Raw genomic sequence first — 142924 nt, 5'->3', positions numbered from 1 at the left:
TACTTCACCCTCAACTTTCTTGATGGAGGACATTTTTGTCCTTTTCTCGAACCGTCGTTTCCCTTTTTTGGATGGAAGACATTTTTGTCCTTTTCTTAAACCATCGTTTCATGGCGAGAATGGCGAGAAAGGGTACTTAAATCTTTGCAATCGCACCAGACTCTAATGCTAAGTGATGCCGACACACAAGGATACGAGCCCCACGTGCTTATATATGTGGCGCTCATTCAGACCCCCGAACACGCACTGTAGCAAACAATGCGGGGGGGGGTTGGGGGGGCATATAACCTGCTCCAATCTAGCATGGGGGCGGGTCCTAACCCCCATATATATATATATAGTTACAGGGTAGTGGTTCCTGGTCTGGTTCCACTAAAGAGAAGTAAAAAGAAGACACCAAGAAGCTCTTGTCTGCCGAACAAAGCCACTGATAAGAGGATCCAGGTCCGGATGAAGATAGGCGCTCAATGAAGGGTGGCCAGATTTTGTGCAACTGAGCCCACACAATGCAAGTGGACCCACGATAATTTTGAGGGTTCCAAGTACACGGTTTGTCATTTAGTCCATATTTGAACCCTGCAATATTAACAAACAAAACACATCCTTAAATTTTCAGTAAATGCTTTCAGCAGTGTGTAGTTGGGTATGCAAATAGAGATTATTTGGGTCATTTTCTGCAACTTGGTTGCTTTGTTCGACTCATTCAGGCTGGTCAGCATGAATGGTTATGGTGGAAATTAAGGGCTACTTTATGAGTTTTGTTCATCCTCTCAAGTTATAGTTAAGTCTTCCATGAAAGATGTTGTGAAGATCATATCCTTGGCGTTAGAGGGCCGTGGTCCTATTCACTCGGCCCATGCTGATGTTTCGGAATTGGTGTTGCATTTTCACAGATTTTCACTGCTTAGCTCCATTAGGGAACTTTGGTGTTGACCGCATCTGGAGGGATAATCCACCAGATTGGTTTCCCTCTTCTTTTTTTTGTGCATTTTCGTAATCTGGTAGGGGTCTGCTTAACCCCAGCTTGCCTATCAAAAACAAAGACAAACAAAACACATGCTTCCTAATATACTATTGTTGGACTTAATCAAGACACCAAACTTTCAGAGTTTATACTACCTTTTACATGAGATAAACAATTCTTAATTATTGTTTTCGTTTGATGCTTCATCAAAACTAAAAGAACTTTAAGACACCATACATTTTTCCACAATGAATTCAAAAGGTGTCCCTCATTTTGTTTTTCTTTTCACATAAAGACTGAAGGGCTAAGATCATCTTCTTTTACTTAGCCAAATGAACATAGTGACAATATGTCCATTTGACAAAACCAGCTTGTATAGAGTATTGGAATTTGTCAATCTTACCAAAAGAAGCTTCTAGAAGATTAAACTGCCCCACTGATAAATCTCAACTCACTCTACAAGTTGAGCAACTTGACAAAACTCTTTCAGGCAGTGGAGTCTCAGAAGGATACCATTTATGATTCAGATTATATAAAGTGGATGAATCCCAATTAGTGGGCCATTTCTTGATGGTGCCTCTACTCCCCAATTGGTTCAAAGCTTAGTGCTGTCCATTTGGAAACCTCTCATTCTCTCTGGGGTTAGAGGGTTATGCTTACTTGATGGCCTGGGCTGATCAAGAGCATCGATTGGCTGAGGAGAACGCCGACAACCCGCCTGGATTGACAATGGCTGCTTTCGGTAAGTGGGTCTCCCAATAGATTATTCTTGCATAAGCCTCATATGATCGACTATAATTTTGGAGAGCACTTTGTAGACGAGACTGATTGGGTGGAATTGAGTTAAAATGGTTGCTCTCTCCACCTTTGGATTAGTTTCATTAATGCTTCTAACCAAAAGATGAGATGAGAAGAAGAATTTCACAGCTTTACTAAGGTTGAGTAGGTTGGGTTCCACTATTCCCCAGTGGGTACGGAAGAAAGAGCCTGAAAAGTCTTTTGGTTTGAGAGTACTGGAAACATCAAAATCATAAACAACCCTTTTGATTTTCTCATCATTGATTGGGGGACAAGAGTACCTGATTCTCTGTAGGAGTCACTTGGGGATCTGCTATCCCATTAAAACCGTGGGTTATAGGTTCGGACCTTGTAAAAAAAGAGACTGAAAACAGGAGCAAGCTTTATTCTAGATATCGCTTTGGGTTACTGCCCGAGTTCCATCTTCTCTACAAAGGGAGGAGATGTGGCATCGTTGATTTGTATGGTTAACCTGAGCCTGAAAAAAAAAATGTCATTATCTTTCTCTTTTAACCATTTGCATCTAACCTTCTGCTTCCAAAAAAGACCCCTCCAGAAAAAGAAGGGATTGAGGTTTATCCCTCATTTGTATTTCTTGTTCCATGGCTACATGTTCAGCTGAAGCTGGTCAAGAACTTTAGATACCTCTGCAATTCTTTCTAAAAGATGCCTTATGACCCCTTTGTTCCACCTAGACAGTTTATGTCACAGATCTGACAATTTTCTAAGAAGCTTCAACATCGGGCATCCACTCGGCTGGGCTTCTTGGACTATGGAAGTGCAATCCTCCTTGTTGGTCCAAAAACTAAAGAACTTGAAGGCAAACCATCCAGAATGAGGAAAATGTCACGCCATTACAAGTTAAGAAAGATTTGTTGGAGTCACCCACCACGTAATGTGGACATTACCCACATTAAGGACTCCCATAAAGGTGTCCTTATCGAATAAGCCCCACAATTATGGAAGGGAACAATTACGTAACTGTTACCTAATAAGAATTAATGCTATAAAAATTGGTATTGACGAAAGACCCCAGTGCAAAAAACTAAAGAAAAATCATATGTGATTTTCATTGCTGGGATTGAATCTTGCTCACCATCACTGAAGGGCCTGCACTGATTGAGGGTAGCAATCAGCTGGAGAGTCAAATATCTCAGAGTTGCAGATTGAGGTCCGCTTAATGGTCATATGCAAACCGACATGGCCGCTCTAGGTATGCCATCGCATTTTCTCTTGTGCAGTCCCCAACATTGGCTTATGGGCCCACCACGCTTCTGCTGCATGGGCTTGTTGGCATTTTTTTTCTACGACTGGCACCATGGGGCGACCTAAGTCGCAGGTTGTTTTCTACTGTCACCATGAGGCAATTGAAATTTTATTTTTCTGGTAGTCTGTGTTGTGGGGCGACTGTAACAGACTGAGCATGTCATCGTCAGGCGGCTTGTCTGTATTCAGAAAGCATTCCCTTGAAATCGGACGTCGATTATAGGTGACTGTCACCGTGGGGCGATAGTGTTTTTTTGGTAGCCCATCGCCGCAAGGCGACGTGGTTCATCAGTATTTGGCCCTCGGTGGAGCAGAGTGGGGCGGCGTTGGTCGCAGGCAGCGATAGTCGGCTAAAAAAAATGCAAAGTTGGGATTTTACCTATGCCGTTGGGTTGCAGGGAGGTAACGTCGGGGTTGCTTTGGACCATCGCCGGGGGGGGGGGGGGAGTTGTTTTCGCCAAATCACTGGTGTCGTCCGGTGATGTGCAGCAACAAGGGTTTTAAAACCCCATTTTTATTTCCCATTCTTTGTTTCATCTGTCCTCGGACAGTGGGGCATTCTCGCCGATGACTGCATGATGTCGTGGGTGTATCGTCGGGAAGAGGCGGCCTTCACCGGTGTCGTTGTTCGTCCGACATCACGCGATATCTAGGGCGGCAAGCCCCCTTTTCGGCTTCCCCTCTACCATCGGGCAAGGTGGGAGGAGTCATCGCTGGAGGCCACCGAGGTCGATGAAGGTTCCGCCGTGAGCCGGCCGGTGACATGGGTCACCGACAGGCGACATGGGTCACCGTGAAACCTGAGAGAAACCCTTTCGGTTTCTCAGGTTCTGTAAACAGAAACCCTCAAGCTTTTGCTTTAACGATGGAACCAGATCAGGTCTGGTAGTCTGACCCGGTGACAGGCCTGATCCAAACCCATTTTGGGTGGATCGGGTCTGTCGTTTGCACTGGATTGGACCCAGACCTATAAAGGTTACGGGTATGGGTTTGGTCCGAAAAGACCGGGTCAGACCCGGGTTATGTTTGTATCGGGTTAGACCCAGATCTGGTTTATACCGGGTCAGACCCGGATCCGACTTATATCAGGTCAGACCCAGATCTGGTTAGTACGGGTCAGACCCAGATCCAGTATATATCGGGTCAGACCCAGATCTTATTTGAACTGAATTGGATCCATGCATGGTCCAGGCACTATTTGAACTAAACCTGATCAGGATTTGATACAACCCTTTCTGGGACCGATTCAGAGCCATTATTGACCGATTTCTTCCAGTTTTAACTGATTCGGAGATGCTAAGACCTTATTTTCATAAATATAAGAAGATACAAGGATTTTGGCATACGGTTATAGGGTTTTATAAACTTTTATTCAAGCCGGTTTAGGGTATTTTCAAGCTAGTTTGGGGTGTTTTCAGACTGGTTCCTGCTTAAGAACTCCGGGTTTTACCCATTTGAGCTTGTTTTGTCATTTATCATGCATTTTATTTGAGATTATGCATGCATAAATGAATGTCTGATATTGGAATCATAGATAGCTAGACAACTTAGTAAATTCATGTTACCAAAGTAACTAAATACACATATGTTGTCAATTTTGTTCTATCATATAGTTTTATCCAATATTGATGTTGTACTTAAATTCATGAAACAATGAGCGGCCCAAAGAGAGTTTCATCATGTTCGGAATCTAAGTAGGGTAGAATAAGGCAAGTGTGATGAGATACATTGTGCATGAGTATCCAAAGGTACCATGTATTGATGGTCAAGCTTCACATAAGCCTTAGTTTTATCAATTGTGGTCGGTAGGCATAGTGATTGCTCGTGTCAAAGCTCTTACCAAAGTAGGACTTCGATGACCCCCTACACTTGCCAAAAAATAAGCATATCAAGGGTCGTTTATTTATTGCTTTTTTCTTCAGGTTTGTCTCGTATATGCTTTTGTTTGATACATGTCTTTTGTCATGCAGTTTCTGGTTCTGTGATTTTAGATGACTCGAATACTATTCCTTTGTTTATGGATCTAATTTTAGTGATTGGAAAGAAATTATCCTTTTTATATTAGAGTATATGGATTTGGATTTGACCTTAAGAATGGATGAGCCTGCTGCCCTGATAGATGAAAGCATTGTTGAACAAAAGAGTGATTTTGAGAAGTGAGAGTGTTCGAATAAACTTAGCCTATTGTTTTTGCAATCTAAAGTGGCTAAGAATATTCGCAGTGTTATCCCACAATGCAGAACAATGAAGGAATTCTTGAGTGTCATTGAGTCACAGATTGTCAGTTTGAATAAGGCCAGGGCCAGTACCCTAACGTCAAAACTTATAACTATGAAATATTATGGAGGAGGTAATATTCGTCAACACATTTTGGAAATGATGAATATAGCGTCTCAGCTGAATGACATGAAGCTGGCCATTTTTTACTCATTTCTAGTGCATTTGATTTTGGCATCTTTACCTTTGTAGTATGGACCTTTCAAAATCTCTTACAACACACATAATGATGAATAGACATTCAATGAACTTATGTTCAAGTATGTTGAAGAAGAAAAGAGATTGAAAGGAGAGAAGGTGCAAATTGCACATATGGCCTCTCATGGATCCAAGGTAAGACCAAAGAAAAATGCATTTAAAAAAAAATGCTAAGAAAAAGTCAACAGGAGATAAGACATCTTAAGGAAAACAACTCGATTCTGCTCCCATAAAGTACTTCTTTTGCAAGAAGAAGGGACATAGGAAGGCATATTGCATAAAGTACAATAAATCATTAGAAAAGAAAGGTAATTTATCATTTGTTTCTCATGAATGCAATTTATTATAAATTCCTGAAAATAGCTGGTGGATTGACTCCGTTGCTACTGTTCATATTTTCAACTATCTGCAGTTGTTCCTGAACAGAAGGGAACCAACAATGCATGAGAAAAGCATCTATTCGGGAAACAAGATGTGTTCGCATGTGAAAGGTGTGAGGACCTGCAGGATCACTTTAGATACAACCATTGATTTGGATCCTCATGATGTCTTTTATGTTTCATCATATTGTAGAAACTTAATTTCAATTTTAAAACTGGATAAATTTGGATATTGCTTTAAATTTAAAAAAATTTGAGTTATTTATTTACAGAAATTCTATTGAAATTGGTTCTGCATTAGTTTATGATGGTTTGTATAAATTAAACGTGAAGATCCAAACTCAGGAGTTTTTAACTTCTGAATACGCATTGGTTGGGAATAAATGTAGCATGATTAATGATAAATCCTATATGCTTTGGCATTGAAGGTTGGGTCATATCTCTGAAAAAAGAATAAAGAGACTCGTAAATGAAGAGATCTTGAAATCTCTAGATTTTACCGATAATGACCCATGTGTTGATTGCATAAAGGCTAAGCAAACAAACACATATAAAGAGGGTGTCAAGCATAATAGTGAGATATTTGAGATAGTCTATACGGATGTATGTGAACTTTTTACCCCCTGTTACACAGGCGAAAAATATTTTGTTACCTTTATTGATGACTATTCTCGGTATATATATCTCTACTTGATTTATAAAAAAATCTAATGTTTTTCAAATGTTTAAAGAATTTAAGAAAGAAGTAGAAAAACAAACTAATAAAGTTATTTAAATAGTCAGGTCTGATAGATATGACAAATATTATGGTAGGTTTACTGAGATGGGGTAAAGAGAAAGACCATTAGCATAATTTTTTAAAGAGAAAGGCATTGTGCCTTAGTATATCATGTATGGTAGTGCCTACCAAAATGGTATAGCTGAAAGAAGAAATTATACGCTTAAAGAAATGGTCAGGGCCATGTTGAATTATTCAACACTTCCCATGAAGTTATGGAGTGAAGCCTTAAGGACTGTTGTGCATATTTTGAATAAAGTTCCTACGAAATTTGTGCCTAAAATTCCCTACAAGTTGTGAACAGGTAGGAAACCATCATTGTCTTATATGCACATATGGAGATGTCGTGCAGAGGCTAAGTTGTATAACCCCCACATTAAAGCATTTGATCCAAGAACAACCAGTGGATATTTTATTGGTTATCCAGAGAGATCAAAAGGATATAGGTTTTATTGTCCATCTCATTCACCACAGATTGCGGAAACGAATAAGGCATAATTCTTTGAAGATGATTTAGTAGGATTAAGCGCACTTTAAAACCTCAGTTTTGAGGAAATACAGGATCCAGTCTCACCACCTGTTAAGGAAAACACCGAGAGATACCATATTATTATTTCTAATAATGATGTGGTTGATAACCTGATTGTTGATGCACAAATTCAAAATAAACCTATTGTGGATAATGCAGAAGAGCACGAGCAGGATGAACAGGTTTAATCTGAACTTATAAAATGACATGTTTGGAGATCCACAAGAGTTAGAAAATCTGCCATACATCTCGATTATGTGGTGTACCTTTAGGAGCCTGATGATTTCATAGATATAGATGGTGACCCATTGATTTTTATAGAAACTGTTGAAAACAAACAATCTTCGCACTAGATAAAAGCCATAAAAGAAGAGTTGAACTCTATGACTAAGAATCAAGTGTGGGATCTTGTCGAGTTACCTAAAAGAGTAAAACCCATATGGTGTAAATGGCTCTTTAAGACAAAAAAAAACTCCAAATGTGACATAAAAAGACATAAAGCAAGATTGGTTGTTAAAGGATTCGCCCAGATGAAAGGCATTGACTATAATAAGACATTTTCTCTTGTCTTAACTAAAGAGTCAATGAGGATAATTTTTGTCCTCGTAGCTCATTATGACTTAGAGTTACATCAGATGGATGTAAAAACAATATTCCTCAATGGGAATCTGAATGAAGAGGTATACATGGAACAACCACTTGGTTTCTTTGAAGATGATTGTTTGGTTTGCAAGCTTAACAAATCAATATATAAACTTAAATAGACCTCCCGACATTGGTATATTAAATTTTCTTCTCAAGTCATTGTGACTTTTGGGTTTATAGAAAACATTATTAATCAATGTATACACCTTAAGGAAAGTGGTAGTAAGTTCATTATATTGATATTGTATATAGATGATATTTTACTTGTAACCATTGATATAAAGTTACATAGACAAAATTGTTTCTTGCATTATATTTTGATATGAAAGATATGGGTGAGGCTGCTTATGTACTTGGCATAGAGATTCGTCGAGACAGATGATCATGCATACATTTTACATGTTTATTCATCTTATTCTATGTATGATCTAGTATAAAACCGCATTAAAAACTTGTCTTTATCGTTATTTTTGAGAAATTGCTTTGAAACCCAATTTTCAAACAAATTTGTATTTTTTTATTCTGCCATATTTTTATTAGATAAAATTTTATAATTCATAATTTAGTTAGATTAGGACTTACTTTATTACTTTGAATTAGTTTTAGAAAATACCCCTTTGAAAAATATGTTTTTAAGAGGAAACCTATTTTGGAAATCGAAAAATATTTTGGACTCCTTTTGAAAACTTTGTTTTTAACCTAATTAAGCTTATAAATAGTAGTTTTGAGGGCTGAAAAAATATTTTTTTTCAGCAGACCTCTTACCTCCCTTGCCACCATCTTCCCTTCTCCCTTCTTATTCTTCATTCTTGGTCGATTTCTTTTCTCCTTCTTTTTCTTATTCTTTATTTCATCAATCCTCTAAACCCCATCTTCATCAGCTTTTCTTACCTTCTTCATCAGGGAGGCATGTATGCAGCTGGGATCAACCACTTTCTCCTCTCAACCCTTCCATCGGAGGTGATTCGTGATAGGTCGTTTCTTTCTCCCTCTTTTTCAACGTAGATTTAGGTTTTAAATAGCACACTGCATTGCATCGCATATAGTTTTGTAGATCATCACATCATATGCATATTTAGTTTAGTTTAGCTTAAGTTTATTGCATCTAAAAAAATAAAAAGCACAAAAATATATTTTGTTTGACATAGCTTAGCCGTTCTTGATTTATAAATAGAAAAGTCATGATTTACGTAGATCGTAATTTTAATACTAGTTTTATTTTCTGTTTTCACGTTTCTTGATTCTTGATTAGTTTAGGATTAGATTTAGTTTAGAATAGCTAGCTACATGTTTTCTTTATTGTGTTTTTTTTAGCCATGAAATAACATTTCTTTTTTTATTAGCCGATTAGTTTTCTTTTTTCTAAAATTTGATTTTGACGTCAATTAGTTTGTTGTTTATTTTCAATACCAGGTTAGTTTAGATATTGTTAATCTATGTACGTGATGTTTTAGTTAGTTAGGTTACTTGTTTTAATTTTAGTTTTTTTTTCTTTGTTTACTTGAATACATTGCTTCAATCGATCCAGAATTCATAGTTTCAATTATTATTTTAACGTGATTAGTCATAGGTTACTTGCAGCTCTAATTTATTAGCAGCCAGCAACATTTTTTTGTGTTTGTCTTTTTTAGTTTTTGTCAACTAGTGCAGCAATTTTTGTTGTTCTTAACCAACGTCTTTTAGTTTTAGTTGTAGTTTTTTTTTTCTTTTCGTCCTCATTAGAATTACTTCTTAGTTTTTTTACGAGCCGAGTCTTAGTTTTCTTGTATTGTTAACCAATTCTTTTAATAGTTTAGGTTAGTCTATTAGGCTAGTTGTGGTTTCCGTACATCATAGCTAATGTTATTTTTGTTTTGTTTTGTTGTTTATTAAGTAGTTGAATTCTTGAATTAGGTTAGCTCAATTCTCTGAAATGTTTTTTTTTTATGGCAGTTAGTTCAAGACCACTTAGTTGTTAATTCGCTTGTTAGTTAGTTAGCTTAGTAAGTTGTTAGTTTTAATTGATAATTGATAGTCGGTTAGTATATTTCTTTAATTGCTCCTTTAGTTAGTCATTAATCATTAGTTGGTTAGAGGTTAATTCTTGATTGTTAGTTAAGTAGTTTTACTATTTTGTCTTCTAGTGTAGGTTGTTACAAGTTGATTTCTTGAAATAGTTAGTTCATGTTTAGTTTAGTATAGTTAATTCAAATCTTGCTTTAGCTGAATTTTTTTATCATTAGTTAGTAAATTCTTGTTAGTTTTCGTCGTACTGCTTCTTGTTTTGTTTTTTGTGTTTTGTAGGGAAGCGTTGAAATGTGCGATAGAGCCCTTTTCGTGCCCTTAAAGTACCCTATGAGGTCCTCTCAAGCCCTCAAAAGTGCCATCGGGGCAAAACTCTCCCTCTGATTTATCAAACCAAACATAAAGGGAAGAATAAAGGGAACACAAAGGGGACTACTAAAGACTCAGATCAGTGAAGACACTTTTGCTTTTCTTTTTAGATTAGGGTTTCATTTATTTATTAATTGGGTCTGTAATAAAATCATTTAATTATTTATTTAAGCTCTCTGCGTAGGGCAACACTCTCTTAGTTATTTTATTTAATTAATTTTTTTTGGCAATAAAGAGTAGTTAAATTGTGTGTTGAATATAAAGTATTTTTTCAGTTCCCTGAGTTCGACTCAGACTCCACCACTCATGGGAGCCAGCTTTTATATTTTTGGTGTCTAGCTTTCACTTGGATTTTATTAAAAATATTGTTTTAAAAAGCATTTTAATAAAACTCACGCCAAATTTTTGGCGTTGTTGCCAGGGAACGACGAGTAATACAAGTATTCATTTTATTGTCATTGTATGTTCATGTTTAATTAAGTTGTTAGTTACTTTTTATTCTTTAATTAGGACTGTTTTGTTTACTTTCCCTATTCATTCTTTAGGATTGCTAGTTTGCTTTTTATATTTAGATTTAGAACCACATGCTTGCACACCGTAGAGACCAACTTACTTTTCTTGCACAACCCAGCTACTAGGATACCCTTAGTGGTGACTGCACACGATTGATATCGTGCTCATAGATTTCATTTTCTGCAAAATATCGGCTGAGTGCAATTGCATGGTGCTTGTTTATTTACTACTTTCTAGTTTATTTTCTATTTTGCCCGCTTGTGGTTTGTTGTGGTTTGGCCGCGTAGCACGTTAGGTAAGTAAAAAAATAGTGTCTGAGGATGGTTGTTGCATTGATCTACCCTCTGGTGCATGCATGGGCGATGGTCGCTTGACCTTGAGCTTGTTATATTAGTTGAGAACCCCTAGTCTCTTATCAGGAGAGTCCATCGATCCGGCCCTATGGCCCAAGATCAGCAGTTGACCCATTCTCTTAGGGAGTACTTCACTCACAATGCCTACACTCTGGCCTCCTGTATTGCGAGACCCGTTGTTGCGGCACCGCAGTTTGAGATTAAGGCTAGCATAATCCAAATGCTCCCATCTTTCTATGGCCTGAACAACGAAGACCCCTACTGTCATCTCGATGAGTTCTCTGAATTCTGCTCTATGGCGCGGATCAACAATTTTAGGGATGATGTCAAATTGGAAACTCCATCATACCATTGCCTGAATCTTCCATCAATCTTTCAAATGTTCTTTATGCTCCTAATATCAAGAAAAACATTGTTTCAGTTTCTAAACTTGTTGATGATGTCAAAGCCTCAGTTGAATTTACTTCTTCTTTTGTTCTTGTTAAGGATCTCTGCACGAAGGAGACGTTCGCTAGAGGAAAACGACAAGGCAATATGTATGTTTTTCAAGAAGATCCTTCAGCACATGTTAGCTTTGCAGATCCAAACTTGAAGTTCCAATCATCGTTGTCTTCTGAAAATCCTACCTGCGTTTTTAGTGTCTCTGAAATCAATAAGCCAAATCTTTGGCATGGTCGTCTAGGTCACTGCAGTAGTAGTTTCATTGAAAAGCTTGTTTCGAATAATCTTATTCTCAAGTCAAGTTTAGGAATAAATGTCAATGACAATAAATGTTCTAGTTGTCTCTTACGTAAGAGTCATGTTTTATCATTTCATTCTATCAATAAAAGAGCTTCAAGACCTTTTGAGACTATCTGTTCTGATGTTTGGGGGCCTGCTCCAGTTGCTTTCATGTCTGAAACTAGATATTATCTTTTATTTGTTGACAGTTATTCTCGCTATTCCTTGATATTTTTCATGAAACAAAAATCTTAGACTTTCAAGTTGTTCTGTAACTTCCATTCCTTTGTCAAAAACCAATTTTATGAAAACATCCTAAGTTTTCAATGTGACGGAGGAGGCGAATTCTCTTCTATTGACTTTACTAACTTTCTTCAAAGTAATGGGATAAGAAAAAAGGTGTCTTGCCCACACACACCTCAGCAGAATGGGATTGCTGAAAGGAAGCATCGCCATATTGTTGAGAGTGCGATGAGCATGATGCATGACAGTAATCTTCTGATCACTTTATGGACAGAGGCTTTTCATTCTGCAATTCATGTGATAAATCGATTGCCCGTGACTATTTTGGAAAACAAGTCTCCTTACTTGTCTCTTTTTGGTATACACCCCAACTACTATGATTTGCATGTCTTTGGATGTTTATGCTATGTTCATGTTGGCAGTTCAAGGAGACATAAGTGATGTCTTCTTTTAAATCGTTGTAATTTTGAAAAGATTTTTATAAGAAAAACATGTGAAAACCAGACATCAAATAATAAAAACCGGTTCTCACTAGTGGATGAGACCGGGTCGAACTCAGGGAACGGGAATATATTGTATTCAAACACACAATTCTAAACTATTCTTTATTGCCGAATTATTGAAATGTAAAGTGTTCAAGAAAAGTAAAAACAACTAACTATTACAACAAATGAATACCCTTCGCAGAGGGCGTAAAGTGCAATATTTACAAACCCAATTAAATTCCTAATTCTAAACTAAAAAGTAAAACGAAGCTTTATTCTTCGTACTTCGTGTCACGTAGTCTCTTCTGCTCCAATCTCGTGCAATCCTACACAAGTCAAAAGGACACGAGCAGTACCACATATAGAAATAGAACTTATATGAAACAAAGTACACTTAAAAATTTTTTATGAAAGATATCATGAAATGAAACTGATGACAATTAAGACTATATTAAACTAATGACAATTAACGAATTACTTCTAAGACTAAAAGTATTATTACAAACTAACTAACATCAAAATTTTATTTTTACTAAGTAAACTAATTACTAATTGGCTAGATATTCTAATTACAAAGTACTTGTCATTACTAATTAGTTCAAATCAACTAATTAAGCCTAATTTCAAAACATCTAAGTAAAAGTATTAACTAATCAGCTAGTAGCATATGTTCAAAAATCAGAAATCACTAGTTTAATTCAAAACAGACAGTTAACTAATGCCAAAGATCAATCAAACAAACTTTAAACAGTAAACACCAAAGATTAAGAAACAACTACATTTGCTGGAAAACACTTATTTCAAAACAATTCTTTGCCGTGAACGGCGAATTCTTCTGTTTGCCGTGTGATTGCAGTAAGCAATTTGCCGTATGATTTCGGTTCCCACCGTGGTTTAGGGAGCTGAACCACTAGAATTTCCAGCGAATCCTCCACCGGAACTCTCAACAGTCTATCGGAACTCTCAACATCTTTCACCGGAACTTTTCATCAGCATCCACCAGAACTCTTCAACAGCATCCACCGGATTTAAACTCAGTTGTGAAATAAATTTCACGGTGGCTCCAGAAGAAAAACACTTGTTTACATCTTCACGATAAATGTGAAGTGATATTTTGCTTAAAATAAAGGATTCTAACCAGAAATAGAGCAGTTTGAATTAGCCGATGATCAAATTCAATTGGTTTGGGAAACTATCACCGCCGGATTCTCAGTTACGGTGATAACTCTGAATGTTATTGGAAGAAACTCAATCCAGCACACCGAACAACACCAGATCTCAGCAGATCAAATGATCGTGTTGATTTTTCACACAAACAAGTACTAATCCGATAATCAAATGATCGCCGGATTCTCACATTTAAATCCACCGGAATTTCAAATTGAAATCTATCGGATTCTCAAATTTTTACTAGAACAGTAACATCATTACTCAGATTTCTAGATTCCAGTAAATGTTTCACTATTATCAACATACGCAGCATTATCCCTCTGTCAGATGCCAATCGTGACAAGATTTCACGATCTGAATAAGAAAATTCCGGCAACTTGACAAAATTTCACGATAGAAATTTCCGATGGCTAGATGTTGAATTTTTTTTTACAGCTGATGATCAGCATTTGAAATCCATGGAAGCAATTAATATGTTCAGCAGTCAGATTGCTGGTAGAATCAAAGCCTTTATCAGAATCATTGATCGGATTCAATGATTATCCGATCGATGCCAGCAATTTTCCTCAAATGATCTTAAAAAAAAACATAATTGCTATAAGAAATGCAGATCGATCTAGATTTTCAATGCTTAATCTAATAAATTTCTAACAGATCAAAGAGCAAAGCATGAATTTAATTGATCATATTTTTGATTTTCTAATGATTTGATGCTAATATAGCAAAGAAGACACGATTCCTAATACAGTAAACTAAAAAAAAAACAATTCAAATACAGTAAAAACACTTCAACGATTCACAGATTTTGAGAATGTTTACAAACTGGAAATTTCTAAATCTAAAACAACATGTTCTTTTTTTTTTATTTTTCTCTAATGGAATTTGCGTTCTAAACATGAAAACAACAATTTAAAGAAGAAAAGGAGAAGAATAGGAAGAAGAAGAAGAAGAGGAAAAGAAGAAGAAGAAGAGAAAGAAGAAGAACTTACCGAATTGGAATGATTAGAAGAGAGGTTGGAATCCTCTATCTTGCTTCAGTCATTGCCGGAATTCTCCACCGAAAAGAGGATGAGAAAAAGAGGGGAAATTAGGGAGAAGAAGAAGAAGAGGTGGAGAGGAAGGGGAAGAAGAGAGGGCTTGGGCAAAAGAGAGAAGACAAGCCTCTCTTCCCCCTACGTATCATATTTAAAGATTTGAACTTTTCTCCATAAGTCCCTCTTCTTTGTAAAATTGCATTTCAAAAACTTCTCTTCAAAAAGTTATTTACAAAACAACTCAAAATGACTATGTTTTAGAAAATACAAAACTAAGTCTATTTTAACTCTAATTTTTTTATGATTTTCAAAAACTAAACTACTACAATTATGTCAAACACTAAAATAGGCATTAAAATGTAAAATAAAACTATTTTTCATGCATTTTCTATTTTTAAATCATTTTAGCACATTTACTCAAAACTAACATAAAATTGGGTTTTTAAATCATTTTCTCATGAAATCATGCATATTTTTATATGAAAAATCCCTAAAATATATGCATGATCAATAAGTTTCAGGACAAGGCTTTAAAGTGCAGGTTTGTGGGTTATGCTGATGACTATAAAGGGTACAGGTGCTATGATCCGGTGAGCAAGCGCATCAAAATATCAATAAATGTCATCTTCGATGAATTGAATTTTGATTGTCGATGTACTAGTTCTTCAGAATCAAAACATAGAGTTGAGGCTTATTATCCTTGGTTGAATTATGAACTTCTCTCAGGAGCTAGTGATGCTTGCTCAAATTGCATTCAAAAGGATAAGAAACTTGTGTCTACTGATGAAATGATTGATCATGAAAATACAGACTCAACTTTGAATCCAGGAAGGTATAAAGGCCTTGTCTACACTCGACGCGAAAGAGAGTCACCCACCATAGTTGATTCAGACATGGACGCATCCTCAACATCCAACATTGTTGATACTAGAAGATCCACACGTTCTCGCCATCCAATTGAAAGGTGGGTCAGTTATGACAATTTCTCATTAGATTTTCAACTCTTTCTAATAGCCTTGAATAAAGAAGATGAACCCACAACGTTCTCTCAAGCATCAAATTACAGAAGATGGATTGAAGCAATGAATGAGGAGATGGAAGCTCTACATGAATGTGGTACGTGGGATGTCGTATCAAGACCACCTGACAGAAACGTTGTTGGTTAGAAATGGGTGTACAAAATAAAGTATAAACCGGATGGGACTATAGAGCGATACAAGGCGAGACTTGTAGCCAAAGGTTTTACACAGGAGCAAGGACAGGATTATGATGAAACCTTTAGTCCCGTTGTGAGGATGGGGACAATCTGAGTCGTACTTTCTTTAGCCATTGAACACCAATGGGCCATTAGCCAACTTGATGTGAAGAATGTTTTTCTTCATGGAGATTTGAGAGAAGAAGTTTACATGGAACAACCCACTGGTTATGCAGAAGGTAATCCTACAAAATATGTCTGCAGACTAAAAAGGGCGATATATGGATTGAAGCAGGCATCTCGATCTTGGTTTGACAGTTTTTCTCTTGAAATAGAAAAATATGGTTTTAAGAAATCTCTTCTTGACCACTCCTTATTTATATTTAAGAACCAAGACACAATTACTCTGTTGTTGATATATGTGGATGATATTATCATCACTGGCAGTTCCAATGAGCACATTGAAGAAGTCAAACATCTCTTGAATCAGAGGTTCAAAATGAAGGACCTTGGCAAACTACGGTACTTTCTTGGAATTGAAGTCGACAGTTCCTCTGAAAAAATGACTCTCACTCAACATAAGTATACCATTGATGTTCTCAATAAATCGGGTATGAAAGACTGCAAGCCCTTAAGCACTCCTAGCGTTCTTCATCAAAGGCTTAGCTCTCAAGACGGAGATCCATTTGATAATTTCACACAGTACCGTAGCATAGTGGGTATGTTATAATACCTCACTTTTACTCGCTCTGATATAGTCTACTCGGTGAAGCAAGTTTCTCAGTTTATGCATGCCCCATGTGAAGGGCATATGGAAGCAGTTAAACGGCTACTACGATATCTGAAGGGAACAGTTGGGGATGGTCTCACATATAAGCGAAAGACAAATGAGCAAAGTGCACATGAGATCACTATTTATTCTGATGCGGACTAGGCGGGAGATCCAGATGAACGCAGATCAGTATCCGGCTATTGTGTATTTGTTGGGATGAATTTGGTTTCTTGGAGTAGTAAGAAACAAAAGGCTGTTGCCAGATCCAGTACAGAGGCTGAATACAGGTCAATGGCAGCCGCCACTGCTGAGGCTACTTGGGTTAGACATCTACTGACAGAAGTCGGAGAATCGATATCTCGATCACTTCTTTTGTGTGACAACCAGAGCGCCATTAGTATGTCTTTTAATCCAATCCATCACAGTCGTGCCAAACATATTGAAATAGACCAGCATTTTGTGAGACAAAAGGTAGAAGAGAAAGAGATTGAGCCTGAATTTGTTTGAACTACAGATCAAGTGGCGGATATATTTACAAAAGGATTGACAAAAGACAGATTTTGGATGTTAAAAGGCAAGTTGTTCATGATTCAAGATCATGCACAACTTGAGGGAGGGTGAAAAGAAGTGTTTTCTCTGGTTACGGGTCATGGATCTGAAGATCCAGGACCCGTGACATCCACTTCTTCATTAATGGCATTTTGTAATACTGATTATTGTAATGAGGGGTATTTTAGTACCCTAAAATTTTGTAACCACATGTTAATATGAAGGAATACACAGCAGCCGACCCTATTTGCTGAAGGGGTATCGGTTTCTCTCAACTTCTCTCTCCCTTTCTCTCTCTCTCTCTGTTTTTCAGATCTCAAGCGTGGAAGGACCTGGAGATTCAAAATCTAACATGATGCATTGAGGTTGACGTTGTTTTTGTTCTCTCTCAAGGATAAAACCAAGCACTGACTGAAGGCCCTCGATATTGTTCAGATTACTACTTAGGAACACATGCAGCATGAGTTCCTCAAGAAGTATTTCATAATTGATAAGACAAACCAGTTTCGTAAAGTCATCACCAGTTTCTCTCGGATTGAGGGAGAACAGTTTCATAAGAACTGGGAGAGGATGAAAGATCTTCTCCGCAAGTGCCCCCACCACCAGGTGCACCGTTGGCAACTGGTGCAGTACTTTTAGGATGGCTTGACCGAGAAAGATAGGCAAATTGTTGATTCTTCGTGTAGGGGCACGTTCATGCTCAAGAGCGAGGATGAGGCATGGACCTTATTTGATATATTGAGTGAGAATACCATGCATCATGCCCTGTCCTCGCGGCTTGATAGAACCACTCATGTTCCTAGTGGTCCCAAGAAGGGAGAGATTTATGAAGTTGGGTCCAGACATGATTTGCAAATCAAAGTGAACCAGTTGACTAAGAAAGTAGATCAATTACTGGCCAACACAACTTCGATAAATCAAGTAGAAAAAGTGTGTGAGCTATGTGCTAGCCCTGCACATGTTGTTTCTGAGTGTCTGGCAGCATCACTCTATCCTGAATTCGTTCAGGAGCAAGTGAATGTTGCCCAAGGTTTTGTCAGACCGGTGCACGACCCTTATGCACCCACCTATAACCCGGGATGACAAAATCATCCCAACTTTGCATGGAGAAATTCACAAGAGTCACCCCTACATGCCTCCCCAGAAACAACACAGACAGGATAACCTCCCATAAGGTTGCCCGCATCCCATATTTCCACAAGCCCATCCCCAGCTTAGCTTGCCTTCTCATCATGACACTACAAGAAAAATGCTAATTAGTGACGAACATTTACGATGAATAAAATCTGTCGCAAATTGGCAATGGAGTAGCGAGAGAAAGATATTTGTCGCTAAAATATTGTTTATTTATGATTTTAGTGATGGAAAATATTTTGTCGATAATCCATCGCTATGTTGCGATGGATTAGCGATAGATTTTATTCCATCACCATATCTGTTGCAACATAGCGATGGATCAGCGGCAAAACTATTGCATCGCTAAGTCATTGCCAAATAGCGATGACTTAGCGACGGAATTTGGCCATCACGAATCTGTCGCTAATTTTCTTGTAAATCCCTAATTTTTTCCCCTTTCTTTCTCTTTTTTGTTGCGTCTCTATCGCGTTTCCCCGACCCACCTCCCGTCTACCCCCGGCTCGCATCCCATCGCCCCCAGCCCGCCTCCCATCACCCCCTAGACTGCCTCCCGTCGCCCCCCGGTCTGTCGCCCCCCGGCCCGCCGCCCCTCGATCGTCGCCCGACGCTCCCCCTTCGCCGAACTCCCCCCCGCTTTCTGCCAGCCTCCCCCTTCATTGACGCCCAACGCTCAGGTAACCTCTGACTCCTCTGTCTCTTTATGCCGACCTCCCCCTTCGTCGATGCCTGATGCTCAGGTCGACCATTACATTTTTTGTCGAGGAGGGGCCGAGCCCCCTCCCTCTGTTACAGGAGTCACAGGAGGGGCTCGGCCCCCTTCCTATGTTTTTTTCGTTAGGGAGGGGCCGAGCCCCCCCCCCCCCCCCATGTGTTACGGGAGTCGCGGGAGGGGCTATGCCCCCTCCCTATATTTTTTTCGTCAGGGAGGGGCCGAGCCCCCTCCCTATGTTATGGGAGTCGCGGGAGGGGCTCGGCCCCTCCTTATGTTTTTTTCACCAGGGAGAGGTTGAGCCCCCTTCCTGTGTTACAGAAGTTGTAGGAGGGGCTCTGCCACCTCCCTTTTTTTTTTGTCAGGGAGGGGCCGATCCCCCTCCCTGTCTTATGGGAAGTCGCGAGAGGGGCCCGGCCCTTTCCCTTTTTTTCCTTTTTTTGCCAGGGAGGGGTCGAGTTCCATCCCTGTCTTACAGGATGCCCGGAAGGGGCTCAGCCCCCTCCCCTTATTTTTCTGCCAGGGAGGGGCCGAGCCCCCTCCCTGTCTTACGGGATGCTCGGGAGGGGCTCGACCTCCTCCCTCCTTTTTTTTTTGCCTTTTTTTTGTCAGGGAGGGGACGAGCCCCCTTCCTGTTTTATTTTTTTGCCCCCTGTCTTACGGGATGAGAGGGAAGGGCCGAGCTCCCTCCCTTTTTTTTCTCCAGGGAGGGGTCAAGCCTCCTCCCTATTTTGTTTTGTATATATGTGTTTCGCAGGAACATTGCTAAGCTAATTGCACAATGTTTAGTGCTAAGCATCGTATGCGACTAAAAATGCAATGAAAAAAGAAATAAGAAAAAATGCAAAGGCAAAAGCAATTCAAATCGAGTAAATACCCGTGGTGAGTAAGTGATGCAAGCGCATCACATGTTATTTAATTTATTAGATGCAACACTTTTCTATTCACACACTCACTTAGTTGTGGATATCTAGAACTGCTTTGATAGAGTTTAGATATCATACTGAGCATGATTTTAATGTATGAGAATAAAAGTGTTCTTATTTTTGGAGTACGGATTTCATGCTAGGCATGGTAGTAGTTAGCGGGATATTGGAGTGTGTTTGTTGCAGGCACATGTTTGATATTGTTTTAATATGAATGATTTGAATATATTGCAATGTTTGATGTATCTGTATCCAAGCTTGCATGAACTTATTTTCCATTTGATTATGCATTCTATGTGAAATTGTATCATGATTTTTTTGTTTAAATAAATGTATCATTTTATGTTATATGATTTTAAATTTCTAAATATCCTCATGATGTATATAAATATGATGTGATGGTGTTACACACAAAAATCTACGTATTACTTTAAACAAAAAATTGCTCACAAACAATTACCAAACAAGAATTAATAGATAAATTAGATATTTGTTTCATCATAGCATTATTAAGATTCTCTTTTAACTGGTGATGATAATATATGTAATATTATAGGACAAAATGGCTGCAAACCGTGAATAGATGTACCATAGGATAGTTGACAATGAGGTGTCGCATGAATATATGGATGGTGTTGACAATTTTATTGAATTTGTAATGGCAAGTGTCAGTACAGTGGATCCTACCGGTCGAATCAGATGCTCGTGCACGATATGTAGGAACAATCAATTTATAGAACCTCATGGCGTTAGACATCACCTATACAGGAAGGGTTTTATTAGTAGTTATCAGAATTGGACGCTCCATGGTGAAGAATTTTGAAATAATTTTGACGCACGGGTAAATGTGGTGCACGATAATCCATATGTGGATTTGATATTTGATGTCGTTGGATCAGAAATGGGTTCTGCTATGGGACATAGTGATGCACCAACTGAGGTAGAGAAAGAAGCAACAAACAATGCAACTAGTACATTTTATGACTTACTTAGAGATGCAGATGAGCCACCGTGGAATGGTTGCGAGAGTCACACTATCTTGTCTGCAGTTCTTCAACTACTGAATTTGAAGTCATAGTATAATTTGAGTAAATCATGTTTAATCGTTTGTGCTCTATTGTGAAGAGTATGTTGCCCAAAGATGAGAAATTACCACAAAATCTCTACCGTACGAAGGTTATGGTCAATGCTCTACGTATGGGGTATCAAAAGATAGATGCTTATCCCAATCACTGCATGTTGTATTTCAAATATCAAGAAAATAGCAGATCATGTTCATCATGTGGACATCATCAATTCAAGTCAAAGACAAAGGAAAATTGTAGCACAAGGTCAAAATAAGTGTCATATAAGTCACTCTGTTACTTCCCTCTCACCCCTAGATTGCAACGTCTTTATATGTCTTCGAGGACAACTAAACAAATGATATGGCATGCAAATAAAGTTTGACATGATGAAGATAAGATCACACATCCTGTAAACGCAGAAGCTTGGAGGCATTTTGATCGTACTCATCAGAACTTTGCTTTGAAAGTGAGAAATGTTAGGCTAGGTTTATGTAAAAATTGATTTAATCCATTTGGGGGTAGATCAACCCCATACTCTTGTTGGCCAATATTTGTCACCCCATACAACATTCCTCTAAGCTTGTGTATAAAGCATCAAAAACTTTTTTTGTCTCTATTGATCCCTGGTCCGACGTCTCTGGGCCAAAATCTTGATGCATATTTAAGATCATTGATTGATGAACTGAAAATATTGTGGGATGGTGGTGTTCTCACGTACGATGCCCACAAAAAATAAAACTTCAATATGAAGGTTGTTGTTCTATGGACAATCAGTGACTTCTCTGCATATGGTATGTTATCTGGTTGGAGAACACATGGGAGGTTGGCATGTTCGTACTGCATGGAGGATACAAAATTGTTTAGATTGATGCATGGAAGGAAGCTTTGCTGGTTTGATTGTCACCATCGATTTCTACACAGCGATCATCTATTCTGACAATAAAAGACAGTGTTTCGAGCAAGCACAACTGAAATGGGAGGTTCACCCACAAGGTTGTCTGGCATAGAGATTTTAAGAAGATTGTGATACTTTTTATGTGGACTGATAGATGCCCGTAGTGTGAGGCCCTTTATTGGATTTGAGAAGAATCACAATTGGATAAAGAAATCTATATTTTGAGAACTACTATATTGACCGACCTTATTGATACGACATAATTTGGATATCATGCATGTAGAGAAAAATGTCTTTGATAATATGTTCAATACGATAATGAATATGAAAGGGAAAATGAAGGATAATTCGAAGGCTCGTATGGATTTAAAAGTAATATGTAAAAGAGCAGAATTAGAACTGAAAGAGTACAATAGCAAAGTACTGAAACCAAAGGCAAGGTATACGCTTGGACCAAATCAAGTAAAGCAGGTATGTCAATGGTTGAGACAATTGAGATTTTCAGATGGATACGTCTCTAACATTGCTCGGGCTATGAAGATAGACGAGGGACTATTATATGGGTTAAAGAGCCATGATTGTCATGTCATTATGCAACAGTTGATACCTCTAGCATTCCATGATATGTTAGACAAACCTATATGGGGGGTATTATTCAAGTTGAGTAGATTTTTTAGAACATTGTGTGCATCAGAAGTCGTAGTATCTGAGATAAAGAATCTCGAGAAATTTATCGTAACTACTATTTGTTAGCTAGAAAAGATTTTTTCACCAGCATTTTTTGATGTTATGGAACATGTGATCATATATTTGCCATATGAACTTAGGGTTGGTGGACCTGTGCAATATCAATAGATATACCCATTTGAAAGGTATATATTTTTTAAAAAAATTCTTTTCAATACTATTGAGAAATTTATTGTAATTTGAGATGTATATTGTTGACAGATGCATGTTTGACCTCAAAAAAAAGGTTCAGAATAAAGCAAGAGTAGAGGGCTCTATTTGTGAGACGTACACTTTAGAAGAGATTTCAAATTTCTCATCTATGCACTTTGAAGCTCATATTCCAACATGCTACACATGTCCACCTCGTAATGATAATGGAAAACAATTAACTGTAACTGAAAATTTATCTATATTTCAACCACTTGGGTATGCATTTGGCAGTTGTCAGTCAAGACTCTTGGAAGATCGAGAGAAAGACGTAGCAAAAATTTATATCATTTTAATTGCTCAGTAATCGACCCATACATCGAGTAAGTATACTTAGTATATAACACTAAGTTCTATACGTGCGTACATGGTTAGGTAAAATAAGTTTTTATTTAGTGCAGACGATTTGATCTGGAGTTGCGAAGAAAATTTTTGCATCTCACTGATGCAGAAGTACAGAAAGAACATGAAAATAAGTTTATGACATGGTTGAAAGAGTTGGTAAGGACAATTGTATACATTCTTTTCCTGTAAACAACAATAAGATACTTAATTGATCGTGATCACAGATATTGTTTATTCTTGTAGGTCCGCCATGGTGATGTTAAAGATCAAGGAATATGTGATTTACAAAATGGTTCATCCAAAGTTGTGCAATGTTATAACGGGTACATCGTAAATGGTTATCGATTTCATACAAAAGACTACGGTGTCAACAAGTCAACGATGAATAGTGGGGTGTGCGTCAAGGGTAGCAGATACGGTGAAAATGAACATGACTACTATGGTGTTATAGAAGAAATAATGGAGTTGACTTACTTAGGCACAATAATAGCTTAACTTTATTCAAGTGTCATTGGTTTGATCCCATTGCAACAAGAGTCGACAAAGCCTCAGGCATTGTGAAGGTGAATCATAAATCAAGGTTTGGAACATATGAACCTTTCATATTAGCCTCGCAAGCTCAACAAGTTTACTATAATTCATATCCGACTATAAGGAAGTCAGATAGAAATGAATGGTGGGCAGTTTGTAAGGTGAAGTCTAAACTATACCCCAAGTATGATCAATTAAAGGAAGACAAGATTGCTGAAGAGGGTGATTATTATCAATCAGATGATATGTATGACTTCTCTTATGGTCACAATGTTGCACATCATATGTATGTCATATCACCATTGTTCGATGGCACATGCATGAAAGAATGTGATCCAAATGATATACCAAGTGAATGAGCGTTAAATGAAGAAGAAGAAGATGATGATGAAGACAAGGAGGAGGAAGAAGAAAAGTATGAAAGTCGAACAAGTGATGAGGAATCATTCTCGAGCTAGTGAAATACATCTTGTAATACATACCTATATTTGATCTAAATGATTAGATTGATTTGAATGTATTGTAATGATTTGAATGTTTTGAAGGTATTGCAATGTTTTGAATATATTGTAACTCTTCGATAGGTATAGAGTTATGAATTGAATATATTGTAACGTGTTAGAATGATTTGAATGAAATAGCAGATATTTGAATGTCTTGCATGAAGTTTTTTTTTATTTGATTATGTATTCATGAAGATATAAAGTTGTGTAACTGATCCAATGTATTGCAATGTTTGAATATATTGCATGATATTTTTTATTTGTTAGAATATGGTTCGTGGAGGTCACAGTCATCGAGCACCCAGTGGTAGCCAGTCTGAGCCTTCATCTTCACGAGCTGCTTCGACAAGTATATCATTTAAATAATTATATACTTGATTAGTTTAAATATGCATTGTGTGAAGTTCTAACTCATTGTTCTGTAGGTCCTGTTTCGCCTACACATGACCCACCTGCGCTAGATGCAGGGTCTTCTCAGTGTGACCCACAATGAGTAATTCAAATAGTGTATATCGATAGTCGACCATAAGTATTTCATTGACACTTGTCCAATACTTAACTTATAAAAAGTGTATATCGACAGTCAATTGTTAATGTGTATTAATTCATGTGTAGTGCAAGGTTTGAGCAGCAAGAAGTAATTCGAGAAATTATGAAGTCATTACTGCATCATCTTCCAGGACTGGTAGCGCAATGGAAAGAGTACCTAAGAGAGGTGTTGGACAGTTTAATGTCCTTATTCATGGTATGCAATCGTTTATCATAACAAGAAGTGTTTCATATTTATGTGTGATAATTTTCTGAAAGTATTTGTAGGCTTTCCATCGCTTCGCGACTGCAAACGAGGAGAAAGATATGAGGGTAGTGTGGCAGAAGGTGTCTGTCAATAGATTTGCTGGCATGTTGCACAATATGAAGACTGCAACAAAAAAGCAGCTTGTGGGATAGATGATCCACTGCAGTAGAAGGGTCATGGGTCTTCTACTATCAGAAGAGATTATTGGAAGGGCATGTGCGACAAGTGGGCGAGCAATGAATTTCAAAACCGCTTAGCAAAGGCTACATAAAATCGAGCGAAGATGCCCGATGTCCATCTACACACAGGTAGATCTAGGACTTTTGAGAGACACCACAAGAAAATGGTAACTCATGAATATATATATTGTCAAGTTTGTAAATATTTCGACATACTTATTAATCGATTTTTTTATTATTTAACATTGCAGGAAGCAGAAAAAGGTGACATTGTGCTTTACAAGGATGTGTTTGTTGAAACACATAAACATAAGAGCACGAAAGATTTTGTATCAAAGAAGGCGAGAGCGATATCAATATGTATTTATTGTATTAATAAACATTGTGATATACAAGTTACTTTGAATTACGTTATCATAAACATTGTAATTCTAAATTATTAATTCATATTCTAATCATTACTTTGTAGGAGTCATACGAGAAGCAAATGGTACAGTGATATGGTGATGACTCCATTCAGCATCCGTCTTTTGATCCTACAGCATGGGTGACTGCAACTGGTGAACTCAAAAAGGGTCGTGTGTTCGGGTTTGGGAGTAACATGAACACCACACTAGTCGTTGCCTCCTGCAGCCACGGTTCTCAGAGTTCTCCCGCCAGCATCAACTCCCAACGTCTGAATGACCCTACTATGTTTTGGGATGGTGTATGTCAGTGTCTTGAGGAAAAGATGCAGAACTTTTTAAATGAAGTTATTTTCAACATTGTCTGTAATGAGTTGTGCAACTTTTTTCAGAACAAGGAAACTTCGTATGCATTCAACATGAGCTCTGGTTCCTGTCAGGTATAAAGATTCATGTCATTTGTTTCATGTCGTTAGATTTCAAGCTAGTATATGCATGATTGATTCACTATAGATTTTTTTTTGACACCCTTATAACACATATACGCTTGATTGAACCTTATAACACATATATGCATGATTTAATCACTATAAAAGTTTTTGAAAAACCTTAGAACACATACAAGCATGCTTTCATCACTATGACAACCTTAGAATACATATGAGCCTAATATTAGCATATATGAAAGTTTTTTAATGTCGTAGAACACATATGAGCCTGATATTAGCATATATGAAAGTTTTTTAATGCTTTATAATACATATGAGCCTGATATTAGCATATATGAAAGTTTTTTAATGTCTTATAACACATATATGCATGATTGAATAACTATAAAAAAATTTTACTGCTTTAGAACATGATAGACATGATTGAATCACATATAAAGTTTTTTTACTGCCTTAGAACACATATAAGCATGATTTCATCACTATGAAAGTTTTTTTACTGTCTTGCAACACATATATGCATGATTGTGATACATAACACATTTATTTGACAACCTTATATACTATATATGCATGCGTGAATCACTGTGAAATTATTTGACAAACTTAAAACACATATCTGCATGATTGAGTCACTATACATTTTTTTTTTCAGTCTTAGAACACATATTTGAATTATATTAATGTCCTTCAGTTTATTGCTATTCTCTGTGTCATTCAGCCATTTACTTTGTTGCATTAGATTAGGTGCATTGCATATAATTTATTTTATTAAATTTTGTTTATAAATACTAACATTTTTTTTCTCTTGTAGGATGTTGGAGATGATCAGCGTAGAGGAACTGATGGAGGCATGGAGGGAGGCGCAGATCAACAAAATGAAGAGGATGATGCCCATAATCTTGACGAGGATTAGATTCATTTGTTTAATTTCTTTGACATACTTGTAACTAATTATAACTTGGCAAGGGTTGTATTTGATTGTTAAAGTTTGCCTAATTTAGAACTTGTGTTAAATTTGTTCCATCTGTATATGTATTTTTTATATGTGTTTTCTTTTTATAAGCAGGTTATATGAATTGTATAATGAGAATTTTTTTTCGAGTTTCAGAAAAATTTAAAAAATAATAATTTTATTTTTAAAACTAGCGACGGATTGGCGATGGATATTATCCATCGCTACTCCGTCGCCAATTTGAGGCAGTCGTCAGTTTGCGATAGAATTTAAGCCATCGCTAATGGTCATCGCCAATTTGGTGACAGCCATTAGCGGCAGATACATATCTCTCGTTAAATAGTAGTGACAAATTAAATTTTGTCGCATAACCAAATTCAGTCTCTATTTAGCAGCAGATTAACGACGGGCGTGATCCGCCGCCAATCCGACGTTACCTAGCAACGGATTGGCGACAGATAAATTCTACCGCAGTTTAGCGACTAGGGTTATGCGATGGACGCTATTCGTTGTTAATCTATCGCAAAGGTTGTCGCTAACATATTTAGCAACGACGTAGCGATGAATAACGTTCATCGCTAATACGCATATTTCTTGTAGTATGAGCCCACATCGAGCCCATCTTTTCAAGAGAAGTTGTTAGAGGCCTTCTCTAACATCAAGGTCAATCTCAGCTCCCATACGCATTCGATAGCAAAGCTAGAGACCCAAATAGGACAGTTGGCTGAGGCCTTGAGTAGGCACAACGAGGAAAGCCTCCTGAGTTAGTGTGTCATTAATCTGAAGGGTAAGGAACTCATGTCTTACGGCATGCACCTCACAGAGTTCCACCATGAGTAGGTCAACTCTATTATGACCCTTAGGAGTGGGAAGGCAGTCCACCCTACTTAGGAGTCGACTGACGAACCCACCACCACACCCATTGCTCAGTCAATCTCCTCCATCAGGCCCACAGAGAAGGGGTTGGGCCCATGGCATGTGCCTTTCTCGTATATTCTTGCAGTCCCTTTTCCTCAAGCCTTAGCCAAACCACATGATTTTGGCATGCAGGGGGCATGCATGCACGAAATGCTTGATATATTCAAGCATGATCACATCAACCCCATGTTGCCTAACGTTGCTTATATTGATAGATGTTCGGTTCTTGGCTCTCCGCCATTTGAGAATAGTCTCCACGCGGATACTAAACGCCTTCCTTTCAGTCTAGAGAATCATCGTAGAGTATATAGGGGTAGGGTTGGAGGAAACATAGTGTGCAATGTCGTAGATGATACTATTTTCCTTAGAACCTCTGATTAAGCATGACTTCACGTCCATTAATCTCATGGGCGATGAAGGGTCTCTAGAGATTCATCTGGCAGATGACGTAAAACTTAGTGCTTTATGGGAGACATCCCATATTTGTGATGTACTATTAGTAGTCTTAGTAGTTTTTTTTTTTTAGAAAGTTTTTTTTGTCCTTTATGAGTTAGATGCTAAATCGTGTATGCATTGCATTTGATATATTTTTTATGAGTTTTATTTAGTGAGACAGGTGGAACCTATGCAGAATCATTCACATGTCATATCAGGTAAGGTTCTACAGATTGGATCAAGTGACTTATACTCTTTTTTCTCCCATTTATTTTCGTTCTCATATGCATTCACTTAGTTTCATACAAGCATGGGGGAGTGCCACTAAGGACAATGTCATTCAAGCATGGGGGAGGGTGTAGTTTGCACACCCAAACTTTTTTTGTCTTTGTACTTACACTTTTGATGTCAATTATACTCATAAAAGTTAGGCTTTTAAGGAATGAGTTTGATCTTATATAAATACTTTGCAAAATCTAATGTTTTTAGAGAATTTTTAAGCCCCATGAAAAAAATTCTGACACGGATCTAGAAAATTGTGGTTGTTTATGTAAATTTTAAAGAAATTGTGATAGATACATGTTAAAGTTTATTTTGAACCATAAGTATGAATATGCACAGGTTTATTTTTGAAAAACTAAGCAAATGAACAATATTGCATTCATGAGCTCAAAAAGTGAAAAGAGCATATGTTTAGTTGTTTTGATCTCTTTGTACTCTCCAGTAGCTGGGCTCAGACACAAGTTGAAGTGTTTGATTCTCATGTCGAAAAGGATAATTAAGGAAATCACTTATTTGTCTAGTTGATATCTATGGCCTATTTTGTTCGAGTAAGTAGAGTCTGAGGGGTGTTTACACCTCATGCCCTAAAGCCATCTGGTTTGGAAGCCACCGACCCAAAAGCTCGTTACATGGACTCTATAGATAGCCTAATAGATGTTGACATTGCACATGACAGAGAAGCAAGTTATACGTAAAACTATGAAAATTGAAGGTCTAGTGACTCAAGCAATTAAGTCTGAGGGATACTTTGTATCTGGTACACTAAGCTCATTTGGTCTGAGAGTCACTGACCCAAAGCTCATTACACGGTTACGAAACTAGAAATTTGAAATAGTGCTCGACAAAAGAAAGAAAAAAAAAGTATAAAAATTTGAAAATCAAGAAAAAGAAAAAAAAGAATGTAAAAAGAAAAAATTCACTGCTTAGAAGTAATGATTGAGAAAACCTATGCAGAAAAATATGAGTGAGGATAAGTAAATAATGACATATACATATTTGATTTTCTGAGAGTGAAACATAAATGATTGTGATATTTAGAAAAGTGAAAGAAAAACTTTTATCCTGTGATAGCTTGTAAAAGACTCTAATCATGTTTTGATAATGTAAGGGCATGAAATATTTGTGAAAACAAACTCCTTAACTACGTAATGATTTTTAAAGTTGAAATTTTTATGCATACATGACAGAGATGTTTATGGGTAGCATCACTGCAAACCCTCATGAGACCTTACTCGTCCACTGGGGTAACCCAGGGGTTGAAAGGGATTCTTGCATACGCTAAATGCAACTGTGATTCTTACTAAAGTGAGTTAGCATTTGTTTTGAGTAGTTTAGTATATTTTACTTTTTGCTTTAGTTTGCTCGAAGACTAGCAAATGATAAGCATGGGGGTATTTGATCATGTATACATTTTACATGTTTATTCATCTTATTTTATGCATGATCCAGTATAAAATTGTATTAAAAACCCATCTTTATTGTTGTTTTTGAGAAATTGCTTCGAAAGCCAATTTTTAAAAAAAAATCATATTTTTTATTCGGCCTTGTGTTTTTTGGTATTTTTATTAGATAAAACTTTTCTAATTCATAATTTAGTTAGATTAGGACTTACTTTATTACTTTGAATTAGTTTTAGAAAATACCCCTTTGAAAAACATGTTTTTAAGAGGGGACCTGTTTTGGAAATTGAACAACATTTTGAACTCCTTTTGAAAACTTTGTTATTAACCTAATTAGGCTTATAAATAGTAGTTTTGAGGACGGGAAAAATATTTTTTTCCAGCAACCCTCTTGCCTCCCTTGTCTCTTGCCTCCATCTTCCCTTCTCACTTCTTCTTCTTCATTCTTGGTTGATTTCTTTTCTCCTTTTTTTCTCCTTTTTTTCTCCTTTTTTCTCCTTTTTTTTCTTATTCTTTATTTTATTGATCCTCTAAACCCCATCTTCATCAGCTTTTCTTACCTTCTTCGTCAGAGAGGCGTGTATGCAGTTGGGATCAACCACTTTCTTCTCTCAACCCTTTCATTGGAGGCGATCTATGATAGGTCATTTCTTTCTCTCTCTTTTTCACTGTAGATTTAGGTTTTGCATAGCATACCGCATTGCATCGCATATAGTTTCATAGATCATCACATCATATGCATATTTAGTTTAGTTTAGCTTAAGTTTACTGCATCTAAAAAAATAAAAAGCACAAATATATTTTGTTTGACATAGCTTAGTCGTTCTTGATTTATAAATAGAAAAGTCGTGATTTACGTAGATCATAATTTTAATATAAGTTTTATTTTATGTTTTCACGTTTCTTGATTCTTCATTAGTTTAGGATTAGATTTAGTTTAGAATAGCTAGCTATACGTTTTCTTTAGTGTGTTTTTTTAGCCATGAAATAACATTTCTTTTTTATTAGCCGATTAGTTTTCTTTTTTTTTGAAATTTGATTTTGACGTCAATTGGTTTGTTGTTTATTTTCAATACCAGGTTAGTTTAGCTATTGTTAATCTATGTACGTGATGTTTTAGTTATTTAGGTTACTTGTTTTAGTTTTAGTTTTTTTTCTTTGTTTACTTGAATACATTGCTTCAACTGATCCAGAATTCATAGTTTCAATTATTATTTTAGCATGATTAGTCGTAGGATACTTGCAGCCCTAATTTAATAGCAGCCAGAAGCATTTTTTGTGTTTGTCTTTTATAGTTTTTGTCAACTAGTGCAGCAATTTTTATTGTTCTCAACCAATGTCTTTTAGTTTTAGTTATAGTTTTTTTTTCTTTTCGTCCTCATTAGAATTACTTCTTCATTTTTATACCAGCCGAGTCTTAGTTTTCTTGCATTGTTGACAAATTCTTTTAATAGTTTAGGTTAGTCTATTAGGCTAGTTGTGGTTTCCATACAGCATAGCTAATGTTATTTTTGTTTTGTTTTGTTGTTTGTTAAGTAGTTGAATTTTTGAATTAGGTTAGCTCGATTCTCTGAAATGTTTTTTTTATGTCAGTTAGTTCAAAACCACATAGTTGTTAATTCGCTTGTTAGTTAGTTAGCTTAGTAAGCTATTAGTTTTAATTGATAATTGATAGTCGGTTAGTATATTTCTTTAATTGTTCCTTTAGTTAGTCATTAATCATTAGTTGGTCAGAGGTTAATTCTTGATTGTTAGTTAGGTAGTTTTACTATTTTGTCTTCTAGTGTAGGTTGTTACAGGTTGATTTCTTGAAATAGTTAGTTCATGTTTAGTTTAGTATAGTTAATTCAAATCTTGCTTTAGCTGGATTTTTTTATCATTAGTTAGTAAATTCGTGTTAGTTTTTGTCGTACTGCTTCTTGTTTTGTTTTTTGTGTTTTGCAGAGAAGCGTTGGAACATGCAGTAAAGCCTTTTTTGTGCCCTCGAAGTACCCTCTGAGATCCCCTCAAGCCCTCAAAAGTGCCCTCAGGGCAAAACTCTCCATCTGATTTATCAAACCAAACATAAAGCAAAGGATAAAGGGAACACAAAGGGGACTACTAAAGACTCATAGCACTGAAGACACTTTTGCTTTTCTTTTTAGATTAGGATTTCATTTATTTATTAATTGGGTCTGTAATAAAATCACTTAATTATTTGTTTAAGCCCTTTGCGTAGGGCAACACTCTCTTAGTTATTTTATTTAATTAATTCTTTTATTTCTTTTTTACAATAAAGAGTAGTTAGATTGTGTGTTGAATACAAAGTATTTTTCTCGTTCCCTGAGTTCGACCCGGACTCCATCACTCGTGCGAGCCGGTTTTTATATTTTTTGTGTCTGACTTTCACTTGGATTTTATTAAAAATATTGTTTTAAAAAGTATTTTCATAAAACTCACACCAACATATTCAAAGGATTTCTAGGCCTCTCCCAAAGATCCTACATAAATAAGGTATTAAAGCGATATAGGATAAAGAATTGTTCTCCTAGTATAACACCCATATCAAAATATGACAAATTGAGCCTAAGGATTGTTCACAGAACGATATTGACAAAGCACAGATGAGTGCATATCCATATGCATCAGTTGTTGGCAGCTAGGAATACATGCAAACTTGTTCACGTTCAGATATTTCTTTCGCAGTAGGGGTGCTTGGTAGATTTCAGTGTAACCCAAGCATATCCCATTGGAAGGTTGCTAAGAAAGTCTTGTGGTATTAGCAAGGGACAAAAGATAATATGTTGATGTATCATAAGGTTAATCACCTCGAGGTCATTGGCTACTCAGATGCGGACTTAAGAGGATGCCTTGATTGTAAAAAATCTACTACTGGGTATGCCTTCTTACTTGTTAGAGGCGTGATCTCTTGAAGGAGTGGAAAGCTGGCAACCACTGCTACTCACACCATGGAGGTAGAGTTTATAGCATTGTACGAGACTACTTCGCAGACCTTATGATTGAATAACTTTATATCACAGTTAAAGGTGGTTGATTTCATTGAGAAGTCACTGAAGGTCTACTGTAATAGTGAAGTTGCAGTGTTTTTTTTTAATAACAATAAAAGTACTACATCATGTAAGCATATGAAATTAAAGTACTTGTTAAAGAAAGGATAGAGAACCATCTAGTGCATATTGTTAATATTGGTACCAAAGAGATGATTGTTGATCCTCTTACTAAAGGGCTAGCACCGGGATTGTATTTCGAACATGTATTGAGGATGAGATTGTTAAACTCTTTTTTGACATATGCATATGAATAAAGTGATCACATACAGTTTTGATTCTCATTATAATTATTTATTGTTAATCTCATAAGGATTAGAAATTTAACTAAGGATCTATAGAATAGATTTTAAAAGCCAATCTATTCATCAAGCAATTCTCATAAGGTATTCAGTTGAAGGCTTATCGCTAGGACAAGTGGGAGAATGTTGGAGTCACCCACGTAATGTGGACGTTACCCACATTAAGGACTCCCATAAAGGTGTCCCTATCGAATAAGCCCTATGATTATGAAAGGAAACGGTTACGTAATTGTTACCTAATAAGGATTAATGCTATAAAAAGGGGTGTTGATGAGAGACCCGAGTATAGAAAACTAAAAGGAAATCATACGTGATTTCCATTGCTGGAATTGGATCCTGCTCACCATCGTTGAAGGGCCTGCACTCATTGAGGGTAGCGATTGGATAGGGAGTCGAATATCTCAGAGTTGCATATTGAGGTTCGCTTAACGATCATCTGCAAACCAACATGGCCGCTCCAGGTATGCCATCACATTTTCTCTTGCGCAGTCCCCAACAAGATTATGTCTAGCTTGCTGGCTTGAAAGTCTAAGCCTTTTTTTATTGTTATGCCAAGTAAATTGGCAAGTGTCATTCCGAAGCTCCGTTAGCCCTCATATCAGTGTTGGTCCCTCTTAAACCACTTATATCTTGGGGTTGGAGGGTCGTGTACGAGACACCAAGGACTGCCCATGGGATGGATATCCATCGGATGGGCAGACAAAATATGTCAGTCCCTGCAAAAAAGGTAGTGGTTTGCAGCATAAACACCTGTGAGCATGAGAAACTGCTTGATGGTTCAGTGACACCAAAATTTGCAGAATTTTCATGAATAAAGGTTTTAATTTCTCTTGGAAGGGGGAATGCAGATTTGTAACAAAAGCTGCCTTTTTATTAGATTTTTTGGAGCATCCAGGAGTACCCATGGATGTAGTGTTGATAAAAGGAACCAAGCAAATCGTAACTCGGCTCAATTCAGCTCGTCACAAACTCGTTTATGATCAGTTCATATAGGCATAAATATAGCTCATGTAGCTTAAATGAGACAAGCCCAAACACAGGGTGTTCAACTCAGCTAGTCTCGGGACAGCTCGTCTCTCTCTCTCTCTCTCTCTCTCTCTCTCTCTCTCTCTCTCTCTCTCTCTCTCTCTATATATATATATATATATATATATATATATATATATATATATATATATATATATATATATATATATATATATATATATGAGTAATACTATGGTGCTCAGAAAGCACCTACTCCCACCTATTAGAAATCATAGTTGTAGGTTGCGTCTTCTCAATCAGACTTAGATGTACTTAACATAGTTTATTTTATAAGAATCATGTTATTTGGACGTAAAAATAAGATTTTTTAAGTCATGAAATTTTGGTACATTGTGAGCCGTTGATTTTTTATGATCATGTATGTCATAATCACATTATCCAAAACTTTTTTTCCATTAGTAATTATTGTAGATCATATTAATTTGTAGGGTCTGACGAATAACAAAAAACGCTCAAAATTTTTTAAATTTTGAAGCTTTTATTAGGTGGGAGTAGGTACTCTCTGTGTGCATCCTACTATATATATATATATATATAATCACTAGAATATAAGAATTAAAAATATAGGCATTTTTAGCACTCTTTTTTACAAATGCAGCCATGTAGATGTGTTCGGCATGGTGAATTTGCTAAGAATCAATTGTTGGATATTATGTATTTTTTGATAAAAAAATGAAATTCTTGAATGCTTAAATATTTATGAAGATTATGAGTCATTGATTTTAAAGCCTTAAAAAACTCATTTATGCATCATAATGGGATAATTCAAGAGCTGGTCTTTATAAAATTGAGTGTGTAGATCACATATGTATAGTTAGATTTATAAGAAAAGAACAAAAAATCCATGAAAATCACGGTACACATGGTAATTCTCATTACCGTGTGTACCATGATTTTCATGGATTTTTTGTTCTTTTAAGTGTAATATATAAAAAAGAGTACATAAACAATATATACTAAGATATGCATGAAAAATATTAACATAAAATATGAAGTATCAAGTGTAATATATTAATTATAATTTGTAATATATATATATAAAGTCATCTGTAGTTGTGCAAAATCGATAGGAGAGCAGCTACCAGTGGAGCCTTGTTGAGCGTCCATCGCTTGTGTGATGGACATTCAGCATTTTTCTTGCAAAAAACGTTAAAACAACATCAAAATTATGCAAAAAAGGATTTAAAGGTGCTTTCCGACCACCGCTAAAAATAAAATTTTAATCTCAGTTGTGTTCCCTAGGGGCGTTAGCAACAGTTTTGACTGTTGCTAAAGGTCTCAGCAAAACTTGGACCTTTAGTGGTGGTCCATTTTCGCATGATGGTCATCCATCACACGCGATGATGAATGGCCAGCATCGTTCCACTGCAGCTGCGCACCTGAGGGTTGTGCAGCTACAAAATTCTCTCTCTCTCTCTCTCTCTCTCTCTCTCTCTCTCTATATATATATATATATATATATATATATATATATATATATATATATATATATATATAGATCATGTATTTACAAAGGTCAGCTCATGTTCAGCTTGTTTCATTTAGGATGAGCCAAGTTCAAGCTAGGCTCGCTCGCCTAAACATAAACACGAGCTGAGTGACAAACTTAATCCATTGGTAAATAAGCCGAGTCCGAACATGCCTTGTCCGGTTCATTCGGCTGGTTTACCAGCCCTAAAAAAACAGCCGAGTCCTAATCGATCGTTGTGATGTTTTCAAGTGGTTAAAAATCCAAAACCGAGAAATCCTTGATGGCGCCTAAGCAGTCTTTGGACAGCCCTAATGGAGAGAGAGAGAGATTTTTTTTTACAAACCTAATCACAGTTGCCCCTAGCCATGAGGGTGGACCCTTTGTGGGTTACAAATTGAGGTTTAATACAAGCTGTGTTTTTTATGAATTTCCAATCTCAACATGAATGCAATTTTTATCATTAAAAAAATGCACAATCCATGTCTTTTTAGGCTGGAAACACCATGCTTCCATCTAAATTTCTTTAGGAGGTATATAATAGCTCTATGTCAATAATGGTCCTTTAGATTGAGTGGATATGAAGGTTCATCCATCATTGTTATCTTTATCATGTTTTTTACAAGTGAGAATGATGAATAGTGAATACCAACTTCAGTTTTTGGCCTCTCCATGGAGAAGCCAACACAAAGGTAAATCTATGTAAGGTACCATTGGGCCTCAAGTTAAACGTGAACCTCATTTTGAGTTCGAAATTAAGCAACCTAGCTTCATGACTACGGCACCAAACTTACACACTTGATTTTGGGAAACCCATGTGAAAACTATTTGGCATATTTATCAATATTAGTGATTGAGACATATCAACAAAGGAATTTAATTATTGTTGTAAAATTTAAATTTTTTTTTTATTTCAATCATGTTAATAACAAAAAATGACTCGTGAGGGCTCCGGTCATCTAGTAGGAGTGACTCACGAATGTCACCAATTTGAGGGGATGTCATGAGTTCGAAACCCAGGGGGTGTGCAACCCTTACCACAAGGCCGAAGCTGGGCATACTCCATGGGCAATTTGGACTTGGGGCTTTTACACCAATCAGCTCGTGAGTGAGTGAAGTGATAAAAAAACAAAACAGCAAAAAATTACATACACATTAAAAAGCACGCATGCACGCACAAATGAATATATTGGTGCATGCTTATCAATATTAGTGACTGAGACATAGCATCAAGAAATTTATTGTGTGTTTTGTGTATTGCGTGACTTCGTATTAATGAGTGGAATCCAAGGTGTTCATGAATTTTCAAGCAAATTGGACCATACAATAGGTTTACCAAAGTCCATTAAGTATAATCATGTTTTTTTGAAAGGCTTACAAATTATTTTTTTATCTAATAATTTAGAGATGTAAAAAGACTTTTTCATAGTTACCTTTTGGTGCAATCTAGATTATTCCATTTTATCATTTTCAGAATATATTCTAATATTTAGATTCATTCAATCAAAGTATATATGTTCTAGAGTAAATGGACTATGATAAATCTATTTATGCAGTCAATTTACTAATAAATGCATGAGTAATGAGACTTGTATGTGTGTATATGTATTGGCATGCATAGACATGGAAAGGGAGAAAGAGTTCATATAAAAGACATGACGAAGGCGCTTTCAGCCTTGTCATCATGTGGGACAAAAGGGAAACAAGAGACTGACCAAATCTTTTTCTACTCCTTTATGAACCCAAATTCAACCACTATAAGTCATTTGTTAATACATCAAAGTCATATTTTCATAAGAAAAAAGGTATGTTAAGATGGAGGATAAGCTCGGTAGGATTTGAACGTGAGACCCTTCACATATGATAGTGCAACCCATAGTTGCATTGGTACTCGATATACCCTAGTGTATCGCGTATCAGGTGTATCGGTACCAGATATTGGTACAAAACTTGTTTTCAAAACCATAGAAAAAGTATCAAATGTTTAAGAAACTCATCTCAGTTACTTGAGAAACACTTACCAACTTACATGCATTTTTTCATACAAACAACAATTTCATTTTATAAAAACATTGTTTTTATTAAGAATTTTAATATTATAATTTATAAAATAATTATTATACAATAATTAATTAATTTATATATTATGTTTAACTATTTTAATTTATAGGTATCTTTATAAAAATATACACTTCGTGACAACTTCTTAGAAACTGTATTAACATATATTAGAAACACATATCACTAATTTTTGGATTGGTATAATATATATTTCAAATAAAAATGTACCTGAAACTTTTGAAGCCCTCACGTATCCGTGCCATTTCCTAATCATCCAATAAAAGTGTCTTCATTTATATATAGCTCTTGCAAGATATGGGTGATGAGTTAAAAGACTCTTAATGCTAAGTAGTTGAGAATATGGTTCACAATCCCCAAATTGGCAAGTTAACTTTACCTTTCTCAAAATCACATCCTTTAGGAAATAGTTAAGAGATGAAAATAAATGTGAAAAAGGTTAGAAGAAAGTCAGATTTAAGAGACGAGTTGAGATCAAAGGAGTGACCAAGTGTCATAGCCAATCACATGACAGCATTGTATGGGGCTCACAGCTACTGAGTGCCACCCCACTTAAAATGTTGTCATGTGATTGATTGTGTCGAATAGTCATGACACTTAGCCGCTCTATGGATCTTGAAGCCCACAAGCATTATCCTCATCTGGTAGGGGCATGTCATGAGCATCGTCAAGCAAAAGGGATATTAGGAGTTCAAAACCTACAAATGAGGTCCTTTTGTATAGCCTTGAGATTTTTAATCAATGAAAATTTAGAACTTTTTTTATTGAATAATCATCAGTGAAAACATTAGTTTAAAACCTCAGGGGGTTACATTCTACATAATAACGATTATATTAAATTTAATGCAGATAACCTTTTGCATTCAAAGACTACAACCCAATAAATGATAACGTTTTTAATAACATGTATCCATAATTCAGTGCCTGAGAAATAAAAATGATTGGCTCTCGACGCTGCCTCAGCATCTCGCATATGCTTTATAACTATACATTACTTGAAATCCTATAAAAATGGTCTGACTCATGAAAGCCTGTTAGGTCTAAACAAAAATACTTAGTGAGTGTATAAAGCTAATACATATAGCACATTAATGATAACATAATTTATTTAATCAGATATTCACGATATACATCAATCATCGTACACATACATGATATATTTTAATCAAAAAAATATAATGTATTCATTTATAAATTAACCAAGTAAGTGTGATATGTCATTCACTAACATGTTTAACTTGTTCAATCATAATCTCATGTTAGGGTCTATAGTTGATAAGGACATAAAACCTTAAGGACACATGTTATATATCATACTAAACATTCTATCATAATCTGCATGAGTAATCACAAGCATACATCATTAATCTGGTATATCAGAATTTGCTTTCAATATTCATCCTCAGGGATTAACCATATCTTGAAAACAAGTTCCACTCTTGATCACCTGATCTTGAAAATGTATAATTTCATAAAGATTTTTTGTCCTAGTCAAATTACCTAGTCTTGGACAATGCACTTTATCACATGGTTTTATCATCTTACTAAGTTACCTATTCTTGGACAATGCACCTTCTCACATAGATTTACTGCTCTAGTTGGATCACCCGATCTTGGTCATGTATACCTTCGCAGATATTTTTTTTGAAACAGTTTCTCAATGGTTCTATTGTCATACATGCACACTCTCACAGATATTTTTTTTTAGAACAGTTTCTCAATAGTTCTATTGTCATATATGCATAAACACAGTTAACTACTCATAGGGTTAATGGTTACTAATTCGGGTACAAGCATATATACATTTAATCAACCAGACATAAGATTATTGACCATCACTTTGGGGTACCAATCATATCAATTCAGATGATGATACACAAGGTCAGTCACTCGTCTGAGCTTGATCAATCAGTCAATCTCATATCAAAAGAAACGGTCACATATCTCATTTCTATCATGATGTAATTCAATCATTTTATATATGCATCATTCAACATTGATCACATCATATAGCAGCATATTATAACATTGTATTTTATACTATTCATATATTCATAAATTGAACCTCGAAGCATGCACACTAAAATCCAAAATATACATATTTGATATGTCGATTCAATTACATTTCATAACATGCATATTTAATTTTAAATATATGTATTTCACAATACGAGACACCTAAACCTTAATACATGTGAATATATATCTATATTCATAAAACCATGAATGCAAATATATATATATATATATATATATATATATATATATATATAATTCATAAAATGATGCATATAAGCATCTATTTTACTTAATTTAAAGCATGCATTAGAATCACACAAATATCAGAGTTAGTATAATTTACCCTACACTCACATGCATGCATTAGAATCGAACAAACACCAGAGTTAGTATAGATTTTCTCTACCTCAAAATTTGTGTAGTTTTACAAGGTGTAAAAAATCATAAAAATGACAAACTTCTTCAATAGTGAGTTCCCACACTTGAGAACTATCCCGATTTTATAGATTTAGCGATGTAATACCCACCAAATTTTTTAAATTTTAAAGTAATTAAAAAAAATTATTCTGGCATTCAATTTAATTTGTTATTTTTGGGCTAATTAATTAGTTATTATTTATCGATTATATTTGATTAACAAATTAAATGATTTATTTAAGTATTTAAGAGATAATAAATCTAAATTGTCTAAGTATTGATTTGGATTTACGACATCGAAAGAGGTATTTGAGTTTGGATCTTAATAAAGATTCGATCAAAACCCACCTACGAAATTCTAAATTCAGAATATCCAATTGAAATACATCGGATCCAATAAAATCCACTTAATAAAATAACTCATTGAGGAATTGTTCTCAAGAGGACGATCTGGTGAGGCTTTACATATCTAAAACCAGATAGTCTGGTTAGGACGAGCCTGTGAGGATGTGCAGGTCCAACACCTGTAGTCTGGTAGAGACGAGCTTGTGAGGGTGTATAAATTCAATATCAGTTGCCTAGATAGGATGTTTTCATGAGGGTGTATTGATCCAATACTAGGTAATCCAGCAAGGAAGAACATGTGAGAAGGTATATTTCCAAGATCAAGTAATCTGACAGGAAACTTGTTTGAGTATACGGTAAATCTTGATGAGTGTGAACAGGTTAAATATGTTGATTGTGACAGATTGTGATGATCGAATGAGCTAGTTGGGATAGCCAGTTATGAATTTATCAATTTAGTTTTTTTAAATATTGTAACATGATTACATGTTAAACTCGAATCGAATATAGATCACAGTATGATTGGAATGAATATGTTGATATATTAGGTGAATATCACATCACACCTACAAACAAATATGTTGATATATTCAGTGAATAATACATCACGCCTATAAACAAATGTGTTGACTTATTAGGTGAATGACATATCATGTCTACTTAGTCATGTTACTAATAAATGCATTATGTTTTCTTCATTAAAATATATCATGTATGGGTAGTATAATGAAGGCTATCTAATTAAATGAATTATGTTATTACTAATGAGTCGTTTTTATTGGCTTTTTATACTCACCATATGTTTTAATGTAAACCAATCAGGTTTTCACGAGTCTGACCCATTTTATAAGCATACAGATGATTACAGGTTTAACTGTGGATGCGGGTAGCTACAACGTAAACGAGCAAAACATTTTTTTTAATATTAAATTTAGATACATATTACTATTGTGTTGATTTTGTAATACTTTATTCTTCATGATTAAAATATTTTAAATGAGTCATGTTATCCGTATTTAAAACCTAAGGTTTTAAACCCTCCCAATGAAAGCCCAATGTGCTGTCATTCATGGGGTTTTATCTTGGCTCAGCAAAGAAAAGAAAAAGACCTTTTGAAACCCTCATTGGAACATACATGACCAGGCAGTGGCCTTGCTATGTGCTCTTTTTGGTCAAAATGCTTCCACCAAAGTTATTTATTGCATTATTTACGTGACCAAGTTCATGATCTGAAAACTGAAAAATTTTGGGCTTCATGAACTCGGTGAGGTTCCAAAAAAAAAAAACAGGCAGGGACTTTCGGGTTTTGGTGAACGTGTTTAAAACAGGTACACCTTAAGAAAAAAAGTACAAGCATTTTGGTCATTCGTGGAAAAAGTCAAGCCCTGTTTCCAAGCACTTACCTTCTTCCTCATCATAAATGCTGAGACCCAATTTGGTCCTTAATTGAGGCACCCAGCATCATACCTCATTAATTATGGACTTGGTGGGACCCGTACTGATCATGGGAAAACACGAACCAGATTCCTCCAACCAGAATTGGAGTCTTGCTCTGTGGGGACAATGAAGCATCATGCATCCGTTACACCGTGGTTAAGGTTAACCATGCTTAAAACTCCTGGTTAAGTCATTCACGGTCACAAAAGAAGAGAGAGAATGGGAGGGATAGAAAAATAAATAAAAAATTAAACATTTTCAACTGGGTCCAACTTTTTACCTTAATTATAAAAAAGTGATATTTTCAAAGTATTAATATAAGCCGCTGTTTTTTTTAAAGCTGCCAAACAAAACCCTACTCTTGCCGTTGACCACTCTCTCAAGTTAAATTTCATTTAACTTAAGTCAAAATAATTAAGCACCTTCAATTTCAAATGATTAGAATATCTATAGACTATACTTATTCTCTGAAAGGGTAAATAAGTATTTTTCTACTGCGAAGAACAATATTAGAAAAAATCAAAAGATTCACTTTCCCAAGATGTTGAAGGTTAAGCTAACGTCTCTATTTGGCATTTTTCAGGAAATCGGTGGTGAGATATCAGAAAATGCGAAAAAGTGGGGTGAAATTTTAAAATTGAGGGCAAAATTTTGGTTCCTAAATGAAAATTTTCTTATTAAAAACAAGAGAGAGAATCGTGTACCCTGGCTGACTAGAGGCTGCATTGTGGCCACCTTCTCTCTCTCTCTCTCTCTCTCTCTCTCTCTCTCTCTGAAGGATGCTTTCATATAAAAAGTGTCATTACCTGCGAGCCTTTTTGCTTTCTTTCACATCAATTTTATTGGGTTTCTCTCTCTACTTTTTCTTGCTGCAGATTTTTGTCTAGCTCCAATGGGCTCAAATACTTTTTTGAGTATGAGTTATCTTCACTCTCAAGCTGTATGTTTGAGGGTTTGTGAAAATTAGTATGTTTAACTCTTTGTAAGTAATTGGGCGGTTGTGGTTTAGTTGTAAAATTCATGTCTGGGTATTATTCAAGTGAATTATAGGTTAAATTGATGGTTGGTATGCTAGAACAGTATAAGTTGCAGTTTGCATTTTGATTTTCTTCTTCTTAACTTTCTTCTTGGCTATTTGATTTCATCACCCATTTTTTGAAATTGTTGGACTCAAACGATTTTTTTTCCTCAGATTTGGGTATTTGAGCGCTAGGTGTATGAATTATGACTTGAGAAACTTGTTTCTGGTGGGGAGATACTTGAATCATTTGAAGGATTCATATTGGGTTTTGCTGAATTTAGTAGGTCTATAGATTAGTTGGAGGAAACTGTGGTGATCTTCTGAGGATTTGGTAGGATTTTTGAGTTCAGATTCAGCAGAATGGTTTCGAGGTCGTATTCGAATCTCCTGGACCTCGCCTCCGGCGATTCGCCCACATTTGGTAAGGTGGGAAAGAGGCTACCTAGAGTGATGACTGTTGCCGGCATTATATCAGACTTAGACGATGAGAACAGCAACAGTGTGGCTTCGGACGGCCCCTCTTCTGTTAGTCAGGAACGGATGATCATCGTGGGAAATCAGCTTCCGCTTCGAGCTTATCGGCGGGGCGAAGGCGGCGGGTGGGATTTCAGTTGGGATGAGGATTCACTGCTTTTGCAGCTGAAGGATGGGCTAGATGAGGATGTTGAAGTAATCTATGTGGGATGCTTGAGAGAGGAGATCGATCCTAGTGAGCAGGAAGATGTAGCCCAAACTCTGCTTGAGGTTTTCAAATGTGTTCCTGCGTTCCTCTCGCCTGATTTGTTTAGTAGGTTCTATCATGGTTTCTGTAAGCAGCAACTCTGGCCTCTGTTTCATTACATGTTGCCTCTGTCACCGGATTTAGGCTGTCGGTTCGAGCGATCTCTTTGGCAGGCTTATGTTTCTGTGAACAAGATATTTGCTGATAAAGTAATGGAGGTGATAAATCCTGATGATGATTTTGTGTGGGTACACGATTACCATTTGATGGTATTGCCAACCTTCCTTAGGAAGAGGTTCAATCGCGTGAAATTAGGATTTTTTCTACATAGCCCATTTCCTTCATCTGAGATTTATAGGACTCTTCCTGTTCGAGATGAGATCCTACGTGCTCTCCTGAACTCGGATCTGATCGGATTTCACACCTTTGATTATGCTAGGCACTTCCTTTCTTGTTGTAGCAGGATGCTTGGTCTGAGCTATCAATCAAAGAGAGGTTATATTGGGCTTGAGTATTATGGACGCACTGTAGGCATTAAAATTCTACCAGTTGGGATTCATATGGGCCAGCTTCAGTCTGTTCTGGATCTTCCAGAGACTGAAACTAGAGTTGCTGAGCTTAGAGAGAAATACAAGGACCGAATCGTATTGCTTGGAGTGGATGATATGGATATATTCAAAGGGATCAGCTTGAAGCTTCTGGCTATGGAGCAGCACTTGTTTCAGCATCCGGAGTGGAGCGGAAAGGTTATTCTAGTTCAAATTGCAAACCCAGCAAGAGGTCGGGGGAAAGATGTACAGGAAGTGCAGGCTGAAACTTATTGCACAGTGAAACGCATCAATGAGAAATTTGGAAGGCCTGGTTATGAGCCTGTTGTGTTGATAGACACCCCACTTCATTTCTATGAGAGGATTGCATATTATGTGATTTCCGAGTGCTGTCTTGTTACTGCTGTTAGGGATGGAATGAATCTGATACCATATGAATACATTGTATGTAGGCAAGGGAATGATAGGTTGGATAAGACTCTGGAAATAAACCCATCTGTGCCAAAAAAGAGCATGCTAGTGGTTTCGGAGTTCATCGGCTGTTCCCCATCTCTAAGTGGAGCGATTCGGGTAAATCCTTGGAACATTGATGCTGTAGCTGAAGCCATGAATTCTGCAATTATAATGGCTGAGCAGGAAAAGCAATTCCGACATGAGAAACATTATAGGTATGTGAGCACCCATCATGTGGGATATTGGGTGCATAGCTTCCATCAAGACCTGGAAAGGGCGTGCAGAGACCACACAAGGAGGAGATGCTGGGGTATTGGTTTTGGTTTAGGGTTCCGTGTGATTGCACTTGACCCGAATTTCAGGAAGCTGTCAGTTGAGCACATAGTTTCAGCTTACAAGAGAACCAAGAACAGGGCTATCCTCTTGGATTATGATGGTACTATGATGCCACAGACATCCATTAACAAAACACCCAATTCTGAGACCATTGGTATATTGAATAGTTTGTGTAGAGATCCCAAAAATGTTGTCTTTCTTGTCAGTGGGAGAGGCAAGACGACTCTTGCTGAATGGTTTTCTCCCTGTGAAAAGTTGGGAATCGCTGCAGAGCATGGCTATTTTCTAAGGTAAATTTATCATAACGCTCTTCCTTTTGCTTTACTGAATTTTACGATAATTTTGGTGCTTATTTTTTCTATTTTCTTTTTTCACTACATAGATGAAGTTGCTTAAATTTTTTTTTATAATATAGACTCATAGGTACCTGTTGCATGAAATTGGATAGCAGGTAATGAAAGCATGCACAATTATAATACCTTTTTGATAGAAAAAAATAAACAAAATGGCTTGTGTTATGTGCAAGTTCAGAGCAACTGCTGGATTCATTTGCAAAATGAAACCTTCAATAAATGGATGCCACCTATATGAAGATAAATGAATTGATGAGGACTATAAGGCCCTTGCTCAAAAAATGCCTTTTTAATTGTTCATGAATGTCAGCTTGATTTTCAAATGTAAGACTTCCACACCCTCATTCATCACTAATCTCTGATCTTGCAACATGCTTGCATTGGTTGTTCATTTTTCTTCGGATTCATGTATTCATGTTGGAATTTCTCAATGGTCATTGGTCACAATTATGTGTGGTACGACCTGTTTATCATGCTATGAAATGCCTGTATCAAATAGGACAGAAATGGTTACATGGTCCTTTCCACCTGGAAATCTCAACTCAATCACCAGATTCCTATTCGTCATTTGTTTGAGATAATTCAAAGGCTGGATATTCAATAGCCCGGCTGGGAAGCTAGATTACTATACCAGACTTGTTTAATCACTGGTATTTGTATGAATCCTCACGTTTTGCCTGACCCAGCTTGGGGGCAATCATGTTACAAGTCAGTTAATTTGGATTTCCAAAAGTTCAGACAATCTGTACTTTTCAATTTATATAGAATACACATGCACTTGTATGCGTATGCCTCCCCATCTGCTCGTTCTTTGATTGGTCATGTGCCTTCTTGTCCGTAATGTCACCTAGTTTCATTTAATCTGAATGCCTGTTCAGGTTAAAGCGTGATGTCGAATGGGAAACTTGTGTACCAGTCACAGACTTTGACTGGAAGCAGGTTGCAGAGCCCGTGATGAAGTTGTACACTGAAACAACTGATGGCTCCTCCATTGAGACCAAAGAAAGTACCCTTGTATGGCATTATCAGTATGCTGACCCAGATTTTGGAGCATGCCAGGCCAAAGAACTTCTTGACCATCTTGAGAGTGTTCTTGCCAATGAACCAGTATCTGTGAAGACTGGTCAGCATATAGTTGAAGTTAAACCACAGGTACTGAGTGAGAGTTTTTTCTGCTTTCACCTCCATCTTTGGAGAACTTATATGGTGAACCTGCCGAGTTTTCTGACACTGATATTATCCCACAATGCAGGGTGTTACTAAAGGTCTGGTTGCAGACCGCCTCCTGTCATTAATGAAGCAGAAAGGCATGTTGCCTGATTTTGTTCTCTGCATCGGGGATGATAGATCTGATGAGGACATGTTTGAGGTGTTCACGAGCGCCGTGGCTGGTCCTTCTTTATCACCTGTAGCAGAGGTTTTTGCTTGCACAGTTGGTCAGAAGCCAAGTAAAGCCAAGTATTACCTGGACGACACATCTGAGATTATCAGAATGTTGCAGGGCCTTGCCACTTCATCATATCAAGCAGTAAGGAATTCCATCCCTCAACGTTCATTTGAAAGCCTTTGATGAAGACACATTCTCTATCATGGAAACTCGTTCTGCAAATAAGGAATTGAAGAAAACCAATCAGCGCTGCTGTGCCTCAGCGCTCAAGTGTTCCACCATCTATTAGTTTGGAGTTTTTTATAACAGTTTGCAGATGAAGAAACTTGATCTAGGAAAAGTGAAGTTTCGCTGTCGCGCATTACTAGTTAATCCTGCTTTTGATGGACAAATCGTTGTAAGTAGAGAAATGCATTGTGTTGTTCCTTGTTAAGTATCATTCCATCTGTTTGTGCAGTTTCGGGTCATATGATTAATAGCTACTGTTAAATTCTTAACAAGGGCCTAATTTTAGTTGGAAACAAGCAAAAGGACACCTTTAGCACTTCATATCGATGCCCCACAGTATCCATGTCTGCTCTCAAATAGCAGAGAATGTTTTCTTTCTGCTTGCGTAGGAGGCTTCAAAGTTGGGAAAAGACTTGAACAGCCTTTTGTTTTTCTATAATTATGATTGACCGTCTAGCCTTTTATAGTTGAGTTTTTAACTTGTTCGTTCTTTGATCCATTTCTTTTGGAAAATGACCGTACTGTTCTTCTTGTAAAATGGTGCATTCTATGAAATGCCTCACAATTTGCTGAAATCCTCTGCTTCGATTCTTGACATTTTAGGATATGTTTGCCTTTCACAAATCATTTTTGTGAATGTCACTCAATATGTGCCAAGCTCTTTAACTATATTTTTCGAGGTATGTTTACAAATATGGTATCATGAATAATTTGTGTGAATGTCCCCAAAATGTGTGAAGAGGAGAATTTTTAATTACCTCTTTGTCCCCTCTCTCTCTCTCTCTCTCTCTCTCTCTCTCTCTCTCTCTCTCTCTCTCTCTCTCTCCTTGCGAGCCCTGGATTATATGAGAGAAATTTGGTGGGCTTCCATAAAGTGTATGTCTTTACTGGTGCACTTTTTGGTGCACCAGAAAAAATTAGGCTTCACTGGAGCATTTTCTGGTGGCCCAAAAAAAATATTTTTTTACTGACGCACTGCTTTAGTGCACCGGAAAAAATAGCTCTTCACTGGTGTACTTTTGCAGTGCGCTAGTGAAAATGAATTTTACCGGCGCAGCGTTGGTAAAATTCACTTTTTCACTGGTGTTAACAAAATAGAGCCAGTGAAAAGGTGCTTTTACTGGTGTGTCAGGCAGGGCACCCCAGTAAAAATCTTGTAGTGATTTTAAATACCTTTTGACATGTTCTCTGCCATTGTAAAAGGGCGATGTCTTATTACAACTGTTTGTACCTACAAACGCATCTGGATTTCTATGTTGCACTAATTGGACCTCATAGATGGAGTTTCATGTTGAAGAACACGATTTTATGACTCAGGAAAGTATCTCATGTAGGTCGTTGATTCATTTTTGAAGTCTTATTGAAAACCTGCCTACATGTTGTAATCAGGTGATCTAAGAGTCAATTCTCACTAAGAAAAACATATAAATCGCATCTGTAAGGTTAGTTTTATGAAAAACAATCGGAAATGAAAAAAAGTAAGAAAAAATATGCATTTGTATCTACAAACTACTGTAGCAAATATGGTCCCATTTTTTGAAAAGCCAGCAGGGCAATCAAGTTAATAAAAAACATATAGCCATAGCAATGACTGTGACTGTTAAAGTATGTTGGTGTTTGTTGATATGGATCACCAATGTGAGTAGGGCAAGAGAGACAAAGACAGAGGAAAGATTTGAATACGGCCTTCTTCAGGGGGGTTTCCTTGTTCTTTTTATTAATCTTGCATTGCACAAGGGTTGGGGCTTAAATATTCCTTGGGTAGTTTTTTCAGCCTTAAATGAAGATATAACTCTATGCATTTGAAAAATTCAGAAAAATAAAAGCATATTTTATTTTTATTATAAAATTAATTTTGTAATAATTCTAAAAAAATGTTTTGGATTTTTCCATTGAATAGGCAATTCATGCATAATGACAGAAATGACCCTTCTCTCTCCTTAACGCATGGATATCATGCATGTGAGGGGTGACATGGCCACCTTAGTTGCCATACATGGCCAACATCTCACTTGGTCATGCTAGTTGATTCATAATGCAGGATTTTTTCTCATGCTACTGGAGTCTTACGCTTGCATCAAAAATCTAGCAATGATATATGTCATCTTTACTCATCTAACTAGATATCTCAATTAATCTGCAATCATATCAGCGGTAGGTAAGTAATATCACAGTACAAGCCCAATGGTTGTATCCAGCTTCAAATCATTGATGAAGCCGGTTATACTCAAAAAATTTAGTATGTTGAGCTACAAAATCTTGTTTCGACCAAGAAATATCATCTCCTCTAAGAAAAAAAATGTATCAATAAATGGATTTACTATTATCTATGTTACCAGTAAAATCAGAAACAAAATAATCAGTGAATTTTAAGTTATTTGCTTGAAAACTCAATTACAATTTGAAGTTTGGAGGAAAGCCAAAGATCTAAAATAGACATTGGACAAATATGAGGCATGGTGGTGGAACTCCTGCAAACGTTCAGCATGCCATTTGTTGGATCCAAGTAGGGGGATCCAGTTCTTAGGCTAGGGTCTCACAAAACGAATTCCAAGAGTCACTAAAATGGCAGGCTCATTAAGAGTGATTTATGTATTTTATGGAGGTTATAATCCTCTTATTAATTTGATGTTATTTAGTGGCCTCATGTGTAACCTATCTACTGGTTATGGAAGGTGTTTCTGAATGATAGGGCATTTATTTTCCAAGTTATGTCGGAATAAATATAGTCCTCCTTGGTTGCCTATATATAATGGAGTCATCTTAGCCATGGCCAGGGATATGAAGCAAGAAATGAGCTTTATGGGAGTATTGTAAAAATCCTAATACTTGGAGAAAGATTGGAATAACTTAATGAGGTTCAAACCCTCCAAGGTTGGAGGTTAAAACCCAACCCTCCTAGCGCACATGCCCCATGATTTAATGACTCCACCCAAAACCAGTCTATGGAGGCTTCTTGATTCCAAGAACATTAGAATTTTACCAACCAATAATATGAGGTCATGCCATTCTAAAAAAACAAATTCTTTGACTGGAAATACTGCTTAAATGTGTAAAAGCTATGAATGAGTAGGATTTACCATGCAAATATAATCTGACATGGTAGAATCATCATACCAATTAAGGTGAAACTTGTCACAGGGATACTCCATTTTTAACTCCTGTTCAATATCCCCTTATATATTAATCATGTAAGGAACTTCATAAAAATGGTCATATCTTTGAATCCACAGTTGTATCCATGTGATAGAGGGTGGAACGAAGAGGAACACATTTTCGTCGACTCCAGAGTCTGAGCAAGCTAACGTAGACTCCAGAGTCTGAGCAAGCGAACTTTTCAAATTTGATCATGCTATTTCTCATAAGACTGAAAATGTGTAAGGCCTTAATTTTCTCAAGCATCCAATTGACTTTCCCAGCACAATCTAGCACCGGTTACAATCAGCAAGCTACCCTTGATCTGTTCTTTGATCTGAATCACTGCCGGTTTATCCAGATAAGGAGCAACGACAGGGTTCAAACCTATGGGTGGCAAGCCCCAGGCCTGCTGGGTGAAGTTGAGGGACTCGTCATATCTCTTGATACTTATGTAGTCTAATATTGTAATTGGACTGGTTTTGCTGCCAGCCAAATACTTATCAAGAGTACTGAATAAATTGCAACTAGCTGGTACCTTTTTACTCCTAAGCGTGCCTGGATGGATGGTTCTGCAATGTTGATCACTTATCTGCAATACACTGTCGATTGTTTCACATGAAGAAATGATTTTGCTCTTAAAGCAGACTTATTGTCAATTCTTTGAACAAATACATATATAAATATGGTATCCACCTTGTCAACATATGTAGGGTCTGATGTCTTCCAGATTAACAATTAGCTGCTACACATACTGGCATCCACTGTTCTCAGCGCCCTTTGTAATCCGATTTGAGTTAAACAACAGGGAATTAGCTCCTTTACATTTTGGCCATCCAGAAATCTTCTCTTCGTGGTTCCATAGTCGTGTTGCCAGAGACGTAAAAAGACTACTTAAATATGTTGCAATTGCTCTCACAAGGTCCCTGCACATAGAAGGAAGATTAAATAAAGTGGTGGTAGCTACCGAGGAAAACAAAACATTCATGACACAAGGTTAGAACTCGCAATTGTGAGGTTATAAAGGCACCCATAAGTCCAAAATTGTGCGAGAGGATGCCAGTGAAAAAACAAGAAATTTATTTTCTTCCTTGCTCCCCTTTAGCAGCGAGAAAGAGTTATATATATATATATATATATATATATATATATATATATATATATATATATATATATATATATATATATATATATATATATATATATATATATATATATATATAAAAAACCTAAAAAATGGGCATAGTGCTAAATGAAACATGCTATTGGATTTTTTTTTTTTTTGGGGGGGGGGGGGTCGAAATTCTGACAGTATGTGATCTGATGCTTGGTTTTATAGGAACTACTTCTTGGATCATTTGATTCCGATGCATGGATAGGTTTTTATAAGGTTTCAAAAATCAACGGCCTAGAATTTTCATAAATTTTTAAGGCTTCAAATACCATTTTTTCCATCCAAAATGCATGATCCAAGTGTTGATTTCTAGTAAATCAATAACGTCGAACACATCTATGGGGTTTGAATTTCGAAAAAAAACAACGGAAATCCAATAAAATGATTCATTTCACAGTGTCATAATTAGCACGGATGTATATATATAAGTATTAGTGATGATTCGGTGCTCCTGGAACACCTACTCCCACCTAATAGAAGTTTTAAATTTTCAAAGTTTTAGAGGTTTTTTTGTTGATCAGGCCGTATAGATATGCTCTACATGCATTTTTAGATGAAAACAAGTTTTGGTTCATGTGATTATGGCATACATGTAGGTTTTTCAAGATCTTAAAAATCAATGGCTCACAATATACCAAAATTTTATGACTTAAAAAATCCTATTTTAACCAAAGCATGATTCCTATCAAATAAACTATGCTGAATACATATACAAGGTCTGATTGAGAAGATGCAACCTGCAGGCTGCAGCTATGATTTCTAGTAGGTGGGTGTAGGTGCTCCCAAAGCACCGTCTCTCTCTCTCTCTCTCTCTCTCTCTCTCTCTCTATATATATATATATATATATATATATATATATATATATATATATATATATATATATATATATATATATATATATATATATATATATATATATATATATATAACGAGACAATACACATACAAGCACCAATACTTCACAAAAGATGTGCACAAAGGCACTTGAACAAATACGCACAAAGGCAAAAAATAATGCAAACATGCACAAGTGCATGTAACGAGAATATATTAAAAAAGAGGAGCTTGAGACACTCAAGCAAGAATTACAAATTACAAGGGGGAACACCCCTATATATACACCACAAAAGAGAACCACCTTGGGGGCTCCCAAAGGAGTCGTTGGGAGCCCCCAACGTTCACAATTGTGATCGTTGGGGGCTCCCCAATGACTCTTTTGGGGAGCCTCCCAATGTGGCACGAAAACCACAACAGAAAAGAAAAAAAAATGAAAAAGATAAAAAAATAAACAATAAAAAAATTAAAAAAAAAGACTATAATCATATTCCTAAGTGGAATATGCGTAAAAGGAGAAATTACAAAAATACCCTTTTTGGGTATTATGATCAAAATAAATATATATAGAGAGAGAGATATGTATATATATATAATATATATGTATATGTATATGTATCTTTATATATATACTAATATATACGTACATAAGAATTGCATTTTTAACACCCCCCTCAAACTTACGGTGTGATAACCGCAAGTTTGCCCAAAAGAAAATGAAACAGAGGGGAGCAAAGTACTTTAGTGAAGAAGTCCACTAGTTGATACTTCGATGTCATATATGAAAGATCGATGATTTTTTTAAATATTCTTCCTGAAGATAGTGGCAGTCAATCTCTACGTGCTTCGTGCGCTCATGGAAGGTATGATTTTTGGCAATGTATATCGCACTCTTATTGTCACCACACAACTTTAGCGGTTCTAGAATATGAACTCTCATATCTTCTAGCAGACACCGAATCCATATTATTTCATGGTTGTGGATGTCATGGCTCTATACTCAGCTTCAGTGGAGGACAAGGAGACCTTCTGTTGCTTCTTACACCTCCAAGAGACCAGCGATTCACCTAAAAAGATACAGAAATCAGTGGTGGAGTGACGATTATTAGGGTCACCTTCCCAATCAGAGTCAGTATATGCAATCAAATTTAATATAGAGGATGAAGAAAGAAATACTCCCTTATTTGTTGTTCCCTTTATATATTTGATGATTCGAAGTACTGCACTCATGCGAACCGATGTAGGAGCATGTTGGAATTGACTTGCAATGTAAATTACATGAGATATATCAAGCCTAGTGATGCTAAGATACATCAATAACCCAACCAACTATCTGTAAGGAGTAGGATTATCCAAAATAATCCCATCATCGATCCTCATCTTGAATCCAACAACTTCAGGTAGTTCACAAATTTTGTCATCAGTAATGTCCGACCTGTCAATTATCTCACACGCAAGCTTAGTTTGGGATAAAAAATATCCTCTATGAGAGAAAGCAGCTTCAATGCCCAGAAAGTATGTCTGACATCTCAAATTTTTCAGTTAGCGCAGACTTAATTTTTTTAATTCCCTTGATATCATCACCTGTAATTAGCATATCATTAACATATAGCAGCAAGATTACAATTTCTGCATCAGATTTCTTTACAAATAAGGCAGTGTTAGTATAGCATGAGACAAATCCATTTTCTATCATTAAATTGTTAAATCGGTCATACCAAGCTTTGGGAGTTTGCTTTAGACTATAAAGAGCTTTTCGTAAACGAATAACTTTACCATTAGGGCAATTTATTCCAGGAGGAGCAGTCATATAAACTTCTTCATTTAAATCTCTATTTAAGAAAGCATTTTTAACATCCATTTGATAAATATTCTATTTTTTTAATTGATGCGATGGTAATAAGGCATCTAATTGTAACCATCCAAGCAACGGGGGGCAAACATTTCATCATAGTCTACTCCGTACTCTTGTCCATATCCCTTAGCAGCTAGACGTGTCTTATATCTCTCAAGAGTTCCATCACTCTTGGTTTTGACTTTAAAACCCACCTACATCCTATACTTTTCTTTCCTTTAGGAAGATCCTGAAACTCCCATGTTCTAGCTTTCCTAAGAGCCCTCAGTTCATTTTCCATGGCTTCTACCCATTGATTCATCTTTTTGGCTTCTTCAAAAAATTTGGGCTCAATGTATGAGTGTATGGCACTAAGACACGCTCTATGTTTGAGAGAAAATGAGTGATATGAATCTAGAAGGAGGTCTCCTATTTCTTTCTAATTTTTGAGAACTTTCACCCAAAGTGATAGTTTCACTAAGTTCACTATATTTCTCTATAGCACTTTTAAAACCGCTTTGGTCTCTATGTCTGTATACAACAGGTTCCCTAGAAGATCCATCATCAGCCTCATGATAGATAAAAGGCTGAGGAGGATTGTCATTCTCTTCTACATCATTTTCACTTGATGTGAATTCCTCATCATTGATGTCATCATCTCTTGATAATAGATCAAATAAGAAGGAATAATCCATATTTTCCTCATGAGATTCAGATTTTTCAAATCCACTAACATTTTCTAGAAAGCTTACATTTTTATACACATAATTTATCATTCTTGATATCGTAGCACCTAAATCCTTTTTTAGTTTCAGAGTACCCAAGGAAGGCACATGGAATGGCTTTAGGAGAAAGCTTATCATTTTTATCCGTCGAAATAAAACATTTGCACCCAAAAACCCTTAACCTACTATAATCAGGATCTCTTTTATACAAAATTTTAAATGGTGAAATTTTATCCAATTTTTTGGATAGAAGACGATTGATAAGATAGACAGATGCAAGGGCGGCTTCGGCCCAAAATCTTTTAGGGATGTTTTGAAAAATAAGCAGGGTTCTAGTTGTCTCAATAATGTGCCTATGTTTCCTTTCGGCCAAACCATTTTGTTGGAGTGTTTTGGGACAAGATTTTTGATGAATTATTTCATATTTCTCAAGATAATTTTTAAAATCATTTGAAAGATATTATCCTCCAGAATCAGTTCTAAGAATCTTTAAATTTTCGTCAAATTGATTTGTAATCATCATATGATAAGATTTAAATGTAGCAAAAACCTCGTGTTTATACTTGAGAAAATATATCCAAGTAAATCTAGAGAAATCATCCACAAATATCACATAATAGGAGAATCCTCCTTTTGAAATAATGGGTGTCGGTTCCCAAACATCTGAATGAACAAGTTCAAAAGGTTTTGTAGTAAACATGGATCTTTGATAATATGGCAAACTTCTCATTTTTCCAAGTGTACAATTATTACAAACAAAATTTTCTTTACATAAATGTTTGGCAAACAGAAGATACAAAATTTTTGTGACATTGGGGTGGCAAAGTCTTTTGTGTCATACATTAATGCCTTTGTGATGCAGCACATTACAAAAAGAATCTTTTGGAATTTGAAAGAAGTCCACATAGTAAAGATCTCCTTTTCTAGAGCCTTCCCCGGTCAATTTCCCGGACTAGTGATCCTGTATCCAACATTTATCATATAAGAATTTTATATCACATCCATAGTCTGAGAGTTGAGAGACGGAAAGCAAGTTTAAATTTAGTTTGGGAATAAATCTAATTTTAAGAATAAAAAAACCTTTTTCTTCAAAAATTTTAGTTCCTTTAATTTCAAGAGAAGTTTCATCGGCAGTTGAAACAAAAAATGGTGATGAATTCTTTAAAAAAATGGATAAAGAACATATGTTGGGGGACATATGAAAAGACGCACCCGAATCTAAGAGCCAAGAGGTCTTACCAGGAGAGGAATAGGTGGATGTAGCTGCTTCAGAAACAACTCATTTAAGAAGGGGTTGAAGCGCTTTCACGATCTGATGTAGAGAAAGAGCTTCATTTGAGGGAGTCACATTTTCTTCCTTTTGAGATGTGATCGTCATGGCAAGCAGCTTCTTCCATTTAGGGCAAACAGGTTTGATGTGCCCTGGTTCCTTACAAAAATGGCACACAATTTTGTTGTAGTCCTTTCTTCCTCCTTGACCATTTGATACTTGATTTTGATTTTTGAAGTGAGGAGGTTTATAGGTTCAAACATTGTTCCCCGGTCTTGAAACAACATTAACGGCATCACTTTCTTCATTAGTTGAAGTTGCAAGAACACTCAGATTGTTTTTGCTAGTATTCATACGTGTTTCCTCCCCACTTAGCTTTGTAATAACATCTTCAAGCGAGGGGGAAACAAAAGAGGAGAGAAAAGCGCACTGAATTTGCTCGAACTTGGGTCTAAGCCCATTCAAAAAATTGAAAAAATTATGCTCTTCCAATTGTTTGTACCTAAGCTCAACGGCTTTTCCACTCTATTTAGGCTCAAGCATAGCGAGTTCATCCCATATGAATGAGAATTCCGCAAAATATTCCCTTATAGACATTTCATTTTGTTGAAAGGTCAAAGCCCTTTTTTGGAGATAGTATTTGTGAGACAAGTCTCTTGACGTGTACATTTTCTCAAGATAATGTCAAGCTTTCGATGCTTTCTTGAATTTAATAATATTGGCATTGATCTTAGTTTCAACCGATGAAAAAAATCCCAGAAAGAATCTTGAAATTTTCATTTCTCATTCCTCATGTTTCTTGGAATATTCTTCAAGAGCTCTATTTCTTTCTTCTCCTTCTAGGATTTTAATTTCACCTTTCTCTACCAAAGTAATCTTTGGTTCGGGTTCTGGTATAGAACCAATAACGTATCCCCAAAGACCTTTACCTTTTATGTGAGCTTCCATGTTCCCGGCCCAAACAGGATAGTTTGAGCCATTCAACTTGAAGCCAAGAGAGAAATGGGAGTCTTTTTTGCCCATTAGAGAGAAGAGAATAGAGAAAAAATCACGTACCGCACTAAATTTTTAGATCTTACTTGATGTAGGAGACTTCTAAAATATTGAATGAAGAGAAGCCCCCACTCCAACCTCCAAGAAGCCAAAGGCAAGTTTTTCGAGGCACCCGAAAAACAAAGAATCACACGATCTCCAATCTTTAACCAAACTCTGATACCATGTAAAAATGTCTACGAGACAATACGCATACAAGCAACAATATTTCACAAAAGATGTGCATAAAGGCACTTGAACAAATACGCACAAAGGCGAAAAATAATGCAAACATGCACAAGTGCATGTAACGAGAATATATTAAAAAAGAGGAGCCTGAGACACTCAAGCAAGAATTACAAATTACAAGAGGGAACACCCCTATATATACACCACAAAAAGGAGCCACCTTGGGGGCTCCCAAAGGAGTCGTTGGGAGCCCCCAACGGTCACAATTGTGACCGTTGGGGGCGGGCTCCCCAATGACTCTTTTGGGGAGCCTCCCAATGTGGCACGAAACCCACAAAAGAAAAGAAAAAAAATGAAAAAGATAAAAAAATAAACAATAAAAAAATAAAAGAAAGATTACAATCATATTCCTAAGTGGAATATGCATAAAAGGAGAAATTACAGAAATACCCTTTTCGGGTATTATGATCAAAATAAATATATATATAGAGAGAGAGAGAGATGTATACATATATATATATAATATATTATAGAGAGAGAGAGATGTATACATATATATATAATATATATGTATATGTATCTTTATATATATACTAATATATACGTACATAAGAATTACATTTTTAACAATATATTCCCTAGAAAGTAGGATAATGGGGAAAAACAAGAGCTACAAAAAGCTAGGATCACTTAGAAACATGAGAGAACACCAGAAAAAGGAAGATCTTTGAAAATCATTACAACTCTTTCATAGTGAATCTCAACGTACTTTTAGATTATTTTTCTAAGCAAACTATAGCAACTATGCCAAAACCTTCTGATACCCAAACTTGTGACGCATGCATTGGCAGACATGGATAAATATCTTTGCATGTTCACGTTCATGAGGCTATGCATTTGTGCTCACATGCATGCATGTTATCCATGTAGGTACTTACAGAGCAGAGCGAGGAGATCGTCCACCATTTACATAATACACATATAAATATGCATCAAAATGCCGACCCTTGATATAATAAAAATTTGGCAATCTCCGCAAACATCGAAAAGTCATCTTCTTGTAGAAGAGAATGGCAGGTTCATTATAGGAAATCACATGTAAATAAACTGCCCTGCATTCAGGAATGCTTGAAGCATACTTGATAACCTCCCCAACAAGTGAAGAAGCTGAGAAATATACAAATATCAGTCCTACTACAAGGAACAAAAAAATCAACAAAGAAATCACACCAGGTCAGCAGGACTAACCTATTCCAAGATTTCTATACTGATCTGCTACACCAAGTGTCAGGATATAAACTAATTTTTGGTTTGTTCTTGAAGAATCATAACCCAGAATATCTCTTAACTGCAGATCAAGGTACAATTTCCTAGTAAATCTGCCAAAGCAGTACAACACAACCAATATAATTGCAACATACCAAAGTTTAAGTTATACCTCACTTTCTGCTGCTATCACGACACGTGCAGTGACAAAACCAATTAGTTCATCACCCTTTTGATCAGGCCGACAGCTGTCTACAGCAGCCCAAGATACAATATCACGACCATTGACCACATTCAAAAAGAACTCTGACTCGTACCTGCAAAAAGATTCTCAAGTGTACATACAATCAAGTCACTGTTTGATACAACTACCACACCAAGCCAAAGAAGAAGCATGAGAGCTCATCTAAGGCTAGTGACAAAGAAAAAGTCCTTTTTGTACAACAAAAACCATAAATAAGATTTTTTACCTGATAGGAAATAAAGATGCATGCAACTCCTCAAGTACTTCTAGATCGGATGGCCGTATAGGCCTATAAGAAATATTTTGACCATGTTCAGACTTATGGATTACCATTGAAGGTGCTAACTAATATGAACAGCCTCTACCAATGTGTTGTTTGGAGGACGTTTATTGAGGATATGTTGCCCATTCAAGCCATACATATCTGACACCTTTGGACAGCTCTTCTTGTAATAGATGCAACTCTTTCCATAAAAGATTACTGAATACGTTGTAAGTAAAACCTGCATAAGTCAAAGGAAAATGATCAATACAAAAAGAACCTATAAAATATCAATTCAAAGAGCTAAGTAGCGGGATCTAATAACTGTGCCCTTGATGAAATTAATCAGTCATAACACAAACGAAAAAAAATCAGCATGCTGCAATATTTTGTGGATAATAAAATAATGAATTAGCACTATCAATTTGTCTGGCATTCTCCAATCATGCGCATGTGTGGGGTGTGTGTGTGTGTGTGTGTGAGAGAGAGAGAGATTGTGTACATTCAAAATTCTTAATCTAAAGCAATAAAGCATGAATATCTTAAGTACAAATTCTTGAACAACAATTCTAAATCACTATGACTAAAAACACTAAAGAATAAATCCATGTTGAAAAGTGAAATGCATGTAATCAATGACAAACTTAAAAGAAAAATAACATGAGTAAATGTAATGAAATTAAGCGGAAAGCAAACCATAATGGGCATAAAGTAAACACAAGAATAAGTCCTACGAGGGACAATACAAATACCAAAGGCAACAGAAAAGCACTTAAGTGCATACAATGGCGACAAAGAGCCTAAATGTCCACAAGCACAAGTCCACAAAGGGACAATACACAAGTCAATCAATGGCAAATACATGAGATCATAAGAGACACCAAAGAGCATACACAAAAGAACACAAAAAACATAAAAAAAATAGTAATCTTTAATGATATAGAATGCTTAGGAAAGCATTACATCTAATGGGACAAGAGGTCTCTATTTATATACAAACAAGAAGGCCCATATAGCCAAGGTTGTAAGTATCGTATCATAACCCGTATCGGTTGGGCCTAATATAAAATATGTATCGTATCATAAAAAAACATAAATTTTGAAAAAAAATGTTTAAAAAATCTAAAAAAAAAAATCAGAAAAAATAGCAAAATTTCTAAAAAATCATTACACACAAAACAATAATGAAATGCACAAAATGCAACCATAAAATCATATATGAAGCATTTATATCTCTATGATCTGCATAAGACATCATCAAACATCAATTATCTCACAAGAACAATGCAAAATATTAAATAACTTGCAATTAAGAACATGCCGCAAGACTCATACTTTCATATTACATAAACAAGAAATAGTATGACAATAGTTACACCCGGTTTTCAATCGGTTTTCACTCATTACTTGAACGTCCCATTGTCATGTTGAATCACCTGATGCCATCTTTGTTGGAGTGTGGAGCTTGATTTCTACCTTGATATAACTCTTTAATTTCCGTGAATCCAACTTCGCGGTAAGTTGGTGCGAGGTTGTATAGGGGCAGTGCCCCCCAAGGCAAAAAAAATTGGAATAGCATTGTAATTTTACTCATAAAGATTTTTTTACCTTAACCCATTTTCTTGAGTGGAAAGATGGTGAAAATGCATTTTTTATCTTAACCCACTTCTTTGGGTGAAAAAATGGTAGAAATGTACTCGACGGAGTCACGAAAGCCCTCTCCCCTACGCAAAAATCAACCCCCAAAATGGTCTCATGGCACCTAGGGTGTATGGAAAGCTCTCCAGTATGTTTCATATGAATGTAGGTTTCGGCTCTCAAAAGCTCTTTAAAACCAAAAAAACATAAAAGTACGATTTTGCTCATTTTTAAGTTTACAGGTACGATACACACCCGTATTGAGATATGGTTTGTATCGTATCAATCTCTTGCATCAATACAATACGGACAGCATTGCATATAGCTGTTAGGAAAGGCTCCAACAATTAGAAATATAGTTGGAGATTTTCAACAGCTATATTCACTAAAGGACAAAACTGAATATAGTTGTTAGAGATTTCCAACAGCTATATTCACTAAAAGACAAAACTACCCTTTATAAAAGTATAAAGGACAAAATAAAAAAAGGTTAGTTCTGTCCTTAAAGGGTAGAGCCTATTAATGTATAGAATTATCATTTTGCCTCTAATGGGAAAAGCTTATTACATATAAAAATTACCATAATACCCCTAAAGGGTATTACATATTACAAAGGGAAGAAAAATAGTTTATAATTATATAATATATACATATACACTCATAGACAGTGTTGTTAAAAACGCGCCTCAAGGCGCAAAAAGCGCGCCTCGCCTCGAGGCGAGGCCCTTTTCGCCTTGAGGCGCACTTAAAAAGCGCAACAGCCTCAAGGCGTACGCCTCATGCGCCTTGAGGCGTACGCCTTGAGGCGAGGCGCGCATTAAAAGTCGGATGGCCCGGACCCGAGTTCGACCCGGATCCGGGCCCGTACTCTCGAAAGATCGAGAACCTGTGTCTTTAAAAAAGACACAGGCGCTTCGGGGCGAGGAAAAGCCCTCGCCCCTTCTCTCTCCACTCCATCCCCTCTCGTCCACCGCCACTGCTATCGCCGGCCACCACTCGCCGCCGGCCACCACCCGTCGCCGATCATCGCATCTTCCACCTTCTTCTTTCCTCTGCTGAGATACCAGATGTCAAGTTCCAGGAGCTGGTCGACGCCATCGCGCCCGAGCTAGGCAGGCAGGACGAGTTGCTCCGACTCTTCAGGGCCTTCGACCAGGACGGCAACGGCTACATCATCGCTGCCAAGCTGGCTCGGTCGATGGCCAAGATGGGCCACGCGCTCACCCTGCGGGAGCTCACCGAGATGATCCGGGAGGCCGACTCCGACGGCGACGGTGTCATCAGCTTCCCCGAGTTCGCGTGCGTGATGGCCAAGTCCTCCGCCCTCACCGATTCCCAACCCTAAACTCAAACCGAAAAAAAGATGGATTTTTGTGGGGACCGTTTATCTGGACAGTGAAGATCTATCGATCGATTCAATGGGTCTGATGATCATATCATCGCATGATGATCTGATTGCCTAACAAGAAGAGGGCATCTGATGATCTGAGCTCAGTGCATCAGCACTCATGTCGTCAAAATGAAATGGTTTGGGGGAACTTCCTGTTCTTTTTTGGGCAGTTACATTCTCATTATTTTTGAGTGGTGAAACGCTGTTAAAACTACATGTCATGACCAACTGCTTAAGCCTTTGTTTGGGAGCCAGATTTGAAAGGGGGAGATGGTGATTCACTGAACCTCCTACTCCCACTGCTCTTTGGGAGCCTGGATTTAGGATGGTCTCCCATCTCTCTGTTTCAATTACATTCTCACGAAGATGTAGTTGACAACTAAACTTGTATCCCGCGTCTTCATTTCCACTCCAACATGGGCTCCCAAACAAGTTTTGCCTCTTCCATGGCCCCATGGGGTGGGGCTTAATTCCAAGAATATTAGTAATAGAAGAAATTCATGAATCCATATATATGCAGGTGATTGATTATATCGTGCTTATGACCTTGTGTTGTACACTACATTTTCAACTGTCATATTTCCAACTCACTTTTCTTATCATCGTGCATGTGCTGGTCGGTGGCAATTTAAATAAGTTTGAACAATGCATCAATTTTAGAAAATTGCTTCTTAATTACAAATATCCGACGAAAGATTGATGTTTAAATTATTCCTTGACATCAATAAAGCATTTCTTATTTATTTATAATTTTAGATCATTTTTATAGTTTTTTTTAAGTTTAAAAAAAAAAAAATTTTGAGGCTTACGCTTTGCGCCTCGAGGCTTACTCCTCGCCTCAGATTTTGGTGGAGCGCCTCGCTACGCCTCAACGCTTTTCACAACACTGCTCATATATGAATATATATATATATGAATTAATACATTTTAACACTCCCCTTCAAACTTACGGTATGATTACCGAATGTTTGAAAATACAAAACAAAGGGAAGGATCCAAGTCTTCATTGATAATCTTTACCAAATGCCTTTATTGGCTATCTCCATCTTCGTGATATGATGCATCAGAAACAAAAAAAAAAAATCAACCCATATCATCTTTAAGAACCTGCAGAGAAAACAAAATTGATGTTCAAAGTTCAAACTACACAAAGGAAGATATCCTTAGATTTAAAAGAAAACATTTTAACGCAATAGTTAAAAAATAGTTATAGATTATATGTATATAGTTTCAAATCAAATATTTTTTGAACAAGAATATATATATATGGAGAGAGGATGGTTAAGTTCCATAACAAAACATAAAGGTACTATAAACTAAAAAAATTTAAAAGTGAGTAAGATATGCACCCTAATCAATAATTTAAAATTTTTAGAAATATTAGCAACAATTTAAGCAAGATGCAATAGCCATTAAGATAGACACAAGGAATAAACTTCAAAATCAATTTTTTAAGAATTTCTCGTTTAGACAATCATAACCATAAAAACAACATATTTTCTTAAGGAAACATAAATTAAAAAAATAGTAGAATTTTGATCACTAAAGTTCAAAAGATAAGCACAGATTAGACATAAAATATCAATAAGATATAAACAATTTTGCAATAATATCCAAAAGGCTTAGGTAAACATTGCAAATAAATATATAACTCCTTAATTATACTAAGCAAAACACATGTATATTAAATGTAAGAGCTCAAAGGAGCTCACATAAAGAGAGAATTAATTAAATTCATACAAAAAATGCAAGATAACCATCATGAAACAAATATAAATATCCTCAACATATATATATTTTAAATATATATATATAGCCGAGTCCCCGTGTCCAAAAAATTTTAAATTGCGCCGCACCCGTGTCGCACTCGCACCCATGTGACATAGGGGATAACCATTTTTCATACAAGGACAAACGGGCGGCAGAAAAGATTAAAAAATATATGAAGAAATTTTAAAATTCCCACATACAACAAATCATAACAAGAGAAATGATATTTGCAAATCTCAACAATAGTATGCTCACGACAAGCAATTACCTCTTTGACCTCCAACTCAACATCCTCAACATTCAAGTGTATCAACAGATAGGGCAAGAGATCAAACACAAATGTCAGCAATAATCATACCAATGACCATGCACTAGCAATAACGGCTATCTAAACTAATAATAAATACTAGCTACAACCACAAGAAGTGCACATTTCTCACCTCACAAATGATTGTAAAAGTGCAATCAATACTATCAGCTACAACGGGTGCACATAATTCACTACAACCATGGTTGTAAAAGCTGATAAAACAAAATCTCTTATCCAACAAAAAAAGTCACTCAAATAAGAGGGGAGAGTGGAGAAACAAGATAGGAAAAAATATTGTAATAAAGATAAATTGATGTCAAGGAAGAATATTTGAAAATAATACTCAACTTAAGGTAAAAGTAATAAATTTTGCAATATTATGAGATTTAATCCATAAGGACCAATATAATCACAAGCAAATAACAATTGACATAGACTTGAGTTGATTTGGATGTGATCTACATGATCTCATTGTTGGCATTGCTGTTGGTCTCTTGGTGTTTTTTACATGGCATATCTTTCAATTGCTTTGGTAATGTAGTGGGGAGTCTGTGTGCATCCGACGTAGTTTGGATTCAAATGCAGTTAATGCATCAATGTTGGACCAAAAACTTTGCAAACTGACATATTAATCAGGATGGTTAACGAAAATTTTCTATGCATGTTTATTCTTTCTAGGATGACTTCATGTTATCCTGGCAGAAATTGTCATGATATTTGGTATATAATATTGATTTGAATAAAGCTATCTGAAGGTCTTAATATGTGGTTTGAAATATTTCAAACAAAGAAAAAAATTATGTGGTACTTGGTTCATCCAGTAATTGGGTGTTCATATCCATTAGGAAGTTACTGTTGACAAACTTGCTTCTTTATCAAATGTTCTAAAAAGAAAATACTGTTATGTTTTACATAGTTTCTTCATACGTGTTCTGGAGTTTTACAAATCATCAATTTTCAAATACTTATCAGTGCAGTGTTTTTTTTTATGTCGAGTCCTTGTAGAATTAAGATAATCAATTTTATATGTTACAACATTATTTGCAGAAATTTCCTTGGCTCCTTTCTCAAAAAGTAGCAAGGGTTGATGAAGGGAATGGTGGTTTTGATTAGTTACTTAAGCCACACAGCTGAGCGTTCCCTGTCTTTACATCCTAATTATAGAAACTGCTTCAAATAAGGTAAAAGTTCCTTTGCAAGAACGTACTATATACAAACATAGAATCTAAAAAGTCCTGTCAAATTTAAGATCTAAGTAATTGGTCTATTACCCATTATTTTGCACTTGGATGAACATGCCTATAAGCAGTAGTAAGACTTGTATCTCCATAAGATAGAATGAAACTGGACTACACGTATTAGATATAGCATTGCATCTGGAGTAAATTTTAAACATGAAGAATATGAGGATCTTGCTTCAATATGATTATATTCGATTTGTTCTTAAAATCATGTTTTAATGCACCAACTTATATAAACATATTGGATTTGTTCTTGATAGTCAATTTAGGTTTTGATGAGGAAGCTTCTTTTGTGGTCCAAGCCATTTTATACCTGGGCCTCTTTAGCAGGTTTAACATCATTAGTCATCGTGTTCATACAGTAATTGCATCTGGCAGAGCTGAAAGTCATTTTCAATTGGAGACCATAGTATGAATGCCTGTTTTTTATTTGTTCCATCTCTGATTATGATGCAAGGCTCAAACAGTGGAGATGTTCCTTCAATATAAGTTGAGTGAATGCTTGAATATGAAGACTTTGATGCAGTAACAGATAGAAGTATCTGTTTTATCATTAATATTTATGGGTCCCTCATAAGTAACTTTTCTTGTTGTACAATGGATGTTGGACCATATAGTGGCTGAACATCATCATTCTTTACTTTTTATAGAGAACAGGGTTGCATTTCCCAACTGAAATAAATCTCACATACACAAACTCATTATGTTCACTATATTGTTGATGATCTACTCAAATGGAATTAAATATCATTTATATGTTGATGAATTAAAAGGCCAACTGGTTTGTTATGCCCGAGTGACATTTGAGGGCTTTTTGCTTTGACAGCTATGTCAGACAGGCACTTCACTTAGCATGCAAATCTGATGTCATGTGTTGATACAGGATGACACCACTTCATGGACAGGGTTAGAATTGTGTTGGACACGGTCAATACCACGTCCTTAACTTTATCTATTCCTTTTTGTGATCTTGATTGTTTATTTTGTATTTATTGTTAAAATGTATTGATTCATATATATATATATGAGTGTATACATTGGTATACGAGCGTATATGTATATATTATATAATTTTAAACTGTTTTCTTTCCTTTGTAATAGGTAATACCTTTTAGGGGTATTGTGGTAATTTTGTACAATGAATAGGATCTGCCCATTAGGAGCAGAATGGTAATTCTGTACATGTAATAGTCTCTGCCCTTTAGGGGCAGAACTGACCACTTTTTTATTTTATTTTTATTTTGTCCTTTACACATTTATAAAGGGCAGTTTTGTCTTTTAATCAATATGGCTGTTGAAAATCTCCAACAGCTATATTTCTAGCTGTTGGAGCCTTTCCCAATAACTATATGGGGTCCTCTTGGCCCTTGTTAAGACTTATGTAATATATGTAATTACACTATATATTCTACCCCTTTTTATTATGAAGTCTTATGTACATTATATAATTGTAAGGGGTAGTTTAGACACTTCTTTTCTTTGTTGCCCTATTTTGTTTACATAAAAAGGGGGTCGACATTTTCGTATGATTGTGATGCAGAGGTGATGGTCGGCTGCAACGTATCTGCTGGCTGGATGAGGAAATGTGACTCTCACGTTCAGCAATGGGCAGAAATAAGAGAAACACTCACCCAAAATGATGGTGACCGTGTTAAACCTCCTTTTATTGAAATAGAGAACTTCAATGAACGAATAACAGTGTTGAATGATAAATGAAAATAGCAAACAATGCAAAGGAATGAGACAACAGGTAAAGAAAGTAAAAAAATGCTGGAACGAAAAGACTGCTGCCAAGGAATCAATCTTCTCTGCCTGAGCACAAAACCCTAGAGGGGTTTTAAAGACTTTTGGCTGGATCCGGGTAGCGGGTCCAGACCCGATGTCGATGTTGCTCTGGCCTGCTGTTGGATCTGGAGCGGTCCGACCCATACTCTCTATGCTTGCCTGGCATTGGTACACAGTGGTACCTCCCCTCCACATTTTGGAACCAGTATGGGAATTGGATCCACTGCTTGGATCCGATTCCCAAAGTGCAAATCCAGTCCCCTACATGAGTCACGCGGTATAAACCCAGGCCCATCCTGCTCTGCATCATTCTCCCCTGGTTGGGAAAAAGTTACGACTTGTTGTTCTTACAGTAAGCACTTAGATCAGGCACAGTAAATGTAGGAGAAGAATGCCAATTTTTGGGTAGCTCAAGGAGGTAAGATCGATCTAGTAGGTTCGCGAGCTGGGGCAACCCGGTCTCCTTTGTGGGAAGGAGAACTATCCTATGACCCTGAAAGACAAATGTGTACGTATTCCTACGGCCATCATGGATGGTCTTACGGTCAAACTGCCAGGGACGTCCCAATAGGATGTGACACGCACTCATGGGTGCCACGTCACACCACACTTCATCGTGGTAATGCTCCTCCATAGAGAACCGAACTAGACAACGCAGGGTGATGGGCACCTCGTTGCCTTTCTTGAACCATGCCATTTTATAAGGTTGGGACAATTTTTCTGTTTTTAGGTTCAAGGTGGACACGACACTCTCGGACACCATATTCTCGCACGCTCCAGTATCAATGATAACATCACACGCACGCCCCTCACAATTACACCGGGTTCTAAAAATATTATTTCGCAACCATTTTGTGGGGGGCGACTCTCGGGATGTGGTCAACGCATGATGGATGGTTAACAAATATTTGATGCTGCCATCGAACTCTACGACTTTCACCTCGTCATTCCCCTCAACAAGCGACTCACCCTCGCTCTCACTATCGGACGCAGACTCAACAATGCCCTCTGCTAGATGAGTGTTCTTATTCATGGTGGGACACTTGGACGCAATATGACCTAACTCTTGACACCTAAAACAACGAACAATGGACTCATTGGGCTTACCCTTGGATCTGGTGTGGTACGCGGGTCCAGACTGATCGGGTTTGCTAGGGTCGACTCCTTGGGTAGACTTGAGTCTTCTTTCCTAGGGGAGCTCGCTCCCCTGGTTGGGAAACTCGACTTGGGTTGAATGGACTGATCACTACGGGATGTCCTATGTTCCTGCCTCCTTTTCAGTTTCTCCTCTACATTCATAGCATAACTACTTGTCTGATCCAATGACTCGACTGTGATACAACTGAAGTCGTCAAAAATAGCAGGACGGAGACCAGAAATATACCTCGTGACCTGCTGGCGGGCGGTCTCCTCGATCTGCACTCGTAGGGAAAGACGATGGAACTCAGCAGTGTAATCCGCCACAGTATTGGTGCCTTGACGCAGGGTCAGGTACTCCTTGTAAGCTCTCTCAGCGTGATCTGACGGTACGAACTTAGACTGCATCAACCACTGCATCTCTTCCCAAGTTTGTACACGCTCTAATCCCTGCCGCTCCCTCGATCGTTGCATCTCAACCCACCATGTCTGTGCTAGGCCTCTCAACCGAGTAGAGGCTAGGGAGACACGACGGTGCTCGGTGACATCGTGGTAGTCGAAGAAGAATTGGACGGTATATGACCAATCAAAGAACTGCTCTGCATCGAACCGACCTGCGAACTCTGGAAGCTCCAACATCACCCCATACGTGGAGGGGCGCTCTGGTGCTCTCTGTTGTCGGTCTCCCACCATCCCTGCAGGATGCTCGTTCCAAAAAGTGTCATCATCCCACACTGCTCCATCTTCGTGGTCTTGTTCGCCTGGCTGTTGGGGTTGGCGAATTTCGACGACCTGTTGTCGGCGCTCTGGTCGCGCCGGTCCCTGATGAGTCAATCTCGGTCTGGTTGGCCCGTGGGCGAGAGCCATCTGTGGTCGGCGTTGTGGCACCGGTATGACAGGAGGTCCCAAGTAAAAGGGATGGGTCTCGGGTTCTAGGTGGGTAGGAATGACATAATATGGGTTTGGGTTAGGATACTGGAGTTGGGTCGGATATGGTACTGGATTCTGGATCAGAGTTGGGTTGGTTCTGGTTTGGGTCTAGGGTCTGGTTGGTATATTGTTGGGTTGATTAGCCCGATGGGATGTGGATCGGGTCTGTTCCTAAACTACTCGTCGGACCCAAATATGGATAGGTTGGATCGAGGGTCGAGTTGTGTGGATAAGAGGCTTGGTTTGAACTCGATCCACGATCCATATGATTATGGGTCTAGTTTTGACCCGGCTTAAATCCAAACTGAAGCTCCGTCCGGGGCCAATATGGGTTTGGGTCGGTATTGGATCCATTTTGGGGTTCAAAAATAATGGGTTGGGTTTGATCCGGACGAACCGCGAACCACACCCTATTGGGTTGGTTGGGTAAGGGGGTTCGGACCCCGGACCAGCTCCCAGGGACCCAAAGGGTGGTCCCCGAGACCCAGGCTTGGGTCCCGTTGAAAAATGTTCCAGCCCGGACCCTCTCGGGTTCGGACCCATCCACACGGGTCCGCCAGGTTCCACCCGCTGGTTGGTCGCCGCAAGGCCTCTGCGCAAGGGACCAGGAGGGAGAACAAGCTCCTTCCCGGGTCGGGTCGCTGTGCTAGGGCTTGCAGCGGGGTCCCGCGTGCTGCTGGGTTCTTGCGGACCAAACCCGACCTGTGGCAGACCCACAGGAAACCGAAACCTGGTCTGGGGTGCACTAGGACCCAAACCTGTGGCAGGACCCGGCGTGACACTAGGTTCCTGCAGGCCCAGCCCTGCCTGCGGCATAGCCCCCGTGACTCGAGGCCAGGGCAATACTGCACCCGCGACGTGGGGTTGCCCTGCCCTATTTTCTTGGTTCAGATGGATGGTACCAACTGCGTGTGACGCCGCTGCTGTCGAACCCGAGAATGGAGGGGGGAATGCTGGTTGCGGGGCAGCGACACAGTCGGGCTGAAAGGGCGTCGGCTGGACTGCTTCCGCGTCTGCTACGACCTCCAACATAGCCCCCAGTCTTTGTCATGAGGTCGCGGAGGGCTCCACCGGTGACTCAAGGGCAAGGACTCGCCCTTCGACCCCATCAAGTCACCGTGATATGCTTGCCACGTCCCGGCTGATACGCAGCACATTTTCCTGCATCTTCGTCATCATCTCCATCATCTGCAGCATCGGATCTGCGTTGCCGGCATCCTCTGCTCGATCACCGTCGTCGGATCGCCCCTCACCTCCGAAGCCATCTTGCGAACGAGGGGATAGGCGTTGGTTCTAATACCAGTTTGATGCAGAGGTGATGGTCGGCTGCAACGTATCTGCTGGCTGGATGAGGAAATGTGACTCTCACGTTCAGCAATGGGCAGATATAAGATAAACAGTCACCCAAAATGATGGTGACTGTGTTAAACCTCCTTTTATTGAAATAGAGAACTTCAATGAACGAATAACAGTGTTGAATGATAAATGAAAATAGCAAACAATGCAAAGGAATGAGACAATAGGTAAAGAAAGTAAAAAAATGCAAGAATGAAAAGGCTGCTGCCAAGGAATCAATCTTCTCTGCCTGCGCACAAAACCCTAGAGGGGTTTTAAAGACTTTTGGCTGGATCTGGGTAGCGGGTCCGGCCCCGGACCCGATGCCGATGCTGCTCTAGCCTGTTGTTGGATCTGGAGCGGTCCGACCCATACTCTCTATGCTTGCCTGGCATTGGTACACAGTGGTACCTCCCCTCCACGTTTTGGAACCAGTATGGGAATTGGATCCACTGCTTGGATCCAATTCCCAAAGTGCAAATCCAGTCCCCTACGTGAGTCACGCGGTATAAACCCAGGCCCATCCTGCTCTGCAGCAGATTGTATTGAGAACTCCCTTGATAAAATAAAGTAGAACATGCAGAGTTGCTCTCTCCCTCTTGTGTGCCTCTAATAAGTTGAGTTCCAACAGATGAATTAATATGGTATCAGAGCCACGTCCAAGCTGTTAGAGGATTGGGTGTGAAGAACAGAGGTAAGGGGCATTTTGTCTTGGAGAATGTGATGCACGTCAGCCCGTGCAGTACGAATGTCAGAGTCGACCTTGGCTGAGGTGAGATTCAGATAGATTTTGATTTTAGAAGCTGACCCAAACAAAAATCACGCTATTTGGTGGAGTCTTGGAATTGTTATGATTTTTTCAATATTTCTGAAGATCACACCTCATAGTGAGCAGATTTATGGATTTCGTAGATTGTGACCAAATCGACAGGTTTGAAGCACTAAGATTGGCTATGTTCAGGTCATTTTTGCCCTAGAAAACTTTTAGAAGAGGTTTGGTGGGCTGTTGTGGTAATTTGGAGGAGTTTCGTTGTGGTTTTGGTGGGTTTCTATGTACCGGTAACACGCAGCACGTGTTGTTGCTTTGTGGTGATCAGTCTGATCACTTTGCTTCGCTGAAAAAGTGTAATCAGGTTGTTTTCACCCTAGAAGATTGTTAAAAGAGTTTTGGAGAGTTAATGTGGTGATTTGGAGGAGTTTTGTCAAGTTTTGGCATTCCTAAGTGTGGCGGTCACAGTGTTTTTCTGCTGTTACACTTTGTTTTGAATCTTGGACTGCTGTAAGTGTGTTATTGTTGCAGCTGGTCAGTATTGGTGGTGTTTGGTCTTTATATCTAGCGCGACTCGTGTATAGTTTGAGTTGTGTGCGATATAGAAAAGGAAGAAATCCAAATTGTTCCTGGAACGAATTATGCATATTGGGCTTGTTTTATGACAGCAATAATAGTAGGAAAAGGTCTTGGAGGATATTTGGATGGCTCAAAAGTGAAACCCAAGCCCAATAGTGCTGATTTGGATAAAGCTATAGAGGAATGGATTATAAATAATGCAAGGGTCAAAGCATGGATTCTAGGTTTAATGGAACAAAAAATAGCTATGAATCTTTCTAAATTTCAAGAGGCCAAAGAAGCTTGGGCATACCTCAAACAAGTATACTAACAAGAAAATTGGGTAAGACATTATCAGATTATTCAAGAATTGAGGAGTATGCGACAAGAAAGCAAGTCAATTGAAGAATTCTATTCTGATATGCAAAGAATTTGGGATGATCTTGCTCTTATGGAGGGTCAAACAAAATGTGAAAAGTGTGCGAAATGTAAGTCATGTGCTTCATGTCAAACTTGTTTGGGGCTTTTTGACCATCATAAGGAAACTGATAGTCATTAAGTTTCTTATGACACTCAAACCAAAATTTGATGGAACCAGGAGTGCTATCTTGCATCGTTCTCATTTACCCTCACTTACCAAGGTCATAGCTAAATTGATAGCAGAAGAGACCAAGATGAAATCTCTTAGAACTTATTAATCTGGTGACAGTGTTATGGTAGTTTCTCGGTAGTCAGGTGGTAGATTTGGTGGCAAAGGTGGTGGTAGAGTTGGAGGAAGAGGTGATTTGAGTGTTGGAGGGAGAGGCGACCTGAGTGCTATTCAGTGTTACTATTGCAAAAAATTTGTCTATATAAAAAATTACTATCCAGTTATCAAGAAAAATAAAGGAGGATTCTATGCAACACCTTCTCATGGTGAGGACTTTAAGCCCAAGGATGAGCATATCGACAATAGCACTTTATCTGTTGGTATTTCCACTGCAAGATCTTCAGAATCTTTAGGCAGTGGTCAACTTTAGTTGTTGGAGAAGGTGCATCAACAAATGTAACAACAGATTCAGCAATTGCAACTTCTTGCCCAATCAACCATATCTCCTTCCACTTTTTCTCCTTCTGGTACTGCTTTTTCAAGTATCTTTGGCTATGCTTCTGGTTGGTTAATAGACTCTGGAGCATCATGCCATATGACATCCCACGAGACTATTCTAACCAATTGTAAGCCCTTCAGTGGTATTTTTCATACTACTGATGGTTCTTCTATGTCTGTCTCAAAAGTAGGTTCCATTACTTTTGATCTTTGTCTTAGTAGTAAGATAAATCTTTCTCAAGTTTATCATGTTTCATCCCTTGTTATGAATCTTATCTCTGTTAGAAAAATTATTAAACTTAATTGTAATGTTATTTTATCTCTCCTTGGTTGTATGGTGCATGATCAGTTGTCAGGAAAGAAGATGGGGATTAGCCATAGAAGGAGATACTTATACTACCTGGACTGGATCGATATAAGTGAGCAAAGTAATCTAGGTGTCAACGTAAGAGTTGTTATAAATGAATCTGTTTTGTGGCACCAAAGACTGGGTCATATTTCCAACTCTAGGTTGCAAAAGTTGTTGTCCTCATAAAATTTTTTCAAGTCATAATTAGTTGTATCAAGTCATGTCAAAGACTGTGAAAGTTGTAGGTTGACAAAGGGTCATGCCTTGTCATTCGAGTCCAGTGTTAGATAAACAAAAAGTCCTTTTGATTTAGTACATTTTGATGTATGGGGTCCTTCACTGGTTATGTCAAAAGGAGGATCATCGTATTTTGTTACTTTCATAGATGATTGTACTAAATATACCTAGTTATACTTTATAAAAAATAGAAGTGAACTTTTTTGTATCTTTAAAAACTTTTGTGCTATGATTGAAAATCAAGTTTGCTACTAAGATTAAGATGTTGAAAACGATCTCTGGTGATAAATATGTAAGTTATGCATTCAAAAAGTTCCTGCAGGAGAAAGGTGTTTTGCATCAAAGATTTTGTCCTTACACTCTTGGGAAAAATAAGAGTGACTGAAAGAAAGAATAGACATGCCCTTGAAACAACAAAAAAACTTATTTTTTTAGGTGAAGTACCCAAAGTGTTTTGGACAGATGCAGTTCAGCTAAATATCTATCAGATAAATCGTATGCCCTCAAGTGTGCTTAAGGGTATATCTCCCTTTTAAAAGTTGCATAGACAAGTTCCAAATTATGATATGATGAAAGTGTTTGGGTGTATATGTTTTGTTTTGTTGCCGGATAGATATAGAGATACGTTGTCTCATAAAATCGTCAAGTGTTGCTTTCTTGGTTTTGCTATTAGTCAAAAGGAATACAAGTGCTATGATCCTCTTAGGAAGAAGGTGTGGGTATCTCAATATGTTATTTTTTTCATGAGGACATGCTATATTTCAGTCAACATGAAAGAAAGACCAGAAATGAATTAGACCTGTCATTCTTTGTTCCATTTGGTGAAAAAGAAAGTGTAAATAAAAAGGTGGAGATTCAAGGGGAGCAATTTCAATCTAGAGAGGGTCAGTATGGATAGATTTACTCAAGAAGACAAGAAAATGTGATTGAAATTCCTTTTATAGATCAAGTTGAGGAACATCCAGAAAGAAGAGAAGAGGCCAATTCAGATTCTATTCTCATGTCTCAGCTGAATCCGGCCACCAGATTTCAGAGTCTTCATCTTCCCTACCTCTTTTCCATCAGGTACGTAGAAGCTCTAGAACCTTGATTCATCCTTCTCGTTTTGTATCCTATGAGTCATTCTCTCCTTAACATTGTGCATTCTTAGAATTAATTAATTCTTATGTTGAGTCTAAGTCTTATGTAGAGGCAACAAGAAAAGAAGAGTGGCAAAGAGCTATCGCTGAGCAAATCAGTGCACTTGAGAGGATGCTAGCATGGGAACTGGTAAAACCTCCACTAGGAAAGAATATTATTGGGAGCAAATGGGATTATAAAACAAAAACAAAAGCAAATGGTTCAGTTGAAAGATACAAAGCAAGATTAGTAGCTAAGGGTTAGATCAACAATTTAGAATTGATTTTGCTGAGACTTTTGCTCTTGTAGCACATATGACAACTATTCGAACATTGCTTGTAGTGACTTGTAGTCAGTCAGTGGAATATGTGGCAGTTAGATGTTAAGAATGCTTTCTTGAACAGAGATCTGGAAGAAGTATATATGAAACATTCACAGGGTTTCTCAGATCCTGAAGGAAGAGTTTGCAGACTTCGCAGAGCATTATATGGACTCAAGTAGGCACCTTGAGCTTGGTTTGAGAAGTTTAGATCAATAGTGAAGTCTCTTCATTTTGAGCAAAGTCATCATGATCCTGCCCTGTTTGTATCTTCTTCCATATATGGAAAATGCATATTACTCATATTACTTTTTTATGTAGATGATATGATACTCACAGGGGATGACATTGAAAAAGTTAAGGAGACCAAGGAAAAGTTGGGCTACAATGTTTGAGATTAAAGACTTGAGGCTCTTGAGATATTTTTTTGGGCTTGAGATATCATACTCACCAAGAGGATTGTACTTGTCTCAACATAAATATGCTACAAACTTAGTGGTGAAGGCAAGGTTGGTAAGTGAAGTCAAAAGAGTTAACTCTCCTATGAAAGCAAATTTGAAAATGAGGGCCATAGTTGGTGTTGAGGTAGAAGATCATGTTGTGCACAGGCAATTTGGTGGGAGCCTCATTTACTTGATTATATCTAGGCTAGATATTACCTATGTTGTTCATGTAGTAAGCCAATTTATGAGTGCTCTTAGGACAGTTCATTTAGTTGCAGTTCTCTGAATCATTGGGTATGTGAGAGACACAATGTACTATGATATGTTCTTTTGACCTTCGTTACACTATGTTAAGAGCCTTTTGTGATGTTGATTTTGGAGGCTCTCTACTATTGGCTTTTGTATTTTGCTTGTAAGCTCTCTGATTTCATGAAAAAGCAAGAAGCAATTGCATAGCGGAAGCTGTCTACAAAGCTATGACTCAAGTCATTGCTTGAGATCATTGGCATACGATGGTTGCTGAAAGAATTGGGGATCTCCAGTGTGAACGAGACTCAATTTATATTGTGATAATATGAGTGTAATCCATATTGCAAGAAATCCAGAATTTCATGAGTGAACTAAACACATTGAAATAGATTGTCACTATACAAAGAGGGCCTATGAATATGAAATTATTGCTTTAGAACATGTGAACTCAAAGAAATGTGTTTACAAAAAGTCTTACTCCCTCTAATTTCAATTCTTTTCTTTCTAAACTCGAAATGATTCCGTTGCATCATCCCAAGTTTGAAGGGGAGTGTTAAGACTTATGTACTTTATGTAATTACATTATGTATACCACCCCTTTTATTATGAAATCTTAAGTACATTATATAATTGTAAGGGGTAGTTTATGTTAATATATATATATATATATATATATTTATGTAAACCAAAATACCCATCAGGGGTATTTCGGTCATTTCATTGTAAGAGGTGTCAGCCCATTAGGGGCTGACCACCTTTTATTTTCTTTATTTTTTTATTTGTACTTTTCTCCTTTTTGAAATGAGGGGGCAGCTCCAACTAGCTGTTGGAGCTGCTGCCAACGGTCATATGCAGCCCAAGAGCTACTTGGGGCTGCTCCCTTAAGGGCTCTTATATTATAAATAGGCCATTAAGGCCTTTGTATTTCTTACTCTCTTGAAGAGATTTTTTCATGCAATAACAAATATATTTTGACCCTTGTGAGGGTGGTGTGGCTTATTCAATCAAGAGTTTTTCTTGATTGTAAGTGTTCTTGCAAGTCCATAAGTGATGTCTCTTTGGATTTAATCCATTCCATTACATGGTATCAGAGCTTTGGTGCTCTTGAAGTATTATTCATTCGGATAATATCAAGAGAAGGATCGTGAGCTTGGTAGATCGCTGCATCAGGAAGCACACCATCAAAGAGCTTCTCAAACAAATCTTGTATTCTTTTCTCTCTCTCTTCTTATTGTAAAACATGAAAAATGAAAGAGAAGTAATCGTCTCCATTCTTGTACGACTCAATGATATGAACTATGTGATGTGGGCATCAATAGTGAAGCACAAAATTTGAAAAAAGGGTCTATGGGGTTTGGTTGATGGGTACCAAAAGAGAGCTTCAACTCGTTCTTACTAAAATTGAGAATGGAAAGTAAGTTGTTCTTCAAGGAGAAAGATGTCTAAAGTCGTCTCCGATTATGAAAAAAAATGGAAAGAGTGGAGGATGTGTCATTCCACGATAATTGAATGGCTTACAAGTGTTCTAGTTTGACAAAATTCGATTTCGCTAGTGATGCATGAAAATACCTTAAAGATATGTATAGTCTTAAGGACATTGCTCATATATGCGATGTGCAAAATAAAGTAAGAATTATGACCCAAGGAGAGATGAGCATTAGAGTATATTACAATGCACTCTCTCTCCTTTGAGATGAATTGGGTCTTCTAGAGCCAAAATGACATTGTCCACAAGATGTAAAACTCCGTGTAAAACAAATTAGAACGAAGAATTTCTATCAATTCGTTAATGGGCTTAGACCCGAATTTGAAGGGACCAAGTTGGCTCTCCTTTATAGAGGAGGCGTACCAACCATAGTCGAAACTCTTGAAGAGTTAACTATAGAAGAAAATAGGTTAAAGAAACCATCCGTCTCAAAGGATGAAGAATCCATGCTTGCTATGTTAAAGCCCGGTAATCACACTAGGAGTTATAAACCTCCTCACTTTGTAAAAAATGATAATGGAAGAAACTCCAATGATTATGGAAAGAGTCAAAGCGTTAAAAGAAGTGATCATGAATACAAAAAGGGTGACAAGATCATATGCTACCATTGCTATGAACCGGGACGCATCAAGCCATTTTGTCTCAAAAAAAAGGAGGATCATAGAGATGATAAAAGGGTTGCTTCGGTGGGAACATCCTTTGGAAAAAATGATGTAGACAACTTCAAATGCATCGGCTCATTATCTTTGATACAACTAATGCGGGAGCGGCCATATTCACAAGTGGTGACCCCGGTAAGACTTCTTAGTTCCTTGACTCTGGTGCCTCTTTTCATATGACTCCAAATGAGTATATATTGTTCGAATGCCATACTAACCCAAATAACTCTTATGATTCAACCGCCGATGAAACTTTCTTAAAAATCAAAAGTTTTGGGGTTTTTCAAAAACAACAAACCTTTCACATATCAAATATTAGAGTAGTACCAAAATTGAATTTAAATCTTTTATCTATTTCTCAAATTACGGATTATGGATATAAAGTCTTGTTTTCATCTAATGATTGTTTAATACAGGATCTCCAGTCCGAGAATCCGATTGGGCGAGGCCATAGAAGAGGAGATCTCTATATTATAAACAACCTTGAGTTATCAAAACATACTTTTTGTAATTTTTGGAACAAAAAACATATAGAAAATTGGCACAAAAGATTAGGACGTCATAGTGTGTCCAAATTACACTTGTTTCCATTTTTTACAAGCTATAAAGAAAGAGATTTTGTTTGTGAAGATTGCATTCTTGGTAAAATGAAGTCTTTACCTTTTGGGCCAAGACATTTTATATCTAAAAATTCATTTGAGTTAGTACATTCGGATGTGTGGGGTCTGACTCCGGTTGTATCCAAAGGAGGTGTATCTTGTTATGTTGTATTTGTAGATGATTATAATAGACACTCTTGGATATTTTTTCTTAAACAAAAATCTGAAGTATTTGATTGTTTTAAAAAAAAATCACTTCTATACAAAGACTCAATTTAAAACCAATATTTAAATCTTTAGAACCCATTCCGGTGGAGAATTTGTGTCAAAGGAGTTTGAAAATTACCTTAACTTACATGAGATTATTTATCAAAAATCTTGTCTGTACACTCCTCAACAAAATGGACTAACTGAAAGAAAGCATAGACATATTGTTGAGACCACTAAAACACTTCTTATATCAAGAAATGTTCCAAAAAAAATTTGGGCCGAAACTGCTCTTACGACAGTTTATTTGATAACTAGAATGCCTTAAAAAAACATTGAAAATATCTCTCTTATTGAAAAATTATTTAAAACATCCCTCGATTATAAAAGGTTAAGAGTCTTTGAGCGTAAATGTTTTGTTTTTACCAATAAGAATGACAAACTTTTCCCAAAAGCAATTCTTTGTGCTTTTTTAGGCTATGCCGAAAATAAAAAAGGATATATAGATGTTATGATATTGAAAGAAACAAATTATATATTTTAAGAAATATTACTTTTCTTGAAAACGAAAATGAGTTTGGCAAATAAAAAAACCAAGAGAATTGTGATTATTCATTTTTTGACCTTGTCAATGAACATGAAAGATGTGAAAACATTCATGATGTGCATGACAATGACAATGACAATGACAATGACAATGAAAACACTCATGATGCAAATGAGAATGTGAATGAGGGTCTTGATAATATAGACCTATATTATAGTGACATATAAACCTATGCTCGACGTACCGAAGACCATCAACATATTCTCAAAATCAAGATGTAGATTCTACTAGTATTAGAAAATCCATGAGAATTTCAAAAGCTCTTACTAGATTTGTATCCTATGATTCTTTTGAACCGATGTATAGATCGTGTCTAATGACCATACACTCATATATATAACCAACATCTTACCATGATGCTAAAAATCATCAAGAATGGATTAAGGCAATGAATGATGAATTAAACACCTTAGAAAAGGCAAAAACTTAGAAAATCCAAACATTACCTAAAGAAATGAAAACTATAGGACGTAGATGGGTCTACAAGATAAAAACTAAATGGGATGGGACATTAGAAAGATATAAGGTTACGCTAGTAGCCAAGAGATACAGTCAAGAATATGGGATAGAGAATGACAAAACATTTGCTCTAGTCGCATGACCATTGTTAGAACCCTTATTTCTATAGCATCAATTAAAAATTGGCCAATCTTTCAAATGGATATAAAAAATGTCTTTTTGAATGGTAATCTCAATGAGGAAGTTTACATGGATCCTCCACCAGGTTTAAGTTTAGCACATGAAAAAATCCTTCGGTTATGAAAAACTTTGTATGGTTTAAAACAAGCTCGCAAAGCTTGGTATGATAGGTTCAATAGTGTGATGATAAAATTTCATTTTAAATATTGTTATACTGACACTACATTATTTGTTAAGTCTTCTAGTACAGGAATGATAATATTATTGCTTTACGTAGATGATATGATTATCATAGAAGATGACATGCAGGGAATTAATCATATCAAAGATGTGCTTAAAGCAAGGTTTTAAAACCCGTGACTCGGAACTCGACTCGTTCTTTATTGACTCGTGACTCGGCGGGTCAACTCGGTGACTCGGACCGGGTTTTGTTAACTTTTGATTTTAAAAGAAAAACAATATATAATTTGTCTGAAACCATGTTTTTGAGTAAACATAGTCTCCAAATGTCTGTAAGAATATAAAAACAACTGCAAAGAGCTATAGAGGTTTGCTTGAATAATTGAATTTGATATCTATACAAGCACTTTGACAGTCAATTTGTCATGTGCCACATAAATCTGGGAGTTTAAAGATTAAAAGTTTATTAGATGTAGAACAGTTGGTCACGACAAGCAAAAATTCATTAATTTTGCTAGTTTAAGTCCCGACTGCCAAACCATTTCATCAGCTTGCAGAAAGTACTAAACTCTTTTAGCCTTACTCAAGACTTGGTTCTCCATTTCAAGAGTTTATCTGATTTTTCATATCAATCCCAATTTTGAGGTAAACAAGGTCTGAAACTGCAAAATAGACCATTTTTTATTTGACAAAAGCAAATGCATACAAAAATCTCCTGGTTTTGCCAATAGAGTAAGTTTTTCAATGTATGTTTTTACATAGTCAATTGTACATACAATCTATTAGAACACAATTTTTTTTTTCAAATAGTTTGTCAACATGTAAGCAAGTTTCTCAAGGGCTTCACAAATCAATGGCCTACAATATGCCAAAATTTCATGACTCAAAAAAACATATTTTTACATAAAAAAAAATATGATAAAGGTGTGATTCCTAGCAAATAAACCATGTTGAACACATATATGAGGTCAGATTGCTTAGATACAACTTGCATCTATGATTTTTCAACTAGATTGTACAGACAGTAAACAGTAGACTGCATATATGTAAATATATCATTACCATTTGAAACTCAAAAAACAAATTTCAAACATCCCTGAACTCGCCCGAGTCAGGCCGAGTCAAGCCGAGTCAGGCCGAGTCAAGCCCGAGTCAAGCCCGAGTTTTGGCAAACCGAGTTTGCCTTGCCGGGTTGACTCGCTGGAGGGCCGAGCCGAGCCGAGTCAACGAGTTGACTCGGCGAGTTTTAAAACACTGGCTTAAAGACAACTTTAATATGACATATCTTGTTTTTTATAATACTTTCTTGGAATAGGTGTCGCAGACTAAGTATGCAGCAGAGATCATAGAACGATCAGGACTCTCAGATGAAAAACAAGTTGATACTCCAAAGGTCATAAATGCGAAAATGAAGAAAGAAGATGGAGAACCTCTAAAGGATCCAACTCTGTATACACAAATGATTGGAGCTTTGTCTTTATCTCTCTATTACTCGTCCTGATATTTCTTATATTATTTATTCTGTTAGTCAATTTCAACATGCTCCCACTACAGTACATATGAGTGTTGTAATGAGAATTATTAAATATATTAAGAATTCTATCTATTATGGATTATTTCTATCATTCTCTTCCTCATTAAAAGTCATTGCATATTCTGATTCTGATTGGGGGATGTGAATGATAGACGATCAACCATTGGTTCTTGTGTTTTTGTAGGTGATTTCCTAATTTCATGATGATGCAAGAAGCAGTAGAAGGTGTCCCTCTTTTTCACTGAAACAAAGTATTGTGCCATGGCAACAACTACGTTCGACTTAGTATGGTTGAGACAATTACTAGAAGATTTGGGAGTTCACGTTGCAGAACCCTCAAGATAATGTTGTGACAACAAGAGTGTTGTATACATTGCAAGCAATCATACATTCCATGAGAGGATAAAACATATTGAAATAGATTGCCACTATGTTTGTGAAGAATTCCTGAGGAAAACCATCACATTGCCTTACGTTCCATCTTAGTATCAAATAACAGACTTCTTCACTAAAGTGTTCCCATCACTTCCTACTTTGGCAAACTCTCGGTTGTTTCGCCATGAGTTTGAGGGGAGGTGTTAATATATATATATATATATATATATATATATATATATATATATATAAACCGAAATACCCATCAGGGGTATTTCGGTCATTTCATTGTAATAGGCGTCAACCCATTAGGGGCTGACCACCTTTTATTTTCTTTATTTTTTTGTTTGTACTTTTTTCCTTTTTTGAAATAAAGGGCAACTCCAACTAGCTATTGGAATGTGACCGTTGGGAGCAACCTACCAGCTACTTTGGGCTGCTCCCTTAAGTGCTCTTATATTATAAATAGGCCATTAAGGCCTTTGTATTTCTTACTTTCTCGATGAGGTTTTCTCATACAATAATAAATATATTTTGACCCTTGTGAGGGTGGTGTGGCTTATTCAATCAAGAGTTTTTCTTGATTGTGAGTGCTCTTCCAAGTCCATAAGTGACGTCTCTTTGGATTTAATCCATTCCATTACAGTTTAGACACTTCTTTTCTTTTCTTTGTTGCCCTATTTTGTTTACATAAAAAGGGGGTCGACATTTTCGTATGATTGTATTGAAAACTCCTTTGATAAAATAAAATAGAACATGCAGAGTTTCTCTCTCCCTCTTGTGTGCCTCTAACAAGTTGAGTTCCAACAGATGAATTGATAGCCCTCTTGTTTGTATATAAATAGGGACCTCTTGCCCCATTAGATGTAATGCTTTCCTAAGCATTCTATATCATTAAAGATTATTATTTTTTTATGTTTTTTGTGTTCTTTTGTGTATGCTCTTTGGTGCCTCTTATGATCTCATGTATTTGCCATTGATTGACTTAATAGCCTCAACAAAAAATCACAACCCTAAACAACGAAAATATATAAATTTGAAGTCATACATAAAGACATGTTTTGATATTTATAACCACAAAGTGCTCGAATAAAGCATCTGATTGCCAGAAACACATGCACAAGAATATTAGATCATATACGCACATATTAAATAAAGAGAGTTCAAAAGCCTAAGATTCAAACTAGTTCTCATAAAAGCATACTCATGTATGAATAACATTTCACAAAATCAAATAAATATTATAAACCTTATAAAATATTTAATAAAGATTTATAACAATAAATTTGAAGAGCATTTAAACGTTTAGCTTTAAAAAATAACAAATAATTTTCAAAGATACAAAGTGAGTGTTTTCTCATGCGTAATACATGAGATAGACAACTCAAACAATAATCATATAATATAAAGATTTAAGATACATACTGGGTCAAGATCTCCCTTGAATCCAAGTCATACATTGATCATGATTCCTTCATGAAGCACGAACTCGAACCAAAGAGTTCCAATACCTAAAGAGGCAAAATACCCAAAAAAAATTCTTGGCTCAGATACCATGTAATGAAATCAAGCAAAGAGCAAACCAGAATGTGCATAAGCACAAGAACAAGTCCTACAAGGGATAATACAAATGCCAAAGGCAATAAAAAACACTTAAGTTTATACAATGGTTACAAAGAGCCTAAATGTGCATTCTATATCATTAAAGATTATTATTTTTTTATGTTTTTTGTGTTCTTTTGTGTATGCTCTTTGGTGCCTCTTATGATCTCATGTATTTGCCATTGATTGACTTAATAGCCTCAACAAAAAATCACAACCCTAAACAACGAAAATATATAAATTTGAAGTCATACATAAAGACATGTTTTGATATTTATAACCACAAAGTGCTCGAATAAAGCATCTGATTGCCAGAAACACATGCACAAGAATATTAGATCATATACGCACATATTAAATAAAGAGAGTTCAAAAGCCTAAGATTCAAACTAGTTCTCATAAAAGCATACTCATGTATGAATAACATTTCACAAAATCAAATAAATATTATAAACCTTATAAAATATTTAATAAAGATTTATAACAATAAATTTGAAGAGCATTTAAACGTTTAGCTTTAAAAAATAACAAATAATTTTCAAAGATACAAAGTGAGTGTTTTCTCATGCGTAATACATGAGATAGACAACTCAAACAATAATCATATAATATAAAGATTTAAGATACATACTGGGTCAAGATCTCCCTTGAATCCAAGTCATACATTGATCATGATTCCTTCATGAAGCACGAACTCGAACCAAAGAGTTCCAATACCTAAAGAGGCAAAATACCCAAAAAAAATTCTTGGCTCAGATACCATGTAATGAAATCAAGCAAAGAGCAAACCAGAATGTGCATAAGCACAAGAACAAGTCCTACAAGGGATAATACAAATGCCAAAGGCAATAAAAAACACTTAAGTTTATACAATGGTTACAAAGAGCCTAAATGTGCATTCTATATCATTAAAGATTATTATTTTTTTATGTTTTTTGTGTTCTTTTGTGTATGCTCTTTGGTGCCTCTTATGATCTCATGTATTTGCCATTGATTGACTTAATAGCCTCAACAAAAAATCACAACCCTAAACAACGAAAATATATAAATTTGAAGTCATACATAAAGACATGTTTTGATATTTATAACCACAAAGTGCTCGAATAAAGCATCTGATTGCCAGAAACACATGCACAAGAATATTAGATCATATACGCACATATTAAATAAAGAGAGTTCAAAAGCCTAAGATTCAAACTAGTTCTCATAAAAGCATACTCATGTATGAATAACATTTCACAAAATCAAATAAATATTATAAACCTTATAAAATATTTAATAAAGATTTATAACAATAAATTTGAAGAGCATTTAAACGTTTAGCTTTAAAAAATAACAAATAATTTTCAAAGATACAAAGTGAGTGTTTTCTCATGCGTAATACATGAGATAGACAACTCAAACAATAATCATATAATATAAAGATTTAAGATACATACTGGGTCAAGATCTCCCTTGAATCCAAGTCATACATTGATCATGATTCCTTCATGAAGCACGAACTCGAACCAAAGAGTTCCAATACCTAAAGAGGCAAAATACCCAAAAAAAATTCTTGGCTCAGATACCATGTAATGAAATCAAGCAAAGAGCAAACCAGAATGTGCATAAGCACAAGAACAAGTCCTACAAGGGATAATACAAATGCCAAAGGCAATAAAAAACACTTAAGTTTATACAATGGTTACAAAGAGCCTAAATGTGCATTCTATATCATTAAAGATTATTATTTTTTTATGTTTTTTGTGTTCTTTTGTGTATGCTCTTTGGTGCCTCTTATGATCTCATGTATTTGCCATTGATTGACTTAATAGCCTCAACAAAAAATCACAACCCTAAACAACGAAAATATATAAATTTGAAGTCATACATAAAGACATGTTTTGATATTTATAACCACAAAGTGCTCGAATAAAGCATCTGATTGCCAGAAACACATGCACAAGAATATTAGATCATATACGCACATATTAAATAAAGAGAGTTCAAAAGCCTAAGATTCAAACTAGTTCTCATAAAAGCATACTCATGTATGAATAACATTTCACAAAATCAAATAAATATTATAAACCTTATAAAATATTTAATAAAGATTTATAACAATAAATTTGAAGAGCATTTAAACGTTTAGCTTTAAAAAATAACAAATAATTTTCAAAGATACAAAGTGAGTGTTTTCTCATGCGTAATACATGAGATAGACAACTCAAACAATAATCATATAATATAAAGATTTAAGATACATACTGGGTCAAGATCTCCCTTGAATCCAAGTCATACATTGATCATGATTCCTTCATGAAGCACGAACTCGAACCAAAGAGTTCCAATACCTAAAGAGGCAAAATACCCAAAAAAAATTCTTGGCTCAGATACCATGTAATGAAATCAAGCAAAGAGCAAACCAGAATGTGCATAAGCACAAGAACAAGTCCTACAAGGGATAATACAAATGCCAAAGGCAATAAAAAACACTTAAGTTTATACAATGGTTACAAAGAGCCTAAATGTGCATTCTATATCATTAAAGATTATTATTTTTTTATGTTTTTTGTGTTCTTTTGTGTATGCTCTTTGGTGCCTCTTATGATCTCATGTATTTGCCATTGATTGACTTAATAGCCTCAACAAAAAATCACAACCCTAAACAACGAAAATATATAAATTTGAAGTCATACATAAAGACATGTTTTGATATTTATAACCACAAAGTGCTCGAATAAAGCATCTGATTGCCAGAAACACATGCACAAGAATATTAGATCATATACGCACATATTAAATAAAGAGAGTTCAAAAGCCTAAGATTCAAACTAGTTCTCATAAAAGCATACTCATGTATGAATAACATTTCACAAAATCAAATAAATATTATAAACCTTATAAAATATTTAATAAAGATTTATAACAATAAATTTGAAGAGCATTTAAACGTTTAGCTTTAAAAAATAACAAATAATTTTCAAAGATACAAAGTGAGTGTTTTCTCATGCGTAATACATGAGATAGACAACTCAAACAATAATCATATAATATAAAGATTTAAGATACATACTGGGTCAAGATCTCCCTTGAATCCAAGTCATACATTGATCATGATTCCTTCATGAAGCACGAACTCGAACCAAAGAGTTCCAATACCTAAAGAGGCAAAATACCCAAAAAAAATTCTTGGCTCAGATACCATGTAATGAAATCAAGCAAAGAGCAAACCAGAATGTGCATAAGCACAAGAACAAGTCCTACAAGGGATAATACAAATGCCAAAGGCAATAAAAAACACTTAAGTTTATACAATGGTTACAAAGAGCCTAAATGTGCATTCTATATCATTAAAGATTATTATTTTTTTATGTTTTTTGTGTTCTTTTGTGTATGCTCTTTGGTGCCTCTTATGATCTCATGTATTTGCCATTGATTGACTTAATAGCCTCAACAAAAAATCACAACCCTAAACAACGAAAATATATAAATTTGAAGTCATACATAAAGACATGTTTTGATATTTATAACCACAAAGTGCTCGAATAAAGCATCTGATTGCCAGAAACACATGCACAAGAATATTAGATCATATACGCACATATTAAATAAAGAGAGTTCAAAAGCCTAAGATTCAAACTAGTTCTCATAAAAGCATACTCATGTATGAATAACATTTCACAAAATCAAATAAATATTATAAACCTTATAAAATATTTAATAAAGATTTATAACAATAAATTTGAAGAGCATTTAAACGTTTAGCTTTAAAAAATAACAAATAATTTTCAAAGATACAAAGTGAGTGTTTTCTCATGCGTAATACATGAGATAGACAACTCAAACAATAATCATATAATATAAAGATTTAAGATACATACTGGGTCAAGATCTCCCTTGAATCCAAGTCATACATTGATCATGATTCCTTCATGAAGCACGAACTCGAACCAAAGAGTTCCAATACCTAAAGAGGCAAAATACCCAAAAAAAATTCTTGGCTCAGATACCATGTAATGAAATCAAGCAAAGAGCAAACCAGAATGTGCATAAGCACAAGAACAAGTCCTACAAGGGATAATACAAATGCCAAAGGCAATAAAAAACACTTAAGTTTATACAATGGTTACAAAGAGCCTAAATGTGCATTCTATATCATTAAAGATTATTATTTTTTTATGTTTTTTGTGTTCTTTTGTGTATGCTCTTTGGTGCCTCTTATGATCTCATGTATTTGCCATTGATTGACTTAATAGCCTCAACAAAAAATCACAACCCTAAACAACGAAAATATATAAATTTGAAGTCATACATAAAGACATGTTTTGATATTTATAACCACAAAGTGCTCGAATAAAGCATCTGATTGCCAGAAACACATGCACAAGAATATTAGATCATATACGCACATATTAAATAAAGAGAGTTCAAAAGCCTAAGATTCAAACTAGTTCTCATAAAAGCATACTCATGTATGAATAACATTTCACAAAATCAAATAAATATTATAAACCTTATAAAATATTTAATAAAGATTTATAACAATAAATTTGAAGAGCATTTAAACGTTTAGCTTTAAGAAATAATAAATAATTTTCAAAGATACAAAGTGAGTGTTTTCTCATGCGTAATACATGAGATAGACAACTCAAACAATAATCATATAATATAAAGATTTAAGATACATACTGGGTCAAGATCTCCCTTGAATCCAAGTCATACATTGATCATGATTCCTTCACGAAGCACGAACTCGAACCAAAGAGTTCCAATACCTAAAGAGGCAAAATACCCAAAAATTTTCTTGGCTCAGATACCATGTAATGAAATCAAGCAAAGAGCAAACCAGAATGTGCATAAGCACAAGAACAAGTCCTACAAGGGATAATACAAATGCCAAAGGCAATAAAAAACACTTAAGTTTATACAATGGTTACAAAGAGCCTAAATGTGCACAATCACAAGTCCAGAAAGGGTTATGAGCATGTCTTAGAAACTTGTGATATTTATGTTGAACTCCTCTATGAGGTTTATGATTGCATTCTAAATGTGCATTTAAAAAAAAATTATCAAAAATATTTATGTTATTGTGGTCTCTCTTGTTGTGCCCATTTATGGCTTGTGAGTTGTGAGGTGTTTATTGTGAGTGCACTCATTACACTTGAATGATTTGTGCCTTATATGCTTAGTGCATCACAATCATTAATAAAAATATTTATTGTAAAAGTTTTTGTGAGGTTCTCTTTGGAGACCTTAGTGGCATTTATTCTTTGTGATTGTGCTATTTCTTGGTTTTATGGCTCTTTAGAAAACATTATCTTACATGTTTTTACATCACATGGGAATTTAAGATAATGCTTCTTGCATGATTTGAGTGATCAATAAAATATTATTTTCTTTGAGCCTTCTTTGTGTGCATCCTCTTTGTGGGACTTGTGGGTGTGTCCATAGTGAGCACTTTTGTGCTTGTTTACTTTTGGTTTTGGGTGGACTTTTGCTTATGATTGAAGGTTCCTTGATTCTTCACATGTATTAGATCTATAGGATCATATTGTTCTTTGGATATTATAATGTCTTTCTTTATGCATTATTGTGAGCTTAATGAAATAATATATATTTTTTTTAAAGTTTGCTTTCTCACCCTTGGCGGCTTATGTTTCTTGCCTTATAGGCATGCGTTTGTGCCCTTAGTGACCTTGAATGCGGATTTGTGAGAATTAATAAAATTAATATTTTAAGTATTGCATGTTCTTGCCTTAGTGGTATTGTGTGGTTATTTCACTATTGGCTATTTTCCTCTTGAATTACCACCTCATTGCATTCCTTATAAGGCTTTATGTTTTTTGAATTTTTAATGCATATTATTATGTGTCTTATATGTTGCCTCATGAGGTTTTTAGTGACTTGTTTGCATCTTGTCATATGATTGACATATGGGCGCTTGTTTATAACTTCTTTTTTAAAGTGTTTTTCGAGGTTTTTCTTGTTGCTTACTTTTGGCTATAGTTTAGTCCATCACTTTTCTATTTGATACATCCATTATTATTATTCGACCTTTTTGAGGTGAGTTTTGTGCACCTCAGTGTTGTGGAGGGGGTGAGTTATGTGTGCACCTCTATCTTCTTGTCAGTGTAGATTGCCAAGTTTATGAGTGTTGTATTGACACTTGTTTGAGCTTTGATTGACAATTGATTGACCTCTGGTTCTATGAGTGAGTTGTATCACTCAATTGCCCTTTTGGCCTTTGTTGTTTATTGGATGCTTGTATCGATCTTTGTTAGCGATGGGGATGAATCTTAATATCATTGGAAAGCTCCAGCCAACAAAACACCGTAGAAAATTTTTTTCAAATAAGACCAGGACGTATTTTCTGCGTTTAAAAAAGAATATGAAATGCCCTTCTATTTTATGATCCTCACCACCCAGCCTTTCTCCCCAAACCTTTGAACAAATCATCTTTATGTGCCTTCCTTTGTCATTTCCTTCCTAACCTTTCAAAGATATAAAAGAATAAAAGCAAATATCTTTATGAACAGTTACAACATCATGCCTATGACCAAGCATCCCATGTCTTGGTGAAGTCATTTATTTTGAAGTTTTCTATCTGCACACCTTAGCATGATACAGAACACGCACCATGGAATGGTAATTTCCTGTTATCATTTGAAGGGGCTTGCTTCCACTAAGCATCTTATGGGATATATCAGATGCAGATGATTGATACAAATAACATGGAAAAGATTGCCAAGAACATATCAAGACGCACAAGTTCCCAAGGTGTACATTTCTAATTTTTGGGTGGTAAGAAAGCAAGAATCTGGAGTCACAAACAGAACATCACATTTCCAATCCTTATGCACATTACTGGTCTCTAACCAACAATCCTTATAGACAATGGCAAATGCTGTCGCTTTAACAACCTGTTTTTTTTTTCATGAAGGACGGTGAAACCACCCTTGGGATCAGAGACTTAGTTGCGCTGGCTAAGCCTGCTGTACTTACGGTCTCTGTCCCGACGGTGTAAACCGCGTGGCGCACCCCTTGCCCCAACATGTTAAAACAATGTACTGAACATGGCCTTGCATATTCTCAACGACAGCGCAAATCCTACAAATTGGCAGCAACGAACACACATAAATTGTGATCGCATATCATCAAATAAATGATCGCAGTGAAGAAGAAAACGCCAGATTAAGTGAAACTTCAATGTGGTGTGAGCGTATCAAATGAATAATGATAACAACAGGTTCAAACAGCGTTTTCCCAATTTAATACATGCTTTTCCCATAAACCACCAACACCCAACAAAATATTATATATCATACTATAAAAAAGATAAATACAGCAAAACAATTTCAACGCCCACGATAATAATCCAACGAACAACTACAAGAAAGGCACCTCCTTAAGGAAATTCAGTGACTAAACGCCCTAGAAACGAAAAAATTAAGATCAACCAATCAATCCGAAACCCTAACCACACGAAAATGAAGATAGAATGGACTAACGTAAAACGAACTTCTCGATCAAATCCGTCGCAATTAAGAACAAATTGAAACGGAATAGAAATCGTTAATATCTAAGACCAATTTACCACGAGAATTGACGAAATTTCACTGGAAAAAGGAAAAAAAAGAATGGCAGGGACGAAACGAAGGGAAACCCACCATTTCGATCATGAAAAAAAGGGTGGAAAATTCAAACTATCTTGCATAAAACGAAGAAGAAGAAATCCCAAAAAAATAAATTTGAAAAATAAGGAAGTTAAAGTGCAGGAATCGAGCTTACCTTGGTTAAGGACGCCAAAATTAAGGAGAAAATAAAAATTAAAGAAGAAATAAAATAGCGTCGCACACAAAAAGAAGACGAAGAGCGAGATTTGAGGGAATTTTGAGAAGGGTAATTTGGGTACTGGATTGAATTTCTAAGAATTACAGGAAAATATCATTAAGGGCCCACTTTTTACCCCTATCTTCAAATATAACCTCACGTTTCTGAAATTCTAAATATAAGGCCTCAGTTTTTCCTAAAAACTGCCAAACAAGGGCGTACATTTATCAGGTTAAATCACATTCACTAGTCAAATTACAACAGCGGCCTTCTTCATTAAAAGTTCAATTGATTTACTTTTTCATTTTTATGAGAATGAATGGGAAATTTTCAATTTTTAAAGGACAATATAAGAAACAAAAAAAGAATCACGTTAATGATAGATGTTGACCTGAGGTCTTTATTGGACTGCTTTCAGACAAAAAGTTTGTCCATATTGGGCACAAGCAAAAGGTTGGCTCTAAATAGAAATTTCCCAAAAATTATTGAGATATTCAAAAGGTCACGCCTGTATCTCTCCTTGCTGCCAGTTGTACAAAATGAGGATGACTTTGGTATTAGATAAAGAGGGCTGATGCTAGAAACTTTCATTTTTTCGAGTAAATTTACAGGGAGTTGCCTAACTTATCGGATATTTATAAAAGCTGCCTAACGTTGCAGAAATTACACTAACTACTTGATTTTATAATTTCTGTTTCAAAGACCCGATTGGTCCTTAAAACATTCAGTTGAGGTTTGTGTTGTTGATTTGTTTAATGAAATGCCATAAAATGGTTTAAGATGTTGTATAAAAAACAAACAAAAATACCATTTTTCTATTTAAGAGGGGGTTCAGTCAGCTGTAGAAAAAAATATATATACTAAGCACATCCGACGCTGGAGATGAACTGGGTGGCTGCTTATCCAGATTCGAATCCAGTAAGCTTTCAGTGAATTGTGCACGTAAAACTATGTCCAGGTCCAGATATATATGGATAACATAAACCAGACTAGGAAATCTTTTTTTTCTTTTTTATTAAAAAAATGTTCTTAATCAGTACTCAGGCCAAAACGAGGTTTGACATGAAATTTCATAAACCATACTCAGGTCCATATGCTAGTCAGATTGTGTGGGTCTGAACCGAATACTAGTTGGACCTCTTTCATCATTACAGAACCTGGGTCATACCGGATCTGATTCACGTCAAAACTGGGTACATCTGACTAATTGACAGGCCAAGTTGGCCAACATTTTTAAGCACCCAAAATACAGAAATTTTTAGATCTTCAATTTTTATATAAGGCTCTATGGACCCGGTTCTTATCAGATCTGAGCCAAGAGAAAAGAACGACTCAAATCAAGCTCAAGCATCAGCTGGTCCCGTGTATCACTTTTTTTTTCTTCTCATAGGTTAGGGTCTTTAAGGGAACCAGAGGGGGAAGGGGGGTTGACGTGGGCCCCATCATGGCACCACACGCGCCATTGACAACTTTTCCATAGGACACGTTTGTTTTACATCTCGTGGGAAAGTGGACCTTTTCTCACAAAACTGTCCAGCTTTCCTATGAAACGCATGGGATTGGATTAAAAACAAATGATGCACACAGGGACACGATTTTAGCATGGTTCGGTGTAATGATCACCTACACCGATGAGGCTCAATAGCAACGACTCTTTTTCAGCAAGAAAAAATCTCACCGCTATTGATAAAGCAATAACATTGAGATTTTTGTCACCGCTATTAGCTTCATCAATAACGATGAACTATAAATTGCGTCGCTATTACTCTACTACGGTCATGAATCTCGTCGTTATTAGCTTCATCATGAACAACAAGCTAGATGCCTCTAGAATGCCTTGCCCCTACACACATCCTGTCATTAAAGACATATGTATAATATCGAAATTCTCTGGGCATTATATATTATTGTTAAGACACTTTAATGGTTATATTTAGAGGCCAGAAGTTCTTGTTGTTATAGATCAATAACAGCGAGATCTAACTCTCGCGGTTATAAGGTTTTACTTTATAATGATGATAGTTATGTCATTGTTATAGAGTGATGTCAGTGTTGTTAAAAACGCTAATGTTCAGATAATCTCACAGTTATTGATCTTTAACAGTAATATCTAACGGTTAGAGAATCTCACAGTTATAGATCAATAACAGCAAAATATGGCGCTCGCTGTTATAAATTGACGTCTATAAAATGAGCCCGACAGACTCTTTTTATATTTCTCTCTATCTCTCTCTGTGATCTCTTTCTCTCTCTCTTTGTTGTCGCCATTATAGGGTTTAATTTTTCTTCGCTCGTGTTGCTTTTTCAGTGTTCTCTCAAGGTAAGAGAGATATCGAGTGTGTGTTTATATGGAGTTGTTTTCGTGCCTTTTTGTATATTTTTTTCTGTTTGTGCTTCTCTTCGAATTGATAATAGAATCAGCATTTTAGGGTTTGCGTATCAATTTTTTGTTTTTATGTTTTCGGGGTGTTTCTAAGGTTTGTGTTTCTTGCCTTAGCCTGCAAGTGTTGGGGTGATTTCTTAGTGCTTTGTTTTACGTAAAGTTTTCCATTTCTTTGCATCTAATTTTCTATTAATTGACCACTCATTACTTTTACTATTTCAATGATGATCTCTCAATGTCACATTTTTTTCATTATTTAGGACTTCATCCCTTCACAACTACCAAAATTAAGCACTTCAATGTTGTATTATGGAAAATGTTGTCCATAAGACAAAGCATTTGGTTGGGATAATGTGTGGTAGATTGTGCAACTGATAAGTTAGAAAGTTCTATTTTATTCTTTTAAATTTTTAGATTAGGTCTCTCGCATCAATAAATAGGTTAAATATATCCATCATAAATTAATTGACATCTAATCTTTTTGGTTGAAAATGTTTAGATACCTACAAATTTCGGATGGAATATTCGAACTATTTATTGATGAAGGAGACCTAAATCACTCATCAGCATGTAAACACCTCCATCATAAACTTGTTGACCTCTAAATCTTTTAGGCATGAAGATGTTATTTTTTGACCATCCTAAGAACTATTTAAAACATTATAGGGTCTGATTTAGGGTTGGTTTTGCTTTTTCTTTCTACTTTTTATTACTTAAGAAAGTTGAAGTTGTTTCTCCATTTTTAAATTCAATGTCTTCCCCACTTTGAAATATTCAAAAGTTCATGCTTGGAATTTTTAAGTAACATAGAAAAATGTTCTATGATGATTACCCAACTTGGGGTTTTCTGCAAGGTAATTTGTGTATTTTCCATTAGTTGCAACCTGATCCTGTATGTGAATCATCCCCTAAATCATGGTTTCAAGGCATTTTAATGTAGGATAGATATACTTTCTTTGTGTATATGCTTATGCATTGTACTTTTGATTAATTGATCGTTAGTCACGATGCTAGTTTTTGCAATAATTCACAACTATTCTCTGAATGTGATTTTTCTCCGGTTCATTTTGTTTGCAAGTGCCCAACTAGTTTTAAATATGGAATCAAGTTGGACCTCATGTATGGTGCTAAGAGAGCATTTATTCATTAGTACGTCGGTAAAAAAATGGAAGAAGGTGAATTCTCTGAGGAGTGCGAATGGTATTTTTATTTCCCTCAAGACAAGAAATGCACAAATGAGCTTATAACATACAGGGGACATCCGTTAATTTTCTGTTTTTTTTAGGTTTATAGCCTATAATAGTGAGACGGATATCGCCATTATAGCGGTGAGCTAGGGATTTCGTCATTATATCCTATCTCATTGTTAAAACAACCTCGTTGTTACCAGTTCCAACGAGATTCGTCGCTAGTATTGGTTCACCCTTTAACGACGAGCTATCAATGTTGTTATTACTCAACAAAAGTCAAATTTTTTCGATGACTTGTGGACGAGAATTCTTGTCATTATTGACCTATAGAGGCGAGAAATAAGGCAATAGCGGCGAGATATATTGCCACATGGGTTCTACGGTAGTTTAGGCCATGGAATAATATTTAGCTTCAGAACTTGATCGAGAAACCGTGGGTTGCTTTTTGGCATTCCAGGAGATGCAGTTAGATCCAAAAAATATACAAAATCCCGATGTAGAGTGTCTGGTGAGGCAGAAACTTGCCCAATTAGCATCAAAAAAAGCGTATTGAGATAGAGATGTCTGAGAAAGCAGCCTTATCCTATGATCAATAGTACCATGCACATAGCGGATGACCCGTTTCACCGTTTGGAAGTGAGAGTTAGTATGACTCTACATAAACTGACTCACAAAGTTGACATTGTAGGAAAGTTTAGGACGAGTGATAGTGAGGTATTGGAGCCTACCAACAAGACCAAAGCAGGTTATATGCCCCCCCCCCCCCCCCCGAATAGGGCAGTTAGCTACATCTCATGTTCGGGGGGCTCAAAGAGCACCACGTATGTAAGCATGTGCGTCTCGTATCTCCATGTTTGTCAGCATTAATTAGCGTTGAAGTTTGATGCGATTGCAAAGACTTAAGTACCCTTTCCTCCATTGGTGCCAAAAAAAATGACGATTCTAGAAAAGAAGTGGTTGTAAAGGCTTAAGTGCCCCGAAGATGATTATTTAAGATCCAGTCTCTGCACTATAAAATTATCCGAGAAAGAAATCTCATCTGGAGGAGGCCATGAACATCAACCCTCTCACTCTCTCTCTCTCCCTTCTATTTCTGCTTCTGTGCACATCCATTAGAAGATCATACATTGCTCCATCAAGCACCGACTGACCTGCACATTGACTGTTGTGGAGCTTGATTCAGAGTTTTTACCCTTACAGGAGGAGGGTTTGGGGGCTCATCCCAGCGTGGGTAGCATCATTCAACTAAATGAGTTATAAATCCAGATTCAGAGTTTTTACCCTTACAGAAGAGGGGTCTGGAGGATCCTCCCAGCGTGGGTAGCATCATTCAACTTGAAGAGTTGTGGAGTCTGATTTAGAGTTTTTACCCTTACAGAAAGGGGGGTCTGAGAGCTCCTCCCAGTGTGGGTAGCATCATTCAAGTTGAAGAGTTACAGAGTCTGATTCAAAGCTTTTACCCTTACAGAAGGGGGGTCTGAGGGCTCCTCCCAGCGTGTTCATGGCCTTTTGCCCTTACAGGAGGGGGGTCCGGGGGCTCATCAACCCTCTCACTCTCTCTCTTCCTTCTATTTCTGCTTCTGTGCACATCCATCAGAAGATCCTACATTGCTCCATCAAGCACCGACTGACCTGCACATTGACTGTTGTGGGTCCTTACTGATGAGCTGCCTCTAAATTTATTCGACTCTGGGTCCTTACTGCACTTGAAGTTGAGTTGTATTTTTTGTTGTTTGGTGGGTGGTGAGGCCCTCCTCTACTCTCTCAAGACTCTTAGCTTGGGCAATCTTTCTTTTGATGATTGTGGTTGTAATGTATCGTTGAAGTTAAAATGAGGAATAAAATGACAATAGAAATCACTGAAAATTTACAGAAATAAACTAAACTCAATAACGAAGATACTATTTTTTACGGATTTGGAATATGACCTCTGGTTAGGGAGATATGGCCCTAACAAGTTGGTCCTAATTCGGGTAGCGATTTACAGCGATTTGCTTACTGAATAACACTACAAATCGCTATAGCGATTTGCGGAAGAATCTACAAATCGCTATAGCGATTTACGGAAGACACTACAAATCGCTATAGCGATTTGCGATTTGTAGTGTCTTCCGCAAATCACTATAGCGTTTCGTTGGAGACCCGAAAATACTACAAATTGATGTAGGAAAGCCCGATAATACTACAAATCATTATTGGAAGGCCCAAAAAAAATTTGGTCTGGAGGGCGCTGCCCCCTGAGCCCCCGCCAGGGGCGGCCCCCCTTGGACCCCCGCCCGCTGACCGCGCAGCTGGATCCGCGCCGGGGGGAGCCCCCGGACCCCCCTCCTGTAAGGGCAAAAACTCTAAATCAGGCACATAAGTAGAGAGAGAAGGGAGAGAGAGTGAGAGGGTTGGTGTTCATGGCCTTCTCCAGGAGGAACCCTTTACCTCCCTTGATTTCTTCTCTAGAGAGAGAGAGAGGGTTTTACATTGTTTTACGAAGAAGGAAGAAGAAGAAGATGGCGATGGAGCAATGTAGGATCGTCTGTTGGATGTGCACAGAAGTAGAGAGAGAAGGGAGAGAGAGTGAGAGGGTTGATGTTCATGGCCTTCTTCAGGAAAAACTCTTTGTTTCCCTTGATTTCTTCTCTAGAGAGAGAGAGAGAGAGAGGGTTTTATAGTGTTTTACGGAGAAAGAAGAAGAAGACTTTGAAGAGTCAACATCATCCTCGACTTTCTGGATGGAGGACATGTTTGCCCTTTTTTTTAACAGAGAAAGAAGAAGAAGACTTTGAAGAGTCAACATCATCCTCGACTTTCTGGATGGAGGACATGTTTGTCCTTTTTTTGAACTGTTTGTTTTTTCTTTTTTGAATGAAGAGCATTTTTGTCATTTTCTCAAACCATCACTTTATGAGAAGAATAGCAAGAAAGGGTACTTAAGTCTTTGCAACAACACCAGAGTCCGATGCAAAGTTATGTCAACATACACAGGAATACGAGCCCCATGTGCTTGTATACATGGTGCTCATTCAAAGCCCCGAACACAGACGTGGGATTCAGTGAATCATCGGGGGCGAACAAAAGTCAAATTTTTTCGATGACTTGTGGACGAGAATTCTTGTCATTATTGACCTATAGAGGCGAGAAATAAGGCAATAGCGGCGAGATATATTGCCACATTGGTTCTACGGTAGTTGAGGCCATGGAATAATATTTAGCTTCAGACCTTGATCGAGAAACCGTGGGTTGCTTTTTGGCATTCCAGGAGATGCAGTTAGATCCAAAAAATATACAAAATCCTGATGTAGAGTGTCTGGTGAGGCAGAAACTTGCCCAATTAGCATAAAAAAAACGTATTGGGATAGAGATGTCTGAGAAAGCAGCCTTATCCTATGATCAATAGTACCATGCACATAGCGGATGACCCGTTTCACCGTTTGGAAGTGAGAGTTAGTATGACTCTACATAAACTGACTCACAAAGTTGACACTGTAGGAAAGTTTAGGACGAGTCATAGTGAGGTATTGGAGCCTACCAACAAGACTCTTGTAAAACATGCAGTCCTAGAATGGGAGGTTCCTGAACGTCATTAATGTGAAGAGCACTCATCTCTTCCTGCATAGAGCCACGCCAACCCTTATGTGGAAGGGCAGCTTTTAGGGTTTGAGGTTCAAGCAGAATAATTAAGGAAATAAAGTCTCAAGTCTGACCCTATGACACTTTCTCAAGAAGAATCATTCTCAACTGATCCAGTTTCATGCCCTGCAAACTGCTTGTAAATGTGCTCTAAAAAATTTCATGCAGGGCTCGCAACAGGTCAGGTCTGTGTTGGTTGAAGTTTTATCTGAACCCACCCGAATAGCAACTAATCGAGCTGAATCCAGACCCAACCCATATAATTTAAAGGGTATTTAAAATGAATGTTTTCACTAAAAAAGTATAAAATACTCAGCCCAGCTGGGTCAGATCAGATATCCAGGAAAATTTTTATATCCCAAGCCCGACCCACATGTTACTGAGATAAAAAATTTTCATGTTCCATTGACAGATATTCTCATGTCATGAAGAGAAAGAGTTGGAATAATATTTGAAAAACAAAACAAAAACCAAATTTCATTGTTTGGGATGAGAAATGCAGGGACTAGAAAAATAGGCATGGAATTTGCTCCCATCAACTCTTTTATTTTCTTCCAAATTATTTATTTGATTTCTTCCCAAATCATTTCTCTCAAGCATAGCATTGCTAGCTAAATCAGATCAGGACAGAATAAGTTAAAAGATACAAGGAATTGGAATGGAGTTGGCAAGTTCTTATCTCCAAGTTCAAATAAAAAATGTTGATCTTTTACCTCCTTTTAGGAAATGGATTAGTAAAGAACCATTTGAATATGGTAGTATTTTCATCTTTAATTTAGCAGTACAACATGTAAATCTCCGATCATCTGGCTAGGAGGTCGCTCATGATGTCCCAATTTGAAGGGCCAACACAAGTCAAAACTTGAGGTTCGTAGTCAACCACATGGCTAAAGCTGGGGCGAACGCCACAGTAAAAGGGGATCTGAGATTTTATCCCGACAGATGCCAATGAGACATAGTTCAACTTATTATACATAGGGGTGTTAACAGGTCGGATCTGGTTTGGACTTAGCTGGGTCAAAACCCAGATCTGGCATTGAGGCACGTGTAAGACCCATGAATTTTCAGAGAAAAACTTAATACATGATGAAAATTCAAAAGATATTTATGTGGAACTATATATATATATAGGTACATGTATATATGTATGTGTGTGCATATTCGCATGTATAAATATATATACATCGCAATGAATATTTAATCCCTAAGTTTTATTTAATTGCATAAACAATTACTTGAATTGTTCCATCAAGAATTTTAAATGCCTAATTTCAAGGTATTCTAAGAAATTCTGACAAGAATGTGGGTTTTAAGAAAATTTCTAGGTTTTACCGAAATTTAGAAAGAGCATTTAAAAAAAAAAACCTAAGTGTAAATTTTAATAAAACGAAATTTGAATAGGTGTTGTGTTTGGGCTTGACCAGGAAGGTTCGAACCTAGCCCTGGCTCGACCTCACTGGGAGTCACCCATGCGAGGAAGCCTAGTTGGTCATGTTTAACCAAGCTGGGCGGTGGCCTATGTGTAATTACCTAAAGGAGAAGAAAAAGAAACAAATCTGATTGGCCATGTGGGCGGCAGCCCCATGGCACTCTTGTAAGTTCAAAAAGTAGCTTAAAAAGTTAAGAATTTTATTGGTTGCATGGGGCGACAGCCCCATGGCATTTTTGTAATGTCTAAAAGAAAGTTTGAAAAGAAGATGTTGATTGGAGTCCCTTGGGCAGCCATGCAAGAGTATTACACCCTTGCCATCGCCTAGATGGGTGTGAGGCTCTTCTAGACCATAGATTTTCCCCATTCGATCATAGTCGTCCAATCCGCATGCATGAAGTATAAAAACTTTTTAGAAAGAGAGGGAAGACAAAAAGTGGCATTTTTCTTAAGCTCTCTCTCTCTCTCACTTCTCTCATCTTCCTCCAAACTGAAAATTGTGTGTTGTGGGTGTTCCATTGCTTTTTTTTAGTTTTTCCGCTTCAAGCCAAGTGAAGTAAGCATCCTCCCTCTGTTTCGATCAAGGTGAGATATCTCTTGTTGTATTACCATTTTTTTTGGAATTGCATGCATACTTGTACCGTTGAAAGCATGAAGCCTCAAACCTCTGTTGCATCTGTTTCATGCAAGGGGTTTTGGCGGATGAAAGATGTGTATTGGCTTGCTTATTTAATTTCTCCACCGCTCTTGAACACCCACACACACTAGTTATTTGTAACGATTTCTATTTTGAAATGCATGCATTCCCTTTTTCCCCTTCATTACTATTTCCTTTCGGTTCATGTGCGTTTTGTTTGGATTGAAGGCTGCCAGGGTTCTACCGGTCTGCAACCGGGCCTTCTCTTGGACGGTCTTCGGGTGGTTCTAGGACAGGTTCAATACCCTGACCAGGGCGATCTGGGCTCGTGCCATGCCTGGACCTTGTGCAAGCCCTGTGTAACGCCCTGACTTTTTATAGTAAAAATTTTAGAGTAAATTTTTTTTTTTGAAATAATCGAACCCCTTTTAACAATATCAGCAGACATACGAAAAAGCCAAAATGCCCAGGTTGCTAAATTTAATTCATTTCGTTTCAGGTACGTTTTGAAATGCAGGGTACCACATCTTTTATAATAAACCAACGACAGAAAAAAAAAACAAATATAAACACTGCTAAGTAATAACATTTCAGGGTAGCGAATGGTACCAAGTGCCTACTCTATGTTTGCAGATTTTCTTCAATTGCATTCTGTTTAGGCATGAATAGTATGCTTCCTCTTCTTAATTTTCTTTTCTTTTAGTCTCTGAAGGTCTAGACAAGCACGGGGTCACGTGCATACTGATACTAGCAGCACGCCACCCCCCCTTGCGTCTACCATGGTGAGGTGGTTGACTGGTTTGATATGTATGCAGGTTAACAATTTTGTTTTATGCAATCCAACCATTGTGTGCAACTACTCTGCTCCTACGAATCAAATGCCCAGTCATTGTATATGATACTTAGCATAGAAAAATTATTGCTACTAAATAATTATGAACCTATGTTGTGCATCCAAACCCCATTATAATTCAGTCCTATCACAATGGAGGGTCCAAAGCTTATATTTGAAACCCTTGTGATGGTGGACTCACCACCCATGCTGGTAATACCATGATGGGGCGTTAACCATTGTTGGGATCACAGGACCATGATCAACCACCCATAACTAACATGCTACTTACTTGTTCTAAGCTTCAACTGGCAAAAATGTTGGTTTCTTCTTCCTGTTGGAGTCGTCACCCACACACCTTGATAATGGGAGTTCACGCCGTCCAACAATGGGGGTCGACCACCACCGTGAGAGAGAGAGAGAGAGATGAAACTCTTTCTCTTTCTCCACTGTAAACACCCCAAATTTTCACTCACCTCCACGACATTTTCACCAAACATCATCATCCAGCCTTTTGAAATCGCCGGAGGGCAAAATGGTCATTTTCTGAGCTCAGACCTTGCAAAAGTCCAAATTTCATCTACAACTCTCAAAATTTCTCTATTTTTAGCTCAGATGTTCAAAATTTTGTTCCTGACAGAAGACAGGAATCTCCAAGTCTTGGTTCAAGATTATATTGCATAAGACATGACATTGCATATCATTGCATGAGCATTTCATATCACTGCACTGCACATCATGTCATTTCGAGGTCCAGAACTCTCGATTTCAAAATTTCCAATCCAGATTTGAATTTCAACTCTTTTCAAAATTGATTTGAAAACCCTGGGTCTTCAAAATTATCAATTCTTCCCATTTTACCCCCAAGACTCTGAATTTCAAAATATTTTCTCAGGAAAACGATCTGGATAGTTTTCAATATGGATTTCAACCACTTCACCTCAGATTTTGCCCTTTTGTCAAACAATTTCAAATATCTTCCTTTTACAAAATCGCCCTACAGGGGCCAACTCTTTTCAAAATTTCTGTTTTGCCAATTAGTCCAAATTTTTATGAAAATTCCAAAAAGAGGTTGTTGTGTTATCCTTATTGAAATAAAGAAGCAATGTGGGACCCACATTGAGATGGTGTCACACAGGCTTCTCTTTTGAAAAATTTGAATTTTGAAAAACCCAAAAATATACGAGCCTTGTCCCCTGGATTGGTGCCACTTGTCTTTTTCTCTCTCCTCCCATTTACCTGCCAAGTGTCAGCATAGGGTTCACCTAGAGGTGGCACCACATGTCACCTTCTCTCTTCTGCCATCCTTTGACACGTGTTACTGTGGGGCCACCTTAAGATGTCGCCACATGTCATTAGACATCCTCTTCATTTTATGCCACGTGTCAATGTCTACCTTCTTCACCCTGTGCCATGTGTCATTCCAAGGTCACCATGTGATGCCACGTGTCATGTGTTGTCCTGTTCAGAAAAAGTAGAACTTGTCTCCCCTGAGGTGGCACCATTTGAATTATGTCTCCTGCAAGTGACACATGTCACTCTCTCCTTTCCTCAGGAAAAGCAAGCGACACGTGTCAATCTCTGCTCCTTTCAGAAAAAGCAGGTGACACATGTCTCCCTCCTATTTTTCTCAGAAAAGTAGATGACACATGTCATCTCCAGCTTCCTTTAGAAAAAGTAGAAGACACATGTCACTCCCTGCTTTTCTCAGAAAAAGCAAGTGACACATGTCACCCTCTGCTCTTCTCAGAAAAGCAAGTGACACATGTCACCCTCTGCTCTTCTCAGAAAAAGCAAGGGACACGTGTCTCTCTCTGCTTTCTTCAGAAAAAGCAAGTGACACATGTCACCTTCTGCCTCCTTCAGAGAAAGCTAGAATTCAAATATTCAAACTCCAGGCTAGGTGGCGCAAATCCTGAACTTCACCTTTTCTATTTTGTGTGAGATAGTGCCACGTGTCCGTTTCCCTCCTTTTCCTCCCTCTTGCCACATGGCATTGTAGGAGCCACCCTGAGGTGGCGCCACATGTCCACCCTCCATTCCTCCAGGGCCAACCTCCATTTAAAATTCAAATCCCCCTCTGAGGTGGCGCCATCTGAAGAACCTCCTCCAGCAAGTCTTGTCAGGTATGGAACCATCCTGGACTGCCACATGTCCAGACCTCCCTACATCAGAAAAAGTAGAAAAACCCCCCTCTGAGGTGGCGCATTTTGCTTCATCCATTCATGTTCTCCTGCCACATGGCATCGTAGGAGCCACTCTGAGGAAATGCCACATGTCAGCCTCTCCTTTCCTGCAGAAAAGTAGAATTTGAATTCTTCTGAGGTGGCACACTCCTAGCTTCCTCCACTCCTATCCTTCTGACACATGCCAAGCACCTCCAGAGATGGCGCCACATGGCATGCTCCTATTGTTTCCAGCCTTACACCTCAAATCACCTTTTGAGGTGGCACCAATCCAGAGTCCCACTTGGCTTCAAATTTTATTTTTTATTTTATTTTTAATAAAAGTAGCCCACCATGAGGTGGCGCCACCTGAGGACTCCCTACAAAAAGCAAGTTTGAATTTCAAATTCCAAGAGAGCACCCTCTGAGGTGGCGCCATCTGGGAGCTTCCTGCAGAGAAAATCAAGCAAACCAAATTTTGAAAAATTTCAAATCCTGCTGAGGTGTCTCACCCACAAAAATTTCATTTTTTATTTTCTCAAAAATCAAAATAGCACCCCTGAGATGGCGCCACATGGAGGGCTCAGATTGAGCCTGTTTGAAATTCAAATTTTTTCAGAAAATCTATAAAAACAAGGCTCCACGCCCAGCATAGGGAGATCATTTTTTTTAGCTCTTGTGAACTTGGAAATTCGACCTAGCCTTCCTGAAAATCTGATTTTTGCACTTTGGAATTCACACCCCCTTTGGCTCAGTGAAGAAGGCACGGTGGATCGATCTTGGTGAATCATTCGAAGCCCGAATCGAAGGACGAACAAAGCTCGTGATATCTGTCCCTCTTAAGAGCTTCAACGCTGCCTAACGAAGCAAGGTGCACCTCTTTTCCTCTTCATTTGATCTCATAATTCGATTCGGGAGTCGTTTGAAGAAAGAGCTCATCCGAGAGATGGATTGAGCTATTCTCATGAAACGACATATATAAAAATACATGATTATGCTTCCTTGATGATTTTCAGCATTCATGCATTTAGATATGTTTAATTTGCATTTTATTTCATTAATTTAGCACGTTTCATGAATTAATTAGAATTAATTTAGCATTTATTTCAATTCTGCTCATTTTCAGTAGTTCTCTGTTTTTGTCAGTCAGTCCACATGTCATTTCATGCATTTATTTTTTATTAAAAATCTAAAAAAAATCACGGAATACGCCTTCAGTGTCCTTAGAAATGTGCCAAAAATTTGGAGGCATTTGAATTCGTTTACTGCAGTAAACATTCAAAATGGCAAGTCGGGTTTTGTTACCCGGGAGGCGTTTTGAAAATCATTTGCCGATTTGTAAAATCCAGATCTCCCTCATGGGATATCCGATTTTCAATCCGAAAGATGTTATGAACTCGGACAAATGTCTAATTTTTAACCTGATTTTCTCAGATTTTTATGATTTTTGTTATGTCTGACAAAAAGCCGAGAGTTCGGGACACGTGTCAGAGCCTGATTTGGGCCTGTGAGATTTTGGATCGACTTAGGGCTATTGGTTCTCTTTGTGTGTTGCTCCAACTCCAAAACTGTAAAAAGTGAAAGTTATGTCAAAGATATCCTCTGTTTGAATATAGAATATTGTGTTTTTTAGAACAGTTGTGATACCTGTTTCGGATTTGTCTTTTCAGTCCTCTGTTTTGCTACATTTGTCTGTTCTGTCAATTTAGGAATGAAAAGTTATATTTTTACCTGTGTCTCTGTTGATCAAATGCCGAAGTCATGAACATGAGAGTTATTCATGTAGATGTCGTGAGAAGCTCTGATTAATTTCATAAATTTCCATGGCTGTTTTCTATTTTTTAGCATTTTACATCAGATTAGGGTGATTTTTACCTCTATCAGAACTAAATCCATGTTGCCAAACTCACCATGGCTCAAATCCCAAGGCTGTAAAAACCAAAAATGTTCCATTTCGGGTCCTTTAGCAGTCTGCAAAATATCAAAAGTTTTCATGGTGTAAATCTTGCATTATCATGTTAAGCAGTGCATTTGGTTCGGATCCATAGGCAAAATCCACCATTTTAAGACTTTCTTTAAATTTTAGCATTTAAATCATATCATTTCATGATTTTTAGCATTCTAGGCTGTTTATCAGAGTAAGTAGATGCTTCATACCGGATTTGGTGCAATTTGGAATCCATTTGAGGTTCGGATTAGCCATAATATCAAAACAGGGTCCCGCAGGACCCGGATCCAAGCGAAAAACAAGTGAAATTCGTTATTTTGGATAAATTGCAAAATGTCAAATTCTGATTTTACAGTCTTAATGTGTTTAGAGTATGTCATCCTGTCTCTTACTTCATTTTATCATCATTTGATTCAATTTGAATTTCAAAATATCAATTTTACCGAGTTTTCCTTCAAAAAACCCTGATTTTAAAGGTATAACTTTATAATTAGGGGTATTTTGGTCAGTTTGACCCCAATTCCGAATTTCAAACTATTTTCCACCGAATTTCTTGCATTTTCATCATTTCAAATATCAAAGAAGCATGAGAATAGGGTTTATATCCAATTAAATCCAATAATTTCATAATATTATTGGAAAATCTTGGAAAAACCAACATATTTGAGCTAACCTTATTTCAAGTTGGTAGGGACATTCAAAAGAAGGAGCCGAAGTCTGCAATTTCCATTTATTTCATTTGATTAGTGATGTAATAATGTAAATTTTGGAATAAGAGATTTAATTTCCCGCTTAGACTAGGATGCATATCATATAGTTTGAATTTATGCAATATCCTGTTTCTATGATTCATGCATTTTATTTCAAAAGCACTATGGATGTTCACGAATGGCACGTGCACCAACTCTTAGGGAGTTGATGAACTCGGTGGAATCCATATTTACGGCCCTAGTCGGAATATGGACGAGACCCAGATCCATCATCTTCCTACTAGTCACATTGAGCCTACACTCTTAGGCTATCTTGAAAATGCACATCATATTTCAAATATCTTCAAAGCATTGTGCATTAAATCAATTAAACTCTGAACATATTCATGGCCACAGTCAGAATATGTAAGGGATTTATTTTGACTTAATGAACATTTTCCAACAAATTTCTTAGAAAATCTTTCAAAGTGCATTCATTCATTCATATCATTTGCATCATGAAATCCTTGGTTTTCCCATGATTTTCTTAAGAAAACTTCATTCTCAAGAAAATCGATTTCTCAAGAAACTCTGAAGATTTTCCAAAATCGGTTTTCCCAAGTCAAGTTTTTCCACAGTTTTCCCTGGAAAAGGTTATTTTCTTAAGATTTCCAAAAGAAGTTTCCAATCTTTCTCAAAGATCAAAACTCAATTTTCAAGGGTTTTAAGGCCAAGATTCTCAGGATTTCAGTTTCTCGAGTTTCAATTCTCCCTCTCCAGAGAATTTTTCAGTGAATTTCAATCGTTTTCCAAAGAAACTTTTCAAAACTTGAAGCTTTTCCTGACAAGCAATTTTCTTTCAAATGTTCACCTTTTTCTCAAAAATCACTTCTATTTTCTCAGGATTTTCAACTATTCATGATTTTCCCAAGTCTTTATGAACTTTCTCGAGATTTCAAGTCTTTTCATCAGAGTTTCTTGCGAAATCAATTTCCATCTCGCTCCTTAGAAATATTTTCCAATCCCAAAGCATTTTCCAAGCATACATTATGTTTTCCAACTTACATTTTCCAAATCTCATAGCACATGCCTGAGTTCTCTGTGCATATAGGATAAAACACGATTTTGATGATTTAACTAAGTCAAGCACAATTTTGGTCCTTGGTTCGATTACCCCTGTTAAAGGCAGCAGGAACGGTCGAACCTCGTACCGACAGGTCGAGCCCCATCTCATGGATTTTCCCGCAATTTTCAAAATGGAGGCGAGTATTTCAAAAACAATTTCCAAAATCCGGTCAAGTTTGAAGCGCGAAAGCGTTTCCCTCTCTCTCTTCCGCAAGGAAGGGAAGACGGGGAAAAATTTCGCGACGATAACAGGTTTGGCGACCGTGATGGGACCTGTCCTCGTCTGATTAAAATTGTGTTTGACTTAGTTTAATTATCAAAACTGTGTTCTCAAAATGTCAGCTCTTTACTTTATGATATAATGCAAACCTAGGAGCCTAGACTCTGACCTAGCTGACATTGATTGCATATAGACTAGGTATGGTTTGGTAGGACCAGATTGAGGAGATATTTTCATGCTCACATAGACTTAGGTCTAAACACAACTCTCCTCAATTTAGGATCTGAATGCAAACAATGTATGCTTCTTCAAAGTTTTCAAAATCTATCTCTCTAGGATTTAGAGCCCTCTATTTCTTGCATGTGATCATTTTTCAAAATCTCCATTACCTACTATTACCTGGTCTTCACGTTGCTGGGCTCTCTTCCAGAACCCTAGTTCGGGACAGAGCCTCACAATCGGGCCAACTATTTGGGTTAACACCCCCCTACCACGTACCACGGGCCACAGTCCGAAGTATATCGGTAGGCGCTCAAGGATGTTGGAAAACCTTACATTAGAACCGGAGTTGAAATTCTATGCCACGTACCTCGGATTTCGATTCGAGTATATCGGCATAACTGGATTGGACAAAGATGATCTGAACCTAGTGTTAGGATTAAGGTCCTACAACTGTTTTCAAAATGATGCATCTAGAGTCAGCCTTTTAGGGAGTGTTGTATGTGCATAAATGTTTGTACAGGATATGATTGTTCTTACATTACCTCTATTTTCTTATATTTTCCCAAAAATATTTTTTAAATTTCCATATTTTTCTCCTTTTCCTTTATTTTCTCAAACCCTGGATGATTTTCCCAATTTCTTTCAAAACTCCAGGTGATTTTCCATTCTACCTTTCTACTGGATCTCGAATTTCCAGCTGCATTTTCATCCTGCCTGCAATTTTTTTCAAAATCATAGGTTTTCTCTCATTGGATTTTCAATTCTTTTGTCTATTTGTAAAAAATTCTTCACCTTATTTTCCTCGTGTATACCTTGATTATTGCGGTGGAAATTGTTTACCCACTTGCCTTCTCCTTATTCTAAATCCGTTTGCAGATTGTTTTTTTCAAGAGATATCTCTTTCCTTCAAAATGGTGTTTTTCCTCGTGGTCGACGACCTCGCCTAGGTAACAAGGCACATTTTCCATTGTTATTTCTCTTACAAAGAATGACAACACAATTGTCGTAATTTCAGCGGCGACTCTATCCCTAGCAATGGGATATTCTTCCAATTGTCTACCATATCGTCAATAATCATTTTCCTCCCAATCCACCCTCAGAGTCTAATCAAGACTTCATCCTACATAGAGCATCCACAACATTTGATGGTTTGAACAAGGTCAGGAAGAAGAACCACATCACCACAGTACTCTCAGCCTCAGAAGAAGAGATGGGCTCCCCGCGATCCGAGAGGAGTCAAGAGCAGCAGCAAGGGAAGGATGGCATAGACCCGCAGATGTATGCCATGTTCCAGAAAATGATGACCAAAATGATGAGTGAACAGGCTGGGACCAGTGCAGAGAAGAACCCATTCAAAGAGAAGTTCCATGGGCACAAGGATAAGAAGACTTCCAAGAAGCAAGTTCAGCTAGAAGAAATTTCAGATGAATCAGAATCAGAGGAAGACACCAATGAAGAATATGAGGTGCCTCTGGCATTTCAGAAACAGGGCCGAAAACAAAGGAGGAGTCGCAAATCAAAGAATCAAGTTGCAGAAGAGCCCCTGCAGTCACAATTCAAAGAAATGGCCAAAGTTGTTAAAGACCTGCAAGCTCGCGACAAGGGAAAGAAAGTCTTCACCAACGAGGACTTCTATGATGGCTTAGAAGGAGACGAAGATCTGGAGAACCTTCCCCGTAAATTCATCAAGTTTGATGGTTCTGGCGACCCGAAAGCCCATCTCGCCATGTTCTTCGCCGAATGCTCCAAATTCAAGAGAGACAATAGGGCCCTATTTCTCTGTTTTCCTCGTAGCCTAGAAGGCACTGCCGCCAAGTGGTACTCCGAGCATATCAATCCAATCGAGCTGCGAGAATTCGATAAGGTGGTTAATCTATTTATCGAGCGATTTTTGTTCAATGCTGAAGCGCTACCAACGTTAAATCACCTCTGTAATCTGAAGCAGGGAGATAGTGAAAAAGCCAGAGACTTCATTCGCAGATGGAGAGAGACCTGCAACAAAATGAAGGACCCAATATCAGAAGGACACGCGTTGTCGGTCATCCTGAATAATTTGTCCCAACCTTTGAGAGGCCTGATCTCTACCTCCCCAGCACGAACTTTCATTGAATTGATAGAACGAGTTGAATGGCTCGAGATGGGAATAGAAAATGGAGTATATGAGAGCCTCACACTCTCAAAGAGCAATTCAGATATCAAAAAGAAGTCAAACTTCACATTCTCCGTGAATGCCCCTGGCAACAACAATGGCAAAAGCAAAAGGGGTGGCAGAAAGAACCACACCGGCGGGTCAGGGAGTCTAAATTCCAGCAAGGATGATCATACAGGACAAGAAAACAGAATCAACAAGCAGAATGACAGCTCTCCCGCGAGCATCCAACTAGAATTAAGGCCCCAGGGGAGGCCAAAGCATGATGGTTGGGGATACGACCGCAATTTTACTCCCTTAGAACAACCGCTCGAGCAAGTTCTAGAATATATGATCGCCAAAGGGATGGTTAGACTCCCCAAGATGGCAGATCCTTCTGTGACCATGGGAAGGTTTAAAGATCAGTTCTGCAAGTTTCATTGGACAATGGGTCATGATACCGAGCATTGTTTCATCCTTAAGAATATCATTCAAGACTGCTTTGACATGAAGCTCCGCGTTGAAGATGAAAAGGAGGACTAGTCATCCCGACCAAGATGTTTTTTTTACAATCATTCCAGAAGATGACCATGCCGACACTTTTCCATTTCTCCTCTTGCTTTTCAAAAGAATAATGTAATCCCATTTTCTTTCCTTGATTTTTAAGCATCAATAAAGTCATCGAATTTTTTTTCAATAGCTTGGCACCATCTTATTTGCTTATCCTTCCTTTTCACAATGTCTCTCTTGTGAGGAATGATCTTGAGGACGCCTATCAGTCAAGGAGCTTGTTGCCTTATTCACCAATTATCCTTCTTTTATTCAAAATTTTCCTCCCTAGTTACACTGGGGCATTTTTTTTGTGAAAATTTATCTTTACTTCAAAACATCCTGTATGCAGACAGGATAAACCAATCTCTCATTTTGCATATATATGCACCCATTGGCACTTCATTTGCATTCCATTTGCATTTATTCTGCACCCAATTTTCAACATCCAATTTCTAATTTTCAACATCCAATTTTCAATTTCCAAATTCCCAATTTCCAAATTTCTAACAACCAATTTTCAATTTTCAATTTATAATTTATAATTTCCAATTCTAAATTTCCAATTTCGACCTTTGGGTTACCCAATTCTCTATTCGACCTTCGGGTCACTCAATTTCCAATTTCAACCTCTGGACCACCCACTTTATCAGATTCTCAATTCAAGCCGTCGGGTTACAATCTTGCCAACATTAGTCATTTTTTCCGCCTTCAGGTTCCAACTTTCCTGGCCTTCGGGTTACAAATTCATCAAATATCTATCATTTTCAAACCTTCGGGTCACATCTCTATTAATGACAATCATTTTCTATCAAAATCCTGCTTTCGAGCTGGTCGGTCAACAAATCCTGCTTTCTAGCTGGTCGGTCAACAAATCCCGCTTTCGAGCTGGTCGGTCATAAAATCCTGCTTTCTAGCTGGTCGGTCAACAAATCCCGCTTTCGAGCTGGTCGGTCATAAAATCCTGCTTTCTAGCTGGTCGGTCAACAAATCCCGCTTTCGAGCTGGTCGGTCATAAAATCCTGCTTTCGAGCTGGTCGGTCAACCCAAATCCTGCTTTCGAGCTGGTCGGTCATCAAATCCTGATTTCGAGCTGATCGGTCAACCCAAATCCTGCTTTCGAGCTGGTCGGTCAACAAATCCTGCTTTCGAGCTGGTCGGTCAACCCAAATCCTGCTTTCGAGCTGGTCGGTCAACAAATCCTGCTTTCGAGCTGGTCAGTCAACCCAAATTCTGCTTTTGAGCCGGTCCTTCAATCCAAATCCTGCTTTCGAGCTGGTATTCCCAAAAAACTTGCTTTCGAGCTGGTACTTTAATCAAAATCCTGCTTTTGAGCTGGTCGAACAATCAAAATCCTGCTTTCGAGCTGGTATTCCCAAAAATCCTACTTTCAAGCTGGTACTTCAATCAAAATCCTGCTTTCGAGCTGGTCGAACAATCAAAATCATGCTTTCGAGCTGGTATCCCCAAAAATCTCGCTTTCGAGCTAGTACTTCGATAAAATCCTGCTTTCGAGCTGGTAAATCAAAACAAAACTCAACTGTCGAATTGATCTTTTACTGAGTCTTTTCAGGACTCAATTTTCATCATGGATGTGTTAAGCCAGATGTTAAATGCTCTCTTTCACCAAGGATTTCAAGAACAATTTGTCAATATGTCAATCAATTACCTGTTGATTTCAAAATTTTATTGCACAAATCTTTACCTCAGTTTACCTTCAGCATTACTTCCAAGAGAGTGAAGCTTTTGCGAAAAGAGATTCAAACTTCCAATTCTTTCTATTGACCAACCAAAGGGATGAAGGATAAATCCTTGATATGGCCAACGAAGAAGATTCAATGTTTTGCAAAGCCATAGATGATTGATATTGATCGCAGTCAATGGCATATTTTTAAAGACCATTCTTGCAAAAATGAGGCAGTGGAAATATCCTGAGTGCTAGTAAAAGAGAGAATGCATCCAAGCCCTATCTCCTTAGAATCACCTAAGCTGCAATTAAATATCCGCAAAAGGGATCTCTCACCTGTCGTCAAGATGAAGGTGAATTAGGCGAGTAGACCCCCGGGGCCAAAGAAGATTCGAAACATCTCCAAGATGACGGAGTTTGTGACGGATCCTTCCAGGGAGAGTCCAAAGCACTGTCGAGATGAAGGCAGATGCGATGAACCTCTCGACAATACCTAAAAGATATTTAATTTCAGCTATCATCCAAAGATCTCCAAACCCATCGCCCAAGAAGGATCGAAACATCTCCAAGATGAAGGAGCTTGTGACGTACCCTTCCAAAAGAGAGCAAGAGATGAAAAAGAAAGAAAAAAAAAGAATCAGAATATCTCCAAAATGAAGGAGAATGCAGCCAAAACACAAGAGAGCCAAAAGAGTGCAGAAAGATTATCATGAGAGAAGCCCTCAGGATATCAAACTGCCAAATTTATCAAGAATTCTCTTTAAACTTTATGAAATTCTATTATCAATACTCTTTCATCAATTGCTTTCATAATATCAAATTCTCTTTCCTGTTCCTATCAAGGGGATTGATAACTTCCTTGAAGAAGGGCAATTGCAAGTAATTTGGGTTTCCAATTTCGATTCTACGAAGTGAACCTTATTTGGAGGTAATGCTTTGGGTAGAAAAGAAAGAATATCTTTGCAGCCATGTGCAACATTTTCAAAAACTTTGAATCAACAACAAAATTCTCAATATTTTGATAATATTTTCTAGCTATCCTGACGTGAAGTGAGAGCTCGATATCCATCTTCGATGCATCCTGACACCAATTTTAAATCCCTCTTTAGGACTTGATTCCTTCCCTTCTTTGAGAGCATGGACTCTCAGACTTGCACACTTCCCGGTGTCCCCACTGTCCAACCATAGACAGTCCCATTTCGGTTCGAGGTCGAACCACCAATCATTTTCTCGCAAGAGGCAATTTCAAAAGCTGATTTTAGTTTCAGCAATGAGGCGCCCAAAATCAATCCCTTTTCAAGCTTTAGGGACCCCATTTTCCTTCCTTTTGCAAAAACCCTATCGGATTTATTGTGCAAAATCCAAAGGTTCCATCATGGTCTCTTCCTTCGAGGATTCCATCCATTTTCCGCCCGATCAGGATAAGGGAACAAACCTGAGCCTCACTCAAAGAGGTACTTCATTTTCCACCCGATCAGGATAAGGGTATAAACCTGAGCCTCACTCAAAGAGGTACTTCATTTTCTGCCCGATCAAGATAAGGGTATAAACCTGAGCCTCATCCAAAGAGGTATTCCATTTTCTGCCCGATCAGGATAAGGGTATAAACATGAGCCTCCATCGACGAGGTATTCTATTTTCCGCCCGATTAGTATAAGGGTACAAACCTGAGCCTCAATAAAAGAGGTATTTCATCTTCGACCCGATCAGGTTAAGGGTACAAACCTGAGTCTCATTTCGATGAGATATTCCATTCCCCAATCAGGTTAAGGGTCAAACTTGAGCTTCGTTCCATGCGAGGTATTTTTGTCCCATCCAGGTCAAGGGCATAAACCTGAATTTCACTCTCACAGAGTGAGTCTTTTCTCTTCATTCTTCGCTTCATATCTACCATCTTCCTCGGGCTAATTTCTTCACACCCAGTCAGATCCTTCTAACTGGGGCATTTCTTTATGTATAGCCCAAATTTGGTGTGTTTTTCTTTCCCACTAAGCTCGGCCATGAGCCGGCTTAGTAGCAAAGAGGGGCATCTGTAAACACCCCAAATTTTCACTCACCTCCACGACATTTTCACCAAACATCATCATCCAGCCTTTTGAAATCGCCGGAGGGCAAAATGGTCATTTTCTGAGCTCAGACCTTGCAAAAGTCCAAATTTCATTTACAACTCTCAAAATTTCTCTATTTTTAGCTCAGATGTTCAAAATTTTGTTCCTGACAGAAGACAGGAATCTCCAAGTCTTGGTTCAAGATTATATTGCATAAGACATGGCATTGCATATCATTGCATGAGCATTTCATATCACTGCACTGCACATCATGTCATTTCGAGGTCCAGACCTCTCGATTTCAAAATTTCCAATCCAGATTTGAATTTCAACTCTTTTCAAAATTGATTTCAAAACCCTGGGTCTTCAAAATTATCAATTCTTCCCATTTTACCCCCAGGACTCTGAATTTCAAAATATTTTCTCAGGAAAACGATCTCGATAGTTTTCAATATGGATTTCAACCACTTCACCTCAGATTTTGCCCTTTTGTCAAACAATTTCAAATATCTTCCTTTTACAAAATCGCCCTACAGGGGCCAACTCTTTTCAAAATTTCTGTTTTGCCAATTAGTCCAAATTTTTATGAAAATTCCAAAAAGAGGTTGTTGTGTTATCCTTATTGAAATAAAGAAGCAATGTGGGACCCACATTGAGATGGTGTCACACAGGCTTCTCTTTTGAAAAATTTGAATTTTGAAAAACCCAAAAATATACGAGCCTTGTCCCCTGGATTGGTGCCACATGTCTTTTTCTCTCTCCTCCCATTTACTTGCCAAATGTCAACATAGGGTTCACCTAGAGGTGGCGCCACATGTCACCTTCTCTCTTCTGCCATCCTTTGACACGTGTTACTGTGGGGCCACCTTAAGATGTCGCCACATGTCATTAGACATCCTCTTCATTTTATGCCACGTGCCAATGTCTACCTTCTTCACCCTGTGCCATGTGTCATTCCAAGGTCACCATGTGATGCCACGTGTCATGTGTTGTCCTGTTCAGAAAAAGTAGAACTTGTCTCCCCTGAGGTGGCACCATTTGAATTATGTCTCCTGCAAGTGACACATGTCACTCTCTCCTTTCCTCAGGAAAAGCAAGCGACACGTGTCAATCTCTGCTCCTTTCAGAAAAAGCAGGTGACACATGTCTCCCTCCTATTTTTCTCAGAAAAGTAGATGACACATGTCATCTCCAGCTTCCTTTAGAAAAAGTAGAAGACACATGTCACTCCCTGCTTTTCTCAGAAAAAGCAAGTGACACATGTCACCCTCTGCTCTTCTCAGAAAAGCAAGTGACACATGTAACCCTCTGCTCTTCTCAGAAAAAGCAAGGGACACGTGTCTCTCTCTGCTTTCTTCAGAAAAAGCAAGTGACACATGTCACCTTCTGCCTCCTTCAGAGAAAGCTAGAATTCAAATATTCAAACTCCAGACTAGGTGGCGCAAATCCTGAACTTCACCTTTTCTATTTTGTGTGAGATAGTGCCACGTGTCTGTTTCCCTCCTTTTCCTCCCTCTTGCCACATGGCATTGTAGGAGCCACCCTGAGGTGGCGCCACATGTCCACCCTCCATTCCTCCAGGGCCAACCTCCATTTAAAATTCAAATCCCCCTCTGAGGTGGCGCCATCTAAAGAACCTCCTCCAGCAAGTCTTGTCAGGTATGGAACCATCCTGGACTGCCACATGTCCAGACCTCCCTACATCAGAAAAAGTAGAAAAACCCCCCTCTGAGGTGGCGCATTTTGCTTCATCCATTCATGTTCTCCTGCCACATGGCATCGTAGGAGCCACTCTGAGGAAATGCCACATGTCAGCCTCTCCTTTCCTGCAGAAAAGTAGAATTTGAATTCTTCTGAGGTGGCACACTCCTAGCTTCCTCCACTCCTATCCTTCTGACACATGCCAAGCACCTCCAGAGATGGCGCCACATGGCATGCTCCTATTGTTTCCAGCCTTACACCTCAAATCACCTTTTGAGGTGGCGCCAATCCAGAGTCCCACTTGGCTTCAAATTTTATTTTTTATTTTATTTTTAATAAAAGTAGCCCACCATGAGGTGGCGCCACCTGAGGACTCCCTACAAAAAGCAAGTTTGAATTTCAAATTCCAAGAGAGCACCCTCTGAGGTGGCGCCATCTGGGAGCTTCCTGCAGAGAAAATCAAGCAAACCAAATTTTGAAAAATTTCAAATCCTGCTGAGGTGTCTCACCCACAAAAATTTCATTTTTTATTTTCTCAAAAATCAAAATAGCACCCCTGAGATGGCGCCACATGGAGGGCTCAGATTGAGCCTGTTTGAAATTCAAATTTTTTCAGAAAATCTATAAAAACAAGGCTCCATGCCCAGCATAGGGAGATCATTTTTTTTAGCTCTTGTGAACTTGGAAATTCGACCTAGCCTTCCTGAAAATCTGATTTTTGCACTTTGGAATTCACACCCCCTTTGGCTCAGTGAAGAAGGCACGGTGGATCGATCTTGGTGAATCATTCGAAGCCCGAAGCGATAGACGAACAAAGCTCGTGATATTTGTCCCTCTTAAGAGCTTCAACGCTGCCTAACGAAGCAAGGTGCACCTCTTTTCCTCTTCATTTGATCTCATAATTCGATTCGGGAGTCGTTTGAAGAAAGAGCTCATCCGAGAGATGGATTGAGCTATTCTCATGAAACGACGTATATAAAAATACATGATTATGCTTCCTTGATGATTTTCAGCATTCATGCATTTAGATAGGTTTAATTTGCATTTTATTTCATTAATTTAGCACGTTTCATGAATTAATTAGAATTAATTTAGCATTTATTTCAATTCTGCTCATTTTCAGTAGTTCTCTGTTTTTGTCAGTCAGTCCACATGTCATTTCATGCATTTATTTTTTATTAAAAATCTAAAAAAAATCACGGAATACGCCTTCAGTGTCCTTAGAAATGTGCCAAAAATTCGGAGGCATTTGAATTCGTTTACTGCGGTAAACATTCAAAATGGCAAGTCGGGTTTTGTTACCCGGGAGGCGTTTTGAAAATCATTTGCCGATTTGTAAAATCCAGATCTCCCTCATGGGATATCCGATTTTCAATCCGAAAGATGTTATGAACTCGGACAAATGTCTAATTTTTAACCTGATTTTCTCAGATTTTTATGATTTTTGTTATGTCTGACAAAAAGCCGAGAGTTCGGGACACGTGTCAGAGCCTGATTTGGGCCTGTGAGATTTTGGATCGACTTAGGGCTATTGGTTCTCTTTGTGTGTTGCTCCAACTCCAAAACTGTAAAAAGTGAAAGTTATGTCAAAGATATCCTCTGTTTGAATATAGAATATTGTGATTTTTAGAACAGTTGTAATACCTGTTTCGGATTTGTCTTTTCAGTCCTCTGTTTTGCTACATTTGTCTGTTCTGTCAATTTAGGAATGAAAAGTTATATTTTTACCTGTGTCTCTGTTGATCAAATGCCGAAGTCATGAACATGAGAGTTATTCATGTAGATGTCGTGAGAAGATCTGATTAATTTCATAAATTTCCATGGCTGTTTTCTATTTTTTAGCATTTTACATCAGATTAGGGTGATTTTTACCTCTATCAGAACTAAATCCATGTTGCCAAACTCACCATGGCTCAAATCCCAAGGTTGTAAAAACCAAAAATGTTCCATTTCGGGTCCTTTAGCAGTCTGCAAAATATCAAAAGTTTTCATGGTGTAAATCTTGCATTATCATGTTAAGCAGTGCATTTGGTTCGGATCCATAGGCAAAATCCACCATTTTAAGACTTTCTTTAAATTTTAGCATTTAAATCATATCATTTCGTGATTTTTAGCATTCTAGGCTGTTTATCAGAGTAAGTAGATGCTTCATATCGGATTTGGTGCAATTTGGAATCCATTTGAGGTTCGGATTAGCCATAATATCAAAACAGGGTCCCGCAGGACCCGGATCCAAGCGAAAAACAAGTGAAATTCGTTATTTTGGATAAATTGCAAAATGTCAAATTCTGATTTTACAGTCTTAATGTGTTTAGAGCATGTCATCATGTCTCTTACTTCATTTTATCATCATTTGATTCAATTTGAATTTCAAAATATCAATTTTACCGAGTTTTCCTTCAAAAAACCCTGATTTTAAAGGTATAACTTTATAATTAGGGGTATTTTGGTCAGTTTGACCCCAATTCCGAATTTCAAACTATTTTCCACCAAATTTCTTGCATTTTCATCATTTCAAATATCAAGGAAGCATGAGAATAGGGTTTATATCCAATTAAATCCAATAATTTCATAATATTATTGGAAAATCTTGGAAAAACCAACATATTTGAGCTAACCTTATTTCAAGTTGGTAGGGACATTCAAAAGAAGGAGCTGAAGTCTGCAATTTCCATTTATTTCATTTGATTAGTGATGTAATAATGTAAATTTTGGAATAAGAGATTTAATTTCCCGCTTAGACTAGGATGCATATCATATAGTTTGAATTTATGCAATATCCTGTTTCTATGATTCATGCATTTTATTTCAAAAGCACTATGGATGTTCACGAATGGCACGTGCACCAACTCTTAGGGAGTTGATGAACTCGGTGGAATCCATATTTACGGCCCTAGTCGGAATATGGACGAGACCCAGATCCATCATCTTCCTACTAGTCACATTGAGCCTACACTCTTAGGCTATCTTGAAAATGCACATCATATTTCAAATATCTTCAAAGCATTGTGCATTAAATCAATTAAACTCTGAACATATTCATGGCCACAGTCAGAATATGTAAGGGATTTATTTTGACTTAATGAACATTTTCCAACAAATTTCTTAGAAAATCTTTTAAAGTGCATTCATTCATTCATATCATTTGCATCATGAAATCCTTGGTTTTCCCATGATTTTCTTAAGAAAACTTCATTCTCAAGAAAATCGATTTCTCAAGAAACTCTGAAGATTTTCCAAAATCGGTTTTCCCAAGTCAAGTTTTTCCACAGTTTTCCCTGGAAAAGGTTATTTTCTTAAGATTTCCAAAAGAAGTTTCCAATCTTTCTCAAAGATCAAAACTCAATTTTCAAGGGTTTTAAGGCCAAGATTCTCAGGATTTCAGTTTCTCGAGTTTCAATTCTCCCTCTCCAGAGAATTTTTCAGTGAATTTCAATCGTTTTCCAAAGAAACTTTTCAAAACTTGAAGCTTTTCCTGACAAGCAATTTTCTTTCAAATGTTCACCTTTTTCTCAAAAATCACTTCTATTTTCTCAGGATTTTCAACTATTCATGATTTTCCCAAGTCTTTATGAACTTTCTCGAGATTTCAAGTCTTTTCATCAGAGTTTCTTGCGAAATCAATTTCCATCTCGCTCCTTAGAAATATTTTCCAATCCCAAAGCATTTTCCAAGCATACATTATGTTTTCCAACTTACATTTTCCAAATCTCATAGCACATGCCTGAGTTCTCTGTGCATATAGGATAGAACACGATTTTGATGATTTAACTAAGTCAAGCACAATTTTGGTCCTTGGTTCGATTACCTATGTTAAAGGCGGCAGGAACGGTCGAACCTCGTACCGACAGGTCGAGCCCCATCTCATGGATTTTCCCGCAATTTTCAAAATGGATGCGAGTATTTCAAAAACAATTTCCAAAATCCGGTCAAGTTTGAAGCGCGAAAGCGTTTCCCTCTCTCTCTTCCGCAAGGAAGGGAAGACGGGGAAAAATTTCGCGACGATAACATCCACCTTTAATTCATTCTCTCCCCACATAGGGGAGTTTTGGTTTTTCAAAAACCCAACTTCCAGCCCACCGTTTTAGTGGGTGCTTGGAAGTCCCAACTTTGCCCCTCCCTCACATTGGCAAATGTATCTTCAACTTCCCATCTTTTTTTTTTCTTTTGTGGTACCCTCCCCCATTTGGTGGGATTTTTTTTTTCTTGTTTCTTGAAAAAAAAGAGGAGCCAAAACCACTCCAGCACGTTTTTGGTGGGAGGTGGTTATGAGGTAGAGTTTATTTTTTTTTTTTTTTCATCATCCTCTTTTGGTGCAAAAATGAAAAATCCATGCACAGGGGGTTTTGAACCAAGGTCTTCAACCTACGGGGTAACGAGCCCCACCACTTGTGCTACATTATTTTTCGTTGCAAAGTGTGTGAACTAAAGTGTATTTAACTCTTTTAGTCTTGTTTCGGATTTTATGAAAAAAAATAATGTTTTTTATTTTTACGTGGGCACTCTGGGGTTTTGAACTTGGGTTGTGGCTCCCCACAACCGTGCATCCTACCACTACACCACACCATCACTTGGTGTTTACTTTTGCAAGAAAATTCTATTTATGTCATATTTGAACATTTTTTTTCTTGTTGATGGATTTCTTCCATTTTCAAGTGGATTTTTCACCCGTTGGTTCAAAACTTGCCCTCCCTTACCTTAAATGTGTTTCGGATCTCACGCTATTATCCCGAAACCATTTAATTTATCATTGGTTCCTGTGAATCGGGTCGGATTATCGAATCTTGCCAAGATCCAGATCCAAATACCACTTTTGAGATTTTGTTACAGGTTTCGTTCTAGAAACCACAAGTCATAAAAAAATTGTACTGCCTAACTTAAAATCTTACTATTTCACATAACTGCTCACTTTTATTCATTTAGAATTTCATAAATTTCACGGATTTTACATCCTTCCCCTCTAAAAAGAAATTTCGTCCGCGGAATTTGTAATACATATCAATCAAACAATTGTGGGTATTTGTCCTTCATTGCTGCTTCTGGTTCCCATGTGCATTCTTCTAAGCCATGATGTCTCCATCTCACTTTGACTAATGGGATGACCTTATTTCGTATCACCCGCTCACTGCGATCTACGATTTCAATCGGTCTCTCTTCTACGGTCAGATCTTCTTGCACACTGATGTCCTCAAACTGAATCACGTGTGATGGATCTTGAATGTATTTTCTCAACATCGATACGTGAAATACATTATGAATCTTGGCAAGTTGAGATGGTAGCTCAACTCGATAAGCCATTTCACCGATCCGCTCTAATATCGGGAAAGGTCCAACGTATTTAGGACTCAACTTTCCCTTCTTTTCGAATCTGAAAACGCTCTTGGTCGGCGATACCTTAACAAACACTGCATCTCCCACTTCGAAACTAAGCTCTTTGCGTCTCTGATCCGCATAACTTTTCTGTCGACTCTGTGCTGCTCTAAGTCGATCTCGTATCTTCTGTATTTGTTCAATGAGATGTTGAAGTACCATTGGCGACTCAACTGTTCTTTCACCAACTTCATCCCAATATACTGGTGACCTACAAGGCCGCCCATACAGTGCTTCGAAGGGCGCCATGCCAATACTCGCATGGTAGCTATTGTTGTAGGCGAATTCTGTTAGTAGCACGTGAGTGTCCCATTCGCCTTTCCAATCCAACATACAGGCTCGTAGCATGTACTCCAGTGTCTGTATGGTCCTTTCTGACTGTCCGTCGGTTTGTGGATGAAAGGCAGTGCTGAACTTCAACTTAGTCCTCAATGCCTTTTGTAACTGCCCCCACAGTCGTGAGGTAAACCGAGGGTCTCTATCAGAAATAATCAAGACTGGCACCCCATGTAGTCGCACTATCTCCTGGATATACAGATCAGTCAGGCTCTCCAGTGACTGACCCTTTCTCATCGGTAGGAAGTGTGCTGACTTAGTAAGTCGGTCAACCACTACCCAAATAGAGTCATGGTTCTTTCGGGTTCGTGGTAACCCCATCACGAAATCCATCGTGATATGTTCCCATTTTCATTGAGGAATTTCCATCAGTTGCATCGTTCCTTTTGGCCTTTGATGCTCGATTTTGATTTGTTGACATGTCAAGCACTTTGCGACGTATCTAGAATGATAGCAAAATTAGCATAATTCCGATCTTATATCATAGAAAGAACAACCTAATTAGAACACATAAACTTTTCTCGTGAATTGGTTACCTTGCAACATCGCGCTTCATACCATTCCACCCCTGTATTGAAGATTTTTGAACATCTTGGTACTGCCCGGGTGAATGGTATACTTGCTCTTATGTGCCTCTGCTAATAACTCTTCTCTGGTCTCTGGATCACTCGGTACCCATAGTCGATCCTTAAACCATATACTTCCATCCTCCTTGCGCTGGAAAGCCGTGTCTTCTTGCAATGATAATGCCTCCATCTTCCCGTACTGCGAGTCTTCTTTTTGCTTAATCATGATCTGCTCTCGTAGTTCCGATCGTACAGTCAGGCTAGACAGCCTAAGTACGTCTTGATCATCGGAGAAAGGTCTCTATTCTGTAAACTCAGAAATCATCTTCCATTCAAGATTTACCAGGCTAGAAAGATTTCCCCCAGCCTTACGACTAAGTGCATCAACAACAACATTTGCTTTCTCTGGATGGTACGAGATTGTAAATTCGTAGTCCTTGATGAACTCGAGCCACCTTCTTTGTCGCATATTAAGTTCCTTCTGAGAAAATAGATACTTCAAGCTCTTGTGATCAGTGAAGACTTCGAACTTCTCCCGATATAAATAATGTCTCCAAACCTTCAAAGCAAAAACCACGGCCGCCAACTCCAGGTCGTGAGTGGGGTAGTTCCTCTCATGAATCTTCAGTTGTCGTGATGCATAGGCAATGACTTTGCCATGCTGCATCAGTACACACCCCAGTCCAGTACTAGAAGCGTCTATGTACACCACGAATCCTCCGCTTCCAGACGGTAAGGCTAACACTGGAGCTGTGGTAAGTTTAACTTTAAGAGTTTGAAAGCTTTCTTCACTTTTCTCATTTCATTCAAACTTTACCCCTTTTCGTAGAAGTTTGGTCATTGGCATAGCGATTCGGGAGAAGTCTTGGATAAATCGCCTATAGTAGCCAGCTAATCCTAGGAAGCTTCGAATTTCGCTGACATTCTTTGGTTGTGACCAATTCATCACAGCTTCAACTTTGGTAGGATCTACTGAAACTCCATCTTTCGAGATCACATGTCCAAGGAACATGACTTCTTTAAGCCAGAATTCGCATTTCGAGAACTTGGCATATAACTAATGTGTCCGAAGGGTTTCTAAGACAATTTTCAAATGTTCTTTGTGTTCCTCCGCATTTTCTGAATATATCAATATATCATCGATGAAGATGATGACAAAGGAGTCTAAGTATGGCCTGAATACCCAATTCATCAGGTCCATGAATGCCGCTGGGGCATTAGTGAGTCCAAATGGCATTACCACAAACTCAAAATGCCCATATCTGGTTCGAAACGCTGATTTTGGGATATCTTCATCTTTTATTCTCAACTGGTGATAACCTGACCTCAAATCAATCTTAGAAAAGACTTTTGCTCTTTTCAGTTGATCAAATAGATCCTCAATACGGGGTAGAGGATATTTGTTCTTCATAGTTGCTTGGTTCAACATTGTATAGTCTATGCATAGTCTCATAGACCCGTCCTTCTTTTTCATGAACAGGACCGGTGCTCCCCATGGAGACGTGCTTGGTCGTACAAAACCACACTCCATCAGCTCTTGCAACTGCTTCTTCAGTTCTTCCAACTCTGCTGGTGCCATCCGATAGGGTTCTCTTGATATTGGCTTTATACCTGGCATTAGTTCGATCCCGAACTCGACTTCCCGCTGAGAAGGAAGTCCAGGAAGTTCTTCTGGAAATACATCGGCAAAATCGCGGATGATTTCCAGATCCCCAATCAGAGTCGACTTCATTTCTTCTTCGATCATACTGACTAGGAAAGCCATATCTCCCCGACGGAGATACTTTTGGGCCTTGAGGGTCGAAACAACCTTTTTTTGAATACCTGGTCTAGCTAGACGAAATACAACCTCTGACATGTTAGGTCGAGACAGGACAACCTTTCCTTCTCTACAGAGAATCCTGGCGTAATGTTCAAACAACCAGTCCATACCTAATATGACGTCATACTCGGTCATATCGAGTAATACTAAATTAGCAGGTAGGTTGTGATTCCCTAATATGATCTCTACTTCGGGCATATAGTTCACACAGATTTCATTAAGCCCTATGGGGTTGTATACCACTAATTCATGGTTTAATGATTCAGTGGGATTACTAAGTTGTTTTGCAAAATTTACAGATATAAAGGAATGTGAAGCTCCACAATCAAATAAGACAAGGGCAGCTTGGCCCGAAACAAGCACGGCACCTTGCACAAGGTTCTCCGTCTCCAGTTGGTCAGCTGTGGTGGCATACACGCGTCCTGCTACGCGTTATGGAGCCACCTGAGGTTGTGGTGGAGGTGCACGGTGTTGTTGAGGTTGTTGTCCTCCAGTACCACGTCGTGCATCATCGGCTGGCTTTTTCCGACACTCCTTGATATAATGTCCCATTTTTCCACAGTAAAGACACCCTCCTGTCTCCCGGAGGCATTGTTGTCCGGGGTGAAAGCGGTTGCACTTCTGGCACCTCTGATTCTGCCCTGACATGGGTCTAGTACCTCCATCGTGCCTTGATTTCTTGGTTTGATGTTTGAAACGCTTTCCACCAAACCTCTTCTTGAACTCGGGTTTTTGAACCCCGATTTTGTTCTTTTGCGACTTTTGTCCCTCCTTCCAGTCATCGTCGAGGAGAGTTGCAACCTGAATAACAAGGATAGTTTGATAACTAGTCAACGTTTCTTCATAGTCTAAGTGTTAACTTTGATAACTTAAAACAAGACTTGTATCATAATGAATATAGTGGTTTTACCTGAATGGCTTCATCGAGGCTCTTGGGCCCTCGGGTATACAGACGGTTCCGCAAACCTGTCTTCAAGCCTCGAGCAAATTTCATTGCCCGATCCTCATTCGATGTGTACACATTCGGACAATATCGTTCCAGACTGTGGAACTTAGTGATGTAATCGGCGAGGGGCATCTCGCCTTGTTGCAGATCCAAGAATTCCTGCATCTTCTTTGCTCTCTCGTGCTTGGGAAAATAGGTGGCATTGAAGACTTCTACAAATTCAGTCCATGATACTGGGTCGTCCTGGAACTTGACTGCCTTGGTGGTTTCCTACCACTTTTCAGCATAATCCTTGAGACGATATGTCCCAAAGTCCACCCAACACTCTTTGGGCACCTCCAATACACGGAAGATACGTTTGATCTCTCGTATCCAACTCTCAGCAGCTTCTGGATCCGTCTTTCCGGAGAAAGCAGGAGGATCCATGTCCATGAATTTCATGTAGGACATAGTCTCACCGTTTGTACTCTTCTCGTGGGCAACCTGATGTAAATTATTGCCCATCTGCTGCATTGCTGAAGCCTATTGACCAACCACCTCGGCCAGGTTGTGCAATGTCTCCATTATGTCATTGCAACGATTTGACCACGTCATCTATGTGGACAAACCATTAAATAAAGAAGAAGAAAAAAATGAATTTGTCACCATCCTCTATTTATAATTTCATAGAAACACAATATACAATTTTACTAATTTACTCCTAAGATATTAAAATCACATTATACCCTACTCACAAAGTCATCGCGGTCGCTGGAAGAGCCAAGATCTCATATTTTTCAGTCCCGCTCTGATACCAAAACTGTAACACCCCGACTTTTTATAGTAAAAATTTTAGAGTAATTTTTTTTTTTGAAATAATCGAACCCCTTTTAACAATATCAGCAAACATACGAAAAAGCCAAAATGCCCAGGTTGCTAAATTTAATTCATTTCATTTCAGGTACGTTTTGAAATGCAGGGTACCACATCTTTTATAATAAACCAACGACAGAAAAAAAACAAATATAAACAGTGCTAAGTAATAACATTTCAGGGTAGCGAATGGTACCAAGTGCCTACTCCATGTTTGCAGATTTTCTTCAATTGCATTCTGATTAGGCATGAATAGTATGCTTCCTCTTCTTAATTTTCTTTTCTTTTAGTCTCTGAAGGTCTAGACAAGCACGGGGTCACGTGCATACTGATACTAGCAGCACGCCACCCCCCTTGCGTCTACCATGGTGAGGTGGTTGACTGGTTTGATATGTATGCAGGTTAACAATTTTGTTTTATGCAATCCAACCATTGTGTGCAACTACTCTGCCCCTACGAATCAAATGCCCAGTCATTGTATATGATACTTAGCATAGAAAAATTATTGCTACTAAATAATTATGAACCTATGTTGTGCATCCAAACCCCATTATAATTCAGTCTTATCACAATGGAGGGTCCAAAGCTTATATTTGAAACCCTTGTGATGGTGGACTCACCACCCATGCTGGTAATGCCATGATGGGGCGTTAACCATTGTTGGGATCACAGGACCATGATCGACCACCCATAAATAACATGCTACTTGTTCTAAGCTTCAACTGGCAAAAATGTTGGTTTCTTCTTCCCGTTGGAGCCGTCACCCACACACCTTGATAATGGGAGTTCACGCCATCCAACAATGGGGGTCGACCACCACCGTGAGAGAGAGAGAGAGAGAGAGAGAGAGAGAGAGAGAGAGAGAGAGAGAGAGAGAGATCTGAAACTCTTTCTCTTCCTCCACCTTTAATTCATTCTCTCCCCACGTAGGGGAGTTTTGGTTTTTCAAAAACCCAACTTCCAGCCCACCTTTTTAGTGGGTGCTTGGAAGTCCCAACTTTGCCCCTCCCTCACATTGGCAAATGTATCTTCAACTTCCCATCTTTTTTTTTTCTTTTGTGGTACCCTCCCCCATTTGGTGGGATTTTTTTTTCTTGTTTCTTGAAAAAAAAGAGGAGCCAAAACCACTCCATCAAGTTTTTGGTGGGAGGTGGTTATGAGGTAGAGTTTATTTATTATTTTTTTTCATCATCCTCTTTTGGTGAAAAAATGAAAAAACCATGCACAGGGGGTTTTGAACCGGGGTCATCAACCTACGGGGTAACAAGCCCTACCACTTGTGCTACATTATTTTTCGTTGCAAAGTGTGTGAACTAAAGTGTATTTAACTCTTTTAGTCTTGTTCCGGATTTTATGAAAAAAAAACAATGTTTTTTATTTCTACGTGGGCACTCCGGGGTTTTGAACTTGGGTTGTGGCTCCCCACAACCGTGCATCCTATCACTACACCACACCATCACTTGGTGTTTACTTTTGCAAGAAAATTCTATTTATGTCATATTTGAATGTTTTTTTTCTTCTTGTCGATGGATTTTTTCCATTTTCAGGTGGATTTTTCACCCGTTGGTTCAAAACTTGCCCTCCCTTACCTTAAATGTGTTTCGAATCTCACGCTATTATCCCGAAACCATTTAATTTATCATTGTTTCCTGTGAACCGGGTCGGATTATCGGATCTTGCCAAGATCCGGATCCAAATACCACTTTTGAGAGTTTGTTACAGGTTTCGTTCTAGAAACCACAAGTCATAAAAAAAAATTGTACTGCCTAACTTAAAATCTTACTATTTCACATAACTGCTCCCTTTTATTCATTTAGAATTTCATAAATTTCACGGATTTTACACCCTGCCTTGCCCCTGCAGCAGCACCCTGTGAAGTGAAGGTTCGGGTGTTTTGTTGCACCTTCAGCAGGTGGGATGGAGTTGTTCAGCATGACTCCAGCAGTTGTCGCACCCTGTGTGTTAGGTTGCGTGAGCACTTGTGCTTGACAGCGTTACCCTTGGTTCAAACCTTCCAAGTTTAGACCAGGGTGCGGTATATGCGAACATGAGCTAGGTTTGATTCTGCGTGGACCAGACCAGGCTCACTAGGTCCCTCTTGTTGGGCGCCCGGACCATTCTTGTTTGCGGTGGCCTGTCCATGGGCAGCAAGGCAGCCACATGCCTTCCTTGGACCTGTGCTGTCTGTTTGGCAGCCTGTCAGGCTGCTATGGTGCAGCCTGCAGCGGGCTCATTCCCTGCTGATGGGTGTCTCGGTCTGTGTGTAGGGTTTCGGCTTTTTCCTTGCTAACATCTTGGGTGATGCATTGTTTCGCAGTCCCGCGGGCTACTATTGTACGCAGCTCAAGGCAGCATGTTGCTAGTTGCCTTGGCATTCGTTTTCTCTGCTATAATGGTAGTAGGTCATGAATGTTCAGTGGCAGCTGAACGTTGCCCCGTTATTTCTTAGATTCATGCACTATGGCATTTTTGTTTTCGTGGCATTCCTTTGCGCACAAGTATGGCAAGCAAGGCCTTCGTTAAGTTTAGTTTTGGGCGATTGTCATGGCTCGATTCAGCTTGTATGACTTATGGAATTCGCAATTTTGTTGTGTATCACTAGCGCACTAGCACATCATGACACGTGTATGACAACTTGTAATAAATGTGTTGACTATGGTTTTCCTCGTATGCCTTGTATTGTCAAATGCAAATCAAAAGACGTGCAATATGAGTCACAAATGCAAATGCATGTTGCGAAATAATAGTAAAGTGCAATATATAATAATTTGACGTTGTCTTGAGTATTGAATTCTATCACCAAGTTACTTTCCCACACTGGCACGTATTAACACAATTGCGATATGATTTGTATGCAAGATACGTTGTTGATGCGATTTATATCTTAGCATATGTGTGAAGGTAAGTGAAACATGTGTAAATTAGAAAACATTACACACGCACTTTTACTCATCATGTCACTAGACTCAAATTGCCGCATGCTTATCATCAAGTGACATATTTAGTTCTTGTGTGTTATCCATACTCGTTATTGATTTCACATGTTGGCACTACACGGATGCATGTCGCACATTATGTACTTGATGTGTTTGGACAAAGGTTTAGGGATGAACACCACGTTAGGGTATTGGTACATATTCTAATTTGTTGTTTGTGGAACTCCATATCAGTTGAATTAGGCGATTGTCTCACGTTTGTGAGTGAGCTCACGTGTCGTAATACCCTGAAGACGTAAAATGGTGTTTTGTCACCTTCACCGGTGAAGTGTTCCTCTTGGCTTTGTTGTGTTAGAGTGTGTGAATGGGTAGGCTAGACCTTTATGTGTAACACCCCAATTTTTATAACCCGAAATTGGTAGATTTTTTTTTTTTTTTTGAAATACATTTAAATCTTTTAGCAGTTAACAACGGAAAAACACATTGGGCATAAAACTTGACGTGCTACTTCAGATGAATGCTTGCAAACATATACTTACGGAATTTAAACTTTAACAACTAATTAACCATGCATGAAATAAAATCAAGTTCCATAATATCCAAAATTTATCACATTTGTCATTGAATTGAATTAAAGTAAAATCAGAGTTCAGAATTCATGAAGCAGAGGAAAGGTAGGCTCAGTCCCCGTCGCAACCTTCCGCCTTCGCACGTAAGTACCTACTCATTACCTGAAAATTTTTAAACCATATAGGGTCAGACAACATGTCTCAGTAGAGTAATTATGCTAAACTTGTAAGACAGAATAACAAGACAAGGATTTCAATAGAAATTTCATGATTTAACATTTAATTTAACTTAAAAAAAATCATACAACAATCATGCATGTTTAGAAGTTTCATATTTAACAGAAAGACATAAATTCATATATTCAAAATACAAAATGCATGAACCATTAAAATGCAAGACTTACTATATGCAGAAGCTCTTTCAATGCATGCATATTTTCTTATCTTTAGTTACATTTTCTTAGTTAGATGATGCATGCGATGCCAAATTAATGCACACACTATTTAAGTTATCACTTCTTAGCCCTGCTGATACGACACAGGCAGACATTCTCAGATCAGGACCATGACACAGGACGTGTTTTACATACAGGGGTGGCTTTAGCCTGGCCAGGTCCATTCACTAAGACGGGGTGAGGAACGTTAATACGAGAGAGATTCCCAACACCTTTCAACCTGATGCATCAGTTTTTCCTCATGAGTACTATAACCTCTACGCTGCAGTCTAATGCAGAGGTTTTCCCCCTAAAATCGTGGGAGGGGAGGAGCAACCTTCCGTGCCCGTAACAGAACTTGCCCCACGAAGTTTTGTATCACCTGCTACTCTCCAAGCAAGTATCTTGAGTTTAATGTCACATGATTACTTGTTTACAGTCACACTTTTTATGCAACATCAAACTTAAACCACTTTATGGTCATGGATGCATTCTTATAAAGCATTGGACAAAGTCATATAATTAAACTTATAACAGACACTAGAGCACATGCGTAGCATAAACATCTTATTCACTTTCACACAATATAATGTGTATGCATGTACATGGCCAATGCAACAAGGAGAATATATATTAACATCTGTATCAATGAAACAATCATATCATCACGATATCATGAACATACATGTAGGTAACACATTTTTAGAATTTAAAACATAAACTTGTATTCATTGGACCTTTTGATCCTAAATCTTTAATGTGTAACCTTTCATTTACAATTCATGCCATAATCATATAAGATTGCATACAATCAGACCTACATAATCATTCACATAATGCATACTAATTCTATAAAGAATTTGATTAAAAACATATATACTATGCACCCTTTGAGACTTGATTTATGAATTTGCCCTAAATTTTTTCAATTTCTTAACTCTGTCCGACTGGTACAGAGCTCACAGAAAATTTTTGGCTCTATGAACAGAGCTAAAATTTTTACAGTATATAGGAATTGTTGTCAGCTATCCATAGCCGCAAACCGTTCGTAAAAACTTTTCCGTATGAGAGAGTTATGCATGTTTTACTACAGACCTATTTGTTTTTGTTTTGACTGTCACAGAGATGTGCTCGTTCCATGAACAAATCCCAAATTTCTACAGTAGATGCACAATGGAGTTAGCTTTCCAACGCAATAATCTGTTCATCAAAACTCCTTCGGACGAGGGAGAAACAACCATTTTACTGAACGGAGGTCAAGTGGAAAACCTGAAATTCCGATATTTGCATTTGGGTGAATCAAACCGAGTCACCCGAATCCCAAGAAAAATTAAAAGAAATAGGGAATACGCATGAAATAAAATTCTGAAAATTCTAAAATATTCACAGTAGATGAAACACTTCATAATCTATCAATCTAAACTAATATTTGCATAAAAATCATGGAATAAATCAAATACAAATATATTTTACGAATCTATTTCTAAGAAACCGATTTTTATAATAAACCCGATTTCAAAAATGATTTTCTTTAGGGGAAAACGTGTTTTTGCCATGGATCATTAGATCTGAGTCAAACCCACGGTTAGGAGGGTTTGATTATGATCTAAACTCATGAAAAAGCATCAAAATCCATGCCAAGAAATCCGTTCTTGCAAGAAAAGCATAGAAACCCTACCTTTTGTTGAAAAAAATGTATTTCTTGATGGATGAATGACCCTTTTTGCTCGATCCACCGATCAGCCCTTTCTTCCAGCAAGGTGAGGACCTTAGATCTCCTCTCCACACCCCTTGAGGCCTGGATCTTGCACTCAAGAACCAAAAGAAACCCTAAAAGAAGAGAATAGGGAAGGGAAATAGAGGAGAGAGAGAAGAGGGTTTTTGGGGGAGAGAGAAGCTCTCCTTTTTTTTCCAGCACAAATGAGGAGGGCAAGGGCTATGGGAGGGTTTTATAACCCTTCTTATATTAGGTTATGTGCTGAAATTAATTCCAGCCCTTGATCTCATTAATGAAATTCATTTGGAGCCCTTGATCTCCACTTTGACTTTTCAAACTTTAAATAACCTTGAAATTCACTATACCTTTATTTTCAATTTGAATTTGAAGTAAGATGCCACATAGGATGGGACGGCCCACCTATGGGCTCCTACTAAACTAATGAAAATGGATTTTAATTTATAAAAAAGAAAACTATTATATTAAACTATTATTGAATAATCATAAAATTCTAATTAAAAACCGTTTTAGTTTTATATACCCACAACTCATGTGAAAATGTAAAGGAATTGAATATAAGTTAATTCCATCTTATTAAGCATGTTAATATGTATATTTTTAAAATCTACTTTTGTTAATTTACTTTATTTAAATAATTTTACTTAAAAGAAAAATCAACATTTTCTTTTTAAGTAAGACGTTTTCAATTAGACATCACTTAGAATTTTCTCAGATATCCAAACCATGTAGGGTTAATATTTACTATAATTCAATATAATTAAACCCCTTAATCCTTACGAATATACTCAAACATTAATTTTTAAAGAAATTAGGGTTTTATATTGGCACGAAATTCAGGACATTTCACAATGCTATAGAAAAGAACTTAGAAATTTTCGGATATTACATTATGTGTCGTTCGTGTTGCCCTGCGAGGAACATAAGGCCAGATGGGCAAAAGTACCTCAGGATAAGGGAATGTTGCTATAAGTCTCACTACCCGGTCATCCATTTCACAAAATAGTTTGCCTTGACGAGCGTAGATTGAAATCTGTTACCTATGCGAGCTTCCTTCGCGTACCCGAAGCAGTAAGCAAGAAAGAACATAAACAAAAAAACTATCACATACTGACTCTGACTTACCAGTTGCACTTGTTTCTTTATGTTAGAAATGTGTAATTACATGTTTTTTCCTTCTTATTACATATTTTATTGTACGTTTCTATAGATGCCTTACTTTGGTTAAATGTTTCTAACCGTTTCATCATGATACACATAGATATGTATGTTACTTCTGCTAGTTTGCACACTTTCAGCACGTTGCACATGTATGCTCACATACACCTATGCTTTGGTTACATATTTCTGACTGTTCTATCATCCTAGCTATAGTTCTGTTTTTCGTAGATTCTGAATCATGTCATTAATTGCTTTCATGATTCATGATTTCCTTAAAAATGGTAATTCGTGATGGTTTATTTCACCAACTCGCAAGAGTAGTGGCCCTATTTTATAGGGATGCAGGTGATGACTGCTAATAGTGCGATGGCGATCGATGTGTGGCGGAGAATCGAACCCACACTCTAGAACTTAGCGATCTTGACAGTTGGTTTTGGGAGATAATTTGAAAAGGAAAATTATGTATATTTCTCTTGTATCACTTTGTAAAACTTTGGTAATAAAATGTTTTTATTTGTTGATCATTTTGTAACTCGCTCAAAATTTCCAATTGTCATCCCTTATGGTTTTTCCCTTGCCCAATGTTTAAAAAAAATTATACCCTAAAAATCTATGGATTTTTCAAGTTTAGATTTTGGGGCATTACAGAGCTTGGTATCAGAGCAGTGGTTAAAGTGTGGTTCCAAACTCTGCGTGCATCGACCATCGCACTGTAAGTATGATAAATTAGTAATTTTTCTTTTGATCATTGCTTTATTTACTTTCTTTTGTTGCACAAATATGTTTGTGGCCGGATGTCATCCGATGGGAGACCTGGCATTGTATATGAGGCTTTGTATAACTTAACTTGAGTGTTTGTGAATCAAGCACCTCTTTGTGTGAGATGTAATATAGAACACGTGGGGTGAATCTGTCCACGTGAACTGAGTGTATGCACCTATTATGGCCTGAGAGGACACTTAGTAGTTGAGTGACAGTTAAAGTTTGGTGAAGAATTCTGGAAGGGATATGCGGATACACTAGAAGACATAGCTTCCTAAGCTAGTCCTATGTCAACTCTTGTGAGAGTTGTAGTCCTTAATCTTGACCCAGAGACTATTTGAGTACTTCACCAAATTCTCCTAAGTACACACCATCTTCACCTCTTTATTCCATATTACCTAAGCAAAGACGATTGATGGACCGTAACGGCTATCAAAACTATTACGCCAATCGTATTTAAAATGATGTTGTGTTAAGAGTCATCTGATGAGACTCTAAGATAGTGTTTCCTTTTATTTTCCAACTATGTTGGATATGTTTGTAACCTTGTCCTTACTGAAGGGTACTTTTGGATGTGACCTTTTCAGGCAAATTGCTAGAGCCTTATCTGTGCCTGTTGAACCTTTGAATTTCTTGTTTGAGGATATTGTAGATCCCCAATTGTTCTTGATAATGAGAACATGCATAAAAATATATGCGCTTAGGAAATTGCTAATGAGTTGCCCCTGGTGGTAGTCGACACCTAGGAGGGTAGTGGACAGGGACAACATAATACTAAAACTTCATGGTATTATTTTGAGAAAGCACTATGGGAGTTTTTGTTCCCAGCCACAGTCATAAGGGATCGTGGTGTGCTAAGAAGGGTTGGCTCGGGTAGGTGATTCCTGGTGATGCCAGTGATGTCGTAGGAGTGGTGATTCTTTGACGATGTTGTTAGAGTGGTGATTCTCTGACAATGCTGTTAGGGTGATGATTCTCTAATGATGTCATTAGGATAGTGATTCCCTAATAAAGTGGTTGGAGTGGTGATTCTTTAGCAATGTCGTTAGGATGGTGATCTTCTAACGATGTCAATCGAGTGGTGGCTCATTATTTATGATATCGAAGTGGTGATTCTCCAGATAGTGTGTTAGAGTGGTAATTCTCTAACGATGGTCATCTAGAATGGTGATTTTTTGATGATAATGGCCTTAGGTGGTGTAGCTTGAGGTCGGTCAAAGAATTTGTATATAGATCGAGATATTGCATAAATAAATTTTATTGTGGCACTGTTTGAATTGTGCATCGTGCATTCAAGAATTTTAAAAAATTGACAGAGCATATCGCTAAGTTTTGTCCAAAGAAGTCTACTGGAGATTAAGTTTGTGCAGATAGACTACATCAAAAGAGAAGACGGGCCAATAACTGAGAAATACCCTGACCTTTTTTATTGTTTATGTTGTGATTTCGTGGACGAAATCCTTTCTAAGGAAGGTAGGATGTAAGACCCATGAATTTTCTGAGAAAAACTTAATACATGATGGAATTTCAAAAGATATTTATGTGAAACTATGTATATGTATATGTAGGTACATGTATATACATATGTGTGTGCGTATTCGCATGTATATATATATATATATATATATATATATATATATATATATATATATATATATATCGCAATGAATATTTAATCCCTAAGTTTTATTTAATTACATTAAAAATTACTTGAATTGCTCCATTAAGAATTTTAAATGCCTAAGTTCAAGGTATTTTAAGAAATTCTAACAAGAATGTGGGTTTTAAGAAAATTTCTAGGTTTTACCGAAATTTAGAAAGAGCATTTCAAAAAAAAACCTAAGTGTAAATTTTAATAAAATTAAATTTGAATAGGTGTTGTGTTTGGGCTTGACCAGGAAGGCTCGAACCTAGCCCTGACTCGACCTCACTGGGCATCACCCATGTGAGGGAGCCTAGCTGGTCATGTTTGACCAAGTCGGGCGGTGGCCTATGCGTAATTACTTAAAGGAGAAGAACAAGAAACAAATCTGATTAGCCATGTGGACAACAACCCCATGGCACTCTTGTAAGTTCAAAAAGTAGCTTAAAAAGGTAAGAATTCTATTGGTTGCATGGGACGGCAACCCTATGACATTTTTTTAATGTCTAAAAGAAAATTTGAAAAGAAGATGTTGATTGGAGTCCCTTGGGCGGCCATGCAAGAGTATTACACCCTTGCAATCGCCTAGAGGGGTATGAGACTCTTCTAGACCATAGATCTTCCTCATTCGATCCTAGCCATACAATCCACATGCATGAAGTATAAAAACTTTTTAGAAAGAGGGGGAGGATAAAAAGTGGCATTTTTTCTTGAGCGCTCTCACTCTCTCTTCTCTCTTCTTCCTCCAAACTGAAAATCGTGTGTTGTGGGTGTTCCATTGCTTTTTTTTAGTTTTTTCTCTTCAAGCCAAGTGAAGTAAGCATCCTCCTTCCGCCATTTCGATCAAGGTGAGATACCTCTCATTGTATTACCATTTTTTTTGAAATTGCATGCATACTTGTACCGTTGAAAGCATGAAGCCTCAAACCTTCATTGCATTCGGTGCATGCAAGGGGTTTTGGCGGATTAGAGATGTGTATTGGCTTGCTTATTTAATTTCTCCACCGTTCTTGAACACCCATGCACACTAGTTATTTATACTGATTTTTTTTTTGAAATGCATGTGTTCCCCTTTTCCCCTTTGTTACTATTTCCTTTCGGTTCATGTGCGTTTTGTTCGGATTGAAAGCTGTCAGGGTTCTGCCGGTCTCTTGGACGGACTTCAAGTGGTGCTGGGATGGGTTTAATACCCTGGCCAGGCCGGTCTAGGCTCGTGCCATGCCGAGACCTTGTACAGGCCCTGCCTTGCCCCTGCAGCAGCACCATGTGAACTAAAGGTTTGGGTGTTTTGTTGCAACTTCGACATGCGGGATGGCATTGTTCAGCGCGACTCCAGTCGTTGCCGCACCCTGTGCGCCAGGCTGCACGAGAGGCCATGCTTGACAGTGTCACCCTTGGTCCGAACCTTTCAGGTCCAGACCAGAGTGCGGTCTGTGTGGACCTTAGCTAGGTCTGGTCTCGCGTGGACCAGACCAAGCTCACTAGGTCCCTCTCGTTGGGGGCCCGGACCATTGTTGTCCGGGGTGGCCTGTCTGCGGGCTGCAAGGCAGCCGCCTCCCTGCCTTGCACCTGTGCCCTTGTTGTCCGGTTGGTAGAATGTCAGGCTACTATGGTGCAGCCTGCAATGGGCCCATTCCCTACTAATGGGTGTCACGGTCTGTGTGCAGGACTGCGACCTTTTTTGTGCGGGTAGCTTAGGTGTTGCGTTGTTTCGCAGTCCTATGGGCTGCTGTTGTACGTAGCTCAAGGCAACATGTTGCGAGCTGCCTTGGCATCCATTTTCCCTGCTATAATGGCAGTAGGTCGTGAATGTTCAATGGCAACTGAACACTGCCCCGTTATTTCCCAGATTTGTGCACTATAACGTTTTTGTTTTTGTGGCATTTTTTTATGTGCAAGTATGGCAAGCAAGGCCTTCGTTAAATTTAGTTTTGGGCGATTGTCATGGCGCAATCCAACTTGTATGACTTATTGTATTCTCAATTTTATTGCGTATCACTAGTGCACTAGCACATCATGACACGTGTATAACAACCTTGCAATAAATGCATTAACTATGGGTTTTCCTTGCATGCCTTATATTGTCAAATGCAAATCAAAAGACGCGCAATATGAGTCACAAATGCAAATGTGGGTTGCAAAATAATCGCAAAGTGCAATATATAATAATTTGACGTTGTCTTGAGTATTGAATTCTATCGCCAAGTTACATTCCCACACTGACACGTATTAACACAGCTGCGGTATGATTTGTATGCGAGATACGTTGTTGATGCAATTTATATCTTAGCATATGCGTGAAGGTAAGTGAAACATGTGTAAATTAGAAAACATTACACACGCACTTTTACTCATCATGTCACTAGACTCAAATTGTTGCATGCTTATCATCAAGTGTCGTATTTAGTTCTTGTGTATTATCCATGCTCGTTATTGATTTCACATGTTGGCACTACACGGATGCATGTCGCATACTACACTCTTGATGTATCTCGACAAAGGTTTGGGGATGAACACCACGTTAGGGTATTGGTACATATTCTAATTTGTTGTTTGTAGAACTCCATATGAGTTGCGTTGGGTGATTGTCTCACGTTTGTGAGTGAGCTCAGGTGTCGTAATTCCCTTAAGACGTAAAATGGTGTTTTATCACCTTCACCGGCGAAGTATTCCTCTTGGCTTTGTTGTGTTAGAGCGTGTGAATGGGCGAGCTAGACCTTTGTGTGTTGTTCGTGTTACCTTGTGGGGAACACAAGGTTAGATGGGCATAAATACCTCGGAATGAGGGAATATTGCTATAAGTCTCACTGTTCGGTCACCCATTTCACAAAACAATTCACCTTGAAGAGCGTAGATTGAAATATGTTACCTATGTAAAGTTCCTCTGCGTACCCGAAGGAGTAAGCAAGAAAGAACATAAACAAAAAACTATGACATGTCGTGCCTTACTTTGTTTAAATATTTTTAATTGTCTCATCATGATACACATAGATATGTATACTACTTCTGCTAGTTTGCGCACTTTCAGCACGTTGCACATGTATGCTCTCATGTACCTATGCTTTGGTTACATATTTCTGACTGTTCCATCATGCTAGTCGTAGTTCTGCTTTTCGTAGATTCTGAGTCATGTTATTAATTGCTTTCATGATTTCCTTAAAAATGATAATTCATGATGGTTTATTTCATCAACTCGCAAGAGTACTGACCCCATTTTATGGGGATGCATGTGGTAACTGCTAATGGTGTGATGACGATCGATGTGCGGTGGAGAATTGAACCCACACTTTAGAACTTAGCGATCTTAATAGTTGGTTTTGGGAGATAATTTAAAGAGGAAAATTATGTATATTTCTCTTGTATCATTTTGTAAAACTTGTATTGTCTTATAATTTTTCGCTTGCTCAATGTTTAAAAGAAAAATACTTTAAAAATCTAAAGATTTTTCATGCTGAGATTTTGGGGCGTTACAACACGGGTAAAATATCCTAACTAGGGTCTGATCGGGTATGCCATAAGGAAATCCATAACTGGGTCCTATAAGGATTACATGAATCTATAAAATAATATTGTTTCTCTATTTTACATAAAAAAAAAACCATGGATCATAATAGGAACTGTGGTCAGACACAAGTCTGATATATAATTTCACAAACCATACTCAGCTCCGCATACTAATTGGACCCTTTGAGTCCGACCCAGATTCTAATAGGTTCTTCTTTATCACCAAAACCTGATCCTATAGAGTTTGTCACGGGTTTGGTCCCCTCAAACCTGACCTATTGATACCCCTAATTGTACCTTCTACGTATTCTAATGCTAATAAAATAAGCAATAACTCGTTCCACGAGAAAAATTGGTCCCACAAAAACCCACAGAAAATTGCAGGTGGGAATTGTAAACTGGGAAATAGTGTGCTATTTCCAAAGCAAACAAGAAAAGGGAAATGAGCCTAGCCACCTCATGGAACTCGCCCGTTGAACCTCTAGATTCTAGAAGAAGGTATATACTCCTATAGGGCATCTTTCCCAAAGGCCCTACAATGATTTGATGCCTTGGGTAGTGCACTGCCCTTGATTAGCTATGCAATTAGGTTATCTCGCCGTAAACATGTTTACTTTTTTTTATGAATGACGATGCCCAGAGTTGCTTTTTGTGGTGCTTTTGTTGTTTCAACTTCGTAGTGCTACTCCAACATGCTAAAGCCTAGCACAAACAAGGAGCATTATTTTATTATCATGTTGCTAGTTGCTAACTTTATTGTATCTCTTTAATAATTCGAAAGTTGTATTCCAAAGGTTTATTTTTTTATGACAATATTGGACAACTGAGACAGATATCATGATCTCATCGGAGAGCTTGAGCTTCAGCTACCGCAGGCTCGGTCTCATTGTGCCGCAACCATATGATAGTGACACGCATATGGAATGAAAGCAATCCATAAGCGCCAACAATACATCATGCAACTAAATCATTTGAGATACCATCTTTGGAAGAATAGCTAAAATCTAAAGAAAGCAATCACAAAGGAAGAAAATAAACCCTAACAAACTAAAAGAAAATCTTAAGAAATAGCCAAGTCAATTTCCCACCTTATGTTCTTCCCAAACTTCCCCATCCTTTATCACCAAAAAAGCAAAATCCTTAAATCGATTTCTCACTCGTTTTCAAACACCGTTCACAAGCCGCCTAGCTATTTCACTATTCATACACCACCCTTTTTAATTAAATCAGTCAAGCTCATATCAGGCTGTGGAGCACCCACCAAAGCACCATGAAATCACCATTCTCTACCCAACCTTTCTTCCTCCTCTTCTTTCTCATATTCTCTCTGTACCAACCTTGGGTGACACAGAAGCAGTGGTCCTGAAATGGAAAGCCTCCCTTCACAACACAGACTCCCTTTCCTCCTGGACCACCAACGTCACCTCCGGCAAGACCAACCCCTGCAGTTGGGCAGGCATCCACTGCACTAGCTCCGACTCCGTCACCCACATCAACCTCCTCGGCTTCTTCCTGGCGTGCACCTCACCTCCCTCAACTTCTCTGCCTTCTCCAACTTCTCGCCTCCCCCATCTGTCCGCCAGTTGCACAGGAAAGAGGGACATGGACGGCACGCTCGTCTATGCATTTATTTTTAAATGTTCCCATTGTCCTGTTTTTTTCGGGACAGGAGTGGAACATAAATAACTATGTATTGTAGACCCTGCGAACCGCTTTCTGCAGGTCCGCGGCGTCCAATGTTTGTTAAAAAAACAATGAAAAATAGTCTTTTTCATCTTGCGCAACGAGCGAGATGCGGCATCAAACATACCCTGAAGCTCAAAAGTGCTTAAGAACTACAATTTTTATTGCTTGAAATTGGGCTCTTCATTCTTGGTTATATTATATAGTTTGTGGAATGATTACTAGAAATACACTACGGAAATGACAAAGGAAAACCATGCTTTAAGAACGTAGAATGGATCATATACAAACGGTGCAATACACAAGTATGGGTTGGATCCAGACCCGGAATAACAATCCCACCAAAACCCTCTCTTTTTCTCTTTTGACAAACAAACTGGTGGTCATATCATACAAGAGTGAAGCAGGAGCGTGTCTGTGGGTCCCACAGGGCCGGCAACAGGTACTTCCTCCCGTTCAGTCCGACCGCGTTGTAGCTGCCGCCGGACGCGGGGTCCACCAGCAGGTTCCCGGCGTAGCCCGGGTACGCGCCCTTCCCGTACATGCCCGGGCAAGCCGAGGCTGCCTCTAGCGGCGCGCCGGCGGCACCCTGGTAGTATCCGTTGCCGAGCGGGTTTGTGACGGCGGCGGCGAGCAGCGACGCGACGTTGATCACCATACCGTCGACGCCTACATCGCCGTTGGGCGCGACGAGCGGCGGTGCCTGCGGACCGTAGATGGGCTGGTGGAAGGGCCAGGCGCAGGTGCCGGGGCACTGGGAGGCGGAGTTGCCAACCCAGACGTAGGCGGTGGTGGAGGGGGCCCGGGCGCCGTGGGTCCCGCAGCCGCCCATGCAGAAGCCCTCGACGGCGACGTCGCCGGAGGTGAGGACGAGGGTGAGGGACCTCCCCCTGTGAGCCCCAGGGGGAGTGTGGCTGGAGGCGAGCTGTGAGATGTGGGCACGGGTGAGGGTCTTGCCCAGGGAGCAGCCCGAGTCGTGGGTCTGGCTCACCAGCACCGGAACGACCGCGCCGGACGAGGAGGAGGAGGGTGGGCTCGACTTGGTGAGAGCGGCCGAGTACTTCTCGACCGTCCTCCACCAGGTGGAGACGGTGGGGTACTGGCCCTTCGGGAGGGCGGTTGGTGGGTGCAGGGAGTTGAGGAAGTCGACGACGATGGCCTTCTGTGAAGGTGAGAAGGCACCGTACCACACGATGCTCACGGGGAGGTTGCCCGTGAGGAGGGGACCGTTGTGGTATTGGAGCACAAGGGGTGGTGGGGTGTAGAGGGAAGCGAGTTTCCTCGAGCCACCCATCGACCAGGAGAGCTCGGCCTTGCAGAGGAGGAGCACTACCATGGACAATAAGTTTCTAGAGAGAGAAGCCATTGCTAGAGAGAGAGAGAGAGAGAAAATTGTTTCTTTGTTGAAAGAAGGAGAGGGAGATGGGTTTAAATAGCGAGAAGAGAAGCAGGAGAGAGAGAGAGGTGGGGAAATGCGCCGGACGTTTTCTAGAATAAAGAAGGTGCCATAGTGGTGTGAAAATTATGGACGTGACCGCTTTTTCCACAGAAAGGGTGGAGAGATAAAGGACGTGATTTTGCTTCTTTCACCATGATTTTCCCAAACAAGTTAATCTCCGTCTACGTCACTGACGTGACCCCTTCTTCCCACTTCATGATTTTCCCAAAGTGGCGACCTAGCCAACACATTGCTTGACTCGGCTTAGTTTTATATAATATGGGTTGCTGGAGAGTATACCATGACCCATTTGGATGTATAAGCTATCCTACTTACTTCTTTTTTTTTATAGTCAAGCTGGGGTTATGCCGACCCCTATCAGAACAACAGCTGCCCCCAGACGGATGCGATCCTGGGCATTCAGCTTGACACATGGGATACCACCTCGGCGGTAGGTACCCTACTTACTTTCGTATATATAGTCTCCTTGGAGACCTTCTTTTCAAGTCTTTAATGGTCATATACATGAAGATACTATCGAATCCATTAGAATCAATTGATCTTAATTAGCGAGACAAATAGATCACAAGAGCTTTGCTCATCTGATAAGACCGACTTGTGAAGATCACCAAATTGACAGGCGTCAAGAGTTGGAAACTGGTAAAGAGTTCCTTGCTGCAAAGTCGAAGCTAATGTGTTCTCCAATAAGTGGAGTCGATTCCAGAGTTTTACTAACCTTAGGTCTGCCAATGTACGGTTAACAATGGGGCAAATTTTTTCCCTTGACCAACCTAAAAAGCTACCGAAACGGCACCAATAATAGATATTCCTGCAAGAGATCATTGCCAATTTAGAAACATGTCTGGAACTTCAGCATACGATCAAAATGTTAGCTCCTCCCTGCAATCCAAAATCTAGAAACACTAGATTCATTGAGCCAACCAG

General features: G+C 37.8%; 4 protein-coding genes across 6 annotated transcripts; 1 reads left to right on the top strand and 3 right to left on the bottom strand.

The window, feature by feature from the left end:
• The first annotated feature begins 43220 nt into the window (after positions 1-43220).
• Positions 43221-48024, top strand: LOC149845265 (alpha,alpha-trehalose-phosphate synthase [UDP-forming] 5-like). The gene is made up of 3 exons (XM_089995649.1): positions 43221-45639; positions 46581-46854; positions 46955-48024. The coding sequence occupies exons 1-3, from the start codon at positions 43652-43654 to the stop codon at positions 47270-47272; spliced, it is 2580 nt and encodes an 859-aa protein (XP_089851775.1). The 5' UTR covers positions 43221-43651; the 3' UTR covers positions 47273-48024.
• A 2995-nt stretch (positions 48025-51019) lies between these two features.
• LOC149845264 (histone acetyltransferase MCC1-like) lies at positions 51020-91694 on the bottom strand. 3 transcript variants are annotated; one of them, XM_089995652.1, is made up of 7 exons: positions 91608-91689; positions 88509-88594; positions 59248-59524; positions 58950-59094; positions 58760-58859; positions 58450-58678; positions 51020-51378 (listed from the first exon to the last, which is right to left on the bottom strand). In XM_089995652.1, exons 3-7 carry the CDS (start codon positions 59352-59354, stop codon positions 51198-51200), a joined length of 762 nt encoding a protein of 253 aa, XP_089851778.1. In that variant the 5' UTR covers positions 59355-59524; positions 88509-88594; positions 91608-91689; the 3' UTR covers positions 51020-51197. The 3 variants fall into 3 exon arrangements, with proteins under 3 accessions (XP_089851778.1, XP_089851777.1, XP_089851776.1); XM_089995651.1 differs by lacking the exons at positions 88509-88594; positions 91608-91689 and adding exons at positions 83661-83746; positions 84469-84536; XM_089995650.1 differs by lacking the exon at positions 88509-88594 and having other exon boundaries at positions 91608-91694.
• Positions 91695-124749: 33055 nt separating this feature from the next.
• LOC149845263 (uncharacterized) lies at positions 124750-125395 on the bottom strand. Its single transcript, XM_089987383.1, has 2 exons — positions 125228-125395; positions 124750-125118 (listed from the first exon to the last, which is right to left on the bottom strand). Exons 1-2 carry the CDS (start codon positions 125393-125395, stop codon positions 124750-124752), a joined length of 537 nt encoding a protein of 178 aa, XP_089843509.1.
• A 15288-nt stretch (positions 125396-140683) lies between these two features.
• Positions 140684-141960, bottom strand: LOC149845262 (protein EXORDIUM-like 2). The gene has a single exon (XM_089997535.1). It carries the CDS (start codon positions 141905-141907, stop codon positions 140930-140932), a length of 978 nt encoding a protein of 325 aa, XP_089853661.1. The 5' UTR covers positions 141908-141960; the 3' UTR covers positions 140684-140929.
• Positions 141961-142924: the final 964 nt, after the last annotated feature.

This window comes from Nuphar pumila, chromosome 2 (genome assembly GCF_984573655.1).
Source record: "Nuphar pumila chromosome 2, dmNupPumi1.hap1.1, whole genome shotgun sequence".
NCBI classification, from domain to species: domain Eukaryota; kingdom Viridiplantae; phylum Streptophyta; class Magnoliopsida; order Nymphaeales; family Nymphaeaceae; genus Nuphar; species Nuphar pumila.
The sequence above is the reverse complement of the archived record's forward strand: the minus strand, read 5'-3'. Positions and strand labels throughout refer to the sequence as shown.

Excerpts from the sequence above, each read along its gene's own strand:
- LOC149845262 (XM_089997535.1), bottom strand. The coding sequence starts at position 141,907 with ATGGCTTCTCTCTCTAGAAACTTATTGTCCATGGTAGTGCTCCTCCTC.
- LOC149845264 (XM_089995650.1), bottom strand. The coding sequence starts at position 59,354 with ATGGTAATCCATAAGTCTGAACATGGTCAAAATATTTCTTATAGGCCT. Across the intron at positions 59,095-59,247 it reads GCATCTTTATTTCCTATCAG|GTACGAGTCAGAGTTCTTTT; the intron begins GTAAAAAATCTT and ends ATCTTTTTGCAG. Across the intron at positions 58,679-58,759 it reads GTATAGAAATCTTGGAATAG|CTTCTTCACTTGTTGGGGAG; the intron begins GTTAGTCCTGCT and ends TATATTTCTCAG.
- LOC149845263 (XM_089987383.1), bottom strand. The coding sequence starts at position 125,395 with ATGCCCCTCGCCGATTACATCACTAAGTTCCACAGTCTGGAACGATAT. Across the intron at positions 125,119-125,227 it reads GCCTCGATGAAGCCATTCAG|GTTGCAACTCTCCTCGACGA; the intron begins GTAAAACCACTA and ends CTTGTTATTCAG.
- LOC149845265 (XM_089995649.1), top strand. The coding sequence starts at position 43,652 with ATGGTTTCGAGGTCGTATTCGAATCTCCTGGACCTCGCCTCCGGCGAT. Across the intron at positions 45,640-46,580 it reads GAGCATGGCTATTTTCTAAG|GTTAAAGCGTGATGTCGAAT; the intron begins GTAAATTTATCA and ends ATGCCTGTTCAG. Across the intron at positions 46,855-46,954 it reads TAGTTGAAGTTAAACCACAG|GGTGTTACTAAAGGTCTGGT; the intron begins GTACTGAGTGAG and ends CCCACAATGCAG.